Raw genomic sequence first — 141568 nt, 5'->3', positions numbered from 1 at the left:
CTTCTATTTCCTTAGGGGATATAGGACTATTAACTGATTTACTTGGTCTTGATTCAGCTTTGGAAAGTGGAATCAATCAAGAAAATTGTCCATTTCATTTAGATTTTCAAATTTTGTGGCATATATGGGAACAAGGACTGTCTCTGACATGAACTGATTGGCCTGCTCTTTGATCACCTCCCCCTGAGGGGGGAGCAGCCTTACCAGGCCACAGAGGAAGACAGTACAGCCACTCCTGATGAGACCTAAGAGACTAGGATCAGAAGGAAAGGGAGGAAGACCTCCCCTATCAGTGGACTGGGGAAGGGGCATGAGTGGAGAAGGGGGAGGAGGAGTGGGATTGGGAGGGGAGAAGGGAGGGAGCTACAGGGGGGATACAAAGTGAATAAACTGTAATTAATAAAATAAAAATAAATTTAAAAAACTGAAAGCAATTTAAAAGCCTGGAGAGTACACTGTCTGAGCTGTAAATGTGGCTCCGTTGGTAGAGTCCTTGACTAGCATGCGGGAAAGCCTGGTTTTGATTCTCGAATCCCATCAATTGGGCATGATGTCACACGCCTGTAATCCTAGCTCCAGGCAGGAGAATCAGGGTCATCCTCTGCTACTTAGTTCTGGGCCAGACAGGGCTATAGGAGCGAAAGTCGGGGGAGGGAGAGAAGGTGAAGAGAGGGATAGAGGTGGGGAAGGAGGGAGAGGAGAAGGAAGACACTATGATTAGAACGTAAGAGGCAGTAGGCTCCTCTGTGATTCTAGGGTTCTGAGAATGGCCCGTCCTAATAAGAGCTTATTGCCTGACTCATCTTTTAGAAACATACCACGTTTGGAAACAGAACTGGCCATCATCAGCTAAAGCTTGCTCTCCCATAGTTCCTGGCAGAGCTGGAAATCTGGGGATGGAGTGAGACAGACAGACAGACGCTCCTACCAGGCCACGGGGGGGGGGGGGGGAGAGAAGCCCTTCCAGTCTGGCAGGGAGTCAGCAGCAGGAAGAGAGTAGGCTGTGCCCAGAAGACAAGCCACTTCTTCGCTGACAGCCCAGGGCCGTCACTTCATGGGAAGTCACTTTGATGACGTATACCCAGTTCACACGGTCAAAATATGCTGCCCAGGTGCATTGTTTCCTCTTGTGGGAGGCGCCCTGGGTGTCATCTTCTGGTATTTGGGTGAGTCGGGGAGCTTGACCTGCCTTGCCTGAAGTCTTGATGACACCGAGTACCCCAGCAGTAACAAGGCATCACTTAGTGAGAGAGACATGACTCCCAAAGCAGGTGGGATTGCTGGCGTGCTGTAGCTGAAGCCCAGGTGGCCCTTCACCTCAGAGCTTTGACTGTTTATAGACAGGATGTGGTGGGGGGGTGAGGTGCAGCGCGGCCACGTGGATGATACCATCCGTTCTGAGTGTCATGTACACCCCAAGAAAGCAGAGCAGGACTGTATCCTCGGGTGGGGGAGGAGCTGCAAGCGATTTTAGCCCCTTGCTGTGCTGGAAACCCGACACTCCGTGTGTTTATTTGGGTGAAAGCTTCTCAAACGGTAAAGCCATAGCTGATGGTCTCCTTTGAACCCGACATCACCGATATTGCCTTTCCCTGGATAGCCCAAGTAGCTTTTCTGTGTTCAATTATAATTCACTGTCGTTGCTCTTGGGGGATAAACTCTGCTTAACTGAAGGAGAAATGGTCCCTCTTGGAGGCCTAGTTCAGACTGAGATTTTGTCATAAAGAGAATCTCAGGGCAAGGTAACGTCACAGAGATGACAGGGAGCCATCACCTCATTTAGCAAACTAGTGAATTGTGTCCCAGTTGCTGGTTTCTGTTTGCTAATTAGATTTTCCATAGTTAAGGATCAAAGTTTCCTTGACTTTTATTACCGTGGCATGTAACAAAGGGCAGGGGAATTCAGTAAAGTTGTGTCTATATATAATTATAACTTGAGGCAGAAAGTAGGCTGAAACAGAGGTGTGAGATTCTGGGTTTGCAGCTGCTGGAAAGGCTCCATGGTGGAGCCCGCTGAGCTGGGACTTGACCATCAGCTGGCTCTGCCATGGTAACGAGATCCTGCAGTTTTGGTGCATGCCTGTCATCCCAGCACTCAGGGAGGCAGAGGCGGGTGGATCACTGTGAGTTCAAGGCCAGCCTCATCTATAGAGTGAGTTCCAGGATAGCCAAGACTACACAGAGAAACCCTGTCTTAAAAAACAAAAACAAAAAAAAAAAAAAAAAAGAAGAAAAAAAGAAATACAGGTAGTGAGTTATTGTAGGTTGGATGTTTGTATGTGGGGGATATTGGTCTGTGGGGACATTGGTCTGAGCATATGCCTGCCTGATCCAACTAAACTCTCCCAGCAACTCAGAGAGATGTGTGCTCTCCTTATCCCGGGTTAGAGCTGGAGAAATCTGTGTCAGATTAAGTGATTTTCTCGGGGACACACAATTGCTGAGTGACAAGCAGGATTCAGTCCAGCCTGACATGAAGGGTAGCTTTTTCAATCCTGGGCTGTCCTGTTCCTTGTTCTGGGAGTTCACTTCAGTGGGAAAACATGGCTCTGCTGCGAAAGCCTTGCCTGTCAGGAGGCTAGAGTGTTGCGGTGGGCGGAGGGCAGCGGGCTCTTCTGTAAGTCAGCGGTGGATCACAGAGAAGTCGGGTGCTGTGCTAAGGAAGAGAGAGACTCCTGGAAGGCACTGGGAGCATCAGGTGCCTAGTAAGGAAGTGGCAGGACCAGATACGTGCTTTAGGAGGACAACCGTGGTGTGAAGGGCAAGATGGGAGGCAGAAAAGGCAGTTAGCTGTGGTTGTAGCCCATCGCTGCAACCCCAGCACTCAGGAGGCTGAGGCAGCAGGGTTGCCTGAATTCAAGGCCAGACGGAGTTAAATAATGAGCTCCAGAGAAGCCTGGGTTTGCAGTGAGACCCTGTCTCAAAACAAACAGAGCGAGAATTTGTTCTGGAGAAATGTTTGTACATGGATCGTCAGAAGCTCCATGAACAGACCTATGTTTATGTGACATTCTTCAGGGCCCATTCACACGTACACACATTCGTCAGTTACAACTAAAATCTTTTATGTGTGTAGTCTTTCTTCTAAACCTCGAGAATGGCACCATGTTATTACATGCTGAATAAGTGTGTGTTCCTAGTTCCAAGGAGACAGAAACCAACAAAACTGGACTCTGGCAAGCTCTCACCGACCACTGCTTCTTGCCTGTGTTCTGTGACTTCCTTTCCCTTTGTGCTGGTTCGCATCCCTGAGCTGCGTGTGTAACGCTGAGGTAATGTGTGTCACCATGGCATGGAGTCACAAAGGAGATTGCGCATGAAGGAAAAGACTCCAATACCTTCGTGGCGAGTTTGTCTCCACGACTTCCCACCCCAGGTGTAGACTGTAACACGCGTCAGACTCCATGTAATCTCACAACCCATCCTGAGGTCTTAGCAACAGATCCGACACACTCTTCCTTTAAATAAATGCCTATGGAGATCGCGGTACACTTGAACATCCCTTATCCCAAAATGCAAAATCGGGGCGTTTGTGCTTTTTAGATTGGGGATAGCCAGCCTGAAGAGTCTATATAAATTTTTCACATCGAAAATTTCAAATTCTGAAGTCTGAAGTAGTTGGGTTTCATCCGTACGGGATAAAGGCTCTGTGGCCTAAAATAAAATCACCTGGATATTATGGAGCTATTAATTTTAAGTAGAAAGTGATCGTATTGAAATTTTATCTTTAGAGGCAGATATTAAATACTTACAAATGAGATTCTGATGCATGGGATTTGCTTCAGAGTAGCACAAGGAAGTGTCGTGGAGGATGCTGAAAAATAATAAGGGCTTTGAGCTGATGACTGTGGAACCCAGTTAATGGGTCCTCGCCTGGGGAAGTGGGGTCATTATACCATTTCCTATGTTCACTGTAAATTAGTGAGTAATTACGACCTTTATGGATGTTTGAAATTATATATGTTACATTATATATGTTTAATTACATATGCATATATGGGTATTATACATGTTTGAAAATAGACACACATTTTCAGGGATCACCCTGTAGGCGGAAGACAAGATTAGTCATGTTGGGATCTCATGGCAGCGCTTTGAGAAAGAGGAGAACTCCTGGCGATTTTTCCAGAGACTCATTTGCCCAGTAACACGCCGGCTTCATGTGTGGCATTCTCTTCACCCAGCAGCCGTCTCGGTCAAGCCGGGGCCAACCTAAGTTGGTTGAGAGGAGATAGCTACGTATGTGTTTCTCTGCACCTTCTGTCCGTGTCCTCGGAGCGCTTTCACGTCTGGCTTCTTTCATTCTTTGCAGGGCTTTCCACCTAACAGCCCCTCATCCTGGGACTCTGAATATTACCCTGTCTCAGGGATTATAAAGTGATATGTTAAAGACAAGATAAGACATTAAAGAGCAGAAGCTAATCTTCTCAAAATGGTGATTATCCAGAACATCTGCGCTCACTCAGACACTGACAGCCCTCCCCTCTGAAACTAAGAGGTGGCTGCATGCTTTTTCTTCCTGCAAAAAAATAGAAATAATCTAAAGACAGTGTTTATTAGTGTTTCTATCACTGTGATAAACACCGTGACTGAAAACAAATTGGAGGAAATGGTTTATTTCATCTTCACAGCTCGTAGTCCCCCATTCAGGAAAGTTGGGGCAGGAACTGACTGCAGACGCCACGGAAGAGTGCTGCTTACTAGCTTGCTCCTTACACCTTGCTCGGCCTGCCTTCTTAGAAACCCCGGGACCAGCAGTCAACGTTGGGGGTTTTCTCAGAGGCTGTGGGGAATCAAGTGATCGGTTACGAGAACGGCACATTTGGGGAATTATTATCTCTAATTTGGGCTTCTGAAGAGTTTTTTTTTGTTTTTGTTTTTGTTTTTGTTTTTGTTTTTTTGTGGGTAGCTGTGTTTCAAGCAAGCTCTTGAAACAACCAAATGAATCACTCTGGGGAGTGGGTGATACTGTCGGCACTTCCTGGTTCCGGGCTGAAACTGGGCTCTGCTGGTGTTGAGGAAGTAGAGGAGGAAGCAGAGCTGACTCACCAGGACTTGAGAAGCCTGGTATGTGGAGCCAGGAGTCCCTGACTGTTGGCTCACCTAGATGGCTGTCGCCAAACTTGGTATCCTTGGGAGGAAACCACCCTTATTTGTTTCTGTCACAAGACTTTCACCAAGCGACAAATATGGGGTGGCTCAAGGCCAGGTCTCCACACTGGCAAAGCCACTTGAAGCTGATGCTCAGTGGCTGTGGCCCCCCTGCTGCCTGTGTCTACATAAGGGAGTGCAGCGGTGGTATGGGGCGGGGCAAATTTTTCCACCAACATCAAGACAGCATGAGGCAGCTCCGTACCTAAGCTCCTGGCCTCAGCCCAGGGGATCTAGAGCAAGGGGGCCTAATAAGGAGAAGCCTTCACCGGCAGCCTCTTGAGTTGGGATCCTGCTTCAACCAAGCGCAAGGAGAGAGTGGACTGAAAGCAGTCCTCTGATTTCCACATGCACTTCTGGCATCAGGTCAGGTTGGGGTCTCTGGACGTTAGGACATGGTGTCACAATGTCTGAAACAGGGCTGTGATATTCTAGACCAATTAGGCAAATAACAAATGCAAGACCTACAAGCTAAAAGTCTGTACCATTTACAAACAATATTTGAGGGCTAGAGAGATGGCTCAGAGGCTAAAAGCACTTGTTGGTCATGTAAAGGACCTGGGTTCAGTTCCCAGCACCCACATTAGGATGGTTTATATTTACTGTGGTTCTCAACCTGTGGGTTATGACTTCTGTGGGGGTCACGTGTCAGACATCCTGAACATCAGATATTACATTACAGTTCATAACAGTAGCAAAGTTACAGTTATGAAGTAGCAACAAGATAATTTTATGGTTGGGGGTCGCCACAACATGAGGAACGGAACTAAAGGGTCACAACGCTGGGAAGGTTGAGAATCACTGACTTACAGCCTTCTGTGACTTCAGCCCTCAAGGATGGATCGCTCTCTCCTGCACAAGTGCACACTTACCATTTGAAACAATATTTGAGTCATATAGCTTCAAGTTTTACCGTTGATTAGTGGGTCTAGCTCAAGGCACAGAAGGCTTGAAAACAGCCTGGGTTAATAGTTGCTAGGTGGAAGGAAGATGCATGAGTCCAATGGCTGCAGTCCATTGGGAGCCTGCTGCTCTGTGGTAGCTGATGTGAAGCAGGGAAGGCCCATGTCTTAGGGTTTTATTGCTGTGAAGAGACACCATGCCCATAGAACTCTTCAAAATGACAACATTTCATTGGGGGTGGCTTACAGTTTTCAGAGATTCAGTCCATGATCATCATGGCGGGAAACATGGCGACGTGCAGGCAGGCCCGGTGCTGGAGATGGAGCTGAGAGTTCTACGTCTAGATCTGCCGCCAGCAAGGAGAGACTGTTGTCACACTGGGCAAACCTTGGGCACATAAGACCTCAAAGCCCGCCTCCACAGTGACGCACTTCCTCCACCAAGGCCACGCCTCGTAACAGTGCCCCTCTCTATGGCCAAGCATTCACACACGTGAGTCTATGGGGGCCATACCTACGCAAACTACCACAGCCCTTGTTCTTCCTGGAGATGTGGGCACAGCTGGTACCGAGTTTCAGCTCGGTCAGCCCCTCGGCTGTTGAGGGTGCAGGGATGTGCCTAACTTCCTCTTTTCTCCTCCTCCAGGTTTCCACTGTTGGCCACATCTTTCCCGATTGGCCGTCCTGACCTCAAACTGGGTCACCCCCCACCCCTGCCCCCACTCTGCTGGGATCTCGCTTCCCTAAAGGTAGATCTGACCCACCCCACCTGAGAGGGCTCTGGACTTTCACCCACTAGAGCACAGAGCTCGCACAGTGAGCTCTGAGATTTGGTCGGAAAGAATGATACAGCCGATGGAAGTCTCTGCAGCTGGAATACGTTGATCCCCAGAGCATACTAAAACATAACACGATGAACGAAAGAAAGGTCTTGAAACCACCTGGCTATTGGGGAAACTAAGGCACTGAGAGTGGCCGTGTCAGGGCACGGGCTGCAGCCCTTGTCTGGGGGGGTCATCAAGACTTCAAGTGTGGCGAGATTTCAGATGTGATGTCATCGCAGGCTCTGAATCTTCCCAAGGAGGCCCCACATCAGCCTGAGAGCAGCCATGCCCACAGCGCCCCGTAGACCCGAGCGTGTGCGATAAACTGGTGGTTATTTTATAGCTCTGGGTTGGAGTAGTCTGTTAAGTAGCTGTTGCAAGTAGAAGACTTATTGGATAGTATTGTCTGCAATACTATCCAAAGTGGACAATAAGAGACAGGAACTAGCCAAGCATGGTGGCTCATACCTCTGATACCAGTACTCGGGAGGCCAAAGCAAGAAGTTAATTCATGAGCTTGAGGCCAGCTTGGGCCACAGAGTAAGACAGTTTCAGAAAGGAAAGAAAAAAAAAAAGACTAAATAAACAAACAAATCAGTAAAGGCAAGGGTGGAGGATGCGGTTAAAATGAAAATTTTTTAAATTACAGACACGCCTTTAATCCTAGCACTCCAGAGGCAGAGGCAGGGGGATCTATGTGAATTCCAGGCCAGCCAGAGCTCTGTTACACAGAAGAACTCTGTCTCAGAAAACAAGAAAACAAAACAAAACAAATTGTAAAAGTAACTTTTATCTGCCTGTTTTAAATGGGTGTAGCAGAGGCTGGCCTTGAACTCCTAATCCCCCTACCTTCCTCTACCTCCAAAGTGCTACAATTACAGGTCTGTACCACTGCAACTGCTCAAATGACATTGTTTTGCTCAAAGTCAGACCAAACTATTTCAGGAAGTCAGTGAAGAACAAGGAACACCAGGTCAGTTTGACCTCTGACCCTAGATGACATTAATACATTTTTTTTCAGCCTCAGTACAGTAATTGTTGAACAGAAAGAAAAAAAAAAAAGACTGTATTTCCTACAGGTACATGTAAAGTATGTAGAGTTGAAAAGGACTCTAGTTTATTTTTAAATGGAGATGTGGGGGGATTGGGTTATGGATGGAAGGAGATTGGCATATTTGCTGAAAGCAGACACTGGCCGGTAGGGTCCGTCTCATCATTATCTTGAAACTCTGGGCTCACTTGAAACTTCTCAGGAGAGAGATGTTAACAGAGAGTGGGAGGACTCGCTCTTTGCTGCCCAGTTATTCCAGACCTGGGTTTGTGCCAACTGGCACCGTGCTTACATAGATCTGAGCATACCCTTTCTGTGAGCCTGAGGCTTCTTGAGACCACCTTACCCCAGTGTGGCAAGGCTTCTCACGCAGAAACAGACCAGCAGAGGAAACCCTGTTATTGGGTAGTATTTGAGACACTCCTCAAATTAGCATCATTTCTGGTGGCTAGAAATCTCCTGAGGACAGTGCCATTTGAGTGCTAGGGACGCGGGGACCATCAGCAAATTTTTGCATTTGACTAAGAAATTTAAACTCAGCATGGTGGCTTGTGCCTGTAACACACCCCCCCTCACCCGCCTGACTGGGGTGGTAGAGGCAGGAGGATCAGGAATTCCAGGCCAGCCTTGGCTTCAGGAGACACTTTCAAAGAAAAAAGGGTGGCTAGCTGTCAGTTCGGAGTTAATCTTGCAGTTTACTTTGAATGTTAAATAGTGTTTAGTTTTCAGTCTTGAAATACATCTGTCAGCAGAAAGATAGACAAATGGGCTGCGTGTTGCTATGCAGAAGACGCCTTCTGGAAGATTCTCCCTTTGCTCATAGATCCTCTCTCCCCTGAAGAAAGCTATTAACTCATGCTGCAGCCTGCTGCTCTTGCTTGGTTTTAGCTATGTCACCAAGCCCAAAATAGAAAGTTCTTTTACTGCAGAGCAAAGCAGGAGGTTTAAAATTGTCAATTTGAGAACAAAGGGTAGCATTATGCTGGCTTTTCTCGGATAGTGAGTAGGGAGAGAGAATGCCTGTTTCACTGGGACTGATCTGACACCGGCAGGCGCTGGGACCAGGACACAATCTTCCACTGTGGTAAACTGGGCACGTTTCCCACCCTGGCTCCCATCACAGCCTCCTTCCAACAGCGTCACTTCTCTCAGGACAAGGGAAAGCAGCGGAGCCATTGGGAAACAGGTTCCAGAAATCACTGATGTTATCACATTGGGAACAATTCTCAGAACCAAAAACCCGTCCTCAGCTTTGAGAGGAATCGGTGCCTGACCACAGAGCCAGGAAAGGGTTACCTTTCGTCTGTGAAATGGAAATGTTCAAAATAGCCTACACGATCCTTTAATTAGGAAGAGGGAGAAGGTGCACATTCTGTCACTGGGGTGGGGGTGGGGGAAGCAAACTGTTCTCTCTGCCTGGAGAGCGGCCTGACAACATGGCTCTCAGGCCACAGGAGTGTGAACACCAGGATGAGTACCCAGAGTCTATAGCTGGGCAAGTGCAAGAGATGGCAGTGACACCACAGATGTGCCGTGTGGAGGAGCAGAGCCTTGGCGATGGTGTTCGTCCATTCATGGGAGCGTGAGGGGAGGATGAACCGTGGTACACTTACCCTTTGGATGCCTCTGTATCCATCAACGTGAATAACCCACAGCAATGCGTGGTGACATGGATGGACCGTAGCCAGTTTGTATTAGTTTAGGACAGAGAGTGTCCTAAACGATCACATACATGATACACTTTTCGTAAAGCTAGATATAACCTTTAAATAAAATCACTCTTTAGGAATATATATAGAAACAATGAAACCACATTTAAAAAAAAAATTGAAGAAATGAACATGGAATTCAAGATGGTGCCGACAGATGGGGAGGGGAAGGACGCAACAGACTATGGTTAAATACTGGCTACTTACTACATTATTAAATTAATATACTTATTACCTAATTCAGTAAGATCGGACTACCCACTTGCCAACTATGAGAATGTGTCAGGAGCCAGGGATTATGGTGTAATTCTCCATACCTAATATTAGCAAAGCAACAGCAGGGGAGAGATGTCCCCAAGCATCTGTCCTGAAGAAATAGAGCCAGAGGCACAAAGTTAGGAGCAAGGACGTTTGCCGCTATGTACGGAAGGGAAAATAGGAAATGATTTAAGGGCCAAGATAATACATTATGATTTGTGTAGATGCTAGAAAAGGACCTGAAAGTGTGATTGTCACATAGTTACTGAGGACGTGAGGACGTGCTCATGAGCCACTAGCTGAATTAATCAGGTTACACAATGCGAACTCAGCTTTCCGTTTCCCCTGAGAATATAGACACACACGCATGCACACTCAAGCTGGGAAGGTGGGCAGGAGTGGCACATACCTGCCATCCTAGCATTTGAGAGGCCTGGGTGGGACTAGCCAGCCTGGTCTATAGAGAGAAACCCCACCTTAGAACAAAGAAAAAAACAAACAAACAAAAGGCAAAGAAAAGCCTAGAAGGAGAAAGACACAACTGTGTGTGTACATCTGTGGTGTGGGGGTGTATGGTTTGGGTTTTTTGGTTTTTTTTTTTTTTGAGACACTGTCTCAAAATACTGTTGATAACCGTTTATATAGATGGAGTACTAGCTAAATGCTAAGAGCTTCACGTGAAGCCTTTTTTAAATGTGTTTCTGTATGTTTGTGTGTGCAGGTACCCTCAGAGTCCAGATCTCCTGGAGCTGGAGTTACAGGCAATTGTATGCTGCCTGATATGGGTGGTGGGAATTGAACTTGTGTCTTCTGAAAAAGCAGTATGTGCTATTAACCACTGAGCCATCTCTCTGGCCTAGGCTGCTTGCTTGTTTGTTTGTTTATTCGTTCATTTGGTACAGGTCTCCCTATGTAACGTTGGCTGTCCTGGACTCACTGTGTAGGCGGGCCATCTTCATATTCACAGAGATCTACCTGCCCCTGCTTCCCAAGTTCTAGGATTAAAGGAGGGGCCAGGCCATTTTATTTAAAGAGTAAACTAATAAACTAACCCTGTGAGAACCGTGCTACAGAGGAAATGCTGAGGTTTATGAATTAAATAACCGTCAGAACACAGAGATTATTAAAAAAACAAACAAACAAAAAAACAAAACAAAACAAAAAAAAACTTCTAGGGGCTATTCAGAGTATAGGTCTGCCAGGAGTCAGTCTTCCAGGGCCAAAGATGCCTACACAGGAGAGAGTGGTCTCTATAAGAACAGAGCTTAGATCTAAGCAGCCTTGTGGGGAACCTGAAGCCCACAGAAATCCCCTGGGATGTCTGAGCCAGAGTACACACAAGGCAGCAAACATAGGGAGGACAGGTTTGAGGGGTCAGGACTCCCATGCCTGGGGGAAGGGGAAGGTTCTGATGAACGCTTGAGGAAGAGGAGAACTCTGTGATTAGAGGGCTAAGATGTTCTCCTCATGGCTTGGCCGGCTCTGACTCCCACCAACTGCTGAAGGATTGGCTTCCAGAGTCTTCAGTCGAGAGGAGGAGGGTAGTACGGTCATGGGACAGAGCCAAGGGCATAGCTGCGGTCTTCTCATCCCTCATGCTTTAAATATAAGCTCTGATGTGATCAAGGCATCAGAGATAAAATGCCTTTCTCAAACTAAGCAGGCAGGATCGGGTGTCCAGTTTGGACAAGACAGTGGAAAACAGACTCAAGAGGAAAAAAAAAAATCTCATGGCCTCAGCACTTGCATACAGGGGTTCAAGAATTTGACACCTTAATATTGTAAACAAATATAGACATCGTTTCCTGTGTTCTCTGCAAGTGCTGAGAATGTAAGGGGATTTTTTTTTAAGCAATTTTTTCTTCTCAGCTAAAGAATTCCAGGTTATCCTTCAAGATGGAGCTGAAGCATCAGCTTCTGCGGAAACACTTTCCTGATGTCAGCAAGCAATGACCTCCCTCGTGGGCACATGATTAATAAATGACTTAGACTGTCTGCCTTGTTCCTGGAACCTAAGCTCAGTGGTCTAGGTGGTAGTTACGGGTCTTCCCACTGTGATAAAATGCCTGATAGAAACAGTCCAAGAGGGAAAAGATTTATTTGGGCTCATGGTTTCAGGGAGTCACATCTCTTATAGCAGGGAAGGCCTGTGGCATGGCAGGAGCAGCTGGAACCAGGGACTGGGCCCATTACTGTGTAAGGTGTGCCCCTCGTGTGCTATACCAGCCTGGCCCACCTTCTAAGGATCCTAGAGTCTTCTAGAACAGTGTCAAGAGCTGGGGAACAGGCACTGAGATTGGCCAGGCATGGTGGTACATGCTCATAATCCCAGCACTTTGGGAAACAACAACAATAAAAATCTCAAGAGCCCGTGGGGGCCCATCTCTTACTTAAATCATAGTATTCTGCCTTGTCCCCACTAAAGGCTTATGGCCATTTCTTAATGCAAAGTGCATTTAATTCATATTGAACTTAGCGATTATTCTATATAGTGTAACAGTCCCACCCACCACTGTTTAGAAATCCAAAGTTTCTTCTGAGACTCAAGGCAATCTCTCTCTCACCTGTGAGACTTTGTAGAGTATAGAAGTAACAAGAGCCCATAGGCTGGGTTATCCCTGCCCCAGGGATACCAACCGGGGATGTGGTGTTCAGATCTATTAGCCTATAGGAGACATTTCTTTTCATTTAGACCACCACAGTGGTGGGCTAGGGAGCAGAGAAGGACTGGGCCCAGGGTCTGTGTTGGAACATTCAAGGGCCTGTCTCTGGTGCATTCCCCCTATCAGCTGTACCCACCTCCTGAAGGTTCCACCACCTGTCAAAACAGCACCTCCAGCCAGGAAAGAAGCACTTGAAACATGAGCCTGTAAGGGACACTTTGAATTCAAGCCATGACAGGCTATGCCTTGTGCCTTTGAATTTTCCTGCCTTCTCCCTTATCTTCCTAGCACCTTTTACCCACCTGTATTCCTATGTCTGTCATAATGGCACAGGCCTGTAGGCCCAGGATTCAGGAGGCTGAGAAAGAGGAATCATGAATCTGAGTCCAGCCTGGGCTACAGAGCAAGTCTGAGGCTAGTCAGACTTGCAGTAGGACGTTGCCTCAAAACGGTTTGGGCTGATTGTTGAAACTGAAAGCTATAGACATTTTGGGATCTAGTCTTCTAGAATCCCCAGGGTCAAGAACCAAATTCCTTCTTGGAAATCAAGTACTCGAGAGCATCACAATTGTGAAAGTTAAGGGCCTTTCTACTGAAAGAAAGAAAGAAAAAAAAAAAGGTAGATGCAAGGGAAAATGCCAGCTTGTAGAACTCTATATGCTGACTGACACACAAATGTGTCTCTAAAACTGGGGAGATGTGAGTCACACAGGCTGGCTGAGTCAGTATCAGTCTCCAAGTTTCAAGTTGTAGCATTGTACTGTAACACTGCTAGATGTTGGTGCTGGGGAAATGGTGATTGCTCCATATTGCTTCCTGTTTTGTTTTGTTTTTGCTTTTTTTTTTGGGGGGGGGAGTTATTTTGTTTTGTTTTTCGAGACAAGGCTTCTCCGTGCTGTCCCGGACTTGCTCTGTAGACCAGGATCTCAAACTCACAGAGATCCTCCTGCCTCTGCCTCCCCGAGTGCTGGGATTACAGGCATGTGCCATCACACCCGGCTCCAATAGTATTTCTTACAGCTGCATATAAATCTAAAATTTCTCAATACAAATGTCTATTAAACAACAATAACAAAAAATTCAACCAGGTGTAATGTTGCATGCCTATAATCCCAGCACTGGGAGGTAGAGACCAGAGGGTCAGGAGTTCAAGACCTTCTTGGCTACGTAGGAGTTCAAGGCCGATTTGGTACTTGAGACCCCACTGAAAGAAAAAGGAAGAAATAGGGATACAAAGTGAATAAACTGTAATTAATATTTAAAAATACAAAAAAAAAAAAAATAAGGGAAAAGGAAGAAAAAAAAAAGACAATTAAGTTACCAAACATCTCCTGGGGGTTTATCCATAAATTAAGGACTGCAAACTTAAATATATACAGTCTCCACATTGTTAGATAGAGAAACTGGCAGGAAAAGATGAGTGTAAAGTCATTCAGATTGATGGTAGCAGACAGGAGATGATTCCAGCGTTTTCCTTCTCGGAAGGCCGGTTCTTTTGAGGAAGGGAGTGCTCTTTATATTATGTTGTTTGTGTGATTTAAAGGCAGGGTCGACCAAAACGTCAGAGTGACTTCTCTACACTGGGAGACAGCAGCGTTGAGCAAAGACAATTCATTTTATTCTATTTCGCTTTTGACAATTCATGTTAATAACTGGTTTATCTTTTTCTTCTTATTCCTTCCCAGGTTGCTTGTACTCGGGTATGGTCTCATTTGCAAAGCAAGATGACTCAGAAGTTTTAGCGCAGAGACTAGCAGCGGTGATTAGCAAGTGCTATCTCTGCCCGGAATTGGTGGTGCACATCATTAATCCCAGCACTCAGCAGGCAGAGGCAGGTGGACCTCTGAGTTCAAGGCCAGCCTGGTGTACAGAGTGAGTTGCAGAACAGCCAGGGCTATACAGAGAAACCCTATCTCGAAAAAACCAGAAAAGCCAAAAACCAACCAACCAACCAACCAAACAAACAAAAAAACCCAAAAACCCAAATTAAATGCTGTCTCTCGTTAGTGTTAGGAATTGACAGAGAGGCTCGTAGCCTTTTGTCTATTCCCCCAAAGATGAGGCAAATAATTACCTCAATTCCTCTAAGTACTGACCATCAGCTTGTAGACACACCAAGTCACCCAACACTTCTTTTTCTGCGCACTTTATCTGTTCTTTTGTTTTGGGACTCAACTCCATTGTCATCTTCCAGAATCAGAACTTAAGGATGAACACAGAAACACTAGGGAGGGGACTAAGTGGGTAAAGGTACTTGGCCACTGAGCATGATGACCTGAGTTCCACCCCAGGGACCCATCTCCTGCAAGATGTCTTCTCACTCTCTCACACACAATTTAATTTAAAACAATAATAAAAAAGGAATACACGAGTAATCAAAGGGCCGTCTTGCCCGGTGGTTCACCTGTCAACTTAGAAAACAAACATCGCTGAGAAGGGAGGCAGGAGAGCTGTGGACCTAGGAGTGATTGAGCATTTGTCTGTCGTGGGAGAGGCACTGAGGTTGATGCCCAGTATCACAGAAAGGAAGAAGACAGCAAAAGTAAGTGGAGAGAAAGGGTGGAGGGGAGAAAAGAAGTCAGGAGAAAGGGGGAAAAGGAACCAAAAGAAAAGAAAAGGAAAAGAAAATGAAGAGAGGCCTAAAGTCAACAGAGAAGCTCAAACTGACAGTGGACAGGTAAGGTTTTTATAGACACAAGAGGGTGTTCTAAAGGAAAGGCTGAGCATGTAGGCAAGGAACATGTAGGCAAGAAGGGCTTGGGGCTAGGGAATAAGGAAGCCCAAAGGCTGAGGACAGAGCCTATGAGAAGGAAGGCAAGAGAAAAGACAACTTAGAATTTGTTTGTTTGTTTGTTTTTTCTAGATAGGGTTTCTCTGTGTAGCCCTGGCTGTTCTGGAACTTGTTCTGTAGACCAGGCTGGCCTTGAATTCGGTGGTATGCCTGCCTCTGCCTCCTGAGTGCTAGGACTAAAGGTGTCCTAAGTTGGAGACAAGTTGGAATCTTGGGATACCTGGTGAGGAAGCAAATGAGAAGGCCACAAGAAATCAGGGACTCCTTTCCATAAGGAAGGAAGTTTTGGCATCCTCGGCACAGTGGAATACATAGCTGGCCTCCTGGCTATGAGGTTTCATTTCCTTTTTTACATTTTCATTTTTCATCTACGTGTGTATAGGCACATGCCACAGCACACGTGCTCAGAGGACAACCCTCAGGAAACCAGCTTTCTCCTTCCACCACTGGATACCAGGATCAAATTCAGCTTGTCAGGCTGGGTGGCAAGTGCCTTAACCCACTGGGCCATCTCTCTGGCCCCTAGCTATGAGTTCTTTGAACCTGTGATTCCTAAGAGATGCTTTGTTTACTCAGATGTTTTCTTTTCACAGTCATGGTGACAACATGAATTCATTACAGAGGAATCAAGTAAGTACAGACTTAAAAGAAAAAAAAAAAGCCATGCAACTATTCCCTCTCCTGTGAAGCTTGCTGATGTGTCTTGGAAGCAGGTATTTATAAAAAATATTTCATAAAACTATCATACAAGTGGCTGTTGTTTTGTTTGTTTGCTTTGAGACAGGGTCTCATTGTGCAGCCCAGGTTGGCCTCAAGCTCTTGATCCCACTGCCTCAGCCTCCTGAGTGGTTAGTAAACAGGTGTGTCCCATCACACCCAGATACACGTATTGTTTTATACGGTACCTTTTGCACTATAAATAGTCACTTGTGTCAATAAATAGACTTATGACGGTACTCCTGGGAACTGCAGGGCTGGCGGCAGTGTTCATGGAGGCTTGACCTGCCTTCTAGATGGTGAACTTTGCCTTTCTTTTCCTGTGCTGTTTTCCTCTGTAACTAAGAACTGCCTGGACGTCATGGGCACTAGGAAGGGACGTGATCTCTTTAGTCAAATGACAGGAGCTGGGAGGAAGGTCAGTCAAGAATGTATGTGTGACAAAGTTCCTGGCCACAAAACTTTGCCCATATCCATAAAGTTCTAAATCTAGATGAAAAACCATATAAGTTTTCTTTCTCTTCTTTTCTTTTTTCTTTTCTTTCTTTCTTTCTTTTGTTTTCTGAAACCTACAAAAAGGAAGAGATAGATAATCATTGGTAGCCTTGGATATGTGGGTTGCAAAAAGCCAATAGGTAAGCAGGCCTAGTTAACCAGAGCACTACAGACCTTTTTCCCCCGAGTGGGGCCAGTAGGTATTGGCTGGGGCGTCTAAGGCAAAGGAGACGTAAGAGCGAAGAACATATTATCCTTTTTAGGTGTGCTGCTCCTTTTAGATACAGGATTTGGCACTAACAGGAACATGAGCCTGACAAAACGTATTAATTCTTGGATTTATTCCTAAGTAACTGTCTCTATACAACAGATCTCCTGATGATGAGGGAAGAAAGGGAGTGTTCTTCTGTTCTATTTCTACCTCTCTTTCCTTGCTTGAATTTTCTCTCCCATCTCCACTCCCTGCTCTGATTTGATTACACATGATGTTTTTTATATACCTGAGGGACTCCAGTGGCAATGGGCACATTTGAACTGAGATTTACAATAAAAATGATAGTGTTCATTGGCGGTGCATTCTGGGTTGCTCAGTGCTATCCACTGGTAATCTCATTCCGTCCTCAGAATCAACTTACCCTACTTTATGGGATGGAGAGATGGCTCAGAGGTTAAGAGCACTGGCTGCTCTTCTTCCAGAGGTCCTGAGTTCAATTTCCGGCAACCACATGAAGGCTCATAACCATCTATAGTGAGATCTGGTGCTGTCTTCTGGTATGGAGGCATACATGTGTATAGAAATATATATATATATATATATATATATATATACATACATATGTATATATAATAAAAAAAAAGAAAACCTAGACTTAGAAAATCTAGATGAGCCACGCATTGGTGGTGCACACCTTTGAGGCAGAGGCAGGTGGATCTCTGTGCGTTCGAGGCCAGCCTGGTCTACAGAGTAAATTCCAGGACAGCCAGGGCTGTTACACGGAGAAACCCTATCTCACCCCCCCAAAAAAGGGAGGATCTTGAAACGAGGAGGGAGGGGTGCTTTCCCTGGCTTGGCATCTGCAAAACAGGAATCTGAACCCAGGCCCATCAACCTCAGAGCTGTTCCTTCCATTCCTCTGCTTTCTGTGACAGCTGGCTCAATTCAGGGAACCAGAAGGATCAATACCAAAAATTTAATTTTAGTTAGAGTGAATGCTGGTGAAGTACATCTCATTCCTTTTCCATGTTTAATGTCAGTTTAATATCTTGGCTAAGAGTGCCTATTATAAAGCTATTTGCTCAAGGTTGTCCTCCTTCCACCCCGCCCATCATCAGACGATTTTTATTTATAGCTATGTGTAAACATCCAGGGCAACGCAGACTCACTGTACACGGGATTTATCATCTAAGCAATGATTCTCAAATTTGTCTTAGTGATTTTTTTTTGTTGTTTTGGTCCAGAAGTTAAAAGGATAATTCTTTTTCCTTTTAACTTATCTTTTGGCTTTCATGACAGGATCTTACACTACAGACCCACTCGCCTTAGACTCATTATGTAGCCCAGGCTGTTCTCGAGGTGGAGGCAATCCTCCTGCCTCATCCTTCTAAGTGCTGGTATTACAGGCATATCACTCCCAGTTGTTTTTAAATGTTTGTTACAAGTATTCAATACCAGCTCTTAAAATTGAGTCATTTGGGGTCAAATTATTTAAGACCAGATTAATCAAACCCAGCTTTCAGATCCTTTGATTATATCAGAGTTCGACAGAGTAGGAAAGCATCCTCGGTTTCCGCTAAGGGAAAAGACACCCTGATTAGTATTGTTCTGTATTGTTTATGATCATCGGGTATGCTTTACTCCACTGCCTGAATGCTAATGAGAGCTTCCTGGAAGTCATTCCTCAAGAAGTTAAGTTGCAGCATCTAATTATTTGGCAGGATGTTTAAGTACGTGTAATTATATCATCCCTCCATTTTGTGAGGGTGGTGAGCCAAGCAACCTGCATCAAGAGAAAATAAATAACACGGTAATGCTACCAGCAAGGAGTGCCTAGCTATAGCTAGTCCTTTGAAAGAGCCCTCATTATATAACCTTAGCATACATTGTGGGCACTCAATGCTTTTCAGGCTGCCAAACTACCATCATCACTGTCTTTGCAGGTGAAAAAATGCAGGCTAAAGGAACAAATGTTGATCCTCTTCTGTATTTCAGTAGCCGTGTGACTGGCTGAGACCTCGGCAGCAAAGTTCTCAGTCCTAACCATTACCTTCCCTTTCACGTGTGTCTGCCTGATTCCTGCCCTTCAGTACAGGACCAGTTCTCACCCGGGTCCAGTGCAACAGCGAAGAATAAGACAAGGCAGCACAGTGAACATGGCTTTATATCAATGGGCACCCAACAATTCTTTATTGATCTCACACTGTCTTAACTCTTATACTCCTGATTATTTGGGGGGGAGGAGGGGAGGGTTATGCAGTGCAAACCAGAGTCAGAATCTGAGCTGAAAGGACTCTGGCAGAATAAGTATGTAAGGAGGCTTCAGAAGAGTAGGTCTCAGGAACTTTCTTTGGGCACACTAGTGGGAGGTACCCAGGGAAAGCAGAATTGGTCAAGCCAGTCCACCTGGCCAAGCAGGTTGTCCTTGATACAGGAGGATTCTCAGCCCTGCCATTTGTGGACGGGCCCATCGAGGCCTTCTTTCTTCAGCTTGTGGGTCAGGGTGATGACCTGGAGCTGTGTATTCTCTGGTGACAGGCTTGACAGTTCCCCACAGTAGAGCTAGCTCAACTCTTGGCCTTGACCTTCATGGTTAATCATCCTTTGGCTTCTATACCTCTCAAACTCTTGGGGGTGCAATGCCTAACTTCTGTCCGATCCATGCATTTCCAGCCCATACGGTTGGGAAAAGCTCCACCAGGCCAGCAGCCCTTGTTTGTCTGCACGACCCTCTCAATCTAGGCATGGAATCTGGTAAATAATTGCCGCTCTGTGGAGCCAAGTATTTCTGTAAAGGCAGACAGTGCAATGTGAACACGTTTCGCAAACCCCAAAGAGAATCATAACCAGGTCAAGGGCCGATTCTTAAGAGTATCAGCTTCCTTTACAGAGCACACTGTAGCTGCTTCTACCAGCATCAGAACCACAGCGAGGACCTGTGTGTTCATGTTCTACCGCCTTGTTCTCCTCTCTAGGCCAGGATCATTTCCAGTGGGCACAGGATTCGGAGAGAAGTGCACACGGTAGCTGCTGAAGGCCACAGGAGAGGAAGCCATGTTCAGGCCATAATCGAAGGCCTACTTCGGCCCGGCAGTGGCGCGGGGACAGGTGTGTGCAGGAGGTGTCAGGTGCGCGAGCGACACACCCCAGCAGGTACCCCTTCCTTCGCCTACGAATGACCTAATTATGGGAGCCTGCACCGCCCAGGGCTGGGGAAGGTCACTTCAGGCGGCCTGCCAGGAGGCGTCAGTTCTCGTCCCCAAAGACGTGGGACTCCCAAGTGGTTCCCAGGGCTGCTGCATTGAGCGCCTTAGGTTTGCGACTGTTGTTTCAGTCACCAGGCTGCCAGGCTTCTGAGAGGTGGACGCCGGGCAGCCTTCCAGCGAGACCGCAGGTCACCAGCAGCCAGACCTCGCCTACCCAGAGTGCGCCTGCGCCGGGTGTGCGCAGGCCGAGGCGGCAGCTCCGTGGTTAACCCCGTTCGCCGCTTCCAGCACTGCGCTTGCTCCCGCTCGGTGCTTCCCTTCCCCCGCCGCCCTCCCCGCGGGAGGACCACGCCCCGAGAGCGAAGGCACTTCCTCCGGCGGCCCGCTCCGCTGCGCCTGCGCCTGGGCCGCACGGTGCGCAGCTCCGGGTCCCGGCCCCACTCCGTCGCCCTCCCCGCGGCTCCCTGACGCCGGCGTGACGTCACCACGCCGGGCGGCCGCCATTACAGAAAGCCGAGTCCCGAGCTAGGGCGAGCGGAGGAGGTACAGCGGCCGGCGGCCGAGCACTGCGGAGCGAGCCAACGGGCCGGCGCCAGCGCCCAGCAGCCGCCAGGGGCCGCAGGGAGCACCCCGGGGAGCGGCGGCGGCGGCGTGTGCGTGTGGCCCGGGTGCGGGCGGCGGCGCGGGAGCAGCGCGGAGAGGCAGCCGATTCGGGCGGGCGGCATCATGGACGAGAAGTTGTTCACCAAGGAGCTGGACCAGTGGATCGAGCAGCTGAACGAGTGCAAGCAGCTCTCCGAGTCCCAGGTCAAGAGCCTCTGCGAGAAGGTGGGTTGCGCTAGGCCGCAGGTGCGGCCTCTGCCCGTGCCCTCCCTTCGGGAGGCCGCGGGGACGGTGCAACATGGCGGCACGGAGGCCAGGCCCCTCGAACCTAGCAGACCGGCGCCCGGCGCTGCCCGCGGCGACTCGCGAGCGACCCGGCGCCCCCCGCCTCCCGCGCGCTGATTGGATGGCGCCGCCGCCGCGGCCTAAAATGGCGCCGCGCGCTGGACTCCGGGCTTCGAAGCCGCCCGACCCGGCGCTAGGGATGAGGGAGGACGGGACCCGCCGTGGCTCTCTGCTCGGGCCTGCCTTTGCTTTGCGCCCAGGAGCAGCATCACGACCCGAGCCGAGGTGGGGATAAGGCCTTGCGCTGAGGGCTTGCTGCGTGGAGCCGGCGATGCCCACAGGGTCCCCCACGGGCTGGCTTGTAGGCCAGACCCCAGCGCCTGTGGGAAGGTCACATCGCGTCGGTGTCAGCCTCCACACGCCGGCTCCCTCCGAGTCCCGTTTAAAGTGTGCGTTTAGCGATTATGAAAGGAGTCGGTAACCCAGTTTCTACGAAGGTCATGGTGGTAGTTTCAAGGGAGGAGTGTAAAGTTTGCATAGTTGGAAGAAATGGAGGCTTTGGTGAGTCATACTACACTAGGAGCTTTGGGATTGGAAATCCAGCGTGACTTTAATTTATGATGTATATGCTGACTCAAGTTGGGGAGTGTGGAACCCTCCTCTGTGGAACGTACTTGGCTTGGTGCCATTTACTTTTCGAATGAGCAACACAAACGGCAAGAGAGGCAAAATCTGTGTCATCTTCTGGGTTGCAAAAGTTTCTTGGTTGTATATTTGTAGCTACAAGCAGCGGTAGTAATCCCCGCGTTGACCTCTTTCTGTATTTCAGACATGGTCCTGAGTCCACTGAGTCGACGCTTGGCAAGCTCAGGCCACCTCGTTCCATTGGTTTCCCCCAAGAATTGGGGAAGCAGGTTGTTCGGCTGTGGGTCGAGTTGTGTTTTTGAAGTCTCGATTAATACAATTTTCTCATACAAAATGTTTGTCTCAGCCGGGCGTGGTGGCACACGCCTTTAATCCCAGCACTCTGGGAGGCAGAGGCAGACAGATCTCTGAGGCCAGCCTGGTCAAGGGTACACAAAGAGGCCCTGTGTGTTTGTCTTCACTCCATCTTGGCTTCACTTTTCACAATTAGTTACATATTTAATTTTGGTGCAGAATTATGTTAGTAATTTGTGTTAACAGGAAGAAATTTGGGGGCACTGTTGTGCTCACGCCTTTGTAGTTTGATGTGAAAAGAGGTTATTGCGTTTGCTAACTATTTTCTGACAACAGTTTTTCAGGACCTGCTGAGAACAGTTGGGGTTTAGGTCAGATGTAGATTTATCCCACTCGGTCCGAAGCTTCCTTTCCTCCTAGGTATCCTAGGCTGCCCCACGTAGGCTGTTACGTAGCCAGGGTGGCTTTGAACTTGTAGCCCTTGCATCTCAGCTTCACAAGTGCTGGGGTTACGTGTGGGCTGTACCACACCCCACTTGAATCTCTAGTATTTTGGTCTTTGTTTCTCTCACCTCAAACAAGATTGGTATTTTTAAAGTTTAGAAATAAGCTTTTAGAAAAATTACTGAATATATATTGTCAGGTCTTAATCTCTAATTGCTGACTCGGAGTGTGTGGCTTTATGTGAACACTTTTGAGTCAGCTAGATGGCTAGTCATTTGTCTGGAAGGAGTAAGACCACTCAATCAGCTGTCAGACTGGGACACCATTATTTTTTGTTTCCCATTTGAGTGATTGTAGCTGGAAAACATTTTGCTTGGTCCTTGCCTCTGTACTATAAAATAGTTAAAACATGTTCTGAGTATCCAAGACTTCATGCTCTTAGAAAGGGAATCAGAAGAATAAGTTATATATTTTCTCAAGGAACTTTTAATTTAATTGGAAAGACTAGGATGGTATTGTCAAATTACCACTTTAGAGCAGTGGTTCTCGACCTTCCTGATGCTGTGACCCTTTAATATAGTTACTCCTGTTGTGACCCCCAGTCATAAAATTATTTTTTTGCTACTTTATTACTGTAACTGTGTTTTGAATTGTAATGCAAATATCTGATATGTAGGCTATCTGTGTGAAATGTGACCCGTATGAAAGGGTCATTCCAAAGGGAACTTGACCCACAGGTTGAGACCACTGCTCTAGGGTCCCTTGGATAAGGAGTCTCGGGAATTGTCTGCATCGGGTTGGCCTCTGAGCATGTTTTAGGAGCATCTTCATTATGTTGGGATGGGAGGAACTGCCTACTGTAGATGGCATCATTCCTTAGAGCAGGGAGGGGGGTCCTCATTGTGTAATGTAGAGGAAGCTCCCTTCGGAAGTGTGAGCTCTCAAGTCATTGCTGTTTCTGATTATGTGATTTGTGCACCTCCTCAAGCCGCTGCCACTGTGGCTTCCCTGCTGTGGTGGGACTGTGAACCAAAATAAGTCTATCTGGAATCAAGGCAGGGGCTGGAGAATCCCTGATCTACAGGTGGAGTTCACAGACAGTAAGGATTACACAGAGAACCCCTGTCTCAGGAAGGAAAAACAGATTTCCCCAAAGTTCTTTCTGTTGGTGTCATTATTACAGCAGCCAGAAACTAAACTATGGAAATGAATAGGACCATCAAGGAGTTTGCTGTGGAGACGTAAAGATACTAGAGAATAGAGGTGCCGTGAGGGCTGAAGCTTAATGGACCCAGTATTTGTTTTTCACCTTTTCACGAAACTCAGATGTGAGACTAGTCAGCTTCCATATTTTTTTTCTCAATAGGTACAGATGTTGTATATGTTATGTATGCAGATATGTGGGAGAGGGTGGTGGATCTCTTGGAGCCTGGTGATTTTGATCCCAACTTCAATCCTCTACAAGAACAGCATGAACTCTTACCACTGAGCCATCTCAGTAGCCTAAAGGTTTAATTTTTGAGCCACATTAAAAAAAAAAAAAAAAAAAAAAAAAAAAAAACTTGAAACCAGATGTGGTGGTTCATGCCTTTAATCACAGCACTAAGGAAGCAGAGGCCAGATCTGTATCCCCCATCCCAAAAGTAAAAGTTTCCTTGAAATAGATTCTTTTGGTGAATGTTGTTGGTAAAAATAAAAATATCTTTTTTCTTTAATTTTGTCTTTATAGCTGTATGTGCACCTGCACGCCAGAAGAGGGCATCAGATCACATTATAGATGGTTGTAAGCGACCATGCGATTGCTGGGAATTGAACTCAGCATCTCTCCAGCCCTTGTCCTTTTCTAATACTCTCAATAGCTCCCAAATAATGACACAGAAACCAGTTAAATTTGTCAGTAAGCTTTAAGCACTATAGCTGGGCAGATTCTCAACTATTTTAACCCAACTATATGCTGACCTGGCCTACTTCCTAGGCATATGCCCAGTCACCTGCCAGCTACTCCTGCTCCATCTTCATCCTCATGTCCATTTCCTTGTGAGGACCTCCTTATGGCCACTTTCTCAAGGCTGCCTTCCCCTTCCTTCTCTTGGGATTGCAAGTCCCACCTCACCTAACATTTTCTCTCTGTCTCTCTCCCTCCCTTTCTCCTCTTCTCGTTTTTCAAGACAGAGTTTCTCTGTGTATCCTTGGCTCTTTGTATCTGGAGTCTTTGTAGACCAGGCTAGCTTCAAACTCAAGAGATCCACCTGCCTCTGCCTTCCAAGTGCATGTGTTAAAAGGCATGCAACTCCAAGCCAGCTGGCTGTTCAGCACTTTATTAACCAATCAGAGATGATGGAGGATGATTTTACACATTGAGGCAGGAGATTCTTTAATTATAATGACAGTGCCCATGTCTATACTCTGACCAGATTTCTGGGCAAAGCATCTAAATACACAGTGAACAAAACCATCCCTCAATAGTTGTTACCCAGCTTCCTTGTTTTTAATTGTATTTCAACTTTTGTGACTATATAAGCTTGTTAAACAATACTAAATGAGATGTTTTAGGCAGTGAGATGGATGCCTTGGTATATCTTGTACTAGTCCTAGTAAAGCAAAAACTTACTTCCCTCTTGTAATGCTTAATTGCCTTCTAAATATTTGTTTGATTTGTGAGACAGCTGTGTTTCTGTACCTCAGGCTGACCTCAGACTCACCATCTTCCTGCTTCAGCATCCTGAAGGCTGGGATTACAGATATGGATACCACCATATCCAGCTTTAACAGTAAAATTGAAAATAATAAGCTGAATTTTCTACCACTTTAGTAGTGCTTGTTAAGGAACTATGGCCATCAAAGATAACTCCTGATGCTCTCCTTAGAAGAAGGAATGATAGCATCAGAGTCCTCCCTTATGTAAAGATAGAAGTAAACCCCAAGTGCTCCTTGTGGTCAAACAGCTTGAGAACTCTGTTCTGGTGCCTTGTCAACAGGAGCAGTGTTGCTTCAAAGCAGAAAGCATCCGTATGTGCATCCTAATGTTGTATCCAAATGTGGTGAGCATGGTCTTTATGTTGCTGGCTCATTACAGAGAAAGATGGGCTTCACGTTTCTACCCATGTGTATACAGTATGTGCCTTGCTGTTTAAGTACTACCAACTTGCTGAGTGTGGTCATGAGTGTCTCTCATCCCAATATTCTGGAAGCTGATGCAGGAGGATGGCTAAGAGTCAGGAGCAGATGGACTTCAGCCTAGTCTACGCAAGTGCCTTTAGTTCCAGCACTTGGGAAACAGGCAGGTGGCTCTTTGAGTTCAAGGACAGCTAGGGTTATGTTAGAGTTGTCCTGTCTTAAATAAATATAAATAAGTAAATAGAGCAGTGTTTGTTTTTTCACTAACTATAATAATTGGTCTTTTATTATAAAATTTAAGCACTGCCTTGGCTTGGGTGCCAGTTTGGGCTTTGGAATTTCAGGTCTTCCAAATGCATGAAGAATGTTTTTTAGTTTTTTTGTTTGACCGTTTGTTTGCTTTTGTTTTTTCCCCCAGAGGTGTTCTTGGCCTAGGTATGCACTTGTCCATTGCTTTGCAAACATTATAGATAAAATAGTTTTTAAAATGTCGTTTGTTACTTGAATTGGAAAAAGGGAAGCTACTTACTTAATTTGATAAGCTGACTTTGGTTTTTTTGAGATGGTTTCTCTGTGTAGGCCTGGCTATCCTGGAACTCAGTCAGTATTCCAGGCCATCTTTTAATTGTGGATGGTTGTAACCCAAATGGGTACTGGGAATCAAACCCAGGTCCTTTGCAAGAACATGTGCTCTAAACTGCTAAGCTGTCTCTCCGGCCCCCAAGATTAAATCCTTGGACCCAATTTAAAAGGCTCTTTGGCTTGTTTCCACAGCGGTAGTTAAAATACTAGGGACGGACAGGTGGGTGGCATTGTTATACTTTGGTTTACTGCTGTTGATTGTAGATAGAAAAAGCAAGGACTCAGAGAGATTGCGTGGCTGGTGAGGGGAGGTGGAGGTAGGTCCTTGGGGTTATGACTTCTAATCCCAGCATTCCCATCTTGCTTTCAGATTGTGGAGGTGGCAATAATGAACGATGCATGTCTGAATTTTGTGCTCAGTGGCTCTGTAAACTGAAGCATTGTGTTGCTTCTGCTGCAAAGCTCCATTCATGTCAGATAGTGTCCCACCTCTTGGAAACATGAAACTGAAAGTATTTTCATGTGGCTAACTTCATTTGTCCCTCAAAAAGATTGGAGTGATGAAAACCATAGGTGGGGTTTTTTTGTTTTTTGTTGTTGTTGTTTTGTTTTTTTGGTCATATATTATAAATCATGAGGAGAGAGTAAGTTGTGAAAGATAGATGACTTCTGTTGCCGTTGGCATTTATAAAAATGCTGTTCTTTTCATCTCCAAAGCCTCCACACACCTGTGAGGTTTTTCCATGTGTTCCTGGCATAGGGTAGTACTACAGCTTGAATTGGCTGAAAGAGAGATACTGTAGTTAAGCCGGTCCTCTCTGTTCTCTGCTAAAGGTCCAGAATTCTCTGTCTTCAGATACTGGCCATACAGGTGATACATAGTAGCAAGAATGATGGGACCTGGAAGCCAGACCTGGTGATGTTTAGAGTCAGTCCCAGCTATTTAGAGGTTGAGGCAGGAGGATTGCTTGTTCAAAACCAGTCACATAATTTTGACACCCCGTCTCAAAATAAATGGAGAGAAAGCTAGGATGTGGTTGAGCCCTGCAGCACCTGCCTGGCATGCACAAAGCCCAGCCACAGAAAGAGGGAGGGGCCATCCTGTAGGACTAAGTGGGGCAGCAGTCATTTCTGTGTCCAATCCAGTCTGTTTTGTGGCAGCCAGTACTTTCCCTTTGTCGTTGTAAGTCAAGTTTGTCAGAATTAACAGTGAAGTTTCCTTTTGATGAAAATGAGCAATGAATTTTGAGTTGAGTCTTTGCTCCTTCTGTGACTATTTCCATTTTTTCTTTAAAAATTAAATACAATTCAGTCAGCCCTCTTATTCCTTTGCTATATCTGAGCTGGACTGGGTTTAGGAGAGGGGAATGTTTTGTTGCTGGTGTCATTGTTTTAAATAGCTTTCTTCACGGGGAGTAAGGTAAGCTAAAGAAGGGAGAACCGTAGCTGCCAGTTCTGGGATGAGAGGTGACTGTTGAACAGTGTGGGATTAGTAACTGCTTTATTTACTCGCAGTACAGTGACTTGATGCATTTATAAATTAAGGTTGTGTGTTGGAATGGGTGAACACAGTAGAGAGAGCATGAGTCCTGGGTGTATGTAAATTAGATGACCAGTTGGTTGTTTCTCCTCCACTTCCTCCTGTTTCAGTCAATTCTAGTATAGATGACATTTTTTTTAAGTCTGTATCTTACAGGTGCAGATCTTACCCTTGTGTTGGGGCAGAGCAGAAGAATGAGGCCTTGGCTCTAGGCTGCCCAATAGTTTGCCTGGGTAAGGGCACTTGCAGAGTTGAGTTCACAAAGGCTCTGCAGAGTTGGTAGTGCTTCTGCTTTGTATTCGGTTGGCCAGTCCCTGAATTTTGTCTTGATGGTGTATCTCTGCACAGATTTATTGGTTTGGGGGGGAGGGTAGTGGTACATGCTTTTAATACCAGCACAGCACTTGGAATCGAGAAGAATGAAGGAAGAAATTTTTTGTTAATTTATTTTTGCAGAGTTGAGTGTGGGAAGTTGATTCTCTCCTTCTGTCAAGAGGAGACCAGGGATTGAATTCAGTTTGTCAGGTTTGGCAGCCAAAGCCTTTACCTGCTGAGCCATCTTGCCCTGACAAATATTAAAACCAATATTAGCTTCTTTACATAAGATGATTGATGGTTAGTGATCTCCTTCCAGAGACTACTCAGGGCAGAATTTATGAAATAAAGACCTGGATTTGACTTTAGGGATGGCCAGGAACAATTCCTTCACTTTCTTTGTCCTTCTGATGAACAGCTTGATATATAAAATGGGTACAAGGATTTTGACAGAGTCGTGTACTTCTAAGTCAGCAGGTCTCACCTGTGGGTTTCATATCAGAGAATTACATTAGGATTCATAATAGTAGCAAAATTAGAGTTATGAAGTAGCAACAAAATACTTTTATGGTTGAGTGTTACACAACATGAGGAACTGCATTAAAAGGTCGCAGCATTAAGGTTGAGAACCACTGTTCCACTTAAGTAGATGGGTAACTTTTTTCTACAGTGCAAGTTAACTATAAATGACAAAGCTTTGGACCCCTCAAGGAAATGATGAGTAAGTGGCCACAGTTTCAGTATATGCAGTTGGTTGTGTCTAATTTAAAGTGGTCTGCCTTTCCCTGATCCTTAGTGTGCTTTGTTCGTTCAGTCTGTTCTCTTTTCCGCCTTACTTACTTGGGGCCTTTCTCTTCTCCTTTGCCATGGGAATGACCTGTTTTGTACACCAGTGTCTAGTAGCTAGCACAGGCTGAGTCATTTGGGTGGTTTAACAAATAAATGTCTTCCAGTATATATTTTTTAGCATATGTAGATGTCAGTTGACTGAATGATAGTTTCTAAAAGCACCCTAAAAAACATGTATGCAATATTGAGTATTCTAATTGTAAAGCAAGAACTTTTTTTTTATAAGAAAATAGAATGGGGCTGGAGAGATAGCTCAAAGGTTAAGAACAGTTGCTGTTCTTCCAAAGGTCCTGAATTCAATTCCCAGCTCTATAGTGAGATCTGGTATGCAGGCAGAATGTTGTATAAATAATAAATAAATCTTTAAAAAAAGGAAAATAGAATGAAATGAGAAAAAAATGTATTAATTCCAGAAAAACCAAGAAAGTCCAAGGATGTAACATTAGCTGCTCTTTTTGTTTCTTTCGGATTTATTTACTTACCTGTGAATATTTTTGTGGACCACTTCTGTTCATTGCTCTCAGGGGCCAGAAGTGTTGGGTCACCTAGAACTGGAGTTACAAATAAGTTTGAGCCAGCATGTGGGTTCTGGGAGTTGGTCTTGAGTCTTCTGAAAGCACTGTCAATGCTCTTGAACACTGAGCCATCTCTCCAGCCCACATCCTCCTCATGTGAATGCTACTCAGTCAGTGTTCTAATTAGATGGAAATTTGATAGCCTTTATGGTTGATTCTGACAATTGAAGGTGATTGAATGTCATCTTGGTACATATTCTCTAGATGTTCACCACAAGTTAGCCAGTGGATGGAATATAAGCATATATTACCTTATAAATAGCCGGTGGGTAAGTCCCTTCCAGCAAACTAGAACCTGCATAGATGGAATGACTCACAGGCACACACAACACACAAATGTAATTTTTTAATTAAAATTTTTAATGTTTGTCTTGTATTACCATTACCTGTGGTTTCATAATTTGCATTAATATGAACAGAAGCATTTTTGTTGGTTTTGTTTAATGCTGAACATATTGCTTTATTTTTATTTTATTTTTTCTTTATCTGTAGGCTAAAGAAATCCTTACAAAAGAATCCAACGTGCAAGAGGTTCGATGTCCAGTCACGGTGTGTGGAGATGTGCACGGGCAATTTCATGACCTCATGGAACTCTTTAGAATTGGTGGTAAATCACCAGATACAAATTACTTGTTTATGGGAGACTATGTGGACAGAGGATACTACTCAGTTGAAACAGTTACACTGCTTGTAGCTCTTAAGGTAATTTTACTTTTTTTGTTTGGATCTTTTAAACTAGGTGAGGGCCCCTGGAATGTTCTTTTCCTACCTTGATTTTATTATATTCATCTAAATGTTATTTGAAGAACAAACTTCTACACTTACATGAACAAACTTCATGCAAATAGTGCAAGTGTCAACTTAATCGTTATGTCTGCTGTTGGAACCAGAGGGTGGTTCAGAACACGATCCCATGGGATACCTCAGGGGTTTTTTGTTGTTACTGTTGTTCAGAACAGGGTTTCTCTGTTTGGCTGTGTTCTGTGTACAGAACTCACTCTGTAGACCAGGCTGACCTCAAACTCAGATATCCCCCTGCCCCTACCTCCCAAGTGCTGGGATTAAAGGCATGTGCCATCACTGCCTGGCACTTAGGTTTTTGTTGTTTTGAGACAGAGTCTTAGTATAGCTCAGGCTTGCTATGTAGACCAGGCTGGCCTCAAACTCAGAGTTCTTAGCCTGGTAATGATTTAAAATGACAGCTGAAGTCTGTAGTCCAGTGCTAGTGAGGCCAAGGCTTGAGAGTTGAAGCCAGCCTGGGTTATTATTAAAAATAATAATTAAAAGAAGCAGGTTTTAGAATCCCATGCTTGCCATTTGTAGCTCTGAAATGTAGAGGTGAAGAGTCAGCACCTTGGCTTTAAAGTGGAATGTGGCCTCTGCCTTAGAGTGTTGGTTGGCTTTACAAACTCTGAAGGAGAGGCAGTACCCTTCTTCCTAGGCAACAGGCAACTCATTTTTATTACAGAATATTTTTAATAAGAAACTTGCTGTCAGCAGTTTTCTAGTTAGAGAAGCAGTGAGACTTTTAGCCAGAGCTGACTTTGATTAGCATCTGCACTGCATAGAATGCTAAGTGGACACTTTAGTGTAGACAGTGGGCAGTTTGTGCAGTAACTCCAGAAGGAGTGGGCTGCCTTTAAGAGTTCATGTACCGCTGGGCTTGGTTGGTACAGCTTTAATTTCAGCACTTCAGAGGCAGAGGCAAGCTGATCTCTGAGTTCAAGGGTAGCCTGATCAAGATAGACTGCTTCCACCAGCCGAGGCTATATCATGAGGCTCTGTCTCAAAAACAAGCAACAGCAACAAAATTCATTAGCCAAGAAATAGACTGCCTTGGGTTTTCTTAAATGTCCTAAGCCCAAATCCTAATTTTCCGTACCTCAGAGTGTGACTGTACTTGGTGCTGGCCCTTTACATGGATAATTAAATAAAACGAGGTCACATGGGTATGCCTTGATCTATTAAAAGTAGTTCTGTTAGTAAAGAGGTTAGGGACCTGGGAGATGGCTCCGTTGGAAAACCCGAGTTCAATCCTCAGAACCCATTATTTAGAATGACACACATGAAGGTATGCACCTATAATCCAAGCCCAGAGGTAGAGACAGAAGAATTCCTAAGGCTTCCTGGCCAGCTAGCCTAGCCTAATGAGGTCTAGGCCAATGAGACACTCTCCAAGCAGAGAGGGCCTAGAAACTGATGTGGCCACTTCTGAGGTTGTCCTCTGGCCTGCAGGTGTGCTTGAACATAGGGAAGATGGTACCCCCATGGAGAAAACAGCTTTCTATAAATCAAGACCCCAGCTCTTGATGGCACCTTGGAGAAAAAGCACCTTTGTAATGTATGGGCCCACTCTTAGACTCACGGCAGTTCTTAGCCAGTGAGCACTGGGAAAGATGGTCCTTTCTCAAGTGATGTCTGAAATGCATCAGAAATATCCTTGGCTTAAATTAAGAGCAAAGACTGTACATTGAAGGAGAAAAAAATATTTGTGCTGGAGATTCAGCCTAGATTCTAGAGGATTTGATCCCCAACACAGTATAAGTGCACGGTGATATAGGTTTATAATTCGAGCATTCAGGAGATGGAGGCAGGAGAAACAGTTCAAGGCTAACACTGCCTCAAAAATAAAATAATAAAAATAAGATAATTTGTTGTCTAATTATACAGGGTCTCTAGCCTCGGCTGCCCTCCTGTTGGTTGCAGTCTTTTTAGTTTTGGGATTGTGAACATGTGCAGCCATGGCAGAACACATTTCTTGAGACAGGGTCACACTGTGTAACCTGAATGAGCCTAGAACTCCTGATCCTTCTGCTTCTCCCAAATGCTGGGATTATAGGCATGGACCACTATACCTAACCTTAGCTAGATACTAATTTTTAATGGGCAGAGTACTTAAGGGTTATTTCATCCTAAAAGAAATATGGTTATTAAGAACATAGTTAACCATTATTAGTCATTAGGGAAATCTACATTAAAGTCACAGATGCCAACTTCTCCATGTCTTTTTCTAACATAGTGGCTACAGTCACTACCAACTGTAGATGAAGATGCTAGGAAATTGGTCTTCTCATCCGTTCCTGTCAAGAATGCAAAATGGTCTAGCCACTTTGAAGAATTTTGATAAAGTTACATAAACCAATCATGTAGCCCAATAGCTACTCTCTAGGAATATGCTCAAGAGAAATGAAAGCACATGAACAAATGAGCTCAGTAATTAGTAGACAGGAAGAGAGCAAATACAGAAACCATGGGGTGTGGCTACCCTGTGAGCTAGTGTACAGCTGTGAAAGGAGCACACCCCCATGCGCTGCAGCATGGTGACCAGGACAGTGCTCCAAGGGGTAGGTAGCAGAAGAGGCAACGTTGTAATTTTTCCCTTACATTAAATGACTAGAAAAGTATTTCTCAAGACACAAATTAATGGTTGTCAGGAGCTGTGAGAGTGGGGAGGGATTGCAGGTAGGCATGAGAGATCTTTGCGAGTAATGCAAGGCTCTAAACCTGGGTTGTGATGATTGTTGCATAACTAAATTTAGTTAAGGTTGGAAAATGGATGGTTTTTATTTCATACAAGATGGTGCACGGAGTTTGGTTGTAATTGAGGTGATATTGATAAACACATTTATAATCACCAGGTAGTAGTAGCACACGCCTTTAATCCCAAAGGCAGAGGCAGATGGATCTGAGTTTGAGGACAGCCAGGGCTACACAGAGAAAACCTGTCTTGTAATACAACAATTTTAAAAAGTTTATAATCTGATTCCAGTTTGTTGAATTATAGAGATGTGTATGTATACTTCACCTTCTTTCCCTTCTCAGTTGGAACGCTGGATTTCCAAATCCTATAGAAAGTTTTTTAAAATATTGTTGTTTGTTTTGTTTTGTTTTGTTTTTGGAAAGAGCTAGTATGTGTTATCCATTTTACTTTAGGTTCGTTACCGTGAGCGTATCACCATACTTCGAGGCAATCATGAGAGCAGGCAGATCACACAAGTTTATGGTTTCTACGATGAGTGTTTAAGGAAATACGGCAATGCAAACGTTTGGAAATACTTCACAGACCTTTTTGACTATCTTCCTCTCACTGCCTTGGTGGATGGGCAGGTGTGTGCATCATAAAACTCACTGATTTTCCATTTCCCAATAATCTGCTGTCTTAGTGTTTAGGAGCCACTGAACTTCCATCCTTATAGCTTACATCCCTTTGGGGATACTTTTTGATAAATATTGATAGTACTCTTTTTAAAAACTTACTTCCATGTATTAGATACTGAACTGTACAATATAGGATCGTGGGGTTGGAAAATTAATCCGTTCAGCGTTGGGGGCTGTTTGTAGAGGGGTCTGAGAGATGTAATAGGCTGTTTGCCAGTCCTGGTAAATTGTACATACAAACTTGGAAGAATATTCTGAGTATGAAGAGGACTACCAGTCTCTGGAAGGACTGTGGATGAAGGTTGAGAAACACTTCCTTAAAGGAGATATAGCTAAATGGTTAAATGGTGGAGGCTGCTGCCAAAAGTGTAGTCCAAATATTTTAGCTTCTCTTAAGTGTAATTACCATTTATAATCAATCTTTTTAGATCTTCTGTCTACATGGTGGTCTGTCCCCATCCATAGACACACTGGATCACATCCGAGCACTTGATCGCCTACAAGAAGTTCCTCATGAGGTATGACTTTGATAAATTCTCTGACTCCTTAGGAAGAAAGTGTGTGGCTGTATCATGATTGTAAGTTCGCTCAGATTTTCAAGATGAAGTGAGATGTGAGCCCCCTTACCATTGCTCAGAATAAGTTTAGAAACATTTCTTCTCATCACCACTAGCCCATCTGTCTAAGAGTGAAACTCAGATGCACAGGCAGATAGGACAAGTTACTGACAGAGTGTACCTACTGATGTCCGTGTGCCTCCTGGGATCTCTTCTTATTTCAGAGATACCTTAACTGCAAAGGTCATGCTGTGTTCAGCAGACACACTCAAAATGTGATTTTGTAGAGTGTTGCCCCTGGTGAATTATCAAATGAAAAATTTTCCACATTTGGAAATGTCAGTTTGTAACTTGTACCTGCTTTTTTAGGGTCCAATGTGTGACTTGCTGTGGTCAGATCCAGATGACCGTGGTGGCTGGGGGATATCTCCTCGGGGAGCTGGTTATACCTTTGGCCAAGATATTTCTGAGACATTTAATCATGCCAATGGCCTCACGTTGGTGTCCAGAGCTCACCAGTTGGTGATGGAGGTATGTTCTTTCCTTGAAATAGTTAAACCAACTTCTTAGGAACCGAAGGAAAGGAGTTTGACATTCATGCTATAGAATCTGCCACTGGAGCTAAACCCTTTTCAGTAGGTGTACATTTAAATGAAAGTCAAGTTTGTGGCATGTATTTAGTGTATCTTGAGATTCTTAATGGCTTTAAGGGACTTGAGATTTAATGATGAAAGGGTTAAGATGTAGAGCGATGAGAAAGGTATATTGCAGTTGTTTATTTCATATATTTAGTAGGTCTGTGCGTTTATGAAAATGAAGAAACATCAGAATGTTGATGTGGTCCTTTGGATAACTAGGTTGTAGGTGATTTGAAAGAAGTTTTTCCTCTGAGGGTTCTCTTTTTTGAAACATTGGCTACTATACTTTGATAATGAGGACATGGAACGTTCAAACTAAGGCAATAGGCAATCTCTTCTATAAAGTGTTGTCAGTACTGATAGTCAGCCAGGTGTGGTGCATGCCTCATTATTTAGCTAGCTAGTTAGGCCGAAGCAGAACTGCCTTGTGATCCAGACCAGCCTAGACTGCATAGGGAGAACCTCTCAAAAAATAAAAGTTCATTTTAAAATCAAGTTTAAGGTCGTGTTAAGACATAGTTATAGAAGCATTTGGTGATAGATAATAGGTAGGTTGATTGTTCGCTTTTATTTGGTGGTTAAGTAAGCTTTTTTTATTTTTTGCTTTTTTTTTTTTTTACAGGGATATAACTGGTGCCATGACCGAAATGTAGTAACAATTTTCAGTGCTCCAAACTATTGTTATCGTTGTGGTAACCAGGCTGCAATCATGGAACTTGACGACACTCTTAAGTATTCTTTGTAAGTATCTACCCTGAGCTAGAGCTTCGTGTTGCCCAGCTCTGGTTGAACCACATTGCAGCTTTGCTTCTTAAGTTTTCGTAGAAATGGACCTACACATAACAGAAATTAGCTCTTCTTATTTGGAGCCTAGTATACATTACTAGGTCTTCAATTTCTTGTTTGAAACAGGGTCTTGGGTCTGGAGAGATGGCTCAGTGGTTAAGAACACTGTCTGCTCTTCCAAAAGATCCGGGTTCAATTCCCAGCACTCACATGGCAGCTCACAAATGTCTATACTACCAATTCCAAGGGATCTGACACTTTCACACTAATGCACTTAAAATAAAATGAAATAAATTATTTAAAAGAAATGATACAGGGTCTTACTATATAGCTCTGATTGTCCAGGAATTCACCATGTAGACCAGGCTGGCCTCGAACTCACAGAGATCCACCTGCCTCTGCCTCCCAAGTGATGGGAATAAAGACCTGTGCCACTATGCTAATCGATCTGCAACTTCCAAACTTCCATGTTTTTACTGTGTAGGTAAAATGGAAGTATATATAAAAATATATATGCTTATATAGGGATTGGTTACTTTTCTATTATCCGTTTTATTTTAAAAATCATTCTGTTTTCAGAGACAAAAGATGCCTTGTATGGGTGAGAATGGTAAGGTAGGAGAGAGTGGAGATAAGAGATGGGGTTAGAGGGAAGTGTGTGTATTTGTTTTGTTTTCCCCTTGGGACAAGGGTTCTCTGTGTAGCCTTGACTGTCCTAGACTTGCTTTGTAGACCAGGCTGGCCTCAAACTCACAGAGATCCACCTGCCTCTGCCTTCTTGAGTGCTGGGATTACAGTCATGCACCACCTTGCCCGGCTAGAATTGAAGGTCTAATTTTGACAATACATGGGTGTCTTCTTACAACAGTGATTCTTTGTTTTTCAGCTTGCAGTTTGATCCAGCACCTCGTAGAGGGGAGCCACATGTCACTCGTCGTACCCCAGACTACTTCCTGTAATGAAAATTTAAACTTGTACAGTATTGCCATGAACCGTATATTGACCTAATGGAAATGGGAAGAGCAACAGTAACTCCAAAGTGTCAGAAAATAGTTAACATTCAAAAACTTGTTTCCACACGGACCAAAAGATGTGCCATATAAAAAATACAAAGCCTCTTGTCATCAACAGCCGTGACCACTTTAGAATGAACCAGTTCATTGCATGCTGACGCGACATTGTTGGTCAAGAATCCAGTTTCTGACATAGCGCTATTTGTAGTTACTTTTGCTTTCTTGAGAGACTGCAGATAATAGGATGTAAACATTAACACCTGTGAGTCCAGTTGACTTCCACTTAGCTGTAGCTTACTCAGCATGACTGTAGATGAGGATAGCAAACAATCATTGGAGCTTAATGAACATTTTTAAATAAGTACCAAGGCCTCCCCTCTTGTTGTGTTTCTTTTCAGGGATACCATTTAATTTAATTGTATGATTTGTCTGCACTCAGTTTATCCCCTTCTCAAATCTCAGCCCCATGTTGTTCTTTGTTACTGTCAGAAAACCTGGTGAGTTGTTTTGAACAGAACTGTTTCCCTCCTGTAAGCTGATGTTACTGCACAAGTCACCGCAGTGTTTTCCTAATAAACTTGAGAACTGAGAAAGTCAGCTTTGAATTGTATCCATGGGCACTACTGGTGCTGTTTATTAAACAAGAGAAATCAATCCATCAATTTTGGAATTTGTAGAATTCCAGGTAAAGAAAAATAAAGATCAAGGCCACTGTGTAACCTCTTGGCAACTCCTTGGCGTTCTTCAGAAGAACTTGGGGACTTGTTTGTCTGACATACTGCAGTTTGTCTTGTTGCAGGCCTGTGCTTGTGAAAGGAAATCTGTGCTGCTTCAGTAGGACTTGATTGTTAAACCATAGACCTTGAGAGTATGTTTTTAGGACTTTACTTAAAATGGCATGTTTTCAGGTAGAACTTAAACTAAATGATGTGTCTAAAATTAGTGTAGCTTCTGGATATAAATATATTGCTATGTATATTTCATGAATTCTTTAAAATGATTGACAGGTGGTAAGTTCTTAACAAACATTTGTACATTTCTTGTCAAGTCATGTGATCTTAGAGTTAAATTTGTCGCAGATAAGCTGTTAGAACTTTAGTCTGTGTTAAGTTTCTTAACTGGTTGGTAAATCAGTGAAGCCAAGTAGAAACAAAACCGGTTTGGGTTTATGATCTTATGTTTTGTCCCAGATCCAGAAGTGGTGCCAGAGTGCCAGTGCTCAGCGACTAATGAGTTTTCCCTTCTATTCTTTGACTTGGCTTAAAAAAACGAACACAGTTTTTCTGTGGGGACTGAATAGTTGCTATTTGAAGCTACCTGGGCAAACATCAGGATGCTTAATCATTACTGTGTGAGTGTAGTAAATAAATGTTTCCTTGCTTTGTACTGTGTTGAATTTGGAACCAAGAGTGAAGTTACAACGTTGCTCTGTATAAAGAAGCCGATTTATGGGTTATTGGGCAAATCAGAAGGCCCTTAGTTTTTCTAGGTGTCTCCCTTTTTCTGAGTTGTTATTTTTGCTACTTTGTCTTTTCTTCCTGTCCAAACAAATAGCATCTATGTACAGCACTCTTTTAAAAATATATAAAGGCAGGGTATGGGGAGGGCCAGGGGTACAGGGTCCTGCTGTGTGGATCTGAAAGGCTTGGAACTTGTTATTTAGGCGAAGCTGTCCTGAAATTGACGGGTGAGCCTGTCTCCACGTTGTCACTATGCCCCACTTAATGTACAGCAGTTCTGATCCAGCATTCAAGTGAGCAGACACCAAGGATCCTGACAGTAGAGTGGGCAATGGAGTCGCCAGCCGGTGTCTTGTGTTCGACATGTCCATGCATATTCTCAGAATGGGGCTTGTGGCAAACGTTGGTTGGTTTAAAAATCTTTCAGAGTTAACTAACTAGACTTCCCATCTAAACTGGAAAAGGTTAATACTTTGGCCTGATTGTAAAATTAAAAATGTGTGAGTTTTATAATATCTAAACATCTAATTACAATTAGAATTTCTTAATGGGATTGCCATAATTTTTTAGGCCTCTTAATTAAGAGCAAAGAATTATCAAAAATAAGTGTTAGGGACGAGTCCAGAGAGGTGATCAGTGCTTCATCCCTTAGCTCCCAACTGCCTGTAACTTCACCTCCAGGGCCTGATGCCCTTTTGAGGCCGCATAGCATCAGGCAGGCACACACGGGCCATACTGCAGGGAAAGCACTCATTCGTGAAATGAAAACATCATTTTGGGGAAGTGTTAAGGGCTACAGATATGTAGTTAGCTGGTGGAGCACTTGCCTAGCATGTTCTGTGCCCCAGGTTCCATCTGTACAAGTTGTCTGTGATGGCACATGCCTGATCCCAGCATTTGGAGGCAGATGGTGGATCTCTGATTAAGAATGAGTACTCTGCACAGAAGCTTCCTTTGGAGCTGGTTAGATGGCTCAGCTGCTAAAGGCATGCGCTTGACCACAAACCTGAAGCCTGAAGCTCAGTCCATGGGTTCTGCATGGTGGAAGGAGAGAACCAACCCCTGCAAGCTGTCCTCTGGTCTCCACACGCAACAAACAGTGTTGTGTACACTCGCACACAGATGTTAAAAAAACATTTAGGAGCTGGAGAAATGGAGCCATGGTTAGCACACTGCTCTTGAAGAGGACCTCCACCTTTCTGAAGCCTCACAATTGCCTGTGACTCCAGCTCCAGGGGATCCAGTGCCTCTGGCCTCCGTGGACATCAGCATTAACATGCACATATATACATACATACACATTTTTTTAAAAATTTTTTTAATAAAAAAGTTTGCTTTGAAACAATGTATAAGGTTCATTGTTGGGTTTGAATGCTTGGAAAATATGCATAATGTTTTTAAGTTTAAAAGCAATGTCCTTGAAAGGATAGCATTTTGAGGCTTGGATGTTGTCTAATGGCTGTTGGGCTAAGTACGCCTCAGTCATTTATCCTGTCTATTTGAAATGAAATGCACAGTACAGTGGTGGTGTGTTTGTTTCCTGCCCATCAGAACCTCTTGATAGCATTTAGCCATCAGTGGCCATTGGGAGAAGTTTTGACTTCTTTCAAAGGGTTTTTCATCTTGGCTGATTATTTTATTTGTGTGGTGCCCAAAGAGGCCAGAAGAGGGTGTCAGATCCTCCGGAACGTCAGGATTGTGAGGTGCTGTTATTTCGTGCTAAAAACCGAATTCAACCTCTAGAAGAGCAGCAAGTGCTCTTAACCTCTGAACCATCTCTTCATCCCCAGCTGGTTATGTATTAAATACTTTTTGGTTGTGCCAGGTGTTTTGAATGGAACTGCAGTGTCTGTATTTTTTGTTATATGTGTGTGTTTTTCAGAATGACCTAGCTCCCTAGGAAACAATGGGTATTTCTGTGGTTTTCCATTTTCATGCCCACAGAGATTTTACTTTGAATTATTGGGAGGAACACCTGGACCTAAGTATGTCTAGGGTTAAGAACTTAGGCTTGTCCAGGCATGGTGGCTCCTATCTATAATCTCAGCACTTGGAAGGTAGAGGCAGATAGGTAGATCTCTGACTCCCAGGAAAACAGTAAAACAATCTTTTGTTCTTCGAGACAGGGTCTTGGTGTGTAGCTCTCTCCGTCCTGAAACTCAGTTTGGACCAGGCTGGTCTTGAACTTACAGAGATACGCTTGCTTCTGCCTCCCATGTGCTAGGATTAAAGGTGTGCATTGCTGTGCCCAGCAAAGGGGCTGAAGAGATGGCTCAGTGGTTAAGAGTGCTGGCTGCTCTATAGAGGTCCTGAGTTCAAGTCCCAGCACCCACATGGTGGCGCATAACTGTCTCTAATGGGATTTGATGCCCTCTTCTGCCGTGCAGGTGTACATATAGATAGGGCACTCATACTAAAATAAATCTTTAAAAAATAAGTAACCATTGCATATTTTCTAACTATAACTGGATTTTGTGAAGGTGTCTTATGAGGTAACAGGTGGCTTTTACTGTGTTCCTAGAAACAGCCAATAGTTTAGTGATAGTCTGAACTATTTAAAACTATTCTGTTCTTTTGCCAGCCCCTTAATCCTAACTTGTTGGCTATTTTTTATCTTCTATCAACGTCAATATATTTTTTTCACAATTATGCCTATGTTTTGTTTGTTTTTTTCCAGACAGGGTTTCTCTGTGTATCCCTGGCTATTCTGGATCTCGTTTTGTAGACCAGGCTGCCCTTTTTTGACAGACCTCTCTTTGGAATTACTCATCCTGATTTTTGTCCAATTTCATTAAGTGGATTAGAACTTTTAGAGGAATCCTATTCTAGTCTTTCACTGTCTCCTTGTGGAGCTCCTCACATCTTTGAGGTATATAGTTAAGTCACTGCGTGTAGGAGGCATTTCATGGCGCAACCTTTTCTTTACAATGTGCTTCTAGATTGTTGGGAAGCTTTGAGCATGTTTTCAGTTGGATTTTGTGTATAGACTCCTCTTTGCTCCTTCGGTGATGAGTGTATTTTGCCACATTGAGTACTATGGGGTTACTCCTGATCTTGTGAACAATACACTGTGAAGGTACAAAAGCAGCCTGCGCTGAAGTTCTGCGCAATAGATATCCAGTCTTCTTGTTTGTCCCTGCTGTTCTGTAGGGTGGTTGTCCAGTGGTGGGTCTTGAGCTCCTTTCCACTTCCTAGGACCCGGATCCCTCAGTCATTGGCTTGGGTTTTGTTATGTTTCTCTGTGTTTTGTTTTGTTGAGACATGGTTCCTCTGTTGCACAGAGCCCTGACTGTCCTATGTCTTTATACACCAGGCTGGCCTTGAACTCAGACATCTGACTGCCTCTGCCTCCTGAGCACTGGGATTAAAGGCTTGCACCACTACCCCCAGCCTGGCTTGGGGTTTATGTCCTCTAGTCTTTAAAGCACTTGACCTTCGAATAGAGTAGTATGTTTATGTAACTGTCAGACACCTGATAGGAGCATCTTAGGGGAGGAGAGTTTTGGTTTTGGTTTTGGTTTTTTTGGCTCAGTCTCAGGGATACAGTGTGCCGTGGTAGAAAGAGACAGTAGTGAGGGCTGCCTTCCCTGTTCATGGCAGCAGGAGGGGGAGTTGTCAAGGTATGGCCTCAGTGAGAGAAGAGGTCAGGAAGCAAAGAAGGTAGAAGCCTCAATGGCCCCACCCCTCACCTCTGCCAGCCAGGTCTCATAACCTCCTAAAGTACCACCGCTTTATTGAGGCAGGGACTTGGGGACACACAGATCTGTCCATAATGGGTGGGTGGTGGGTAGAATAAAATGAGGGCTGGGGGCATAGCTAAGTGGCAGAGCTGTTAACCAACCCAAAAAGAGTGTTGCAGGAAGAAGGGAAAACCACCAAGATGGCCACAAGCGTAAGCAGATGGAGTGAAACCATCCGCCATGGTTCCCACCTACCACAGCAGGAATGGTGGGACCAGAAATAAGATGGCCAGAGAGCTACCAATGAAGGTGAGAAATGGAAAGCAAAATTAAATAGGATTTAAAAGTGAAATGAGAGTGGTGTGAATTTAAATTTAAAATAAAGCAGAAAGCAGCCAGTCAGGGGAAAGAGGATATATTGTATTCATATGTGAAGTTCTCAGAAAAATGAACACAGTGTCTAGGCCCTATGCTGCAGGCAGGACTCAAGTACTGCCCTCATATACTGCCCTCAGTGAGCTCTTTATAAACACATCCTGATCTTCTGTGTCTCACACTGTCCCTGCTGTGGTGGCCAAGCGAGAGTGACATCACTCCTGCTGGTCTTGTCTTGGCAACCTTTGCCTATCTTCAGGGATGGTGGCCAGAGTAAAGCTGGGGAATAGACACCCCACTATTGCCACCATTTCATCGGTGCGAGTGGCAGGACCAGGACTGGCTCACGGTGTCCCTGTTCTCATGGAACTGCAGTTCCCTGAGTCAAGTGACCCTCAGGTGCCCTCGGAAGCACACATGTACGAGGCGGTAAAGGGCTGAGAGCACCATAGTAGGGCCATGTGCTTTCCACTACCCACAACTGTAGGTGATTTTTAAATGGCCTGTATGTGTGGGTGGGTGTGTTTGTGTACAGGAGTGCAGTGACCACAGAGGCCAGAAACGGGTGTTACATCTCCTGAGCCACCATGTGGGTGATGGGAGCCAACTTCAGGTCCTCTGCAAGAACAGCAAGCTACATAGACTTCAGGGTGGCTATTCCATCCCTTTGCAGCAAAGCTTGAATGGACCTCACCATTCTCATCACTGCACCATGCTTTTACACCAAGAACCGACTGTCTCCACTTCACAGCTCCCACTTTAGCCAAATGGAAGACTGCTACTGCTGGCCACATCTACTTCCGTGCTCGTTTCTCCCCACTGTGTCTCCTTCCTTCCCGGGCTCTGTGGGCTCAGCGCTGGTGCACTTTCTCGCCCTTCATAAGACAGCCAGAGTCCTGGGTGTCTGTTCTCATGTGTAGCATTTCCCCACCACCAGCCTCAGCGAGGAGCTGGTCTTAGTCTCAGCTCTGAGCCCCTGGAAGCTGGGAAGCTGCTTTGAATCCCCGTTAAGATGGTCTCCACAGCTGTCCTCAGACTCTGTGGCAGAGGTAAGCTTTGAATTCCCAATCCTGCCTCCACCTCCAACAAGCTGGTATTATGATGCACACCACTATAACTGACCTCTGGAAATTTGGATGTAGTACAGACTGGTCTTGAACTCACAGAGATCTGCTTCTGCCTTCCAATAGCTGAATTAAAGTCATGCACCACCATACCCAGCCTTTTGGGGGAGGGGGGAAGGTGCAGTTTATAGGTCGTTGTGAGCCTCCTGGCATGGGTTCATAGCATGGGTTCTGGGAAATGAGCTAGGGAAGGACTCAGTTAAGAGTACAGTACTCTTAACTGCTGAGCCATCTCTCCAGCCCCTCTCAGAGGTTTCCTTAAAACAGAATCTTAAGAATTGTCTTTGTAGACCTTTTGAATTTCCAAGTTTATCTGAGATCCTGCGAGTACAGAGTATGGAGAACACTAGAAATCAGAAGCCAGCACTTTTGAAGTCAGTCTGGGGATACATGAGTTTTTCAAAATGAGACTCTTTGCCTAAACCACCCAGAAACACTGGGACATTTCCTTTTTCAGCCGGAGTTGCAGATGCCTGTGTACCATTTGTGGTGTCAGAAATGCAGCGTAAGTGATTCGCAGCCTCTTGATGCTGCAGTCCTGAAGATGCAGCTGGCGTGATGAACCAGCTCACATCGGTGCTGCATGAGGAAGGAAGAATCCCTGAAGAGGGTTGGCTTGAAAGCAGAGTATCAGAAGAGTAGCGATGCTGCGTGTCTGGTCCTGAAATGGCAGCTGAGGGTGAAGACTGCATAGCTCTGAGCTCTCACTGTGTCAGACATGTGTAGTGTGCTTCAGTTGCGTCTCGAGCTCAGTTTAGGACAGCCAAGGGCCTGCTACCAGAGCATTCTCAGGGGGGACCTGGCTTTCAAAAGCGCCTACCTTTGCTGCAATCATTTGTGGGAATACTGGATTCCTGGAGGCACCTGGTATAAGTTCTGGAAATGATCTCAGGTCCTCTATAAGAGCAGCAAGTACTCTTAACCACATTGCCATCTCTCCACCCCTATGTTAAATATGTGTGTTTGTGCACCCATGCAAGTATGTGCGCATGTGAGTGCAGACGCCCAAGGAATCCAGAAGAGGGCGTCAGATCCCTGGAACTGGGGTTGCTGATTGTTTTGAGTTGCCCCATGTGAATGCCGGGAACTGACCTTGGGTCCTCTACAAGAGCAAGGTGTGCTCTTAACGTTGGGGCTGGCTCCTCCACATGTCATTAATATGGCAAAGCACGATCAACGCCCCTCTCCGTCCTGCCATCACAGCTACCAGTCTCCAGCAGCTGCAGCTCTAACCTTGGCCTGTGCTGGACTATCCCACCAGCAAGCAAACACAGCTCTCTGTGCTCCTGGAAACAAACTCCTTAGCCACCAACCCCTTCCTGTGCTCCCATAAGCAAAACTTGAAAAAAATATCTTGGGGGCTTGGAGGCAGGGTGCCTGCCTCGTGTGTACATGACCTTGGTTCCATCCCTAGCTCTGTGAAAAGCGCATCTCAGACTACCTTGTTGTCCCTCTCTCCTCCTCCACAGAGGTCCAATAGCGAGGCTTCTCTAACGCCATCTTTCTCCTCATCACTCACCTGCCCTAGCTCCCTCCTAGGAAAGCCTTCCTGGCCCTGCTGCACGGGTCCAGAGCTGGAAGACAGGATGGAGCTACACTGGTACGAAACCGCTGCTGGTCACACCAGGTCACACCCAGTCAGACCAGGCTCCTGGAGAGGACTTCCCTGAGTTCTAGACAGGAGAAGCAAAGAAGATGGAGGGCGTGTGGGTGAGGGGGGGGCACTCTGGGACAGACAGGTGGCCCTCTGGCACCATCTGCTGGGCAGACCGGCAAGTGATGGTGGTTTGGGAGCACTAGCTAGGATAAGCCTGCACAGCTGCAGTCCCTCGTCTCTGCCTTCTGTGAGCACTTGGGGTACCCATCTGTCTCCTCAACAGATTCTCCACTGTGGGGCAGGGTGGAGCAGAGTAAAGGACAGTCTCTTCTGATAAGCTTTGTCCCTTGTGGGACAGCCACACCCAGGTTCAAAGTCCTTCCCATCCCCTCACTTTTCTGCCGTGTCATCTGGCGCCGCTTACGTAACCAGTGGCAGTTTTACAGTCTCTCCTAGGGCTGTAGAGGGGAGCTCGTTGGCACACTAGTCTGATGCCACTTCTCAGTTCCTGCCTCAGAGGGAGGCCCTCGGCCTGGGCCTCTGGTGGCATGGGATACAAATGTGCGTCGACCAACTCTCTCCTCTGTCACTTAGGTGCGGACACGGCTCCTGCCTCAGGCTTGCAAAGCAGCATCCTGAGGTCAGGGATCATGTCCACAGGAGGCTCTATGTATGGTGTCCGAGGAGAGGCAAGGAAGCTATCTGAGGGGCCGTTCTGAAGCTTTGTCCAAGGTCAAGGTCCCAGGCTGGACTCTGGACACGATGCCCACCCAGACACAGGGGCCTTCCAGAAACTCCCCTCTGCTCCAGACACCTCTCATTGCTCCTCCTGCTTTGGCAGAGTTGCTGGGGAAACTCTTTGTGAGTGAGCTGCCACAGAGGCCCCAAGGGCCCTCAGAAATGAACACTGACACGGTGGAAAGCATGTATTATCATGTTGCCGTGTCCTAAAAAATCTTTTAGGGCTTGGAAGAATGAATGGTTCAACACTTAAGGGCACTTGTGCTCTTCTGGGGGAGCTGGGCTCTGCTCCCAGCACCTATATCAGAGAGTTCACTACTAGGACCGCAAACACCCATGGCTCTGTTCCAGGAGACCCAGCTCTCTCTTCTGGCCTCCAGGGGCGCCTGCAAGCCTACGGTGCACGTGCATACATGCAGGTACACACATACAAATCTAAAACAAACACAGAGTAAACATTTTTTAAATTTTTATTTATTGTATGTATATGAGTGCTCTATCTGCGTATATGCCTGAATCCCAGAAGAGGCCATTAAATTCCAGTAGAGGGGGTTGTGAGCCACCATGTGGTTGCTGGGAATTGAACTCAGGACCTCTGGAAGAGCAGACAGTGCTCTTAACCTCGGAACCATCTCTCCAGCCCCAGAACAAAAATTTTAACATCTATTTTTTAAAATTCTCTCAGCTGGGTGGTGGTGGCACGTGCCTTTCTGAGGGCTCTTGGAGCCTCTGTGGCAGCTCACTCACATACAGCTTCCTAGGAGGCAAAGACAGGGGGATCTCTGTGAGTTTGAGACAGACTGGCCAGAGAGAGTTCCAGGACAGCCAGGGCTACACATAGAAACCCTGCCTTAAAAGACAAACAAAACAAAATTCCACGTGTGTGTGTGTGTGTGTGTGTGTGTGTGTGTGTGTCTGTCTGTCTGTCTGTCTGTCTGTCTGTCTGTCTGACTTTGTGTTCCTGTATGTCATGCCATGCCTGTGGAGGTCAGAAGGCTGCAGAGCCATCTTGCAGGCCCTAAAACATTATTATTTTTTTTAAATTTATTGTGTGTGCATGCCATGTAGGCTTGTGAAGTTGAGAAGCCAATATTTGAGAGTCAGGCCTCTCCTTACATCAATCATGTGGATACCTGGTTTTGAACTCGGGTTGACAGTCTCCGTGGCACTGAGCCATCTCACCAGCACACACAGTCCCCTCTTTGATTTACATACAGTAATTTTGTTTTGTTTTGTTTTTGTTTTTCGAGACAGGGCTTCTCTGTGTAACAGCCCTGGCTGTCCTGGAACTCACTTTGTAGAGTGTGCTGGCTTCAAACTCACAGAGATTCACCTGTCTCTGCCTCCCACATGCTTGGATTAAAGGCGTGCGCCACCACCGCCTGGCTACATACAAAAACTTCTTTGCTATATGTACGTGAAAACACCACCAGGATCAAGAGAGAAAGAACCTGGCGTTTCACAGAGCTTCCTCAACACCTGTCAGCTGCTCAGCAGCCATCACTAGCTTTCCTCACCTTCCTTTGTGATCTTTGTTAAAATGGATCCACACAGTAAGGTCATCTTGCATCTAGCTGCTTTCATTCAACATTGAGGTCCATCTATGTTCTATTGCTTTTCTCTTTCAGTTTAAAATTCTGTGCCATGAATATCCTGCAGGATGCTTGCACAGCGGACGCCGTCATTCCTAGCTTTTGATTTATGGATAAAGACAGTCATGGCTTGGGTGTAGTCTGCAATAACCACTGAGGATCCTCATCCTGGAGGCTCCTCAAGTGGCGATGAGGGGATGCAGAGCCTTTACACTTATCCCTTACAGTACCTACTGCTAGGTCACCGGGCACTACTTTTGAACAGGGTTAACACCGCTTTTGTGGAATGAATTAGTTCTGTTTTTGTTTTGTTAGTTTTTCAAGATAGGGTTTCTCTGTGTAGCCCTGGCTGTTCTGAACTTGCTTTGTAGATCAATGATCCAACTGCCTCTGCCTCCCTGAGTGCTGGGATTACACGTGTGTGCCACTGCACCTGGCTTTTTGTTTGTTTTTAACTTTTATTTATTTATTTATGAATTAATTCTTGATACAAAGTGTTTGTCTGAAAGTGGTGTCATCCTTGGCCCCTACTGCAGTTGTTATGAATGTTGGAATGTAACCTGTGGTAGACATGAACACTTATTTCTACTGGATATCTATTCAGAACTGGAGTTAGGGAACCAATGGATTCATGTATCCACCTTTAGTGGATACTGCCTGTTAGTGGAGTTCACCAACTTGTACTTCCACCAATACCGTTTGAGGGAGCCAATTGTTCTATGTTCTTGTCAATACTTGATACTATCATTCTTTTAAGTTTAGCCATTCCAGTGACATAAATAATTTTGTCAAAAACTGTTGTCGAGGTCTGATTTACAGATGAGAAGAGTGACAGCAAGGGGGACGCACCTATCCCGTATCACGTGAGAAGTTTAAAGCAGGTGGGCATTCGAGGGGCCTGCAAGATTTCCTTGCACTGGAGCTGTATGAAACTTGAAACTATTCGGACATGGTTATGTCAAAATGGCAGCTCTCTTATTTTCCTACCACTCCCCTGCAGTTGAACCCAGAGTGAGTGTTGATTGGTCGACTTGACAGGATCTAGAATCGCCTAGGAGGTAAACCTCTGGACCAGCGGTTCTCAACCTGTGTGTCTCCAGCCCGTGGGGTTTCTGAAAGACCCTTTCACAGAGGTCACATATCAGATATCCTGCAGAGCAGGTATTTACATTACAATTCCTAATAACAGCAGCGAAATTAGGTTAGGAAGTAGCAATGAAAATAATTTTACTGTTGGGGGTCACCACAACAAAAAACTGTATTTAAGTGTCACAGTATTAGGAAAGTCAAAAAGCACTGCTCTAGACACACCTATGAGGGATTATTCAGATTAGGTTAATGGAGTGGGGGGCCTCTCTCAAGGAGGCCACACTGTTTGTTTGGTGCTTGAGGCTTAGACTCCCGAGGGGGGGGGGGAAAGAGCTGGCTCAGTGGTTAAGAGTGCTTGCTGCTCTTGCAGAGGACCTGAATTGGGTCCCAGCACCCACATCTGGTAGCTTACAAATGCCTGTAACTCCAGTTTGAAGAGCTCTGGCAGCTCTTCTGGCCTCTGAGGGTATGCTCTCACATATACAAATTTTAAAATAAATTTTATTTTGCCAGACAGGGTCTCTCTGTGTAGCCCTGGCTGTCCTGGAACTCACTCTGTATAGATCAGGCTGGCCTTCAAGTCAGAGATCCGCCTGTCTCTGCCTCTGCTGGGTGGGCCTGGTTCTTTTTTTTTTTTTTTTTTTAAAGAAAAATGTAGAAAGTTAACTGAACGGAAGTGTTCATTGTTCTCTGCTTCCTCATGATTGTGGATGCAATGTGACCAACTGCTTTAATCTCCTGCTGTGAGCCAAGAAATATCCTTTTTCCCTTAAATTGCTTTTTTCAGGGAATTTTGTCATAGCAACAGAGGATTAACTAATACACTAATATTCTACCAATGAGCTTGTAAATTTGAGATATGGTCTCCCTTTATAGTCAGGCTGGCCTCAAACTTGTAAATGCCCTGCCTCAGGCTCCTACATCCTGGGATTGTCGTTCTTAGCAAGAAAAACTTGGTGGAGGGACCCAGGAAGGGTTCTCCCCACTTTCAGACTCCCCAAACTAATCTGGGGGTTTTGATTTGTTCCTGTTGTTGGGTTGAAGAGTCAGGAAGGGATTCACACTGGCCCTAACCGCTCTCTCTTGGGGCTCAGTTCCTCCACTCCCAGCCTTCTGGCAAACCGCCCTTATCAGGCCTCCTCCTTTTCAATTCAATTCTTCCGACACAGGAGAACAAGGCTCAGAGAAAAAGTAGTTCACTGGGGATTATATAACAGAGGCAGGTGGTGAGCTGTAGAGTGGCTATTGAGAACTGGACGGAGAGGCAATACCGCGGCAGGCTGCAGCCAGGTCTCTGAACGAGCACCCTGAGTTACTGGTGCTGTGTGTGTGAGACGCTGTGCGGAGAGATGGGAACAGCCGTCCAATCCGCAGATAGGGAACAGATGACCGAAGCAAGCAACCCCTGAGCTCGTTAGTGGAGCGGCAGGTTTTATTTAGGTGAGGGGTTACCTACAAGAGCAGCAATGCCTCACAGACAGCTGTGTCACCGAAAGCCCACCCCAGCATGGGTGATAGCTCAGGGAAACCAGAAACCTGCAGCCTGCTGCACAGCTTGCAGGCCGCTCAACAGGTTAAAGAGTCAGTTCCCTGGGCTTTGCCTCTTCCAGGCAGCTGGGACTTCTCTGATAATGTCTCTCTGTGTTCCTTACTTCCTTGGGGACCTGGCCAGTCTCAGGTACTTGAGTTGTTTACTTCCTGAGTGTTAAGGCCCTTCCCTGCAGGATGGAATTTTTCACCTCCCTTTAGAACACTGTGGAGCCATTAGGAGCTTCCCTCTGAGAGAAAATGTTCTATCTCCGAGGAAACTGGTATACAGCCACTCAGCTTAGATGCTATCCTGTGGCCTAGAACACATATTTAAGAGTCTACAGTCTGAGCTGGGTGCCGTGGCCCATGCCTGTGATCCCAGCACTCAGGGAAGCAGAGGCAGGCAGATCTCTGTGAGTTCCAGGCCAGCCTGGTCCGAGAAGCAAGTCTAGGACGGCCAAGGCTACACAGAGAAACCGTCTTGAAAAAAAAAAAAAAGTTTATAGTCTGCCCTACAGGTGAATGCCTAAGAAAGGAAACATCAAGTACTAAGTGTCATTTGATTGATTTATTGGCTGGTTGGCTGATATTGGCTGGTTGGCTGATTTGAGACAGGGTCTCCTGTATCTCAGGATGGCCTCCAACTTTGCTATGTAGTTGAGGGTGGCCTTGAACTTCTGATCCTTCTGTCTTCACCTCTCAAGTGCTGGGATCAAAAAGTGTGCACTCCCATGTCTAGTCTGCATAGTGCTGGGCATTGCACCCAGGGCTTTGTGCCTGATGACAAGCACTCTAGCAATTAAGCTGCATTCCTAACTCCAAAGTCCTGGTGTATTTGTTGTTTTGTTCTAAATATTTTTGTATGTATGAGTACGTCTTAGTTAGGGTTATTATTGCTGTGAGGAAATACCATGACCAAAGGCAACTCGGGGAGGGAAGGGTTTATTTCGCTCACCCTTCCGCATAACAGTTCATTATCAAAAGCAGCGAGGGCAGGCAACCCAGAGACAGGAGCCGATGAAGAAGCCATGGAGGGGTGCTGCTTACTGGCTTGTTCTTATGGCTTGCTTTCTTACAGATCCCAGGGGTGACACTGCCCACAGCGGGCGGGACCTTCCCCCACTGATCACTAATTAAGAAAATGCCTTACAGCCATACCTTTGGAGACATTTTCTCAAGTGAGGGTCTCTCTTCTCTGATGACTTTAGCTTGTGTCAAGTTGACATAAAACTAGCCAGCACAGCCTGTTTGCCTGCATATACGTAAATGCGCCGTGTAGGGGCACTCCCGCCTATAGGGGCCAGAAGAGGTCACTGGATTTCCTGAAGGAGGACGAGGACAGCCATGTAACATGGGTTCTGGGAACTGAAGGCTGGTCCACTGCAAGAGCAGCAAGTACTCAAGTGCTGACATTGCTGCAGCCCTCTCCCCCCACCCCCAAATCTGCTTTAAACCCCCTGAGAAGGCTGGTCCTCACACATCTTTTCTGTGGACACTTGACAGCAGTGGAGACTCACTAAGGCTAATCATTTCCCAAAATAACATCAAAACACCCATGTTTTCCCAAATGCCCTGCCTGACTCACAGGCTTTCACTTTGCCTAGAGGCTGTAGCCTGGGAAACAGGTGTATATCACAACTTGTCTGTGGCGATGAGGGGCGGGACTGAGTTCTTCAGGACTGTCCTGGGGTGCATGTGGGAGCCACAGCTCTGCTTCTCAGCTTGCCACTGGGAGAGTCTCTTCAGTTTTGTTGCCTTCCTCTGTAGGGAACGATTTACTGTTCTTTCTCTCTTTTTAAAAACAAACTAATTTTAGTTTATGTGCACTGGTACAAAGGTCACCTGGAACTGATGTTACAGTTGTGAGCTACCATGTGGGTGCTGGGAATTGAACTTGAGTCCTCTGGAAGGAAAGCCAGGGCTCTTAAACCACTGAGCCATCTCTCCAGTCTTGGTGTACTGCCACTTTCAAAGCAGGCTACCTGTGTGTATTCAAGTTGCTCTAAAACTCATTATGTAACTCAGACTTGACCCCAAATTTCTGATCCTCCTGCGTGCTAGAGTTCCATGTGTGTATCATCACTTATGGCCAAACAGGGTTTTGACACCCAAGTGACCCTGTGGAGTCAGTTCTTTTAGATCTCGACTGACAATTATTAATAAAGCAGACAGACACGCATCATTCCCAGCTTATACCCTGTAATTCTGTAGCTATCCTGGCTCTGGGGTGGAGGTTTCCAGGGAAAGTAGGGTTGATTTAAAAAGTGTGGCACTGATCCAGTCTTTTCTGATAAATACTGGTGGCTCCTTCCTGGCAATGTGTTATCACTGAGGCCCTATACAGAAGTTTCTCCACTTACCCTAAGCTTAAGAATCACCTTGGATAGTTTAAAAAGCAGAAAAACCTGCTCTCAGGTTAGATTCATTACACTGAAAATGGGGTCAGCTGCCTTTGCCTGACTGGCGCCAATTAATTACTGTATTATTCACTTAAAACATTCTTTTTTGGGGGGCCAGAGAGATGGCTCAGTGGATAGAAGCAGTTATCTAGTTCCTCCTTAGAGGGCCTGGGTTCAATTCCCAGCAACCACATGGTGGCTCACAACCATCTATAGTAGGAACTGATGCCCTGTTCTGGTGGGCAGGGGCACAGGCAGATAGAATACTCATACATAAAATAAAGTGTTAAAAAATTATTTTTTGATTTAGGTTCTTGCTGTATAGCCTTGGCTGATCCAACATTATGTAGACCAGGCTAGCCTTGAACTCACTAAGTGCAGAGGGTGATTTTGAACTTTTGATTCTTCTGCCTCCACCTCCTGAGCACTGGGATTACAGACACGTGCACAGTTTATGGGGGTGTTGGGAATCAAACCCCAGGCCTCGCACATGCTCAGCAAGCACACTACTAAGTGAACCACGCACCCAGAGAATAGACTTTCAAAGACTACAGCTGCGGAGTGATATAGTGCTGTGTCCAATTCACTATAGGGAGGAAATTATTATGTAATACCTTCCTGGGAATCAATACCCAAATGACAGAAAAATATATAAAAATCACCCAACTTTTGCCCCAGCTGCTTATTTTCATCAAACGATTTGTTAAATAGTCTGGGAGTGTCAGGGATTGATCCCAGGGACCCAGGCATGCTTAACTTTCCCTAGCACCCAAATCTCCATTTTCTCCTCCAGTTATCTCTTGGTAACTCTGAGAGGCTCTCATACATCTGAAAAACCATTTTGTGCCAAGCTCTGTGCTGGTTTCTAAGAAACCAGCTAGCCTAAGTCTAGATGTATGTGACCGGCACTGCCCAAGACTCCCACCGAGTTTATGCCCTGTGGAGGGAAAGACTCCCCAGTGGCCTTTCCTAGGAGGCCCGCAGCAGGAGCTGTGCTGCCAGGAAGGAGCCTGAGAACCTTGGGCCTTTCATCTTCTGCGATCAGCTGTGGCACTTGGCAGACACTGGATACCGTAGCCCTCCGACAAAGACCTGGTAATTCAAACCACTGCTTGGCCTCTCCGTCCAGTCTTGTCCTAGAGAAACTGTAGTCTCTGGTTTCTTTATGAGGCCCTGCAATGGAAGTGTCTTTTGTCTTTGTGGTGTCAGGAATACCATCACGTGCTCATTGGCGAGGCGAGCCAGGCGCCTTGGTGGGGACAGGGATGCTCCCTAGACACAACAGGGCAGGACAGGCAATTGCACAGTTCCTGGCTGGGACGAGGCCAGATGGGTGCTTTCAGGCCTCTCTCTTCAAAGCTGTTTCATTCTAGCGACCTTATCACAGCCTTCTGAGAGCTGGCCCATACAACATAGCCTGTTTAGGTTCGGCCTGACTGTCCTGGTTCTGTACTGGATCCCCAGGAATGGCTTCACAGGTCTCACACACAGGGCCGAGGTTACCCAAAGAATGTATCTTCTGCTTGTCTCTAAAACCAGCGCTAGCAATTGGGAGACAGGCAGATCTTAGTTCAAAGCCAGCCTGGTCTACACAGTGAGACACTGTCTCAAAACAAAACAGAAAGAGTATTAGGCAAGTACGTATGGTGAAGAATGAATGCTTGTAATCCCAGCGCATTAGTTTTTGACCAACCTGGTCTACATAATGAATTTGTGGCCACCTTGAACCAAACGAGACCTTGCCTTTAAAAACAAAGTAAACTTTTGAAATCAAATAAGCAGGGTGTAGTAGGTCAGGTGTTCCAGGCCACCTGGGCTAAAGTGACACCTTTCCTCACACCCTAAGATTAAAAAAAAAAAAAAAAATCCAGTATCAGTGGAGTAGTAAGGTCTAAGTCCCGAATCCCTGGTCGGCAAACAAAACCTCACTTCTTTGGGTTATTGGGAGATTAACGACGGTCAGGTTGAGGTGAATCCTTTAGGTGAAACTCACACCCCCACAACCGGTTTTGCGGTTTGTTGTTTCCAGGCTTTTCGTGACTGGGGTCTTTCAAGCAGTTTAAGACAGCTCCTGCCTGAAAGGCCCTTCGGGTCGCGACGGTACCTCAGCCGGCGTCCGCCCCGAAAGAGAGCACGGCGCTCTTGAGGACAGAGGAGTAAGGCGGAAGCCCCTCTCCTACCTAGCCGTCTCTCCACCCGTCGCCCCTCCGCATCTCTCCCGTAGACCCCCCGAGGGAGGCGCTTAGGGCCTGGCCCGCCGCCCTCCGCCCGCCACCCGTCAGACAGGCGATCTCAACGGCCAGCCCGGCCGGCTGTGTGACGTCACGAGCTCGGGGTCCTCGTCGCCCGCGTCCCGCTCCTATAAGAGCCGACGCCGCGCGGTGCTGCTGTAGTGGCCTTGTCCTCGGTGTTGCTCTCGCTGTGTGAACGCCGCCCGTCCGCCTCGGGCCTGCGGTCTTGAGACCGAGCACCGTGAGTAGCCGCCCGCGAGGCGGACCGGGCCGTGGTCCCTCGAGGGACGGAGGGAGGCAGGGAGGGTCGGGCGGGAGCCCGGCGGAGGCTGTGGCCTGCACGAGGCGGAGGCGGCGGCGACTCGGGCTGGCGTACCCTGGAGCGCCATGGGGCCCGTTGCCGACCCCGGATGCGCGAGTCGGCCGAGGCAGGCCTCCCGGGGCCGCGCATCCTCTCGGCGCTCTCCTGGGCCAGTGGGAGCCGAGCCCTGTGGCGGGCCTGTCCGTCCGCGGGCGGCGCCAGTCGGGCCCGAACGCGGCTGCAAGGCCCAGGCTTCGGCCCGGGCCTGCCCCAGCGACAGGCCGGCTGCCCCACGCTCCGGGCGGGTGGACGGCGGGGCTTTGAGTAGGGGCTCCCTGGCCGCCCAGGTGGTGGCGATCGTTGCTACTCGATTTTTGGCTCCTTCTTTTTCTCGTGTATCTGGCGTCACTGGCTCCCGATTGGTCTTGTTTATTCTACCATAGAAACTGCAGGTAACAGACCCTCATTTCTTTGCGTTGTTTTGGTACGTCCTGCAGTCTCTTCTGAAAACTTAACTGCTGTAATAGACCCTGTCGTCTGAGGTGTGTGACTTAGGAGCCCTTGACGCTAAAACTTGAGGTTGTTTGAGGGTTTTTTGTTGTTGTTGTTTTTGTTTTTTTCCAAGGGATGGTGTTAACACCTGTCTTTTGGCTCGCTTTTTAGTGGAGTCCTCAGGTTTGGAGACTTGGCGGTTTTTCATCACAATGTCACAGAATGTGCCTGTGGCTTAGAACAATGCAATCTCTTCCAAGAGTCAGAATTTCGAGTCACCTGAAGCAGGCTTGTTTCTAAAGTCTGGTGTAATAGAATTCTCGTTATTCCAGTCTTGGACGGTGGTTTAATTTCCAAGTCCAGGAACTTAAGAGAACTGAAGAGGGTTTTTTTTGAAAAGCATATCAAATCGAAATCTCATGCATTATTACTTAAAAAATTTGCTCTTAATGCCAACACAACAACAAAAGTTAGGTCTAGGATTACGGAGTGCATTGAATTACAGATTAACCGATTGCCTCCCTGTTATTTAATAAGATCCTGGCTCTTTTAACCAGTAACCTGATACCTAAATTAGATTATGACTAAGCACATCTTTATTTATTGTGGATTATTTCAAGGAAATATGGAATGGTCTTTTAAAGTGGTTTTTATCAACGACAAAGTTAGACTTGTTCTCGAGTGTTTATTACAGTACTAGGGACTATAAAAAGAACATAGTGTTTTGCTGTTAAAAATTGGCCTTTATTAACTTTTTTTGATGCCTTATCATAGTGGGGGGGGGTCTACTGTTCTGAGCTCAGTTCGCATTATTGGCAAGCACTGAGAAACATGGAGGAGCAGACAGGTTTGTGAGTTGAAAAGCGAAATTCGATTGTCTCCAACCGTGGATGAATGAGAGCTGCATATTTCAGTGGGTAATGGTAAAACAGCCTTACCTCTCCACCGCCCCTTTCTCACAGCTTAGTTACTTGAGGAAAGGTAACAAGTGTTTCAGGAAGGCTGAAAGACTGTTTTAAGAGATGTGCTGCCTCTAAAGTGTTTGACTCTAAAATGGATGCAGTCAGTGGTTATTTTAAATGCCAAACCCTCTACCTTTTTTTTTTTTTAAGATTTATTATTTATACAACATTCTACCTGCATTTCAGATCTTACTATATAGATGGTTGTGAGCCACCATGTGGTTGCTGGGAATTGAACTAAGGACCTTTGGAAGAACAGAGCCATCTCTCCAGCCCCAAACCCTATACTTTTGTGAAAGTTTGCATTATTAACAACCCAGATCCAGAAAGCTTCAGAAGTACCTTAAGTTAGTAGATAGTAACCTTGAACTCTTCTGTCTACCTCAGAAGTTATATGTGAGGCAGATTGTGGTGCACACCTTTAGTCCCAGCACTGCAGGCAGAGGTAGGTGGATCTCTGAGTTCAAGACTAGCCCTGGCTACAGAGCAAGTTCCAGGACAACCAGGGCTACACAGAGGAACCCTGCCTTGAAAAACTACCAGATAGATAGAGGTATGGTGGGGGGGGGCATGCACATTTTAAAGAGGTCTTGAATTAATTCCTCTTGGAGGAATGAGGGAGAAGTCTGAAATAAGAAAATGCTGGCTTAGAGCTTTTATTATTAGATTTGTTTTTGTTTGCTTTTGTTTTTTCCTTAAACTCAAGTCATGTTAGGACTTAGTTGCTTAATTTTTAAAATATTATATATGTTTTCCTAATGGCTCATATTTTGTCTGAGTTAATGGGGTTTCTGGCTTTTGGGGTTGTTGAGTTCAATTTTTGAGACAGGGTCTTAAGAAACCCAGGCTAGCCTTAAATTTCCTATGTGTCAAGAAGATGGCCTTGAACCCCAATCCTTCTGCTTCTTTACAAAATGCTGAGATTATGGCATATACTTATGTCCTGGTTCACCTTTTGGGCAGAGTGAGAAGACAGTGTTACAGATTGAACTTGGTTACACTAATGAGCGAAATATCCAACCTCTTGTAGTTAATTTTGAAGCATGCTCTTATTAAGTTTCCCAAAGGCTATCTTAAACTCATTATGTACTCATTTATGATCTTCAGCCTTCCAAAAATTGGGCACTATTAGGACTAGTTTCTCTAAAGCCCTGGCTGTCCAGGAACTCACTTTGTAGACTAGGCTGGACGTGAACGCAGAGATCTGCTTGTCTCTGCCTCCTGAATGCCAGGATTAAAGGTATATGCCAGCACCACCATCCTGGCCATTTTTGGATTTATTTATATATATTTGAGACAGGTTCTCCTGGAACTTAGGCTGGATTTGAACTTGGCTGTTGTGCCTGATGTGTGAATTCCTGCCTCTTAAGTCACTGGGCTTATAGGCATGTGCCATCGTGACTTAAATGACTTAAATGCATTTTGTTGTTTTGCTTTTCTTTTTTGAGACAAGGTCTCTATGTACTCCTGACTATTGTGGAACTAGCTATTTAGACCAACCTGGCCTCCAACCCACAGAGATCTGCCTGCCTGTGCCTCCTGAGTATTAGGATTAAAGACATAAAACACTGCTTCCAGCTTTAAAAGCCTTTTTTGTTTTGTGTTTTGTTTGTTTTCTCTTTGTAGCCTTGGCTGGCCTGGAACTAACAGAGAGAGGTCCACCTGCCTCTGCCTTCTGAGTGCTGAGATTAAAGGCATGGTTCACCATTCCTGGCTTAAATGCATTTTTGAAGCAGGTATTTTTGTAGGGACTTAGAAGATCTCAAACTTGGACATCTGAACAATAGGTAATGAAAAATTTAAAAGGACTCTTCTAAATTTGAGCTCCTTATAGGTTTTAGGGATCATATTGACATCTGTTTATATGTCTTTTAAGTAATTGTGTGTTGTCTTGTTTTTCTTTAGATATAAATTAGCATATCCTGGTCTACTTTTTGTAGTCAATTACTTGTTTCCCAACAGTAGATTTCATAGTATGAAATTTACTTTTATTTGATAACAAGCTTTGTTTATTTTGGACTGACTTCGCTCAGGTTTGTAGGTAGTTATTTGTGGCAGTTAATTTTTCAGATTGAGTAGTTATTATTCCACGGGTGCATAAAGGAGTATGGAAAGCATATATCTTAAAATTTTTTGAGGGGCTAGCAAATGGCTCAGCTGCCAAGCCTGATGACCTAAATTTGATCCCAGTAACCCACACAGTAGAGGGAGAGCTGCCTCCTGTAACTTCTTCTCTGACCTCCACATTCCACTTGTGCTAAGGTATATGCACACCAACACACATTCTAAAAGTAAATGTCAGAAATATAGATAGCTCTTAATACAGTTGTAAATGTAGTACTGCCTTTAAGTGGACCTTTAAGGCTGGTGTTTAAAGGAACTGTACTTGGAAATAAGTTTTGTTTTTTTTTTAATAAAAACAATTATACACTTGTTGTGAAGAACTTAGAACTATACAGTAACTTAATTTTCTGACGGACTAGTTGATGAAATAAATGTCTTGTAAAAGGAAATAAATAGCTCTTAAATTCCTATTTGTTAGATGCCTTCGATAAAGTTGCAGAGTTCTGATGGAGAGATATTTGAAGTTGATGTAGAAATTGCCAAACAATCTGTGACCATCAAGACCATGCTGGAAGGTAAGTTTATGAAATCTTGGTGTGGAGAAAGGGGTTGTTTAACTTAGGATAGGATCATGTAAATTCCAAGTATTAGGTTTACTTGAGCCAGTCTGTTACAAGCTTGAGAGTGAAGAAGGTAATTTCCTTCTGCATTGTGTGAATGAAACTATAAGCTATTAAAGTGTTGGGGTTTTTTTTGTTTTTAAGATTTGCTAGGCAGCTGAGTGCAGTGGTGCATGCCTGTAGTCCCAGCACTAAGGGCTCAGAGGCAGGCATATCTCTGTGAGTTTGAGGCCAGCCTGGTCTACAAAGTTTGGGACAGCCAGGGCTACACAAGAGATACCCTGTCTCAAAAAACAAAAACAAAACATGAACAATAAAAAAAGATTTGCTAGGTGTGGTAGCTCATAACTTTAATTCCAGCACTTAGCAGAGACACCTATCTCTGTGAGTTCAAGGCCTGCCAAGACTACATAGTTAGACCCTGTCTCACAAACAAACAAGATTATTGTGTGGGCAGCCATGAGGTGTCACACCAGATAGTGTGTATTTGAGAAGTCAGTTTTTGTCCTTTTGCCTCCTCTACCTCACCTTGTTGGGGTTGTAGCTCATGCTGCCCTGAAACTCTGGGTGAACAAAGTTGTTCTTAACTTCAGGGAGATCCACCTGTCTCTGCCTCCCAAGTGGTAGGATTAAAGGTGTGCTTATAATACCTGGCTACTTTGTTTTTTTTTTTTTTTTTTTTTGTTTTGTTTTGTTTTTTTTAACCTTTTTGTGTTTTAAAGTTTTTATTGTTAATGTGTGTGTTTAGGTATATGCACATTCTTGCAAGTGTTTGTGAAGTCCAGAGGCATTGGATCCAGCTGGAGCTGGAGGTAACAGGTGGTTGTAAACTGCCCAATGTGGGTGCCAGGGACTAAACTGGATCTGCTCCAAGAGCAGCAAGTGCTCTGTTGACCACTAAGCCATCTCCAGGCCCTACCTTTCATCCCCTTTTGAGGCAGGTACTCTCTTTTTCTCCCACTGTAATATACATCCTTGTCTCTGCTACAAAGAGTGCTGAGGGCCTGGAGAGATGGCTCAGTGGTTAAGAGCACTGTACTTTTCTAGAGGTCCCAAGTTATTCCCACAACAACATGGTGGCTCACAACCATCTATAGTGTGATCTGATGCCCTCTTCTGGCATGCAGATGTACATGCATTAAAAAAAAGTGCTGAGGTTACAGACACAAGCCACCACATCCAGCCTTGTTGACTCTGAGGCTCAAACTCTGCTCTTCTTTCATAGCAAGTACTTCTACTCACTGAGTCATCTTGCTGACCCTGATGTGACTTCACATATCTATCAGGCAGTCTTATCTATCACTTTTCTTTTTGTTCTTTTTTTGTTTTTGTTTAGTTTTGAGACAGGGCTTCTCTGCAGTACAGGCTGTCCTGGAACTCCCTCTGTAGACTTGCCTCTGACTTTCTGAGTGCTGGGATTAAAGGCACATGCCACCATGCCTGGCTGCAATAGTCTATTTCTGTTTCAAGTAAATTGGATTTACAAGTGTTTTTGTTTTTTTCCTGATAAAAACCAAAGTATTTGGAATGGGGTTGTCTTGTGGTATGGAAGCCAAATAGAACTGCTTGCTTTATTGTAGAGTAATCTCTATGGATTGAATGCTGTTGAAGAGTCTCTTAAAAAGTTTACACCTGAAGAATCTGCATTTAATTTTTTTCTTTTTTTCCTGTTTGGCTGTTTTGCCTGCATGTATGTTGTACACCACACCATGTTCATGTAGAGGCAAGAAGAGGGCATAAGATTCCTTGGGATTGGAGCTGCTGGATTTGGGAGCTGGGAACCAAACCTGGGTCCCTGCAAGTGTTCATAACCACTGAGATGTCCTTGCATTTAAGTTTTATTATGTATCTCTCTGTATTGTATATTTATGCATACCTCAGGACAACTTTTGGGAGTTGGTTCTCTCCCTCTGTTGTGAGTTTTGATCATCATTGAATCAGGTGGTCAGGCTTGCAAGGCAAGCACTTTTTACCCAAGATGTGTGTGTGTATGCATATATTGTATGTATGTTTCGAGATGGGGTTTCTCTGTGTAGCCTTGACTGTCCTTGAACTTAGAGAGATCTGCCTGCCTCTAGTCTCCCAGAGTGCTGGGATTACAGGCGTGCACCACCATGCCCAGCTGATGTATTTATTTTTGAAACAAGCTTTTCTTTTTGTCTACTTGTTATCATGATGAAATTGCTGTAACACATTTGTGTGATTGAACAAAGATGAGATAAGATAATGGGTCCTGAACCTTTGAAAACTTACTAATTAATATTAAAATAGTGTGCATGGGAAACATACACACTGGTGTTTAAACTTGATGGGAGAAATAACTTTGTAAGAATGTTCTCTATTACTTAGTCACAAGGTTTTACATAGGAAAAGTTTGCAGCTTATAAACACTTGAAGAAGGCAAAGAGTATCCAGATGTAGTGGTCCATGTCCATAATGTTAGCACTTGGGAGGTTGAAGCAGGTCCCTGGAACAGGTTTGGGAGCTATAACCTGGTGAAAAGAAGGTGAGACTTTTGTATGTCAAATGATGCTGCAGGAGCATCCTGATTGGTATCAATCCATGTTTTAGAAATACTACAGTGTGTGGTACTAGTGAGACCGATTTTAAGTTCCATGATTTTGGGAAATCATGCTGGGACAAAGTTGACATTATTAAGGATTATTAAGGAAAGTAAGTTAAGTTAGTTATGGTGGTGTGTGCCAGTAATTAGAACACACAGGAAGATCAAAGCCAACTTATGCTACGTTGAAAGTTTTAGGCCTTCCTGAGCCATGTGAGACCTGTCCTCTTAAAGAATTGAGGGGGCTAGAGAGATGTTTCAGTGGTTAAGGGCATTGACTGCTTCTCCTGAGGATCCATGTTCAGTTCCCAGCACCCACACAGTTCATACTCACATAGCAGCTCAGTTCTCTGTAACTAATTTCAGGCCGTCTTGGCCTCCATAGCACCGGGTATGCAGGTGATGCATGCACATAAGCAGACAAACACCCAGCCACATAAATAGGTAGAATTTTTTAAAAATTGTTATTTTTAGTAGTTTTCTAGGTAGGATTGTAGTACTGTGTTTAGTAAAGATATAAATGAATTTGAGAGGATAGAGATAAAAAAGACTTTGAATTGTGTTGGAGATGCCTTCAAGGGAAGAAGACACATTTCTAGGTGACTTCCAGTGCTTTCCAGATGTATAACTGATACAAGTACAGGGCTCTTCCTGTCCTGGAGGCTGAACACAGCTTGTGTAGAATTAGATAAGTGCTCTTCACCTGAGGTACAGGACTTGCTATGTTAATTGCACGGGATAGATCTGTGTGAGTGACTTTTTAAAATACAAGCTGGACACATTCTCTTTGGTAATTGGTATTTTTCATGTGGCACTTGAAATTTTGTATTCTGGTAATGAACATTGTAGATTCGGTCTAGTAAGACTGTAAACCCTTTGGTATGTCCTGTAGTCAAGTACCTGTTGAATGGCCATAATAAAGAGAAAGTGGTCCAAGTGTTTCTGGAAAGGTCGGTGAGTGACAGCAAACTTGCTCCCTGAATACTTGTTTTGTCAATTGAAGTATTTACTTCATCTTAGCAGTTCTCTGATGTGCTGGTCTCTCTTGTGTTGCTTCAAAGAGGCATTTGCCAATTTTAAGAGCATTACTTGCCTAGAAACTTGTGCAGACATGCTTTGATCTCAACAGTAAGACTGATAGATAGCAGTGGCTCAGGAATTCTTTCTGTATCCTTTGTGGTCTCAAAGCAGAATGGGTTCATCTTCTGAAGTACCTATAGCTTATAGGAATCTAGCCTCCGGAGATCCGGAGCTCTTTGAATTTGGCATCCTACTGCTTTCTTTGTTTTGTATCTGCAGTGCCACTGGTTAGAGTTTCATGTGATTTTAAAAAACAAAATAAAACTTTTTAAACTGAGGATAATCAAAAGTGAAAATCTGTGTGCATGTGGTTCAAGTGTTATCAGATACAGGTGTCTGTCAGAATTCCCTGAAACAGAATAGCTTAAAGGAATGTATTTTGTTTTCATATATGGTCCTAAAGAAAAAGCAAAGCATATCTAAATACTAAAGAAGCAATTCTTCGTAGCCATCAGGACCTTAATATTACTTAAGCCTTCTTCCAAATAGCTTTGTATTTAATCAAAGGTAGTATTGTTGTCTTGTATATCAGCATCTCAATCACCCAAAGAGAAATTTTACAGTATAGTCTCTTAACCGTATTTGTAGTGGTAGGGGAGGAATGGTTTTTATAAATGAAAATTTGGACTCGGTATTTTTTGTTTGGTTCTCATCTAGACTTGCAGTACCTAAGGGTCGACCTTCGATTTCTCATTTTACTTATTTGACCTTCAGGACGTAGATATATTTTTTATGTACAAGTGTTTTGCCTGCATATATCTATGTGTACCCTGTGCATGCAGTCGCTACGGAGGCCAGAAGAAAACATTAGATTCTCCTCAAACTGGAGTTAAAGACTGTGTAAATTGATGGATAAGGGAAACCTTGTAACGTTATTGATTATAGTTGTGTGGTGGCTAAGGACTATGGCAAAGAATCTCAGGCCAAGAGTACTTCAAATATAAGAAATGAACAAATAAAAATTTGGTTCACTTAAAAAAATACAGGATTCAGCTTTTCCAGATTGTTGCTCAGTTATCCATATTTGATGAAATCACTGACAGGTATGTGTGCCCATGCTTGACACCAAGCTAGAGTCATTTATATAAAAGGAATCTCAGTTGAGAAAATGTCCCTACAAGATTGGCCTGTGTGGCATTTTCTTGATTAATGATTGATGTAGGAAGGCCCAGCCCATTGTAGGTGGTCTCATCTACAGGCCTGGGCTGTATAAGAAAGCTAGCTGAGTGAAGCAGAGGAACAAGTCAGTAAGCAGTGGCTTCCATTTTGGTTCCTGCCTCCAGGTTCCTGCCCTGCTTCAGTTCCTGTCTTGGCGGGCTATAACCTGGAAGTATAAGGTGAAATAAATTCTTTCTAACTTGCTTTTGATACTTTATCACAGCAATAGAAATCCTTATTAAGATAGTATGTTGTTACAGAGTTGAGAAATAATGCCTTCTCTCTCCTGGTTTTCTTAGATTTGGGAATGGATGATGAGGGAGATGATGATCCTGTTCCTTTACCAAATGTTAATGCAGCAATTCTAAAAAAGGTAAGTGATTATTTTTTGTTTTTGTTTTTCTTATATTGATACTGGGAATTGAATTTAGGGTCATGTTTAACATATGTTCTAGGGGCTGAAGAGATGGCTCAGTGGTTAAGAGCACTGTCTGCTCTTTCAAAGGACCGGGGTTCAATTCCCAGCACTCACATGGCAGCTCACAACTGTCTGTCACTCCTGTTCCATTCTCACAGAGACCTATATTCAAAGCACCAATGTACATGAAATAAAAATAAATTATTAAAGAAATTATATATATATATATATATATATATATATATGTTCTATTACCAGCTGAGCCCTAGTCCAGGTATGGTTCTTGGGATGGATTTTGTCCTTTTTTTGGGGGGGGGGTATCTTTGTTTGTTTTCAAGACGGGTTTTCTCTGTGTAGCCCTGGCTGTCCTGGAACTTGCTCTGTAGACCAGGCTGGCCTCAAATTCAGAGAGTCCCCTGCCTCTGCTTTCCAAGTGCTGATATTAAAGGTGTATACTGTAACCTCCTGGCCTGGTGCTTTTTATTTTTATTTTTTTAATGGGGCCCTTGCTTGATAGTCCAGGCTGGCCTTGAACTTAGAAGCAATCCTACTGCTGTCTTGTGGGTGCTAGAATTATAGGCATGTGCCATCATATCGGTCTAGACTTCATAATGAACTTAGATTTTACTCTTTCCATTGTTTGTGAAAATGAGTAATTTTTTGTGTGTATGTGGTATGTGCATACATGTGTTTTGGATGTGTACCTGAAGACAGAGGAAGACATTAGGTTTCCTGATATATTACTGTTTCCTGACTCTAGAGCTAGACTGGCAATCAGCAAGCTCTCCCTGGCACTACCAGTACTAGGAGTTGCAAAGTGCATGCTGTCTCAACTTTTTTATGTAGATACTAAAGATACAAAATGGGGTCCTAATGTTTGTTCAACAAGTGCTTTTACTGACTGAACTATCTTACCAGCCCTGGATTGTGTGTGTGTGTGTGTGTGTGTGTGTACATGAGAACTAAATTTCTTAAAACTTTTACTCAACATTTTGTTCGGCCACCTTTAATTAGTTCTTACCCAGTGTGGGCTTGATGCCCCAGCATTGAACTCAGGTCTTGTGACAGGAGCATTTGTTGTTGTAGGTCATTCAGTGGTGCACCCACCACAAGGATGACCCTCCTCCTCCTGAGGATGACGAGAACAAAGAAAAACGAACAGATGATATTCCTGTTTGGGACCAAGAATTCCTGAAAGTTGACCAAGGAACACTTTTTGAACTTATTCTGGTATGTTATTGTATAAGGTAGTTCTGTTGCAGAGCCTTCACCATTTAAAGGGTTGAATTTGCTAGATGCACTGATCTTCAACTATGGATATTTATTCTCTGGACTCATATGCAATGTTACATACATTAGTAGTTACATTAAATGTAAATGGTCCAAGCACTTTTAAGAGGTAGAAATAATCAGGTCAGATAAAGCAAAACTTTTTTTTGCTGCTCCTGTGAAATGAACTTTAAGTAAACAGACACAATTAGAATTAAAGGTGAAAAGAGTATGCTAATACAAATCAAGAGATAGCTGGAATGGTGGTTATATTTTGGAGTTAAGGGTGGCTATTTCATAACGATAAGGGGATTGATTCATTAAGAGTACATAGTCATAGACATCTACCTAGAAGCAGAACTTCAAAAAGTGAATAAAGTAGGGAAACACAAAGGTCAAAACAGAATTGTTCAGTCATAGTTAGAAACCTCAGTTTTGTTGTTCAGTAATTATAACAAGTGGACAGAAAAGCAGTTCAGGAAAACTGTTGAACTGCTTGTCTTAATTTACATGTAGGACATTACATTTAATTATAGCCATATACATTTTCATCAAGATAGACCAAGTTCTGGCCATAAAAATCTCAGATTTAAATGTATTCAAGTTACACAAAATGTGTTCTCTTACCTCAGTGATAGAAGCATATAAAATGTCTGAAGCTGAGTGTGGTAGTACATACCTTTCATCCCAGAATATAGGGGGCAGAGGCAGGATGAGCTCTGGGTTTGAGGACAGCCTGGTCTACATAGCAAGTTTTAGGACATTTAGGACAACATAGTGAAAGCTTGGCTCAAAATAATATCTGAAAAAAAATGGCAAATATTTGAAAATTTAGTAATTTGGTAGTAATCTATAAGCCAAAGGGAAAATTAAAGTATGTATTTGTTATGAGTGTTCTGTCTTTACACACACCAGAAGAGAAAATCAGATCCCATGATAGATGGTTGTGAGCCACCTTGTAGTTGCTGGGAATTGAACTCAGGACTCCTGGAAGAGCAGTCAGTGCTCTTAACCGCTGAGTCATCTCTCCAGCCCCGCCAAAGAAAAATTTTAAATTAGTATTTTTAACTGAATTGAGGTAAAACACTTAAAATGTGGGATAAAGGTAAAGCAGAATATGAGGAAGATTAGTGGAAGTTGAAGGTGCATTGAAAATAATCAGTATTAAAGGACGGAGAATTTCATAGAGATCAAAGATGAATCATTTTAAGCTCAATTTGATGTAAATTGTTAATCACTCAAACATTCAGTACACATGACTAAAATAAGCTATCATTTACAGGCTGCAAACTACTTAGACATCAAAGGTTTGCTTGATGTTACATGCAAGACCGTGGCCAATATGATTAAGGGGAAAACTCCTGAGGAAATTCGTAAAACCTTCAATATCAAAAATGACTTTACTGAAGAGGAGGAGGCCCAGGTAGGTACCATACAGCCAGTTGATTACTATTTAAAAAGAAACTGGAACCCAGTTCCATGACTAGAAAAAAATGACTTTACTGAAGAGGAGGCCCAGGTAGGTACCATACAGCCAGTTGATTACTTTTTAAAAAGAAACTGGAACCCAGTTCCATGACTAGAAAAAAGACCCATCATGAAGCCTTGGCCTAGTGCTATAGCTTACCAGTGCAGTTACCTAGGATGCATTTGAAAATGCCTTGATACCAGCCGGGTGTGGTGGCACATGTCTTTTATCCCAGCACTTGGGAGGCTGAGGCAGGCTGTGTTTGAGTTCCAGGACTACACAGAGGAATCCTGTCTCAGAAAGCAAACAATAAAACCCCAGTAACAACAAAAGTCTTGATACAGAGGGAACGGATAGTATACATCTCTGTCTACTGTACTTTTGGTCTGTGTCTGGATCTAAAGCACTTAGATGATACTGTTCTTGAAGACTTTACTTATTATTTGTGTGTGTGAGCATGGTGGTCAGAAGAGGGCATCGGATTTCCTGGAGTTGGAGTTACAGGTGGTTGTGGGGTGGGAGTGGGATAGGAATTACAGAAGTCCTCCAGGGTAACAGTGAGCAGTCTTGACTTCAAGGCATGCCCAGTCTGATATTGTTACAAGCATAAAGTAAATTGGATTTTGAGCTAAAGGGGGTTCTTCATTTTCAAATTTTAATTTTTTTCACTTGGGACATTTATATAGGCCATAAATACTTGACTTTAGAAATAGGGGCCTGATAACACAAGAGTGGATGAGTTGGGTTTGCTTGCCAGCTTGGAGAATGGAACTACAGCTCTCCATTGTACCTGCTGTTTAATGATTTACAAAGTCACCAAGTCTACTCTTAACATAGTATTTTCCCAGTTTTTCATTACAGGCTATTGATACATAGTATACATAGTACTTAGCCATCTCAGAAAAGAGCACTCAAAGTACTTCTTTGTCTGTCTCTTCTAGGTACGCAAAGAGAACCAGTGGTGTGAAGAGAAGTGAAATGCTGTGCCTGACATTGTAACACTAGAAGGTTGTTCCAAATGCTAGTTGCACTGCTCTGTTTATAGTTGTTAATATTAGAGAACAGTAGACGAATGCAGCCTTGTCCTTACTGCATGTGTAGTTCCCGTACAGATCAGACCTGTGGCTGAGTTTCTTCTGTGAGCAGAAGTTACTTCCCACCCCCCATTACTCTGAATAAAACTGAGCTATGGGTTTTCTGTGGAAAGTGGCATTTTGGGTTCCCCTCATTCTGTAAAGCGATTTCTATTCACTGTCCAGTTAACTTCAGTAAGCCTTTCAAAGTTGGCATTGTAAATAAAACAACTTAAGAGAAGTATTCTGAAATAGAATCAACAAAACATGATCTTTATTCATGAGTCAGAATCTGGAACAGGCAACCTGAAGTTAATGTTGGGAGTGGGGTTAGGATGTCTTCCTACCTCTTTGCTGCTGGTAAGCTTGTGTGCAACTGGGCCCTAGTAATTGGATCTGAGGTCTTTTGTCCTTTTTTTTTTTTTTTTTTTTTTTTAATTTTAAATCTTCAGTTTTGAATATGTTGCATAGAGATTCAGTTTACTACCCGGTTTGGGGGTGGGGGAATGTAACTAGACAATTTGTTAGCTTTTCAATTAAAAAAGACAGTTAATTTATGTGGTATGTCATCTTTTTATCATCAGATGTTACCAGATGAGGAAACACTACTTGCATGTAAAAAGTAATTTAACCTTTAACATTAAAGTGTATGGTGAAACTCAGAAAGCAGCCATCCTAAGTGCAAGATGCCTTTCAATAAAAAGTAATACAGTAGGTAGTATACAGTTGCTTTTGTGGATGTGTGTCTCTTCACTTAATAAATGAATTAAATTCAGTTACTTTTTAATTGAAGAGATTCTTGGGGGCGGTGGCGTGCTCCTTTAATTTCAGCACTTGGGAGGCAGATCTCTTTGAGTTTCAAGATTGCTTGATCTACAGAGCAAGTTCCAGGAGCCAGGGCTACACAATCACTTGTCTTTAAACAAACAAACAAACAAACACACAAACACAAAACTCTTAAATTTAAAAAGTACATATGAAAATAAAGCATATCATTATCTGGCATTTTCTTTTAGAAAGCATTGCTCGCTGAAACTATTTTTAAGAAATAATTTTCCCCATTGTGTTGGTTCAGTAGGGAAGGAAGGTTATAGTCCAGTGTTAGCTGGAGTGTTTTTCCTGCCAGTTACTGCTACAATAAACAACACATTTACCCAGCCCAGAAACACTGCATGTTCAGGACAAACCCATCTTTGTGGAAGCTCTAGAATTAATATTATATACAGTGATTGTAAAACAGGTGTTCATGCATCTGTGTAAGGCTTAGAAGTGAGAAACCCCATGAAGTAGGTGACTCAGGCGCAGAATGAGATTGAGGGGAAACACATAGCCTTGGTATTTCAACCCAGCATTATGTGCCTCCTTCCCTGTTTGAGGATTTGATCCCAGGGCCTTGTGCATATTAGCTCTACTAATGACCTGCATCCTCTTCAGTGCTTCTCATAATTTACCTTCGAAGTACAGTAGCATCTTCCTTCACAGATCTTTGATTTTAAAAAATTTTATAATTTTGTGTGTGCACAAATACGTACATTGAGGAACTCATGAAGGTCAAAGAAGGAAGCACAGAGAAACTTTTAAGAAAGCTCTGAAAAGACCCAAGGAAACTAGTATAGTCTTCATAACCACAGAGAAAAACAAGCTCAGTTTTATGTAATTCATTTGGGGTCTTAAATTCTTGACACATTTGCCTGGTAAGTAGGATCTGACATGGTCTTAGAGTTCTTATCCCTTCTGTTTTCCTAGGATTAAGATGCAATGGAGCGTAGAGTGTAAAGTGCCATCCCATTTCTATTAGGCTAGGCCTTCCTATTCCTGCTCATTGTTTATCGAACAGAGATAGGCAGAGATTTGTCTCGGGCTTCCACAGCCTAAAGGAATTTGAGATATATCTCAGAAGAGTCCAGTCACTGAGCTTGGCAAAGAGAGAAATTTAAGCCTTCAAATTAGGAGACATAGGAAGGCCTTGGTAGCTTGCTGCACTCAGCTTTCATTATATCCATCCAGCACAGAATGGGAAGCAGCTGCAGCACAGGGAAAAGTTAATGTATTTCAGAGAATCCTAAGTATATGCCAGTTGTTTTGGAATGGGTCAGAAGGGCCTAGGGGAATATCCTGTTCTCTAATGTCTACGAAAATTGGGAGGGTTCTTGGCTCCCTGTGTGACGAGTCACAAAGTCGAATTAGGTTTCCATTCTCAGGTCCTTAAGACTTCCTCAGGTCTCAGGAATGTAGTACTGTGATTGGGGAGGATTCAAATTTGGTTTTTGGTTGTTTTGATTCTAAGAGTTGCCAATGTGCCCTCCCTAACACACACAGGCGCTGCACTCCACAAAGAGTGTATTGTTCATGTACCCAGTGTACTTAAGAGGACACACAAGATCAGACAGAAAAACCCCAACTTGCACTTGCTAAGAATGTAGGTACTAGGCCCACAGCCAGAGCAGATTTCTTTTAAAATAGGACAAGATTTCCAAAGATTGCCTGCTCATCTTTAGAAAGAGGTCTAAGTCCAGACCTGTGATTTCCAGTGGCCTGTATAAATACTTTGGGGATGTAAATCCAAAGAATATTCAGGGACAGCGGCAATGCAGGATAATATTCTGGTGGCTGTCCTTAAATACTCATTATCCAATGGCTGACCTACTAAGGTGGTATGATGTTCATACTATTCATGTCCACGCTAGAGCTCTAAAAGTTAGCACAGTATACTTTACACATGGTTGATAGCATGCAAAAGAGTCACTCTGACTTCACAGGTCTTACACAAAACTGGGGAAAAGTGCCTTAACAGCCAGTCCTTGTGAAAAGTGTGTGTAGGACTTGTGTGACATTAAATTTTAAGACTGGATTGCTTTTCTTTGAAGTACAGAGTGTCTTGTCTTTTCTCTGCCCTTAAAGGGAAGTAGAGATCTTGAATACATTTTAGGTTGGACTGTCCAGTGTCTGGATGGCAACTGCCAGCTCATTGGTGTACAAAGGTACTAGGGAGTAGGCTGGCTTCCCTTGAATGCTGTGTCCAAAGATTAAGAGCAGAGCTTGGAAAGTGAGCTCAGCTATGGTGATCAGGACCAAGCCCCAGGAGGAGATAGACTGATTTTTGTTTTTTGCAGTTTGTCTTGTCATCTTTGTACATGTTAAGGAATACACTCTAGGTTTTTGTGACAGAAGAAAAGGAACATTAAGTGTAGGCACTGTTAATTGAAACAGCTTATTACTCAGTCAGGCTTTGAAAAACCCAGTAAAAAGAATCTTTATTCTCATGTTTAAAAAAGTTTTTCTATGATAATGCATTAACAATACAAAAATATTTTGGACACTACATCATTTTTCTGTTTTTCCTTTTGAGATAAGGTCTCTATGTAGCCACCTGCCTCTGCCTCCCAAGTGCTGGGATTAGAGGTGTGTACCACCACACTTTTGGCCAGTTTTTTCCCCCCAAGACTTGTAACACTACACTATAAACATAATCTTTGAGTTGAGAAACCAGTGGCTAAAGTAGGAACTAAAGGCTTTTTTTTTTTTTTTTCCTTTTTGAGGTGTGTGGAATACATGGATAGCCCCTTTGGATTCAGGCTATATACAGTGAGGAGAATGCAAAAAACGAAACAAAAAAACCCAGTTAAAGTTTTTCAAGGCTCAGGGTTAAGTTTGGCTCAAAAAGGGTTTCTAGAATGTGGCAACGAACCATGTCCACCACAAGAGGTTTTATGGGCTCCTTGCTTTAGTAGTTAACAGATCTCTTCCTTCCTGCAGCCCCGTAGAGAAACTGAAGCAGGCCAGTTCTAAATGCTGAAAGACGGGCTCTGGCTGTTGGGAGATTTGATATTTGCCCTCTCACAGCTGCCCAGCAGCTGACTCAGATGAGCTGGAAATGGAACTGGGAAGAGCCTGATGGGGAAGGGTGCACCCTGGATTTAGGCCAGCTTCAGTTTACTTGACTGCAGTTTCTAACGCTGGTGAGTTCTTACAAGATTTCCGAGTGATTCTAGTGAAAACTGACTACTGCCCACCAGTAGGTAGGTCAGTGTTATGTTGTTGCCAAGGTTGGAAGGCCTTAACGTAACCTATCCTACTTCCTCCTTCTCTTGCAAGCTCCTGAGAACACAGTAAGAAGCTTCCTCTGGCCCAACTTAAGAACAGCAGCTGTTTTTTGTAAACAGAGCTTCTCAGTTTCCTTAAGAGAGAAGCATTATTATTTAGACTTTTGTGGCTGGTCAACCACGGAGTCGTCTTGTGTGACAAACCAGGTATTCTTGGTCCGAAAGATACTGGCATGGGGAAGGTGTGGCAGGGGGCAAGAGAAGCATCTGTAGGGAAAACACCTGAACTCAGTCCAGCCCATCTGACCCGCAGCAAAAAACAACCCACAAGGACAGTAAAGATATCCAGCCAGCAATGAGAAAGAGATGTGGTTGCCGTAGGCACCAGGATGCCCTTAGTAAGATGATACAGCTACACAGATCTCATCCCCACCACTTGAATTGATGGCCTCTGGTTCCAGGAGCAGTGCAGCCTTTGAAATCTTCACCACCTTAAGAGGACTCCTAGCTGGTTCCATGTGCCGCCTCTTGAGTTAGGGGTGAGCCCCTGGAGCAAGCCAGGTGTTCAGTGTCTGGCAAGCAAGGCAGCTAGCTAGGCTGCCTGTCTCTGAGATTCCTGTTGCTGTACTTGTGTATTCTGGAGGGTGCTGAGGGGGATCTTTGGGGACTCAGAGGCTGGAAGAGTGAGAGCTGCAGAGTGACCTGAGAATGTTGGTGCTGGCTCCACTGCGCTAGCAAGCAGTTCTGTGGGGAAAGGGGGCAGCAGAAGATAAGAGGGTGAGTCCTGGGGAGCTGGGGACCGGGGACAGCCTAGAGCACTGTCATCGGAAGGAACGGGGCTGGGGCAGCGGCCTTCTCCGGGTAAGTACCGAATGCATTTCTTTTTCCTCCTAGGAATAGTGAAGAGAATTATCTGTAAACAGAGGGTGAATCCATAGTCACATACCACAACCAGAAAATGGCTTGTCTTTGAATAGCCTGGCTAACCATAACCATTTTGTCCCCTCTCTTCAAGGCCAGGGAAACTATGCCCATTCTTTCAGCTCCACCTGGCCCAGACCTAGGACAAATGCAGTTACACAGAACAGCCACAAGGTGGCAAAAGGAACCTTTTGTGGGTAGGCCTGTGGACTGCCTCCTGTTTCCAGGGGAACCATCTCTTAGTTTGGGTCTTTTGAGCTACTGTTCCATGTATATTTGTAGGGATTAGATAGGCAATAAGGCAAGGGACTGTGATGCTTGTCAGCAGTCTTAGTTCTCACACCAGGCTAGTGGAAGAAGAAATGTGCTCTGGGGGACAGTTTGTCTTTTGCTCTCTGTTTTTCACATGGGGTCTCCCAATGTGGTGCTGGTTGGCTCGCCTCAACCTCCTGAGTGCTGGGTTACAGGTGTACACCTGTCCCCAGCCAGTTTGTCTTGAGCAGCACAAATGGATGGAATAGGACCTCTTTTAAGCATGGTGTCTCCATTTCCTACTGTGAGCACACCACACACAGAATTCTTTCCTCTTTGCTCTTGGATGCTTCTTCCTTTGCCTGTCTCCTTTTCCAGTGTTACCAGGTACAAGATGGCAAGTCACACATTTGCCTGGAGACAACCTATTTTCAGGAGTCTCTGTTTTCTTAAGTGGGAATTCTATTTTAAAGAAATGAAGAGCTGGGTATGGTGGCACAAGCCTTTAATCCCAGCACTTGTGAAGCAGAGGCAGGTGGATCTCTGAGTTTGAGGCCAGCCTGATTTACAAATTGAGTCCAGGACAGCCAGTGTTACACAGAGAATCTCTGTCTCAAAAAACAAAACAAACCGAAAATATGGAGTTTGTGGACCTTCATCACTTTAGGGCTAGGAGCAGAGGCTCAGGCCACCTAAATGTGTAACAGATTTGTTCTCTGAGGACCTGGTAAACATGGCTGGTTACTAGAGCCACCTTTGCTTATACCTTTCTCTCTCTCTAGAACACTATTTCTCCCTCTCTACTTGTCCCACCTGGACCAGTCATCTCCATAAGCTGTGCCCAGTGCTCACTCATATTCTTAGAAGGGTGTGGGTTCCCTTCTCTACAGGGCTTGGTGGGGGACTGAGGGACCAAAGGAGGGGCTGCAGACCCGGCAGAACATGTGCAATAAGGGAAGCAGCTTGAAGCAAAGGGAGAATGATGGTGGGGACAAACCCACCTGCACGGACCACACCAATCCGTCTGCTGGTTGAGGCCAAAGCGAGCACGACATTTCTTAGGCGAGCCAGGGTCTGCTCACAGCCATGCCAGAGGGGCAGAACAGGGCAGAGGGCGAGCAGGCAGGCAGCAGGGCAGGACAGGGCCCAGAGAGAAGAGGTAATATCAGTGTTAGCCAGTTGTAGACACCCCAGAGCCCCCACAGGCAGAATGGACCTCTCCATGGCATAGCCAGCCCCAGGGGAAGCCTTAGGACCCAGAGCAAGGTATGAGAAAAGGCAGTCACCCAGCTGGGTAAAAGAATCAGTGGGAAGAATGATGGAATGTGGAGGGGGGTCTTCATGCTATCCTTCCCTTGGCTGATCATCCTAGCATGGAGGCTCCAGAACTGCATAGCTGCCTTGAGGGCTTCTGCATTTTTTATCTTGGGGCTGTCCGTTCTCTCTCCCCAACTACCTGCATGTTTTATGTAGTCTTTCTTCATTCTTGTCAATGTCCTATCTCCCTCTGGCCCCCATCCTAATAAGACTGAAGGTACAGCATAATTATCCCTAGTGTATAATTAGTATACTTACAGATGGAAAAACCTGTTCCTGTCCTCAGAAAGGGCTAGGGGATTTCTTCCTGTCCTACCCCAGTCCTAAGCTCTAGCTTTCCTGTGTGTGGACAACACAACTGAAAATGTCATGAACTATGAACTAAATCAGAGATGGGGACAACAATTAGGCTTACAGCAGGATAGGTTCTCTGGGTTCTGCATCATTATGAACTGCCATGAGAAATGGAAACGAGTGATGGAAACATTGCCAGGTACCTGTGTGATTACTATTGGGTCCTGGCTTGACATTTTTGGTTGAAATATGGGACCATATGATCAGTTCCTCAGCTTTTCTGGTGAAACCTAGCTGTGAGCAGAGATGGCATAGGGGTGTATCAGCAGGTCTGTTCCTATAGTTAAGCCGTTAAGTGCATGGAATTAGACTTAAAGAGATGAAGCTATATTTCCAGAGGATTCAGGCCCTGAAGGTTCCTGGATGAGTATTATACCCCACCCTTGGGCCAAAACAGGGCTGCTCTTGAAATGGGAATGTGGAGAGGAACCTCTACTGCTACTGAAGCAAGGCCTCACCTGTGGTGGATTCTTGATGCTTTTCCCTTGACCGCCTCTTCTTCTTTCCCTGCAGGAATAAGAGATAGTTGCTTCTGGGAGGTGGACACTGGGCTATCTGCAGCCTACTGCCTCTAGGATTCTAGACCAATAGGCCTACTTTGGGGCTCCTCTTTCTTGACTGTAGTTCTTGCAAGGCTACTGTAGAAAGGGTATGTTTAGGGGTCCCTCCCTCCATCTGATCTCCTATTTGAATACAGGAGGGATTTCCAGGCCCTTTCCTTCCCCTTTTCACTTAGCCAAACCAAATACTGGGCAACAATCCCATAAGTGAATGAATTCGGGAGTGTGTAACTGCCTTCAAGGGAAGTTGCTTAAGCTTTCTCCTTCTGAAATAGTCAAGGGGGTGGGGGAAGTTGTCTTTGCCTGTGTTGCTTTGCCTATACTGTCAAGACAAACCCCCCTTCCCATGTTGAGGTTGTTGCCTTGGGTATGGTAGCTCAGAGGTTCCCCCATTCTCCCATGGTTATTGCAGCCACTCACATAGTTATCCCGTGCCGACCAGCCTGGGTACAACTGCATGTGCAGCTGCCTTTCCTTACGGGCCAGTTCATAGTACTTGGCCTGCTCCTCTCGAGACAGCGCGTGCCACTGCAACGTGAAACCGGGTGGGTGACATGCAACATGGAGTTAGGAAAGTGTGAAAGGGATTGGAGGTAATCCCTGCCAGCCCACTTGCCCATGGCCTTACCCTTCGACCCAGGATCTGGTTGATGGCAGCGCTCTCCTTGAGTGTGCACTCTGCAATGACCTTGGCTCTCATCTCCTTCATGTAAAGCATGAAAGCATTGAGGGGTTTTTTGATGATGGGCTTCTTAGCCTCCTTCTCTGCCTTGGGTTCTGCCTGTGTTTTCCTGGGGTACACAACCAGATTACATTACTTGGAAAGTGCCCCCTACCCTGGTGACAATTACCTAATGCCATCACTCTGAGACAGGGCTTCTCTGTGTAGCCCTGACCATCCTGGAACTCACTGTATAGACCAGGCTGGCACTGAACACAGAGATCAGCCTGTTTCTGCCTCCCAAGTGATGGACTAAAGGCTAGCTATGCCACTCTTTATGTAGCAGTTTATAAGCAGAATGTTTGAATTGCCCCATATGAGTGAGCAGAGTGTGAACTGTTTCAAGAATACCATGGCCACGTGGGAAAGCACACCGAAACTCATACCCTTCCTGGCTTTTTTTTTTTTTTTTTCTTTCCTTATCCCTCCCCATCTACTCTTTGCTTTTGAAGATTACAAAGCACAGCAATGGTCAGTGCCAAAGCCACAGGAAAGCTTGGCAGAGCCCTCCAGGCAGTTCTCTGAGATCAAGGAAGGGGGCCTTGGACCTGGCGGGAAGCATATTATGTCCTGGCTGACCAAACCACTCTGCTCACCTGCCCGGCTCACACCTTCTTGTCCCCTCCTCCCAGCCTGTGTTTCAACTCACAGGCTTCGGTCATATGGCTGCAGCTCCTGCTTCCCTGAGGAGGGCACAATGGCCGGGTGAGGGATGGCTGCTGGGTGGCCAGGTACCCCAGATCCCAGCATCAAAGATGGATGGGTGAACCTGGAGGAAGGAGGAAAGGCAACACTAAACCAAAAATTTGGGCTAGACTTTTTAACACACATGGAGGTCCCTGCACAGAGGACACAACTGACAGATATCTTATGTCCACTGGTCTGGACACTGGCACACATGTTTACACAGACACTGCAAAAGGTTCACATATGTGCTATTCAAGTGGTTATTAATCCTGCCCCTACAAACTCTGGAGCCTGTGACTACCTGTGAGCCTTTTTGCTTTCCCGCTTCATTCCTCCAGGCTCTTCTCTACACAACAGACTGACTTTTTACAAGAATGCTTCTGGCCCACCCCAGCTTAAGTTTTCTTGCTACACAACAGAATAAAACTTAGCCTACTTCTTGAGGCCTTTACAACCCTACCTGAGCACTTATACTACATCTCTCCCCATCTTCCTACTTCCCTGTCACCATTATCCCCCCTATCTCCCAGCTAGCTCCAGCTTCTGTATCTACCTTTCTGAGAAATTGCTTCCCATAATCCTCTCTGACCCATCATGCCTGGGTGCTGAAAATGCCTTGCCATGGCATGCCTGGCCCAAGGCCTATCACTAGGAGAATGAGCTAAAGGAATGGGGAGCATAAACACACTCACCCTCACACACACCTTTCCTGCCATTGTGTGGAGACTACTCTGTCCTTTGCTGCTGACAGAGGCTAGGACACTATCTAAAAGGCTTGGGCAGGGCTCAGAGGATGTCCAGCAGGGGTGAGCAGCAGAGCTGCATTAATCACAAATATATTGCTGTCCTGGCTGCTCTGGGATACTCTGTCCAGTGGAGCTCGAGATGAGACTTCTAGCTGTATCCCCAGGCAAAGAGCAGCATGGGACTACAAAGTTACAGACAGACAGATAGACAAACAACTAACACAGGGTAAGCACTGGCCTGAACACAGCCCTGGGTGGGCACTGAAGCCTGGGCAACAGGAAGCAGGAGCCTGGCTGCAGGGATAGGGGACTCACCTGGGATAGGGGGCGCCAGGGGCTGCAGTGGGGGCAGGGAAGTGCTGTCTATATCCGCAGGAAGGGGACAGGGGGTAGAGAGGAGGGCTGGGCCTGTGGTTGGGAGAGACAGCTGTTAGCCGTCTGACTGCTAGCCAGACACGGGAAGGACTTCTGTACCTTGTGTGGTAGGTGCATGTATCTGGCAGCCTCCTCCCAGCTGATACTGTATCCCTATTGACACTGTCTGGATTGCTCTTCTGTCCCAATTTGCCTGTTTCAACTCTTTATGTTTCATTGTTTTCTAATGCGCATGATTGTTTTGCCTGTGGAATGTCTGTGTACCACCTGCATGCCTGGTGCTCTAGGAGGTCCAAAGATGGGCTTGGATCCCCTATGTGGGTGCTAGGAACCAAAGCTGAGTCCTCTGGAAGAGCAGCCAGTGCTCTTTAGTGCTGAATCATCTCTTCAGCTCCTGCTTCAACTCAAAAGCCCAGGAGTTCCAAGGTCAATGAGGTGCCTCTTTGGGCTTCTATAGTTCCAAATCAAGTACCCCACAACTCCTGGCTTCTTGCCTGGTTGTCCACTAGGCAGATGTTGTTTCGAAAGGACAGAGACCTAAGGTCACAGTCAACTCCAGCAGTGTTTCTTTGGCACCCAGATTCCTTCCTGGCACATACAGGTCTCAGTGCAGAGATGAATGCTCCATTCTCACCTGGCAGCAGCTAAGAACATAATTTCCACTTCCCTGGGCCTACAGCCTTCCTTGGAAGCTCAGTTGGTGAATAACCTTATATATATATATATATATATATATATATATATATATATATAATTTAATTTAATTGTATGTGCATTTTCTATGAAGGTGTCAGATCCCTTGGAACTGGAATCACAGTTGTGAGCTGCCATGTGGTTGCTGGGAATTGAACCAGGGTCCTTTGGAAGTGCAGACAGTGCTCTTAACCACTGAGCCATCTCCCCAGCCCCCGGTGAATAACCTCTTAAGGTTCAGATTTCTTAGTCTTTGGAGCTTCAGGCCTAAAGACTTAGGAGGCTGTCCAGAAGTTGCCTGTTCAGATCATTGGCCTGGCACCATCAGGCTGAGTTCCATGTCCCACCTTGGTCCTTGGGGTAATCATGGGGTAGGCTGACTTGTATTCAGTTACAGACCTGCTCAGGTCACTCTACAGTTCATGAGTAAAAGTCCAGTCAAGCGCCCTGTTGAGACCCAATTCCAGCTGGGAACAGACTCTAGCCCAGTCAGGCATGATCCAGTCTTAGTAGACCCTTCCAGTAGGCTGGTCACGAGTGTGGCTCAGCAAGCATCAGAGACCAGGAAGGATCCTGTCCCTCATAAAGCTCCACCACGGATGGGACAGACCAGCAGCAGACACTGAGGCCACCCACCAGGAAGTTAACTGCCTGCCTAACCAGGCAGCTGTGAGAGGCAGCAGCCTCTCCTTTCGTGGTGATTTATACCAACTCCTTGCTCAGTCCAACTTTTCTTCCTCACCTTCTAGAGAACTAGTTGCAATAGGGTTGAGACCAGTAGCCAGTTTTCCTACCTCCCGAAAGGAAGAATGTCAAGCTACCTGGGGAAAGTTCAGTCACAAGGATTACAAGCCCAGAAGTAGGTTCAGCTCAAGTTGCTGGCTACAGAGCTGGCAGCTCAGGTCTCAACAAGATGGGTAGTGGAGGAGCAGAGGAGGTACATACAGTGTCTCTTTTTCTCTGGGCCCATACTTACCAGCTTACAGTGTGGGGGAGCTGTCCCATACTGCCTGAGGTCAGAGAATAAAATCCAGACAGATCAGGGGTCTGCAGAGGCCTGTGAACTCCTGTAGTAAAAAGGGTCCAAGTAAGCAGGGCACCCTGACCTGGGAGGCTGGGACATTCAGCAGGTACTGTACCTTGGAGCCTTCTACAGGGGCCTCTAAATCCAGTTTCCATTTGCTAAAGGCCTAGGTCAGGTTTGACTCCAGGGTAACAACAATGGCTTCTGACAGAGCAAAGGAACCAAGGACGGAGGTGCTGAGTGACTGCCTTAGGACACTGCTTAGACAGAGGTAAAGCTGGGAGTCACTCAGGAATGAGAGGTCAGATGTCACCAGTTCCTGGTGCACTTCTGCTCTGCCCTGGGAGCCTTTGCTCAGGACTCTGACCTATCTTTGGGTAGAAGGCAGCCCCTAGACCTGACCTGAAGAGCCAAGGCTCCACCCAGCCCCAGGGTTGAGTCAGCAGGTTTCCCACAGCTGACAATGGTGGATTTCAGAATGACTTTGGCTGAGGCTAAGGTGAATCAGCCATCATAACCACCACTTTCCATTTTCTCACTGGGGGAAAAGGCCATGAGTTTTATAGCTACAGCAGTGCAAGGATGCTGTGCTCATACTGGCATGGGGCACCAGAAGCTTCACATTTCCACCTGGTACCACCTTCCCCATGCCCTCTGGTGCTCTCAGACTCTCAAGTCCCTTTCTGAGCCCAGGCTTGTCTGGAACTCACTGTATATCCCAAACTTTTAATCCTTCTGCCTCTGCCTTCTAAACAACCTTGGATCATAGGTGTGCACCACCACACCTGGTTCCTTTCTGACCTTTGTTTTGGGCCCTGAGTTTGCAAAGCTGCTTCTGTTATAAAATGTGGGCCAGCCTAGGTGGCCTTAGAAGCCAGGAACTTGGGCCACAAGTTCCCATCCCAACGGCCTTCTCCCGTCCCTGGCCCATACCTTGCTTCTGGCTGATGTCCGTAGGTGCAGGGGTGGAGTGTGGACTACTGAAATGTTCGTAGAGCGGAGAAAGTTGGGGAGCGCCATGTGGGGACTGGCCGGCCTTGTTATGCTGGAAAATGACCAGGAGGCTGGTAAGCATGGAGTGTTCTGAGGCAGGGGGCCATTCAGTGAGCTCTGTGGCCAGCCTGGCGGTCAAACCACAAGCCATGGGAAGGACACTGGTTTCCTGCCTCCAGGCAGTCCTGGAGACTGCTGTGCAATCCCACCTCCTAGGGAGCCTCTTCTGGGACACTCGGGGTTCCTCCTCGCAGAAAGTGCTTCCTGGTCTCCTGGTCCCAGAGACTCCTTGAAACCCAATGGCTGGCTGCAGCCTTTTCCTGCTACTGCTCCCAGACTGTCCCACCTCAGTCCTAATTAGTTGTCCCAGGGCAGGGACCTCCTCTGGCCCCATAACGTGGGTGGGATAAGTTGATATCTGGATCCCTCCAGGGACAGCCTGCCCAGATACTGCTCTTCTAGTTTCCTTAACACTGCAGGACTCCTACTTTTCAGTCAGATGGTTATGTCAACAGATGACTCAGTAGGCTGAGAGAGCTCAGCCACAGGGAGTCGCTGCCCGGCCTAGTGCCTTCAGTGCATGCCCTTGCAGGCCAGAGTTGTGGAGATATCGACAACGGAGGCTCAGCTTCCTTCCACCCAGACAAACTTGTCTGTGGGGATGCTGCTGGCTGAGTGCACGCGGGAGTGACTGCTCACTGCGGCACAAAAGGAAGAAATGAGATATCCTGGAGCAAGACAGTAGAGAGAACATCAGGATAAAGCAGATGAAGTCTGTTGTGAGCACTTCCTCGGAACAATCCTCAGTTCTTTCCTGGTCATGAATGAGGCCTAGCACAGGTCCCTGGCTTGTTATTTGGCTATTGCAGCTCTAGGGTAAAGCCAGAGGAGAAGCTGGGCATGAGCCCACTGTAACCAGGGCATGAGGCCTGTGCATGGGCACAGCTCCAGTAGATCTCCACAGAAGTCCTGGTCTACCATCTTTCCCTGCATTCCTGCCTTCAGCAATAAGCTGTACCTTTCCTTCATGTCTTGGGCTACCCAGGCCAAACCAGAGTTGATACCTGAAGCCAAGCATGTTGGTGCTCACCTTTAATCCCAGTCTCAGGAAGCAGATGCAAATGGATCTCTGAGTTCAAGCCTAGCCTGGTTTCCATAGTTCCAAGCCTACAACAGCCAGAGCCACAGAGTGTGTCCATTAAGGGAGGAGAGGCGTGAGCCGGGATAGCTGTGAGGTGTGTGGACATGGAGGCACTGAGTACCTTACAAACATACTCTAATTGCCACCAGGGCACAAACAGGTGCTGCTTCTCCTGAATCATCTCCCAGGTATCACCTCACAACCCTTCCCCTCTACAGAACCCTTCGTAGTTCAGCCTCAGTCACTGCCTCCAGATCAGCTCTCACTCTCCCTTCAGCCTAACCTGTCTCTTGCCCAAAGAAGACCTCTGTCAACATCCTCAATGACTTCCAAAATTCTCAGTTCAGTTACCATTTCCCCAAATCCCTTGCACTCAAAAGAAACAACCAATTCCTTCTTCCTAAATCAAGTTCTGTTGGTTGACTTTCAGAATACCCACTTGCTTCTTTTCCCTCCAATTTTACAGGCTATTTTTCCTTTAGCCCTGGTGTTGATTCTCCTGTTCACTCATCGTCTAAGGAATGGCTCTAAACATCTTCAGTCTGGGCACTGGTGAGATGGCTCAGTTAAGGGCACATACTGCTCTCAGAAGCCTGTAACTAGAGCTCTAGAGGATCCAATGTCCTCATAGCACATACATATACACACAATTAAAAATAAAATCTGGACAACAAAACAGCATCAACCTGATGATTTTTTTTGGGGGGGGGGGGACTGGTTCTTACTATGTAACTCTGGCTATCCTGAAATTCACTCTGTAGATCAAGATCAAATTAGTCTCAAACAGATCTGTCTCTCTGTGCCTTGAGTGTGACAACTAAAAGTGTGTGCTACAATGCCTAATTGATTCCACATTTGATTCCAGGCCTCACTGACAGGAATTCTACTCTCCAATAACCTACTCAACTCTGCCTAAAATGTCCCTAAATTCCACACTCATACAAGCGCTCCATTACTGAGCCACATCCTCAGTCCTCAAGTCAGAACCTCTGACTGCTGGTATGCTGTGGGCTTCCTCAGTTCCCGGCAGCAGCATCTTTCCATTAATCGAGGAACTGGTCACCATGCAGATCAGATAATCTTGTAGTTTTTTTTTTTTTTTCCAGATTTTTTTTTTGTGTGTACAGTGTTCTGCCTTGCTTGTGCACTTGCTCACTGGAAGAGGGCACCAGATCTCACTATAGATGGTTGTGAGCCACCATGTGGGTGCTGGGAATTGAACTTAGGACCTTTGGAAGAGCAGCCAAGTGCCCTTAACCTCTGAGCCACCTCTCCAGCTTCTTGACATTGACACGGCCCCCCATGTCCAATTTCTCAGTGAATTCTACTGTTCAGCTTTCACAACTCTAGACTCTAACCACGTCTTGTCTCCTTCCCAACCAGACATCATTTCTCACCTGGACTACTACCCTCAAGCCTCCCTGCCTCTGTCTCCTTACCTGATGATAGCTGTGTGTGACCACTCCCAGCTCCCTAACAGCAGGGCTTTCCACCGTGTCTGCTTATAGTGCCCAGGAACCCCACAGCACCCTCAAACAGGGTTAAGCTTTTAGATATACTACGGTGTGCAGGCAGCTTGGAAGCTCCACGCTTGCTAACCACGACTGCTCCACCATTTCCTGATCCTGGCACTCCAGGATCCTGATCTGAGCCTCCTGCCTTCTGGGAAGGAATGAGAACATCAGTCTTCCCTACCTCTCATCAGTCATTAAAAAAAAAAAAAAAAAAAGTCTGGCTTTGTCCTTGTTTTGAGGAGCAACTGCTGAGGCAGTTTTACAATAGAAAGCTTCCTGACAATCTTCAAGGCCTTTTTTATCCTCATAGATTCCAAGACAGTACAGCCTCATGGCAACTCCTTTGGGATTATTAGACCTCATGGCACAGGCATCACACCACTCACTGCCTAAGGTCCAGTTCTGCTTCCTGAGGGCCAGGTTGCTGTGCAGCTCGGACTGTACCCGAGAAGCCTCAGATCCAGCCCAGCTCAGCCTACTACTCCTGCCTACTGTGTGTGTGCATGGGTGTGAATGTGCAAGGCAGTGAGATAAGGCAGTTGAGGATCCTGGGGATGGTAGGCCTGTCCTGCCTAATCGTCTTTCCCGTATTTGGGAGGGGGAAGCCTCATTAACTGGAAGTCTGCAGACAAACCACAGAAGCACTGGGTGGCCAGGGTAGGGCAAAGAGCCCACCAGCAGCTAGAGGCCCTGGGAGGCCAAGGCTGTAGGGCAGGTACTGAGGGCCTGGCCAGTCCTTCCCAAGTTTGTGTAGTCTGCCTCTTGACCCCACTGTTCAGCCCCTTCCATGCTTGGTGCTAGCCAGGGGGAAGTCTGGCACCAGGCTCCCTGCCCCCCTCAGCCCGTAGAACGTCCCGCTCCAGGGCTTCGGCACAGGCTGTCCCAGTGCCAGGCTTCCCAGACAACAGGGTGGGTTCGCCCAGGGCTTGGCGTGTGCATGGCAAGTTCAGGGACTGGGGCTCCACCCCCCTCTTCTGCCCGAGGGTGACTGTCCCTAGCCTCCAAAGGAACAAGGCAGGTCTGGGCTAACTGTCCCCACTGAGCACCTCAATAGCACGGCGCCTTAGCTCCTTACTGAGGGAAAGGACACAGTAGATGCCAGAACAGAGGGGGGCATAAAGATGCAAAGAGGAGCCAGGGACTCAACTGCGCTTGGTGTTTTCCCTCACATCAGCCACCCCACATCCACACTCCTTGCCTCTGCCTGAGCTCTGGCAGCTGCTCCCGAACCAGCCTGTGGCACTTCAGGACAGGTACAGGACTCAGTGCCTACAGGTACCCTGATACTCCTGCCAGGACTTACCTAGCCTGCTGACTACGTGGTAGCTGGCTCCCTCCCAACAGAGGTGGTCCTTCCTGCTACTGGCACGTTCTTACCGTTCAAAGACTCTCCCACACCCACCCTCAGCTACTGTCCCTAAAGGTATCTTCTGGGAAACCCCCAACTCCAGCGCCCTACCTGGCTACCACCTCAGGACAAGGCAGCACAAGGTAGAAATGGGGGACCCCTGAGCTCTACTCCGGAGTTGAGCTTGGGCCCAGCTAGGCTGCCCCTGGCCCCCCACTTCCTGCAGGTTCAGGTAAAAAATAAACATAGTCGACATTTTCCCTGCAGACCGCAGCGGTCTGTTCACAAGGCTGAGAGCTCGCTGACAGCCCCTGTCACCACCAGCAGAGAAACTCCCTCGCCTTTGACGGTTGACTCTAAAAACCCCCAAACGCCTGAGCCCCACAACACTTTCCCAGCGAAGAAAGTTGCCGTTTCCTCTGGCCTCGAGTTTGATGGGGGTGGAAGAACAAGTCCTCTCAAGAAAGCCCTGTGGCAGGGTCTGAGCCCAAAGCAGCATTCTTGGGCACCCAGGACCCTACGCGGGAACAAGTATCAGGATGAGCTCCCAGCATGTGTCAGCAAGGAAATGTCTGAGCCTGAGAACAGCATTTGCTAATGACTGAGTGTTGAGCACGGGGCAGGCACAGTTCTGAGCACCAGACACGCCAGAGCAGACCTACCATTTGCAGGCATAGTGAATATCACCACTGGCAGGTAAGGAAACCAAAGCGCAGGTCACGGTCAGAGCTCAGCTACCAGCTGCTACAGTGCAAAGGCCTGTGATTAGTACGGATAGAACAGGAGGCTGGGTTGCAGAGGGAGCTAGCCCAGTCTTTCCCTTTAGCTTGGCTAGCTTACCCTGTGCTGAGCCCATACTCCCGACTCTGAAAACAGTCATCAGAAGCCTACTGGACAGTGAACGCTGGTACATGTCGAGGCCCTAGACACATCTCCAGGCCCGGCCCAGGCATGCTCCTGTTCAACCCGAACACCCAGCTCTCGGTTTCAACGCCTCATGAGACTCCCTAGTTCCTTCTGCTCTTTTCCATGCTGGCTCCTCCACAGACCTAGGTCCACCTCTAACCTGGATAGGTGTCTGCCAGCTTGGCAAGCAAATGCCTGGACATCTTAGAGAGCTGCTCATCTCTGACTCCGGGCTTTGCACTCAGGTCATTCTCTGAAGACCTGGAACAAAGGCCTGGGGAAATCCCTGATGCCCCGGTTTTCTGCACATTCCACCGTACTTGCCATTGTGGCTGGGACTTCTAGTCCCTCAGGGCAAGGGCGCTGCCTCCAGCATCACCCACAGGCTGGGGTGGCCCTGGGAGAATGTCTGTGGAGGGGAAGAAGATCCGCTCTGTAAACTACGGGCTCTAGGGCAGACATGCGGCATGCAGGCGGGCTGTAATTGCAAGAGCAGGGCAGGGCAGCTAAGTAGTATCAACATGCGAGGCAGGCCTGGCACGGTGGCACAGGCCTGTGATCCCAGCACTGGGGAGGCAGAGGCAGAGGCAGAGGCAGAGGCAGGCGGATCTCTGTGAGTTCGAGGTCAGCCTGGTCTACAGAGCAAGTCCAGGACAGCCAGGGCTCTGTTACACAGAGAAACCCTGTCTTGGAAAAACAAACGAACGAGGAAACCCATCTGACACAGGCATTGAAGCAAGGTTCTGTGAGGAGAGGATGTCATCTAGTAGGCACAGAGCCTACTGGACCCCTTCAAGGATTCTTGGGGCCAAGAAGGATGTCAGAGAGTCTCTGAACTTTCCTTTCCTCACTCTTTGCACCAGCTGCAGGAGACTAGAGTGCTCCTCCCCTGCCTCATATAAAGGAGACTGCCTCTGGGAGGCCTTTCCAGCCTCCCATATGTGGCTGGTGCCCTGTTGTATCCTTACCTGCCTTTTCTCCTCCCTGTGTTCTGGGATTATGCCTGTAATTTCTGGCACTGAACTAAGGCCAGTATCCAGGTCAGTGCTCTGAAAGTGGGTGCAGATGAGCCCATGTTCAAAGAGAAGTCCTGCAGCCCTGGGGAAGTCGGGGGCTCAGTGTAAGGTTACAGCAGCACATGGGAGATGGGGCCACTTTAGGGCCAGGGGCTTGTCCACCTGGCATCCGAGCCCCCTTGCTCTTCTCCTTTCCACACCTTTACCCGCCTGAGGTGCTCTGAAAACGAGAATGACCACAAGGTCACAATCACTCCTGCCACCAGTTCACAGGGTGTCTTTGCTCCAATTAGAAAAGGTACACCCAAGACAGAACCCCAAGCCCCATCTTAGGGAACACTGTGCAGACTGACGTCATCTTCAGCTAAAGCTCCCTCAAACAATCCAGTGGTGCCCACTGAGAGAGTCCCCTCCAAGTCTCACTTCTTGTCTTCACGATGACAGACAGGTGATCAGTGTAGAGCAATGGAGTCATCATCCAGCAAATGCCTGGACATCTTAGAGAGCTGCTCATCTCTGACTCCGGGCTTTGCACTCAGGTCATTCTCTGAAGACCTGGAACAAAGGCCTGGGGAAATCCTTGATGCCAAACCCGTATGCTCAGGGATTTGGCTGGCTGCTGGGAGGATCCAGAGTGCCTGAGCCCGTGAGAATAAACGTCCCAGGATGCACGTTTCTTATACCTTCCAAATGAAGTCAGCCAAGGCTGGACCTACCTGCAGGTTTCCACAGACCTCCTCCTGCAGAAATATTTCAGCCTGGCTGAGAAGAACGGGCTAGAAGAGCCCCGGCCCCGGGTCCTACTACCCAGGACACAGTGCTATCCAAGGAATGACAACCTCTAAGGGTCTCACCAACACCCTGGGACAGATGCCTACTACCGAACCAGGGCCAGGGCCTCAGGGCCAGCAGAGCTGAAAGGGCTGGGGACAGCTGGGCCACACCCTAGCCCAAGAGGCTTTATATCCACCTGTCAGCAACAAGGCTGTTGCCATGGTTGCAGAGCACTGCCAATAGCATGTGGCTAGTCCACTAACCTCCTGGCCCTCACATCAGATAACAGACCTGCCTCACCGGAGGGGAGGACCAGAGTCCCTGCATGCAGCCTTGGCAAACCACAGCTTTCTCCACCCAGCCCAGGCAAAAGGCGCCATCAGAGTTAGACAAACCCCCTAAGCTGAGTGGCCTTGCCCACGGCCCCTCGCGGTTTCTATGCATTTGTCTACTTGTGTTTCCCTTCCTCCTCTTTGAGGTAAACGCCCCTCAGGACAGGATGTTTTCAGAGGAAAATAGAAGCTTCCGGGAGCTGCTGCAGCTGAGCTGCTAGCTAACACTACGAATACCCTGTCTGGGGATTCTGCAAGCGGCCTAGGGCTGGGCCTGCCCCCAGTGCAGGCAGCTGCTCTGCTCCTCGTAAGTGCCCAATGTCAAGCCCACCATGGATGGAGCCTTAACCCTGTCTGGGCTTAGCAATAGGGACATGAGGCACTTAAGCAGTTTAGAAGCTCTTGTGCCGGGGGTGGGGGGCACAGCTGGAGGCTTTGTAGAGATGGAGGGCTGAGAATAACGAAGCAAGGTGCAGACTTAAGAGCTGTCAGTCCAGCAGCGGCTGGCTCCGTGCCCAGCAGTCTACAGAGTTCCAGCCTGTGCCAGACTCCTACCATTTTCCCCAAGCCACTGTGCTGGGAGTGAAGAGTCTGCAGAAGAGGACGGTGAAGTAAGATCAGTCCACTGAGCCACTCAGGCCTCGTGGAGAGCAGTGACCAGTGTGGATCTGTGTCCGGCCTCTTGGGTTCTTAGTCAGCAGCCTTACCACTTGGCCAGCCCTCACGGACAGCACTTAATGCTGGCAGCTCCCTGCCAAAGAAATCTCGGTTGGCTGGCTGTGGGCAGGGTCTCGACTCTGTAGCTCAGGCGATGCTGAGGGGAAGGTGGTCAGCAGTAGCTAGAATGCGGAAGAGACGAGACCTAGAGACCTGATCCTCAGACAGCATGCATTGCTGCCCCAGTGCAATGCATGAAGGACAGCACAGGGGCCCTCAAGTCACCTGGACGCCCAGCCTGCCTTAAGAAGACAGCTTTGCCCAGAGGCCGTATCAGGATGCTCATCCTGGTCTGACCCTACAACCTACTCCAGGTTAATACCCAGGAGCTCTTGTGTGGACTCAGTCCAGCCATTCATCCATAAAGTCACAAGACAAGGTGCAGAGAGAAGCTGCTTAAAGGCAGGCTCCCGGGCCCGGAGTGCTCCCACACCCTCTACACTCAGTAGAAGCAGAGGTAGGGCTGGGCTGTTCCGGTTGGTCGACACAGGGTCCCTGCAGAAGCTGAGTTAGGGGACTTGTGTAAAATCGCACTATACAGGCACTCCTACATGGGACAGGGAACACCAAACTCCCATGGGCAAGGAGGCAGATGCAAGGGCCAGCCAAAAGTACCCAGCTGTCTATACTGTGCAGGCTACCTACAGGGCAACAGGGCATTGTGGAGGAGCTGGGTTCAAACCCACCTTCCAACACTTACACAGGGGCAAGGCCCTTTGTGTCTACACTTGCCTGCCCATCAGCTAGTAGTGTAGAGTGTGCCAAGGCCTAGGTGAGCTCTTATTTGTACTTGCTAATATTCTTTTTGTACTTAAGATCAAAAGGAGGGAGGAAAGAGACAAAAGCAAGCCCTTTCCCTAGACAAAGGCTTTTCAGGAAAGCCAGCTCTGTTTGAAGTTGGGATTGCCAACCCTCAACGTCCTTTGGACCACTGCCTGGTCACCATCAGGCCAGGCTTATGAGCTCCCCTCTGGCCTCCAGTGACCACAAGGGACAGTTCAAAAACACTGTCCTCAAAACATCCCCATGAGTCTGGCTAGAGGCTCTGGCTCCCAAGAAGCTTGTCCACAGGTGTCACACTCAGGCCTCGGGGGACCCTCCGTCTCCTTAGCCCAGCTTTTCCCAAGGACTCAGAGCCTAGGAAACTCTCCAGCCTGACCCTAGACACCCCAGAGGGGGTACCTTGGCCCAAGAGGACTAGCAGCAGGCTTTGGGCTAAGTGAGGACCAAGCTGGCAAGGAAAACTCCACAACAGACAATTTCTAACCATCTTCTGCCATACACCAAACTTGGCTCAACCTTACAGGTCAGTTTACAAACTGTTTTCCACGTGACATTTCCTTGGCGGGGGGGGGGAGGGGAAGCCCTGTAGGTCTTGTCTCTCAACCAAGAGATGCAGCCTTCTTCACTGTGTGGGGACTGGCCTTGCCAGATGTGGAAGGAGAGGGTCAGTCTGGCCTAGACCTAAGAGTGGCAGGGAGAGCCCAAGTCTCTTCTTGGGGCCAGAAGGAAACCACGCAGCTCCACAGCCCGTGCTGTTCTTGCCCCTCACATTCTAGAACAAAGAGAGACAAGCAACGAGGAGCGTGGACAGCAGGGGAAGGCCCACATCCAGATCCTGACTTCCAGGCACCTCTCCAAGCCTCAGTTTCCCCACCTGCAGAATGAAGGCAGTAAGAGAACATGCTGCGTGTGCATGTGTGTTTATGTAAATGTGCCTGTCCGTACAGGAACATGTGTGTTGTGGATATAAACATGTTTTTGTTTTGGTCCCGGATGTGGGACGGACTACCCTAACCAGCAGGAAGCAGCGAAGAGCACTGCGCCCCACTCCCACTAACACTTTCTCTCTCACCTGGTGTTGGGGTGTTAGAAGGGACTGGGGTAGAAGAGGGAGAAAAACATACAAGAAATGTAAATAAAAGTTTTTAAAAAAGTATGACAACACATGTGTCTAAATGTGTGTGTTTGCGGCAGCCAGAAGTGAAAGGTGTTTTTGTTTGTTTGTCTTCTATTTCCTGAGACAGGGTCTCTTCTCAGTAAAGCCAGAGCTTGCAAGCTAGGCTGTCCGGTTAGAGAGCTCCATGGCCAGCCTGTACCTGCCTCCCTGGCACTAGGGTTGTGAGTGTACACAACCACTGAGCTTTGCACGTGTGTTGGGGGGCTGGACTCAGATCTTTCTGCTTACACAGCAACCACCCCACCAAATAAGAACCCCCAACAAAACAAAACAGGACCTTGTGTAGCCTTGGCCTTGCACTCACTGCTTAGTTGAGGATGACCCTGAATGCCTGATCCTCCTGCCTACGACCGTAAGAGGCACTGTACCACTGTAGCCACTTTATGCAGTGCTGGGAACTGAACCTAAGGAGGGCCCTGGTATGCCAGGCAAACACCTGGAACCTACGTGGTTTTTCGTTTTGTTGTTTTGAAGCTCTGTCATGAAAGAAGATACATCTAGTTACAAGAGATGTTCTGTTTTCTAGGCACTTACTAAGTGCCAGCCGCTGAGCGGGCACCGAGAACCCAGTACTGAAAGGACAGATATGGCCAGGATGCTCTCCTTCCAGCCCTTTCTGATCACGGCTACAATCTCTCCATGTTTCGCTTGACGCAGCCACCAACCTTTTGGCCTTGGATCTCCCTGCTTTGTCTGTTCCCTACATCCCCACCCACAGGGCTGCTCCCGGGGCCGCACACTGCTTCAAAGCCCACCATCACACTCTGGGGTGGCTGCCGCAACCGGCACACCCGTGTCCAGCCATGCCTGGCAAAGACCCCACTGCTCTCCACAAGCCATCAGAGGCCCACCCACCCTCTGCCTGCCTGGCCACCAGGCGGCCACAGAGCCATCTGATCTGAGTGAAAACTTCAAACTTAATGACTTTCATGTTGGTTATTTAAAACGCAATGTAATTTTCTTAAACACCCTATTATTTCCTTTGATAGCTACAAAGCTTCCCCCAATCCCATAAGCATGTTTATTTTTAGAGAAAAGAGTGGTTTGCAGTTGGTCACAGAGACCATAGGGAGAGGGAACCCACAGACAGCAGGGCAAGGAGTCAGTGCTGGCAGCCGGAGGACCCCAGCCGCTGCTGCTGGCTTTCCACCCCACCCATCAGCAGCCAGGCCCACCCTTCCCTTACCAGCACCCCAGCCAGTGACCCTCCTGTCCCACACTGGCCAGTGGCCAGATCAGTGTTAGGCTGGCCTCGGTGCCCTCGGATGGTTCCACTTGCTGCTCAGCGAGCCTCCCACTCATTCCAGGCAAGGACAAGCCAAGAGAAGGGTCCGAATCGTGCCCTCCAGCAGTCTTTCTCCTGTTCCAGACAGTCTGCCCCAGGTAAGGCCTTGGGCCTGAAACCTTGGCCAGCAGAGTAAGAGCCATGTCTGGATCCAGCAGCCTCAGGCAGAGGCTGCCCACACTGGGTGGGTGGGTGGGTATGTGCAGCCCTGCCATTCGGGGCTGCTGGGCAGGGAAGGTGGCATGGAGGAGGGTTTGTGTGCAGAGGTCAGCTGAGCCCCACCAGTGCGGGGCGTCCTCTGGGTGCAGCTATTTTTAGGTCTGAGGCTTTCATGTGGCTGAATGATGGGAGTTTACAAAGCATCAGTAATGCGTTTCAGATGGCGGCCCAGCAGGCCAGGAGGCTGGGCCCCTGACAACAGAGACAAGTCAGGGTTACTCAGCGTCTCCATCCTGGGTTCCCATCACCTGTCCTTCCCTCTCTGTGGACCCTACTGCCTAATGGTGAGGCTGGTCCTTACAATGGCCAACAAATCCTACTCAATGCCCACCCTACTAACAGTCCTTTCCAATTTATACCTATCTGGACCTCAAGAATTTTTTAGAGAAAAGAGTGGTTTTCTCAAAAAGTGCTGGGGTCAGGATTCCCACCCATTGAGGAAAGGACACTGAGACCCAGAGAGGTCAAGAGGCCACCACAATCCTCTGCCATCACAGGAAAACCAGCTTGAAGGGAGCGATCCACTACCACTAGCCAATGTCTGCTCAGACGTAGTGGGGTTTAGGCAGCGCTAACCATCCTGAGCCCACACACCATTGTTCCCTGAGGCCCAGGCCTGGCCACCCAGGCCTGAGTCTCTGCACACGTCATCTGGAAGCAGACAGTGTGGGGCCTAGACGGCTCCCCTGTTCTTGGAGCGGGAGGTGGCTGTTTTAATGGGGGATGAGGGCTTGAGGAGGAAGCGTATTTATTTGACAGCGTGTCTGCTTCCTCTGATCTCCAGGGAGTTCTGGCTGTAGAGTCAGGGCCTCCAGGGAAGGCTGTGTCACCCGGTTGGCTCTGGCTCTAAGGCAGAATCTGGGTGCAGTCCAGGGAGGCAGTCTCCATGGGTGGGGACAGGCCGCAAGAGCAGCCTCCCGGCAGGAGAGACCAAAGCTCACACCCTTCCCAGCTCTCCTGAGGCAAAGGCCCCCAGAAAGTGACAGACGCCCTCCATGCCGAGGGCCTGTGCCAAGAGGAGCCCTGTGTACCAAATGGGCCAGAGGCAGCAGATGGGACAAAGCCTCTGGCAAGAACAAACTCTACTAAAGCTTTGGTGGCGCAAGCTTCTCGCCCCAGCTGCCCAGGAGCCTGCTATCAGAGGAGCTCAAGAGCTGCAAGTGCGACAGAGTTCAAGGCCAGTGTAGGAAATGCAGTGAGACCTCACCCCAAAAAGGACACGCAGGAGGGCTGGAGAGATGGCGCTTTGGTTAAGAGTCCTGCTCTTCCATGGGATTATACCGAGAGGAGGGTCTGGGGATACAGCTCAGTGATAGAGGGGTTCTGTTTCAATCCCAGCACCACCAAAAACAAACACGGAAACAACAAAACAGAGGAGCCCACCCAGGCTAAGGAAAGCTTTCCAGTCTGAGGCCCATGACCCAAACCACACTCGACTGTTTGGTGACAGGGTCTTGTGTAACCCAGGCTGGCCTTGAACTCGGGGATCAAACCCAGATCTTTATGCTAGCTGGGTAGTCTCTACCAACTGAGCTTCATCTCTAGCCTCGCAGTGTCTTTTTTTAGAGTCCGGTTTTTTGTTTGTAGGTGGTTTGTTGTTGTGGGTTTTTCATTTCTGTTTTTTCGTTTGTTTGTCTTGTTTTGTTTTTCAGACTGTATCATTTAGTCCAGGTTGTCCTTGAAGTCACATCAATCCCTCTGCCTCACCCTCCCAAACCCTGAGATTAAAGGCATGCACCTCAGTGCGTGAGGGGAGGCTACAAACTGCCTGAAGGAGGCAGCAGAGAATGCTCTGGGCTGCAGGGACCTCCTTAAAGTCCCTGGGACCTCAGAGCATTGCTAGATGAACTCTGGTTAGAATTGCCCCCCCCCCCTGACTGGATTGCCAGTGGGCTGCATGACAGCAGCACCCACCTTTGGGGCTCTCTGGCCAACCCCCTCATTTCTCCCCAGCCTAGTCTCTGCTCACATTCCTCCAATCACCCTGCTGCTCCCTGTGTCCACCCTGCCCCAGCTGCCAGCTCTGCCTGCCATGGCCCTCCGCTTCCATGTCCAACCCAAACCATCTGTGGTGGGCACCGCCCTGCCCTGACAGGGCTGCCAACCCGCTGCACGTGCTCACCCGCCCCTCCCAAGCTCTGGAACCAGTGAGGCCTGGGCCTCAAGGTCACATGGCGGATTCCTGGTGGCAGCCCTTTCCCAGCCTCACTGCACATTCCTCGAGGACCCTGGGGGTGGGTCTGTCCAGGTGACAGGAAACAAGCCCATCAGGCCTCTCTCCTCTGCCCTCCTGTGCCCCACCCAGGGTGTCCTCCCACTCTCTCCTGCAGAGGCATCTCTCAGGAAGCCTCACCAGCTGCCCCCGCAGCAGCCGCTTTCACTCTTCTGTGTTTTTTATCCAGCTGAGCAGAACCTCAGGGAGGAACTGGGGCTCGTGGGGAGCAGCTCTGTGTGTCTCTCCAAGGACTGAACTCTGGGGGGCAGTGATAACTTCCCATCCACGCGGCTCAAAAGACAGAGAGTGTGGAGCTAAGGTTCTAGCAGGCGCTGATGGCTATCTGGGAGACCCCAGGCCAGCCTGAGGTGTAGGGGCCCCCAGCTCCCTGTCCCGGTCCCAGGCCTCCACTGTAGTGGACTTCCACAATGTTTCATTCCCCCCAGAGAGCACAGCCCCTCACATCCCTGCTTTCAGAGGGCGCCAGATGATGAACCTGCCAGACTAAATGCTTTTCCTCTCTGTGCTATGACGAGTTCCTCCCCACCTGGCTTCCCTTTCCCCACCTGCTGAAGAATCCGAGCACTGGACAGCTGGGGGATGGTGGGGTTCCTGTGACCCGATAAAACACCTGTTTCCTCCAACAGAGCCTTGTTTGTACACAGAGGCAGGAAACCCCAGTCACAAGGGGGGAGGGCGTGTGACTCTATGGCTCTGGGACCACAACAGACCCGAGGAGCCTCAGAGGGACTGTAGCTGCTCCCCACCCTCACCCAGGCTCTAGGCCCACCCTGACCTAATCTAACCTCAGCAGTAGGGCTTTAAACTGGCACCCCTAGAATGCTTTCCAGTTCAACTCAACCCTGCTGTTTTCAGGGGTGGTGGGGAGGGCTGTGGCCTCTACAGGGTACGACCCCACGGCTTCCTCTGACTGCACACAAACACGGCTCAGAGCAAGCTGGGACAGAACCCTGGTCCTGGCACCCTTTGTGCTGCCCTCCAAGCCTAAGGACAGTGAGCTAGCTCATACTGTCTTTCCAAAGGAGTCAGAAGCAGGCCTCCTCGCTGGCCCTGGGTAGAGTGGAGCTAGAAACCCAGCTAGCTCTAAGCAGGGCTCTGAAAGGCAGGCTTCCTGACCCTGACCAAAGTGGCAAGGCGCAAGCCACCCTCGGAGATTTCTAGCTTGGGGACAGAGGAGAGGCAGCAGATAGTCCAAACCTTCCCAGCCCTCCCAGGCTTCAAAGAAACACAGTTCCCAGGAACTTCCCAGTCCCACTGCCCACCCAGTGAGTACAGAGCAACAAAGACAAAATGTCCCTTCAGTCCAGGGGCATCAGGCTTTGTACGGCTGGGGAACAGTCACAGGCCAAAACCTGGGGCTGCACTACTTCCTGGTCCCAGAACTACCCTGGATGTTACGCTTCAGGAAAAGCCCCCAAATGGACTGGATGAAGCCCATGGGTGTTGCCTGGGCTGTACTTCGACAGGGCCCTACAAACCAGCAGCCTCTGTGTGCAGCGCCTAGGAGAGGTCTGCAAATGGCTGGGCAGCCAAAGAGAGGTGATATTGTCTCCCTTTTCCTTACAAAACCCGACTTCCTCACATTCAGTATGAGGGCTTTGTATGGACTAAACTTACTCTGTGGTGTGTGTGGGGGAGGACTTTCAGGAATAGCACATCTCACCCAAGAAGCCACTGGGGCGGGGCAGGTACCAGGCCCAGCAGCCCGAGCCCTATACCTGAAGGGTCTACAAGCAGACCTGTCTGGCCCAAAGTAGAAGCACAGCTCTCTAGATGGGAAGCCAAGTGGAGGCCCGTGAGCGAGGCCAGCCAAGACCAAACCATGGCTAATGCCTGTCACCAACTGCCCTGGCACCTCTCTGGCAAAGCTACAAATTCTCACTCTGCTTCTACAAGGGTGCTTACTAGTCCACTCCCCAGATGGGAAACCGGGAGATGTTAACAGAAGGCCCCACCAAGTGCCCCTGGACAGCAGTGCCCACTGCCTTGGTCTGATGAACTGTCAGGGTGAGCAAGGTAGCCAAGGCCTGAGGAAGACGGGTCAGAGGCTTCTGGAGGAGACGTGTGAAATAAGCCCTGAATGAGGAACGAGAAGGTGGAAGCCACATGAAGAGCCAGGCGGCAGGACGGCAAGCTGAGGGTACAAGTGGGAAAATCTGAGGTGAGGGGGAATCTTGTAGGTGTAAACCCCAGGAGGACACAGAGCGGGCTACTGTGGGGGGGGGTAGGAAGAAGATGGGGAGCCTCAGCCCTCAGGCTGTGGTAGATGCCTTAGACTTTCCCGCAGAAGCAGTGGAAGCCCTAAGAGGGTCAATGAGGCAAGATATGTGATCCGACCCAAGTTCCCACAGAGTCCTTTCATTGCTTTGTGACTGCGGGTGAAGGTGTGGGTCAGGGAGGAGAGGGAGGCGAGGGGACCCTGGAGGAGGCATCTGCTCGCATCTAAGAGAAAACAACCGTGAGGATACTTGGCGGGTGATACAAGCTGAAGAACAGGAAGGTCTGGGGTGTATCTGGAGAAACATCCCCAAGCCACACTCCCGTCTAGAGGGAGGCCACAGTGCATGCTGGGGCCATTCTTCATCTTCCTCTGCTGAACAACAAGCCGCTCACTGGAATCCCTGACAGCCCATGATGGGACCGGCTCTGCCTAGGACACCCATAGCTGGGCCTTCTAAAATAGATGGGCATGCCCAGGGATAACCCTGCTTATGGTCATGTGGCATCCTGGTGCCATATCTAAACTCCCCCTAAAAAGCTTCACTATGCTCTAACTGGTGCCCTACCACCATTAAGGCTTGGAGCAAACCCTCTCTGTGGAGAAGGCTGATCCTCACCCAGCTCTGACAAGAAGCCCGCTGGGCAATAGTACTTCCCTCCTTGGCTCCCCCAAGTCCTGCCTAATCCCTCACCCTAGCCCTCCGAAAGTTCACCGCGTAGTTTTCAGCCTGGACCTCAACCCAGGAACAGAGGGAAGCTCAATGGACAGGGGCCCAAGCATGAGTCCTATGTCATCCTTCTCCAAACTAGAACTGCTACTGGACCCACTGGATAAATACATGTACAAGTACCAGAGAGCTGTGGGGACTAGGGGCAAGGAAATGTGGCCTCTGCCAAGGCCAAAAGCCTCAGCTTAAAAAAAAAGAAAAGAAAGAAAAAAGGAAAGGTTGAGCCGTAACTCTCATACCATAAAATGCACCACTTTCAAGTGTCTAATTCCATGGCTTTAGTAGCTAGGTAAGGTTGAGCAACGGTCATCACAACCTCATTCTACAACACACTGATCACCTCCCTCCCCAAAAGAAACCCCACAGCCACTAGCAGTCAGGCCCTGTTCTCAACTACCTGCAACCCCGGGCAACCACTAAACTGTACTGTCCTATTACCCACATGGCGAAAGGCTTTCCAGGTTACAGGCTTCATGAACCCACAGAAGGGGCCAAAGACTCATGTTGTCTCTATCCTGTTTGGGATAGCACTGTCACGCAAAGCCACTTGCCTGAGTCTCCCTAAAGGATGATACCTTGGGTCCAACTCTCACAACCCAGCCAAGCCCAGCAGCTTACTCCTTCCCTACCCCAACTCTGTTCTGAGTCTCAAATCAGAGGAAATAAGATAAAACAAACAAACAAACACACACACACAAACCACAAGCCAAGCAGGATGTGCTGTGAAGCGTGACAGAAAAACCCGAGTTTGAACCCCGGGACACACATGGTGCAAGGAGAAAAACAACTCCCGCAGATGGTTCTGTGACACCCCCCCACATGCACACATATGCAGCAGCATGCGCGAGCGCACACTCATCCGTAAACGCACACACAAAAACCTCGCACATCCACGGCCCCTGCTCTAGGCCACTAACTGCCTGCAAGACTGCGGAAGACGCCCCACCAACACCTGCGACCAATTTGCCAGAGAAGGTGAAAAAGAAACCAAACACCAAAAAAGCTACTGGGGCAGGGGCTGAGAGTCTGGGTTCCGTGGCAGCTGGCCGTTGAGTCAGGCTCCCTGCTCTGGGCAAGGCTGGAGCTGGCCTGTTTAGATGTCTCTGATGTGGTAGCCACGCGGACATCCCAGTAACATATGGGCAGGGAAGGTCCCTGGCGCAGACTTTCCCTGGTACCTAGGGAAGCTTACCCACTGGTCTTGGGCATCTCAGCATAACTACTGAGCTTCTCTATACCCCTGGGAAATGCTGGGCAAAGAGGAAGGAGGCCTATATCCAGGCCCAGTCGGCGGGGCATGAGCGGCACACTGTCTTCCTACAGAGGAATGTGGGAAAGAATCAGCTTTGGCAAAAGACTCCCTGCCCCCAGGGTCCCTGCAAGGCACTCCTTACCTGTTAAAGAGAATGAGGGCGTCTTTCCCAGTCAGGGGACAGATGTACTCCCCAAACACAGAACGACCAACTTTGCTTTGTAAAACCAAACTATACGTGAGTCCCCCGCACAGTTCTTCATGGGTTGCAGGCTACCTTGACTTTTTATGACTTTTATGTGGTGTGTTCGGTCAGGTTTGTTAAAGAGACTCTCTTGGGCCAGGAAGATGGCATGGCAGCTAAAAACACGTGTGCAAGTTCGGAGAACGGACCCGGGCTCCCTTCTCAGAACCCACGTCACAGTGGAGAGCACAGACTTCAGTTATCCTCTGAGTGTCCATGTCCTCCTATACATCACCCCCACAACCCCCCCCCCCCCCGAATAGTCTCTCTACACTCCTGTACATCGATGTCCCTAATCCAGCATCCCCCAACACACACCCCTGGCTCTGTTTCTAGCCCTGCTCAGCAGCTGATGCCGTAGCCAGGAGAGTCAGTATATGTTATCAGAAGGCAGTGGTGAGGACAGTGGCTGAGGAGGAGGGCAGGGGGACAGTGACAGCTAGCTATCCACCTGTGGCAGCTTGCGAAGGACACCAAAGCAAAAATACAGACAGCCCGGGGCAGGGTGAGTGGTGCTCGTCCTGACGGTGGGAACCCACCATTCTCCTACTTTTTTATCTCTCCAAGTCACCCTTACCCTTAGGCTGAATACTGCCCCTCCCCCCCACGCATCCCCAGTTCTAGGTATCTCCTATCCCTGGCTCAATCTATAAGCAAACCTCTAACCCACACTGCCCTTTCCCTGTGTTGCTGTGCAGCCCTGAAAGTCCCAAGGTTCTGGGGGCTCTGCCTTTTGTCGAGTCATGGTTGTCACAGTGAACCTAGCCCCAGCCCAAACAATGCTTGCCAGCGATTTCAAAGTGGTAGGTGATGCCAACTGGCCCCCAGATCAATGGCTTTACACCCATTAGGGGACTTTAAAAGGTTATCTTTGTTAAGCACTGCTTGTGCATGGCACAAAGTCTCTCTCTAGGGCAAGTGGCAACTGTCGAGCAGTAGTGTTGGGAGCCAGCCACCTCTTCACGTACAAGAGAAGCACCTCATATGCCGAGCCATCCCAGAGCAGAAAGGCAGGCAGACCAAACAGTTGACTCGCACAGCTCCCTGGTGAAGACTGGGAGTCCATTTCTGGAGTCTACCGGGCTTCCCCCTGTTAAGTGGCCCAGACTCCCCTCCCTACCCTCCTAACTGGGAACCTTAGCCAAAGCTTGTTTGTGGAGAATAGCCCGCATCTCTCTTCTCGCCTGCCACAAGGTTCAATAGGGGGCCACTTTCAGAACCACCATTCTTGGAATCACCCACAGTCTTCGGGGGTGGCCCCTGCCACTTAGCCATCCTAACCTCTAGCCCAGGGTCTCAATCTGCACCGGGCTTGTGGCTATACCCAACAGGCCTCCATGCTTTCCATACACCCTAATTCCCAGCTGAGGACAGCCCGGGATCCTTGTAGGAACTTTTCAAAAGTAGGGCTTCGCTGCTACCCAGCTCAGAACCAGCTCCTCACACTTTACCTGCAGCCAAGGGCCACAGGCCTGGCTCACGAGGAGCACAGCCATGTCACCAGGTTGACATCAGCTAGTTCATGTAGCTGACCCCTAACTGTGGTGCACACTTAGCAAACCCTTCCTGGTGTGTGAGACAAGACCAGCCTGATCAAAACTCATACCATGTGGCAAGCGTCCCCAGCAAGGCTTAGGCACTGCTGGCATGGGAACATAGCTCCTGAGGCACAACTAGCAAGTGGAAGAGATTCAGGCTCCTACCCGTTCTCCTCACACCCGAGCTCCCTTGCTTCTCTGGAGAAAGCTAACCACAGAGCTCTTGCTCAGAGTATGCACATCACGCTAGGGCAGGGCAGGGGCTCAGCTCAGAGGTTTGGTGACTTCCACCCACAACCCCAGCTCCATCCAACAAAGGCACCTGCTTGAGCAAGTTGGGAAGACAAAGGCCAACCGCAGAAAGAGCGGAGCCCAGGTACTCCTCCTTCAGTTTTCCCTTTGGGTCAGACTCCACTGGGTGTGAACTGGGTAAGAGCATCTAGGAATTCGCATCTGGCAAAAGAAGTCCCTTTTTGTCCAAGCTTCACCTGCATAGGCAAGGAGGTAGCCAGCCCATGACAGGGCCTGACTGCTGGGGTCACTTACCAGCGGGGCTTGAGGCTGGGGATGCTGCCCGGGTCCCGAGGCCGGCGGGTAGTGCATGAGCAGATTGAAGGCAGAGTAGACAGTCTCTTTGTACATGCCACTGGCACACTCCGGGGCCTTCAGGCCTGGAAAAACCACAGCTGGGTGAGACACCAACCCGGCCAGCTGCTCTTAAGGGCTGAGGGCTGTCTGATCCGGAGAGAGACAAAAATACTGCCAAGGGGTCCTCTTCAAGTTCGTGACTTGACAGAGACCAGGGACCTTCGAATGGGTGGGAATATCCCCAAGTTCTGGGGGAAAGACCCAGAGCCCAGGCCTCCACTCAGCGGCTAGACTCCCCACCGCGCCCTCCTGCCTGGGAACCTTAGCCAAGGCTTGCTCCTCAGGGTGAAGAATTAGTCAATCACCTGGGCTGGAGGGGAGGCGGAGATGGCGGGGGTCTGTTTACTCCTATAAAGGTCAGGGCACCGGAAGTGACTCCAGCTCAGCGGCGCCCAGGAAACCCGCCCCCCACTCCCCCACCCCAGGTTCTAGCGTCTTCCCCGGCGGCTCAGAACTCACCGTCCTCCAGGGACTCTGGAAGTTTGTCCGAGAAAAGTCTCTGCGAAGTGTGCTCTCGTCCCAGGGCCTGCAGAGCGAAACAGAGAGGCCTTGAGGGGCAGAGGGGACACGAGGGGCTTCAGAGATGGGACACACGGGGGAAGGGTGTGGGCACAGGGATGGGGGGGCGGGTCCGCACGATCCCAACTCGGGACGAGGCTCCCCGGGGAGGAGCGGGCCGGGCTCACCTCGGGCGCCCCCTCGGCCTCTCCATGTACCCGGACGCCGGGACCCGGGACCCCGGCGCCTGCGGCCGCGCCTTCGGACTCATTCACCAGTGAGGACTTGAGCTCCGCCAGGTCCCGCTCGGGGCCCGCGGAGCTGTCGCGGTTCTTGTCGTCCTGTTCCTCGCCTTCGTCCTGGAAGGCCAGCAGCTCGTCGGGCGCGCCGAGATCGTCGCCTGCTCCCGCGCCGCCCCCGCCGGAGTCCAGCTGCGGCATGGTGCGCTACGCCCGCCGGGGCGCCGGGTGAGGGGCGCGGAGCCGGCCTGGGAGGCGGCGAGCCCAGGGTGCGGAGCTCCGAGCCCGGAGCGCGGCGGGCGGAGCGCGCGCTGACTCCGCCTGAGCGGCCAGTGGGCGCGGGGCGAGGGCGCGGGGCACAGCCGCTCCGGGAGCTGGCGGGTCGGAACATCAAAGGCGCCGCGGGCAGAGTGCCGGGGGCGGAGCAGGCGCCGGGGCGGGGCCGCGGTGGGCGGGGCCGCGCTCAGACCCCGCCCCTGCTCTCCCTGGAGAGACCGGGACGGGCCCACTGGGCATAGTCTTAAAGGGCTCGCTCTCCTCGAGCCAGTCCCATCTCCAGCCTGAAATCCATCGCTCAACTGCGCAACTCCCGTTTCCTTATCTACAAGACAGCCACAACTTGCGCCCAACTTCCTCCTCCAACTGCGGAGAATGGGGTTCCTTAGAGCCGTGGGACGTGTGGGTGTTTTGGAACCTTGGCGTGACAGTATCCTTGGCCTGATCTGGAGGCTGCTAGAGGAGGGACCATGGCACACACAGACACACATACACACCTGCCCCTTTCACCATCCCCCGCCGGCCATGTTCTAGACCCCCTGCTCACAGAAGCACAAGCGTTCGCTCCCTCACATCTTTATCGAGCAAGCGCCTGCCTGTTGCATGTGCAACTCAAAACACGGCAGATAGAGGACATGTGGCGGCCCCGAGGCGAGGAAAAACCATAAGCCGCTCACGTGGGTTCTGCAGCCCTCCATGACTTTCCCAACTAAGTCGGACGCCTAGAACCTGCTGTCCAAGAATTGAGACTTTCTGGGCGGCCACGTGGGCCATGGGATTTGATCTTGGGGTCTTTAGGCAGTACTCCATCTGGGAAGTTACATCCCAGGGCCCACTGACCCTGACTGTACTTAGGGCCTCTTCTTCAGGGGCATCTCCTTGGCACCCAGGGGCCGTACCCACGCTTGCGGCCTTGACTGGCTACAACGAGGCCAGTTGGATAGTGACACAGTAAGCTGAAGACGTGCACAGCTCCGTCCCAAGCACGTGTGGATCGACCCTTCCACCTCTTTTGAGAGCAGCTGGAACAGTGGCTAATTTGTGGAGGAGGACCCTGGCCGCCTCTCCGAGTCCGGGCCCCACAGGACCCCTGGCAGCGGCGCAAAGCCGGCCGGAAGACAGCCGCACCGCCCCTCCGGGTCCAGGCCCAGCCTGCCTGGCCGAGGATCAAAGAGACAGGGCCTTGCTTCTCAGCTCTCAGATCCTATCAGCGCCCTGCCAGCGGGGCTTCTGGGTCCTCCAGCTCCGGGCTGAGATGCCCATTCCTCCCTCCCCCTTCCCAGCTCTGGGGGACTTGGCTATTAGTGCTCAGCTTGGCAATAGAGATGCGGTGCAGACCCCGCCCTTGGCGCCTCTGGAGTCTTCCTCCCCACAGGTGCCAGCTTGCCGCTGGTTTTGACCCCATCCTCTCTGGATTGGGGGCAGGGCAGGGGTTCCAACGGAGAGCTCTACAGGAGGAGGAAAGGCCCAGGATGGAGGCCTCCCTCACATCAACTCCGAGGCTGTGGGCAAAGCTTCGGCGGGGAGCACCTCTCTGAGAAAGTTGCACGGGAACTGAGATCGTCGTCCTAAGTCTAGGCACCGCGGATCCTCCTGTGTTTACGAGCCACTCCAGTTCAGGCAAAGTCGCTTCCATGATGGGAGGCAGACCATGAGGTCCTAACCGCCACAGGCCATTGGAGGTCGAAGTTCCCTGAAGAAAAGTCAGGGAAGGGGAGATGTGATTCCGCCCCCTCCCCAGGCTTCCCTCCCCTGCCCCCCAGCGAGGTATTGCCCTTTTATCAAAGAGCAAGGTCTCTCTGCTTTATTGGTGCAGAAGTGGCCTATCTTCAGATGGAACTGAAAAGGGAATGTTTTATATGCCCTTATTTGGCAAAAGAAAATATACTTTTCCCTGATTTGCTCACCCTCCCACCCTCAAGTTTCTTTGGATGACTTTATAGCGCTGTGAAATCCCCCAAGCCCGGGAACCACTGCCCTGAGGCATCCTGGCTCCAAGCCTCACCCCACTGGGATGAGCAGTGTGTGTGTGTGGGGGGGGGGGGGGGCGGTCAAGAAGGGAGAAAAAAAAGAGCTTGAGGCCTGGGAGGGCAGGGGTAGAGGGGCTGAGTCTCCGCCTCCGCCTCCGCCTCCACAGAAGTCTAAAGGCTTCCTGAGGACCTGCTGTTGTGTACTCACACTCACGCAAGACAGTGGGCAGGAGTGCAGGCATAGTGGGATCAAGAGACCTAGAGGGGTCAGCGTGGCTTGGGATGGTGGGCGGGTGTGGAAAGCCCCCACGGTTTGGAGAGCTAACCCAGCCTGGGCTACATAGTGAGATTCTATCTGAAGAAAATAAAAATAAATAATATGAACATAAAGAAGGCAGGTGCTATCTCCCAGCAGAAGCCCCTTGCCCAGACAGTGCTGAGTCTGCCATCACCACCTCACAGATGATAATAGTGTGCTGGCATCCATAGGAGCCTCTCACACATCGTCACACTTATCATCACTAAACCCTGTGACATGGGGACAGTAGTCCCCATTTCGCTAATGAGTGACTAAAGCTCAGAGAGGTCGTGTGAGTCACCCAAGGTGTCACAGCTTCAAAATGAGGATGCTGAGCTGAGCTTCCAGCCTCTGGGGATCAGACCCCAGACCCAGTACCTAACTGCCACACTCATATCTTTGTCACATCCCTGAAATCCCCAAGGGCCAGCCTCAAACCCAGAAATTAGCTACGTGGCACTGGCAAACAAAATGCTGGGGATCCTGTTTTTTTTTTGGGGGGGGGTGATTCCTATTTCATGGAGGGACTGTGGAGAAACAGAGGGCTGGGGAGAACCAGAGGGCAGTGGCTCGGTTGACAGGATGCTTGTCTAGCACGTGCGAAGCACTGGACTTGATCCCATGTAAACCGAGGCTGGTGGTTCATGCCTGTGAGTCCAGCACTCAGCAGATACAGGCAGGAGGCAGATGTAGAATCAGAAGTTTATGGTCCGTCAGGGGCATGGGACCTTGTCTCAAAGGGATGAGGAGCTCTTCACAGAATGGTGTGTCTCAGTGGCGAAGCCCTTTGGTGGCTACTCCCCTGGAAGTTCCCAGATAGCTGGGGTTGCAGACCAGCTGTGGGGGAGATCCAGGTTTTCTGTGGCCAAGCCACAGGTGGTAACTTCATCGTTATGCAAATGACCAGGTGAACTCGATGGTCCTCCGAGGCCGGAGAAAGACACAGACACACACACACACACACACACCCACACACACCCGGCTTTACAGTAGGAGGGAGGAAGCTCCTGAGTTTCTGCCCTGTGGAACTCTGGGCAAATCACTGACCCCAGAACTTCAGCATCCTCACGGGTGGAAGGGTGACGATCTGGGCCTGCCTCTCCCTCATGCTAGCATGAGGTTGGGTGAATCACTGTCTCCTAGTAAAGAGCTCAACACAAAGCCTGGCACATTCCAAGGCTCTAATAAATGGGTGCTCCCGAGCTCGCTATTTTTCGGAAGTTGTTAGGCTAATTGTCTCTTCATGTAATGCCATGTAAATCATCTGACTGTTCTCATGGCCTGAGCCCACTTAATCATAGCTAAGTCTGAAAATACACATTTCCTCTCCTTTCCTTTCAAGTTCCTTTAACATGAAAGGCCCTCGTGAACTCTGTGACCTTTTCTAACAGGGAGATCCTTGAAATGTGGCATTTCCAGCAAATGGCTCAAAGGCACCCCAGATGGATTGAGTAAATTACAGCAGGGAGAGAGACTCAGGAGCAACAGAGAGCAGCCGTCTTCCTGCCTGCCAGCCCACTTGCCATCCTGTCGGGACTTGTCAGGAGCCACCTGAAGGGTGACTGCAGGCCCTAGTCAGGTTCGCTCCCTATAGGTGAACTTCTCTCAGGGCAGAGCTAGACACGGTCCCTGAGGCAGACTGCAGGTTATTCCTAGAAACTGTATAGTCTCTCTCCCTGTGTGTGTGCCACACACAACAACAATGGTACAGTGGCATGATGCAGCTGCCTAGAAACACACACACACACACACACACACACACACACACACACACAGGAAAGCTGGCTTGACAAAATCCTTGCACGTGGGAAGCTGACACAGGATGGCTAGTTCAGGACCAGCATGAGCTACATAGTGAGTTTAAGTATCGGACAAGAAACCTACCAAGAGACCCTGTCTTTAAAAAGCTCAAAACAAAACAAAACAAAACCAGCCAGATGGTGGTGGTGTATACCTTTGACCCCAGCACTCAGGAGGCAGAGGCAGGCAGATCTCTAGGAACCTAGACATGTCTATAGAGCAAGTTCCAGGACAGACATGGCTACACAGAGAAACCTTCTGTCTTGCAAAATGAAACAACAAAAGTAAAAACCGACCAACCTAAATAATAAAGCTGTTTTAGCTATGTAATTTTTACTGATGAAACCCTAAGACACTTTGCCTAAGATGGGAGGAGTAAGGAGTCTGCCTTACAGATTCAGGAGGCCTATTTACCACTGTTTCCCACAGGCCAAACCCCTTACTGGGTTCCCAGTAAATGGACTGGTTTGGGCTGCCCAGGGCCCTGAAGTAGGGAAGTCTCATGAGCCAAGGGAAATCATTAGATATTTGTCAGACAGTCTATCTGTTTGGTGGGGACAATACTCTCCTTTCTAACCCACACAGACTTAGAACTCACTGTAAAGCTAAGGCTGACCAGAAACTTGAATTCTTCCTATCCCATCCTCCAAAAGCCTAGGTGTAAACCATCAGTCCAGCTTTAGAGCCTTCTTTTCTTTTCTTTTCTTTTCTTTTCTTTTCTTTTCTTTCTTTCTTTCTTTCTTTCTTTCCTTCCTTCCTTCCTTCCCTCCTTCCCTCCCTTCCTTCCTTTCTTCCTTCTTTCCTTCTTTCCTTCCTTTCTTTCTTCCTTCTTTCCTTCCTCCTTTCTTTCCCTTCCTTCCTTCCTTCCTTCCTTCCTTCCTTCCTTCCTTCCTTCCTTCCTTTCTCTCTTTCCCTTCCTTCCTTCCCTTCCTTCCTTCCTTCCTTCCTTCCTTCCTTCCTTCCTTCCTTCCTTCCTTCCTTCCTCTGTTTCTTTCTTGCCAAAGATGACCCTCAGCTCCCACTCTTCTTGGTTTCAGGCCTACACCACCAAAACCTGCTTATGTGGTGCTGAGCGTGAATCCAGGACTTCATGCTCGATGGGCAAGCACTCTATCAATTGTACTGGCTTCCCATCAGTCCTAGTTAGGGTTTCTATCGCTACAATGAAACACTATGGCCAAGAGAAAATTGGAGAGGAGGGTTGATTTGGCATTGAAGGAAGTCAAAACAGAAACCCAAGCAGGGCTGGAACCTGGAGGCAGGAGCTCATGCAGAAGCTGTGGAGGGGTGCCACTTACTGGCTAGCTCCCCATGGCTTGCTCAGTTTGATTTTTTATAGAACCCAGGACCACCAGACCAAGGATGACACTGCCCACAGTGGGATTCACCCATCTCCATCAATCACTAAGCAGTTACAGTTGGTTCTTACAGAGGTGTTTTCTCAGTTGAAGTTCCCTCCTTTCAGGTAACTCTAGCTTGTGTCAATTTGCAATAAAAGTAGATAGCACCCACCTTAGATCCTTCTCCTTCCTCTTCTTCTTCTTCTTCTTCTTCTTCTTCTTCTTCTTCTTCTTCTTCTTCTTCTTCTTCTTCTTCTTTAACTAGGAGAGGTGCCTTGTTGTGAGATCATATAGGACATTTTTATTTTTTATTTTTTTTCTTTTCAAGACAGGATTTCTCTGTCCTGAAACACACTCTGTAGACCAGGCTGGCCTCAAACTCAGAGATCCTCCTGCCTCTACCTCCAGAGTGCTAGGATTAAAGCTGTGTTCCACCACCGTCCGGTTCATAGGACAATTTTTCATCCTTTGGTTTTCTCCTTCTACTTTGTTTTTGAGGTAGAATCTGTTATTTCGGGTGTGGTACTGTGCTCTAGGATGGCTAGCCCTGGAGCTGTTGACTTATTCTCCTGTCTCCGCTCCCTATTTTGCCATAGGAATGAATCCTGGGATTAAAGATGTGTGCTGCCACATCTGGCTTTTTTTTTTACATGTCCAAGGATTTAACCTCAGGTCATCAGTATGCATGGTAAGCACTTTTACCCACTGAGCCATCTCACTGGCTTCGGCGGTATTTTTATTTGTTTGCTTGCTTGTGTGTGTTTATTGTTATTATTGCATTTGTTTATTTATTTTGTGTGTGCAGGTGGGTGCTACTGTTTGAATGTGGAGACCTGTGCATAAACTCCAGAAGCTGGTTCTTTCCTTCCACCATGTAGGTTCTGGGGATTGAACTCATTACATCATCATCATCATCATCATCATCATCATCTTTATTATTATTGTGTGTGTATGTACTCTGATGCACACACACTCAGAGGTCAGAGAACTGTGTGGAGTTGATTCTTTCACATTTTGTGGGTCTCCAGGGTTGAATTCCAATCACCAGGTGTAGAGAGTAATCGTCTTTACTGCCTGGGCCATCTCACTACTCCAGCGGAACTTTCACCTGTGCCTTTCCTGAGTGTAAATTAGGACCGAGGCATAGCGTGGCAGTTAATAAATGCTCACCAGCTGTTGCACAAAGGTCCTGCATGGTTCCCAAGCCCCTGGGATACTGTGGTAGCATTTCAGTTTCTTAGTTGGCATCTCTATGATGTCTGAGAGGCCTTTGTGTTTTTAAGGCTGCAGATGGCCTTTCCCTGATCCAAAAAGCCTTCCCACCTTGCAGGTCTGAAGGCTCCTTTCTCCCTTTAGAGCTCGCATTACCCTGAGCACTGAGGCCACCTCAGGCCATCCCAGGCTCTTGGTTTGGTCCCTGTGAGCGTCCTGTCTGCTGGTTGCCGTCTTCACCTCTTGGTGATCAAAAGCTGGACCCTGGCCTGGCGTAGTGGCACAGGTCTGTGACTCCAGCTGCATAAGATTCTGAAGCGGGAAGGTCTTGAGTTTAAGGCTGGTGTAGGCTATACAGGACGTCCAAGGGCTACAGAGCAAGTCCCGGTCTCAAAAGGGAAAGGGGAAAAAGATTTAAAATGTTTGGGGATCTAGCTCAGTTGTAGCTCCAGGCAGGGACGCGCTTACCTGGTACGCACAAAGCCCCGGGTTTGATCCCCAGCATGAAATAAACTGGGCGTGGTGGTGCGTGTGTGTAATCTTATTACCTGGGAGGTGGAGACAGGAGGATTAGTAGACCGCATGAGACCCTGTCTCAAAAACAAAACAAAACAGCAGAAACCAACCAACCAACTAAACAAACAAACAAACACCTCCAAAGTGCCGGAGAGATGGCTCAGTGTTTAACAGCACTTCTTGCTCCTGCAGAGGACCTGGGTCTTATCCCCTGCATCCATGCTAGGTAGCTCACAACTGCCTGCCACTCCAGCTCCAGGGCTTCAACATCCTCTTGATTTCCCAGGCACTCACGTGGGCACACACACTATACACACCACACACACACCCGGAACCCTCAGCTGTTTTCTGTCAGAGCTCTGACTTGCGTGCTTTGTAGGCAAGACGCTCTGGAACCTTTTTAAGGGTGGATAAGGAATGATACTTGTCCTTCAGAACTGAGGAGGCAGCATGAGTTTCGTCTGAAGACATTGCTTGGGTGCCTGGCTCAGGGCAGATTTTTGCATAAGCAGTGGCCATTGGCCATCGCTCTCAGTGTCCCCAGCCAGCAGGGCTAAGTCCGGGGGTTAACCCCTCGAGGTGGTGGCACTGACAAGACAAGAAGCTGCAGTGCCGTGACCGTGGGTGGAGAGTGGAGACCGGGTGGAAGGACAGAAACCTGCTTTGTGCTGCCAGCAGAAAGCACCCAGAACATTCTGACTGCCGGGAGCGTCTTCCAGCCAAGAGCCCGGCCTCCAGATGTCTGCAGGCTGGAGGAGCGCTGGCCCTGAGGGTACAGACAGGACTAATGGGAGGAAATTACTCAAGAGATTTCATCTGGGCCCGAGGAAGCGTACCAACCGGCCAGAGCTGGTGGACCATGGCAGCCGGCTCAGCGGAGTCCTCTGTCCCTAGAGGCAGCAGAAGCAGGGCTCCGCAAGCTGGGCAGGTGTCTTTATCCTTCCGCCAAGTCCCCCCAGGACTGAGGGCAGTCCCCTCTGCTTTCCAGGTGGCTCCGCTCTGCCTTCAACCCCTGAGCCCAGGCAGACACCTGACCACATATAAGGGTAACTGGCTCCGAATGGGTGCTGGCGGCTGCTGTCCGGGTGGGTCCTCCAAAGAGATGATCTCAAAGGAGCTTAGCCAACAATGCCATCTTTTGGGGGAGAGATAGTTTGGTCCAGTGTGGAGCTGGGGCCTGCCAGCTTTGTGACCCGTTCCCTCTCTACCCTACTGGGGCCAGGAGAGCGAAGATTGCCAGATAGAACCCCCCTCGCACGCTGAAGTTTGCTCTGAAAAGAAGCGGAAGGGGAGGACGGCCAGTCTTAACTTTGGCTTGGCTCTTGACTTTAGGAAAGTCACTTAACCACCCTGTGTCTTACAGGGGTTCTTGTGAGGGTTAGAAGAGTTATCACAGCTGGCGAGATGGCTCTGGGAGTAGAGCGCTTGTCATGCAAGCCCGGTGACCTGAGTTCGAGTCCCAGAGTCCACATAAAGGAAGGAGAGAGCCAATGCCATAAAACTGTCTGTGTGGCACGAGCACCACCTCTCTCTCTCTCTCTCTCTCTCTCTCTCACACACACACACACACACACACAACACAACAACAACCACGATAATAATAAAGGGCTAATGAATCCGCAGGTAAAGGTGTTTGTCACCAAACCTATCAACCTGAATTTAATCCCCAGGACCCACATGGTTGGAGGAGAGAAACGCCCTTCCTGTGTAGTCTGATTGTCACATGTGCATTCTCAAAATAATAATAATAATAATAATAATAAAATGAATAAACAAATACAAATTCAAAGAGTTACCATTTTTAACATGCTCCCCCCCCACTAACTATATAAAAATCGATCGGACATCTCCTCTCTACCCAGGACCGTAGAGGGGGCCTTGCCTCAGTTACCTTGTGCAGCCTCCACAACAGCCTAAAGATGGAAGGAAGCTCGCTATTGAGCACCTTGGCCAAGGTCAAGCTTGAGGGAAAGTTCTGAAACTGTGGTCTCTGCTCTGGGGCTGGCAGCCTTTCAAAGGAGTGGAGGTGTCCCCCTGAACAGGTCACAACATAGCAGTCGATCCCTTGGTCTGGAGAACCTGCTGACTGGAGACTGGATTACAACTTCTATTCCTGCTGAGAAATCTGCCCCTCGGGGACCAGAGAGTAGGGGGTGTCTGGCCTGGACAGCCTCAAGGTCGGAGGAGGGGCTGACTGTGTGTACCCTCTGGGGTGATATTGCATAAACAGTCTGGAGGGACAGGTCTCAAGAGCTGGAGACCGCGGTTCCCTTCTTAGGATCTTTAGGCGCTGGGCTGGAACTGCTCATATCATTTTGAACTCCTTCACTGGCAGAGAATGGACACAGGCATGGACTAGCCAGGCCCAAGGATGACTCCAGACACATGCCCAGCAGGAAACTGTTTACCAGGGCCTTCCTGTTATCTTCTGCACCCCGAAACCCCGAGCTGCCTCGGTCCATTTTACAGACAGAGGAAATTGTTGCTCAGAAAAAGGAAGTGAGTCACCCAAGGTCACACTGCTCAACCCTGGTCCTTGGGCTCCAAGCTGATTCTAACTCTGCAGCCAAAAGACATCTGTCTTTCCTAGCATGAGGATGCTAGGGAGCAACAGGAACCCCCAAGTAAAGGCCCCCAGGTCTTCTTCAACACACAGGTGTATCCTGATATTTCTCCCAGATGCTCTGGAGAGAGTGATGGATTGTCTTCCCCCCTCCCCCATGACAGAGCCACTGCCCCTCCATTTTCTGATGTCTGGGAATTCCATGGCCACTTATTCACCACACCAGCTCTCCGAAGCTTCTTCCAGACACTAGGACTAGACAGGTCCAGGTCCTTCCTCGTTCTCACAAGGAATGCGGGTCTGACAGTTCCAAAACATTGTCAGAACCCCAGAAGTGGTCACCCAAGCTCTGCCTCGCTGATGGGGAACAGGACTGTTTCTAAAGACTCCTGCCCTGTCCTCCAGTGTCTGGGTGTATCTGTCTGGGAGCAGGGTGGTGGCTGGGTACCCAGAGTGCCATCAGCTCTCACAGTGAAAGTAACTCCTTTTCCTGGGGTCACTGGCAGCCTCCGCTGACACTGTGGTTTTTCTTAGCATCACTGTGCTGAGCTTTTTCTCACTGCTTTGTTATTAGTGATAAAGGGATTTCCTTCAGGGTCAAGCTTGTCTTTTTTTTTTTTTCTTTCTTTCTTTTTTTTTTTTTTTTTTAATGGCTTTGGAGTCTTTGTCCTCTCCCTGACTCTACCTTTTTCTGGAGCAAAAGGTAGCAGAGGCTGGCTCAAAGTAGCCCCATTTGTACCCCTGTCTTCCTGTCCTTGATTCCAGCTGGCCTGAAGGGACCCCAAAATAGCCTCAGCTCTGAGGGCCTCTGGGGAAGACGATGCCTTTTTTGGGGATTTTTTTTTTTTTTTTTTTGAGATAGGGTCTCATGTAGCCCAGGCTAGCTTGGAACTCACTATTTAGCCGAGGATGACCTTAAACTTCAAATCCTCTTGCCTCTGTCCCCCGAGCCCTGGGATGATGTCATTCTGTTTCCGTGGTGCTGGAGAGCAAACCCAGGGCTCTGTGCTCTACCCACTGAGCAGCATCCCCAGTCCCCTGGGGACTCCTTGTAAAATGATCCACTTATTCTTCTTTCCTCCTACTTTCTGCCCACCCCAGGCTGCTCACACTCCTGGCAGAAGCGTCTGGTACTGTTGACTACAGACAAGTCCCTGTCCTTGGTGGCTGCAAAACAGAGAAGAAATGAGAGTGGGCCCCTCTGGAACTCCTGATTCGTTGTGGCAGTGGTCCTGTGGCTGAGACCTCCCCTTCTGAAATCCACAGCCTCTGAGGCTCCATGGGGTCTTGATTGTTCCTTTGGATTCAGAATGGCCAGGGCCCAGGGTGCATCTGGGAAGCCCTCAATCCTGACCCGGGGCCTCATACAGTTGATTTGGGGAAATGCTGCCTACTCTTTGCTGGGCCCTGTTCTGGGGGCCCCAAAGTGGGATGCGCGTGTGGCAGTTTCAAGGCGTCTATCCCAGCCTTTGCAAATTTCTGTGTGTGTGTGTGTGTGTGTGTGTGTGTGTGTACCCCTGCCTGAGTGAATGGCTGCTCCCCATTCACTGCTCCTGATGCCTTTAGGGAAGAGAGGCAGGCCCGCACGGGAAAGTCCTCAGCCCCTATGTCTGCTGAGAATCTCACGTGAGGCTGACCCACAGAGCCTCTGTGTTCCCCACAAGACCTTCCCCTTGCACCCACAGAAAGTCCCAAAGTTGCCCCTAGGCAAAGCTTGCAGGCTGGTTGGGAGCTTAGTGGAAGGGGTAATGGGCCCTACTTGTCACCGAGGCTGCCCAGACACACAGAACAGGAAGGCAGAGGGTGGTACCAAATGGATGGGTGGGAGAGGTGCCAGGTGGGGCTCAGAGGGGTTTGAGAACAGCCAGACCAGTGTGGTCAGGGAGAATCTTGGGGGAGTGTTGGGAGTGAGATGGAGGCAGGGTAGGAGGGTTTCCGTGGAGTAGAGGCTAAGGGCACTCCCTGAACACCAAAGAAAGAGGACAGAGCTAGGACTCTAGGACAGAACGGCAGACCCTGTGGACATGTGTGTGCTGGTGGGAAACTGAGGCTCACAGCCAGTGAGATTTCCTCCACCTTATTGCCCATGACTATAGGGACCATGTCTCATTCTTTAGCCCAAACTGACCTGGAATTTGATATGTCATCCAGGCTGGCCTCAGACTTCTGACAATACTTCTGCCTCAGGCTCCCCCAAAATGGTAGGATTGTAGATACGAGCTACTGTGTGGAGCTCGAAGGAAGTCTTGAATATGAAATGAATGAACCAAAAGCATCGTTTCATGTAAAAAGCACTGTTGCTTTTGGAATGAAAAACTAAACCATGAAATGTTATCATTTTAAAAATACATGAACCTGGTGGTGGTGGCTCAAGCCTTTAATCCCAGCAATCGGGAGGCAGAGGCAGATGGATGTGAGTTTGAGGCTAGCGTGGTCTACCGAGTGAGTTCCAGGACAGTTAGGGCTGCACAGAAAAACCCAGTAGTAAGAATTTTGGAATTTTGATTTCTTTAAAAAACAAAAAGAAAAACAGAAACACTATAAGAATATGTTTTAGTTTTGATCCCAGGTGTGGGGATATGGGACTGCCTTGCAGCTGCTGCCAATGATTTACCTCATGCTCTAACAGAGGCGTGCTTTTGCCAGCTGCAGCTAATTCCCGTAATTGTGGGACATTTGGGATTCTGGGAACTTTTCAGACTTTGTGTAAATGCTAAAACCCCATGGGTGGTGCTGATGGTTGTTGGTTGCCCTTGGTCTCTGTTTGCCGTGCACAAAGAAGAAACAAGAAAGAGAAATTAAATATCCTGCCGGCAAAGACCAAACTTGCCCCAAGGAACTCACTTCCCCTAACCAGCAACAAGTTGTCTAATGATAATGATAATGATAATGTTGCCCTTTTTACGACCCCTGACTTTATTCAGGGTTGGAAGGGTGGAAGAAAGAAGAACCCATAAAATAGCAGACGCTGGTTACCAAAACCCTGTTTTGAAAAACAAAATAATTATAATATTTATACCAATAATTATTATTGTAAAATAAAAAAGGTGCATGGACCAGGGTGATGGTTCGGTGTGTAAGGGGCCTTCCACCAAGCCTGACAACCTGAGTTCTTTGCCTAGAAAGGAACTGACTCTTGCAACCTGTTCCCTGAACTCCATGCATGATGTAAAAATGTTTGTACGTATGTACTTACTGTGTGTGTGTGTGTGAGACATGCAAGCAGGAGCCCGCAGAGGCCAGAAGAGGTCATCGGATTGCCTAGAATTGGAGTTACAGACACTTGTGAACCACTGTGTGAGGGCAGGGATTGAACCCGGGCCCTCAGCAAGGGCAGCAAGTGCTCTTAACCATTCAGCCATCTCTTCCGGCCCCACAATGATTTTTTTTAATGCAAAAACTGAATTGCTGATGGCGCACTTGTAATCCCAGCGCTGGTGGAAGCAGGAGGATCAGCACTTCTAGGTCATCCTCCACTACCTAGCCAGTCTAGACCAGCCTGGGATTCGAGACACCGCGATATTTAGGTGTGGGGCTGGAGAGACATCTCAGCAGTTAAGAGCGCTTCCTGTTCTTCAGAGGACAGCAGTTCACAGCCCAAACCCACAGAGCGCAGCTCACAAACGTCTGTAACTCCTGCTCCAGGGGCTCTGACATCCCCTCCTGCCCTCCACAGGCACCTGAAACACGTGACCTACACACATACATCTACATGCATTAAAAAATGTTCAAATGCAGGTGGAAGTCAAACCTTCAGCTGCGGGTAGAGGGGGGCTGAAGGCCTCACATGACCAAGCAATCCACTCATTTACTGCCCTGGGCCAGCCTTACCCAGGGGCCCATTCAACAGCCCCTTTCCTCGCTGCATGCGGAGGCCTTGATTCAGTGAAGGCAGCAGGGGCTGTGCACAGGCGCCCCCTGGTGGCTGTCTCTGGAAGAGGACGCTCTCTGCTCTGCAGTAGCATGGAAGGAATTCTGCTGTTTGGATGCTGGGTCCCTCAAAAGAGAAACCCTTTCCCCTTTCCTTTCCAAGGGGATGACTCATACATATGACTCATACAGAGTCTCATATGAGACTCTGTCTCCTACAGGCCATCGGGGCTGTGGTAGTGTGTTCACCTGGGCTCTGAAGCAGGCCTGGTGGTCACACCTATGGAAGTTCAGGGGCCACGAGAATCTTTTGTTAGGAATGGAATCGTTAACACAGGGCCCAACAGAGGTGACAGGCTGTGTCAGAGCTCTGGCAGCTCGACTGCCCCCAAGTCTCCCGCCCTGACCTCATCGTCAGCATTGATGACTGATCTCTGAGTGAGACAAGGTGTCTCTGACAGTAGCAGGCCTGGCTCGGCTTCTCAGGCTGGTAGGATAACAAAGCCAGCCTTGACAGTGGCAGAGCTTCCTCCAGTTTACTGAACACCGACACCCTGTGACACCCCGTGAACTCTCTGAACAGCTCTCCAGAAGGGACTCTGGAGTCTTGAGAGAGGGAGGGTCTCATGTAGCCCAGGCTGGCCTCATTCCACAGTGTAGCTGAGGACAGCCTTGAACCCCTGCTCTTCCTGCCTGCACTCCAAGTGCTGGGATTACAGGTTTGTGCTGCTACCCTTGGCAGTCATGGTGCACACCTTTAATCCAGCACTCGGGAGGCAGGGGAAGGTGGGTCTCTGTGAGTCTGAGGCCAGCCTGCTCTACAGAGCGAGTTCTAGGGCAGCTAAGGCTGTTACACAGAGAAACCCTGTCTTGAGAAACCAAGGAATATAGATATTTTCTTGGGCCATCTGATAAGGATGCTTGGTGCCAAAACTGATGAATTTGATCCCTGACAGAGGGAGAGAATCAATTCCTGCAAGTTGTCCATTGGCATACATGATTACACACACACACACACACACACACACACACACCCATTAACGTAATTAAAATTTTTTTTCTTGTATCGCCACAAAGCCATGATCACATTCTTTAAAATCAAAATTCCCCACGCTTAAGGCAGGAGGAACCAGTCACTTTCAGATCAACAGACTTGAAGGACACGGATGATTAGGCCCAAGGTCACACAGCTGCTAAATTCTGGAGATGGGATTTGAATGTAGGGAGTTGATTCCGGAGCCACCTCTTCAGGCCTCAGTTTGCAGATCTGAAGTGGAGGTGATAACGCTCCACTGCCTTCCAGGGCAACGGACGGGGGTAGCACGTTCCACCTGCTTCCAATAACAAGAAAGTAACAATGGAACATCAGGCAAGCAGAAGGCAGAGTTAACAGAAAATGAGCATAACTAAGAAATACGACAGCTGAGAAAACCAAGGCGTGCCGAGCCCTCCCCAGTAAGATAGGGCTTTCTCCTCATCTCATTTGTGCTTTACCGAAATCTTGTGAGCGTAATCAACAGCTTCGTTTTACAGGTGAGGGGACTAAGAAGCCCACGAGGGAGGAAGTGAGCGGGGTTGCCCTGGTGGCCTGGCAAGGGCAGCTTCTGAAGCCAGGCCCCGGAGAGTGAGAAGATGGCAGAAAACCCAAGGGTGTGTCCGGAGCTGAAAACGGGTCTTTGCCAAAGGCTTTGGGGACAGCCCGCCACCCTGGGGTTCGTGTTTTCGGAATTATTGCTGCTTCGAGGCTGGAGACCTCAGCTCTGGTGGTCTTAGGCAAAACAGGACTTCATTGGAAGCATGTGGGATTGCTCCCGGGATGGATTAGGAGGAGGAAGCCAGGCTGAGAAAAACAGGAGTGTGGCCCAGCCCCTGGGGCCTGAACTCAGCAGCTTGTCCATCCGGGCCCTGCCCTTGGCATGAATCTCCATGCTGGGGGTTCTCTGCTTGGGTGTGCTTTGTGAGACTTAGGTCCGGAGACCCAGAGGGCCAGGCTAGGGGTTGCAGAGAAACAGTCCCCGCCATCACAGAAAGAAAGAGGCACACACTTTTCTTGGAAGGTTCTAGAGCCCTGGGTTATGGCCTGGGGGTGAGGGGGGGAGAGGTTTCAGTGGAGAGAAGTAGCTTGAGTTGGAGGGGGTTCCCCCACCTTTCTCCCCCCCTCCCCAACCCGCACCCCAACTCAGCTAGCTCTGGTTTTCACACTGTAATTTTGCTCCTGGCCCTCCGGTGTGAGTCACACGTGAAAGTATCTTGTTTTGCTCTGCCTCTGTCTACTGCCGCTGCCACCTTCACCGCAGCCGCCACCTCTAGGTAGGAGGCCCGGTCCCAGGCTGCACAGAGCCCGGTTCTAGATAAAGGGCAGGATACCCTGTCTGCTACCGGTTGCTGTGAGTTGTGAGAGCAAAGCTAGTGTCAGGGGGGGAATTTTCCAGCCTTCGCGTCCCATGCAAATCGGATGCAAATGACTGGTGAAGATAGGGTAGGTACCCTAGTGGACTTGGGAGAACTAGGTGCAGCTCTGGCCAGGGGGAGCACCTCTGTCACCCGGAGTTCCCAGAAGGGGCTTTTAACAGAGCTCACTCCCTGGGAGAGAGGGCCCTGGCCACTTCTTCTTTCTCCTGGAGACCTGCTTTGGCCACTCCTGGACTTGGCACCCTTAGGGCCCCAAGGGTCTCCGTGTAAAGAGTAGGTGAAAGAGCAAAAGGAATGAGGGAAGGGGTGTGATCAAAGCTTGTTATGTGCATGCGTGAAATTGTCAAAAAAATAATTAACAATTTAAAAATTGTCCCAGCTGGCTTGGTTGTAGTGAGCAAGCTAGGAAGACAAGGGAAATTTGGGAAACATGAGAAAGAAAGGGGTCTGCCCCTCCGTGTCTGGTTGAAGCATCTCGTTAGCTAGGGATCCGAGTCTTTAATTTTTTTTTTTTTTCCCAGCCCAACAACCTTGGCTTAATTCTCCCTTCCCGGCTGTCATCCTACAGCTCTCCGGGACTCTCACTAGAAATACCCCTCTCAATAAAAAGACGTGATCTAACCTCCTTGTATAACCCAAGCGGCTCCTGCTTTTATTTTATCCTCTTGAAAACCCATCCAGACATTTCCAGAGCCACCCAGCAATCTCACTCATCAAAAAGAGAGAGAAATGAGAGAGAGAGAGAGAGAGAGAGAGAGAGAGAGAGAGAGAAATAAGTTTCTTAGCAATCCTTTGAGATGTAACATGGAGACCTGCCCAGATGGCCTATGTGATTGATCAGTGCCAAGATACTTCACTGTGACTCCCTGGGGAAGCCCACACCCATACTTGGAGGTGTCTTCTTTCCCCGAACGCCTCTCTCTACTTTTAATCAACTCCTGCTTTCCTACTGGCTCATCCTGAAATCCTTTTCTGTGTTGAAGTCGTTTTAACATGCAGTTTTACCCAAGTCAGCTCCGCAGATGATTAAGAAAAGTCCTCCGGCTGCTGTGGGAGATAGCATCGGGCTGTGTCTCCAGCCCTGCAGCCCTGGTGCCCCTGCCAATGGTGGCGCATGCTTGTGGCCTTGTGACAGACCTATCCCAAAGCCTGGGTGGTAGTGTGTGTGTGTGTGTGTGTGTGTTGCCTACACGTGTGTCTCTGTAGAGGCCAGAAGATGATGGCAGAACCCCTGGAGCTCGAGTTATATGTGGTTGTGAGCCGTCTGATGTTGTGGGGTGTTGGGAATTGAACTCAGGTCCTCAGGCTTGATGGCAGGTGTTCTTACCCCTGAGCTGTCTCATTGGCTTTGGCGGGAGATAGTCTTAAGAAAAGGTGCCGTGTGTGGCCAGGTGTGGGGCACCTGTAATCCCAGTTCCTGGAATGTGGAGGCAGGAAGGCTGGACGTTCAAAGCTATCTTTGGCTATATAGTGAGTTCAAGGCCAGCCTGGGCCACGTGAAACCCTGTTGATAGAGAGGCACAGAAGTAGAGGGAGGGGTGGTCAGAGGGAGGGAGAGAAGGAAGGGGGGAGTGATGGGGAGGCATTTGTATCCTTCCCTTCCTTTGGCTGTCAGGCTGTTTGGAGCAATGGACCCCAAAGAATTAACATTTCAGCTGGCAAGGTGACATAGGCCTGTAATCCCAGCATTCAGAGAGGCAGAGGCAGGCAGATCGCTGTGAGTTCTAGGCCAGTCAGGTCCACAAAGTGAGTCCAGGACAGTCAAGGCTACACAGAGAAACCCTGTCTTGAAAAATCAGAACAACAACAACAACAAAACCCAAAACAAACCCTCAGCTATGTTCTGTCAGCTTGTTTATGTTTTAATCCCAGGTGTTTGATATGAGGCTGATTCAGATTGTCCACAGCAGCAGACTATTGGCCTCGTGCAGGCTCTGAGAGAGGCTCTTCGCCAGCTGCAGATAGTCTAAACCTGAGAACTCTGGAGAGAGAATGAACACCAGAGCCCAGAGAATCTTGTGGGGCTCCAAGAAAGAAGGCAGCTGCTGGTGCTTCCCTCCTGCTCCTGACTGCTGTTGATGCAGTTTGAGGAGAAGTTAAAGATGTCTTGAAACCAAGAGTTGGACTTGCCCCAAAGAACCTGATGACCCTAACCAGCAGGAAGTAGCTAAGGAGAACTATGCTCCTTCTGTCCACTAACCTTCTTTCTCTCCTACCTGATGTTTGGGGTGCTGGAAGGGATTGGGGTAGAGAAGGGAGAAAGAAATAATAAGAAATCCAATTAAAATATATATATATATATATAATTTTTAAGTGCCTGTGGCTATATCTCTAGCCTTGAGATTTGGTATTTTTTGTCAGGGTGTCTCAGTCTTGGCTTTAGGGAGCCAGATGACTGTTCTATTGGTGGGGGTGGGGATAAGAATGGGAAGGTGCCTATACTTGGGGGGAGAAGGGGGTAAGGGTGAGTATGTTCGTATGTGTATGCATGTGGAGGTCAGAGGTCACCCACCTCACCTTTTAAAGTGTTCCTTGACAACTTCATTTTTATTTTACTTATTTTTGATATTTCAAGACAGGATCTTGCCATGTAACTCTGGCTGGCCTCTGCCTCCTAAGTGCTGGGATGAAAGGCATGTCCTACCATGTCTGGCCTTGATAATTTTATACACACACACACACACACACACACAGTGTGTTCTGCTCACACATACCCTCCTACCCACCAAAACCTCCCCACTATCGTGTCCTTTTGTCCTGGGACTCTCTATGTAGACCAGGCTGGCCTCGAACTCACAGAGATCCATTGGCCTCTGCCTCCCGAGTGCTGGGATGAAAGGCGGGGGTTTAACCAGGGCTGCCTTCAGGCCATAGTTAAGGAGTTATCCCCTGGAGTCACAGCACTGATGGTGACTCTTGCTGCCACTAGCAGCCACCAAACGGCTCTTTCTACCTTAGTGTGAGTTCTGGGAGTTGAACTCGGGCCACCAGGTCCTTGTGGCAAGTGCCCTACCTGCTGAGCCACCTCACCGGCCCACTGCGCTGTTCTGGCGGTGCCGTGGTGCCCCCTGTGCGTGACCTGTATTTGAACGAGCTGCCCCTCTTCGGAGCGTCAGGTGTTTTTGACACTTGTGGCAGTGATCCGTGCTGGGTGCATCTCACACGTGGGTAAGTCTACCTGTGGCTGTTCTCTAGCCGTGGAAATGCCAGGTTGTACAGGAAGAGCATTTGGCCTGCATTTGTGATAAGAACTCTGCCTCCATAGGAGAGCTCCCAGCTCAGGTCTGTGTGTTCGTGGGCTCGTGTGTGTGCAGTGTGCAGTTCACCACGGCCGTTACTGGTGTTACCGAATGGGATGATGCCCTTCTGAGGGGAGAGAGGCACACCCCTTTGCATCTATGCTCTGTTCTACGGGAGGATTGAGGACCCAATTTCAGTTCTTCATCTCTCAGCTTTCTGTGACTTTCATCCATTTTCCCTCGGGTTGTTAGACTTCTGGGTTTTTAGGAGTGACGTGCCTGAGCTAAGCATGAGCATGTGTGCCTGTAATCCCAGGACCTGGTGTGGCTGAGGCAGGAAGGCCAGTGTGGGCTTCATGAGACCTTGCCTCAAAAACAAACACTGCCCCCTCCTCCACAACATAGAAACAAGGGTCTGGGAAGATGGCTCAGTGGATGGGGTTGTTGCTGTGCAAACATGAGGGACATGAGTCCAGAGCTCCAGCACGCATGTAGAAAAGCCATGCACGGGTTTGTGTGTGTGTGTTTGTGTGCATGTGTGTGCATGCATGCACACGCCAGCACTTGTGTGTGCAGACAGGACAATCTCAGGGCACCGTTGGCCAGCCAACTGGTGAGCTCCAGTTTCGGTAAGATACTGAGAGGCTGTCTCAAAAAATTAAATCGGAAGCTGGGTACGGAAGCACGTGCCCCTCCCAGCACTAGAGAGGCAGGTGGAGTTCTGTGAGTTCCAGGCCAGCAAGGGTTACATAGTGAGACCCTGTATCAAAACAAACAAACACAAAAAAATACTAAGAGCATTTGAGGGAAATACCCCACATTAACTTCTGGCTTAAATAGGTGCACACATAGGAAAACATGAGTGAGTGCATGTGTACACACACACACACACGCACACACACGCACACACACACGCACAGTGGAAACCCAGTCCTGGCCTCTTGCCTTTGCTGGAGCTCTATGTTTGGCTCTGTGGAACTCCAGAAGCACCGAGGAGGACCCTGTGGGATCACCCTGAGTTTCCATGGAGTGGCTGGTGGGCAGAAAGGTTGGCTGCAAGGTCCTGCAGTGTAGACAGCCAGGCGTTTTTCCACAGGAGATTCCACGGGGTGGTCTGGTTTCAGTTGCTACCAAGGCTGACAATGCACACAGCCGGAAGGTGACATCGTATATGGAAACCGTGATGTGAATGTCATGCCTGACCCCAGAACTATGTGGCATGGTGGACCTGACACAAGCAGAATGGAACTGGCTGTGGGTAGCTAGAATTCGCTCCCGCTGTCTTGGTAGCAGGCAGTTCCCATGCCTTTCTGAGTGCCTGGGGCTGGGGAGGGCCAATTGTTGGCTATGCGTGCACTGACAGAACAAAATGGCCTCCCTCCGGGATCTCTGACGGCGGGGACTTGGCTTCCTAGGAAGATCACCTTCCCACCTGGTTAGTTTAGTGGAAGGGGTGTGTCCTGGCAGAACAGACGGGCCTGGGAGGGAAGTGTGGAGTTAGCCTGGGCACCAAGGAGCCAAGGTGGCTGTGGGGAAGCTGAGTGCTTTCTTGCTTTTCCTTAAATTACCAGCGTCTGTCCAGGAGAAAGCAGGGCACCGTTGGGTGAAGGAGAGGCAAGGTGGCTCACAGCCGTTCTCCCAGGCTGGGCACACCAGCAAGCTGAGAGCCCTGTGGAGCTGCAGGTGGGGTGCAAGTAGAGAACCTCAGGGCTGGAGCTCCTCTGAATGACATTAGAGGAGGGGGGGCGTAGCCCTCTGCTTCCCTTCTTGAAGATGTCCTCCCACTGCCGCCGCCACAAAGCTGGGAAAGGAAGTGCTACAGGGCACCTGGGTGTGGGCTGTGCTCCAGGGCCTGCTGCACCTTCTGCAAACTCGCCTGGTCCCTTGGGTTGAGTGCGTCTCAGTGGCCGGCACCCTGTACCTTGGGCTTCTCAGATCCAAAGGAGGAGTATGGCTCTGGGCTTGTCCTCAAGTCCTCTGAGGTTCAAGACCAGCCTTCCCCACCCTTCCTTCTGCAAGGGTAGAAATGTTCTCTGCTCACTGATTTGGTGGCCACAAGTCACAGTGTAGCCCTTGTGGCCGGACTAGCGTGACCAGAGAGCTGTATGCTAAATTGAATTGAGTTCCAGTGTGGCTGGTGGCTGCTGGGTTGGGTTCTGGAGCTCCGGAGTCTTGGGCCTTGTTAACCTCTGCCAGCTCTCTGGGCTCCTGGAGAATAGGAAGTGGTCAGTGTAGGGTATAGCTTCATCCCACCCCAGACTCTAGGAAACCCCAGTTTTTCTCTTGTTACCGAGACTTTGTTTTTTACATTGTATGTTTTATTGTTTTTTTATTTATAAATTATAATTTTTTCAGCGAGGTGGTGGTAGGAGACACCTCTAATCCCAGCACTCGGAGGCAGAAGCAGACAGATGTCTGAGTTCAAGGCCAGCTTGGTGTACAGAGTGTGTTCTAGGACAGCCAGAGAAACCCTGTCTCAATAAAAAGCATAATTTTTATCTTTTCAAATTATACTTACATCATTTTCACCTTCCCCTTTCTCCCTCCAACTCCTCCCATCCACCCTTGCTTTCTCAAATTCTTCCTTCCTTCCTTCCTTCCTTCCTTCCTTCCTTCCTTTTGTTTTTTCTAGACAGGGTTTCTCTGTGTATCCCTGGCTGTCCTGGACTCACTTTGTAGACCAGGCTGGCCTCAAACTCACAGGGATCCACCTGCCTCTGCCTCCTGGAGTGCTGGGATTATACACGTGTGCCACCGTGCCCAACTGCCTTTTTTTTTTCTTTAATTGTTGTCTCTCTCTCTTTTACACACACACACACATACACACTCCTAAATACGTAAAATACACAACCTGCTCTGACGGAGACTCTGCAGGTGTCACAGCAGACAAGAAAGCAAACCACAATGAGATGAGAATGAAGACTCAGTTCAGACTGACTTCATCCACCTGGATCAAGACTTCGAGGAGCAGTTCACTGTCAGCATATTTAAAACATTGCATGGGCTGGAGCGATGGCTCAGAGGTTAAGAGCACTGGATCCTCTTTCTAAAGGTCCTGAGTTCAATTCCCAGCAACCACATGGTGACTCACCACCATCTATAATGAGTTCTGATGCCCTCTTCTGGCCTGCAGGTGTATATGTAGGCAGAACATTGTATACATAATAAATAAACTTTCAAACAAAGAAAAAAACAATACCCACTCCCAGCCTTCTAGGCTGAAAACAGGTATTTCCTTTGAGGAGAGGCCCCTGCCTTTTTTTTTTTTTTTTTTTAGCATTCCTGGGTTTCCTATTTCTTATACGTGGGCTCAAAGACCTTGTGTCTCCAACACGGCTCAGTCTGTACAATGTTATTTTTATGGATATGATTTCAGGGCTGACCGCTTGATCCTGGACAACCAACTGGGGGCTCTTTTCTGGAGAGGACCATTTCTCCTGCTCTCAGCATTTGCAAGTTGTCGTTATTTGTCTAGGGTTGACTCCCCTTTCATGCTAGCACATCCATTTTGGTCACTCTTCAGGTGTTGTTCAGGCAGCCATGTTGGTGAGACTTCATGGGTGTAGCCTCCCTGACATTTCCAGGAGGCAAAAATCTCCCAGCGGGCTTCCTGTTTCTCTGACTCTCACGGTCTTTCCTCCCCTTCTTCCACGATGAGCCCTGAGCCTTAGGTGGGCAGGAATTCTGTTACGGATGTATCCTTTGGGACTGGCACCGCACCATCTCTCGTTCTTGGCATTTTGATTGGTTGTGGTTTTCTGTAATGGTCTCTGTCTATTGTAAAGAGAAGTTTCTTTGATGTGGGGTAAAAACTACACTCATTTGTGGGTATGAGAGCAAACACTGAAAACATAGTCAGGAAAGTTGGGTAAAGCAGTGGTCGTAGGTTCTCCAAGATCCATGATTTCACTAGGGCTGAGTGGTTGGCTAGGTTTCCAGGAGCAGGCATGGTTTCTCTCTTGCTGAGCGAGTCTTCAGTCCAATTAGAGAGCTGTTGGTTACTGCCAAGGTATGCGGTCCACTGCTGCACCCTTTGGGGGATCATGCCGTGCTGGTTGCTGGGCAGGCAGCTTAGCTGGGCAGGACTGTTGCTTCTTTCTCCCATTGGAAGCTTGCACAGCACCTTCTGCTGCTCTGAAAGCCGGTCCTCAGTGAGGAGGCTTTCAGATCAGATCCAGCTGCGAACCTTCAGGTCCCTTCCACCTGTCAAAGGCAACCAAGGGTATCAGTAAAGGCCTGTGTGTTTCTCTCATGCTTGGTGTTGGGGTTTTTTTTTTTAGATATTCTATGGCTCTTGAGGAGGGGAGTGTTGTTATCCCAGTTGGGAAATTTTTAATTAAAAAATATATACATATATATAGTTTCATATGCATTATAAGCAATTTTAGGTAGAGAGAGAGAGAATACAATTCCTTATAACATATTCAGACATCCTTACTGTTATTTCCCCTCCTCCCTCTTTCTGTATTTATCTCCCCCATCCTTAAAGTACCCCTATTTTTTCCATTCCCCTCTCCATTGCTTCTCCCCACCCATAGCCCCATTTTTTTTTATTCTAGTCTTGAGATAAACTCAGTGAGGAAAAGCCTAGATTAAACCCAGAAACATCCCCCTCTGTCCCACAGGAGATAGGATAGAAAGACAGGAAATTATGGGGATTCCCTGAGGAGGGAAAGGAGAGCCCCCTCCCACCTCAAAGTGTGGTTGAGAATTGAGAAATCCAACACAAATAACATTTGCTCGAAGCTGTTTGCCCTTCCCAGCTGGACCTGCAGGACTCTCTCACCGGGCTCCCCTTTGCAGGAAGAGGCCATCTCCTGGAGGGTCTTATGAAATCTCAGTGGCTCCTGAGGATTCTTATCAGATTGTAATCATATCCAAGGCACCTTTGAGCCACATTATAACCTCAATTCTTGAAGAGGGGAGCAGGGGTGGAGGAAGCAAAGGCCTCTTAGAAACATGCTGAATGATGGCATCCTGGGCACTTTCAAAGCCTGCCCGTGCCAGCACTGGTACAATGGAGGGCTTCTTTTTTTAAGGAGCTCATGCCCAAACTCTCAAGTGTGCCTTGCTCTTTCCCTGGGTGTCTCTCTCTTTCTTTTTTAAAATTTATTTGTCTGTTTATTTGTTGAGAAGAAGTCTCATTTTGTCGCCGACTGTAAATTTCAGCTTACCTTGCAGATCAAGTTGGCTTCAAACTCAGAGATTTTTTTTTTTTCTGTCCCTGCCCTCCCCGGTGCTGGGATTAAAGACTTATGCCACTACAACTGGCCTTTTTGTTTATTTTATGTGCACGCATATGCCAGCAGAGGCCAGAAGCAACAGATCCGCCTGGAGCTGGAATTACTTGGGTCCTCTGCAAGAGCAGTATGTGCTCTTAACCTCTCCATCTCCCCAGCATTGTGCCCTGCCTCTAACCTGTTCCCGGTGTCCTTTTCTGTGAAGAGTTGGGCACCAAATGTATGGCCTCAGACATGCTAAGCTCTTTTGATGAGCTGTATCCCCAGCCCCATTTCATGTTTCTTCAGTCTGCAGCTGCTTTGATGGACTTGGTCCATGAGTCACTTCAGTGTTCCGGGGTCTGACGTGGATCATGGTGGGAGGCAAGGCTCAGCTCTCAGGTGTCCCTATTAACGGGTCACCTCTGCAGTCTAGATGTAAAGGATCAGAGCTGGCCGGAGGTCAGTGGCCTGCCCACTGCACAAAGGACCCCAGAGCACCCATGGTGCCTGCTGGGATGAGGTAGTTCTCTGCCTCCTGACCCTACGTTAAGCCAAGGACCAGGGCAGCAGGGGCCAACCACCCCACTGGACCCTCTGAGCTGGCTCACACACGCTGGTTTCTGGGGCACCGCAGTAGCATTGGTCCTGCCAAAGGTGAGTAAATAAGAAGTACTCCTTGTGAGGGTCACAGGGGACTCTCAGTTGAGGGCAAGGGTCAGTCCCACCGTGCTTCCCAGAACAGGAAATGGCCAACAGAGGCGTGGATCCCTTGGCTGCATTCTGGTCTGTTGCCCTCTGAAGAGCTTTACATCAGTTCTCTCTGGCAGTAGGGAGGGGTGCCCTGACCTCTACTACCCCAGAGCTTGGTTGATGTGGTACTGTTCTGCCTTTCTGGCACTGACCTACTCTTCACTGTTGAGAGCCCAAAGCAGGAGCGGCGGTGGACAATATGCAGTCCCTCCAAGGACTCCATTCTGACAGCAGGGCACATCTGGAGTTACATCTGGAGTCATGTAAAGGACATCACCAACCAATGAGCACTTGCAGACTTGCAAGGCTTGGGGCCGGCTGAGATTTTCAGCTTTGAATATTCTTTCGTTTTCTTTCTTTTGAAATCATGTGTGTGAATGTGTGTGCACAGTCCATCAGCCTTGCCTCTTGTAGCGACAGGCTGCCTCAGGCTGCAGCCTCGCTGGCTTTTCTTTTTATTCTGTTTCTCTCTTTCTCTCTCAGACAGTGTCGCTTATATTCCAGGCTGAGCCCTGATGACTTTGGACTTTCTCCTGCTTCTGCCTGCCAAGTGCTAGGAATATGCAGATGTGATTGGTGTGTGCAGTGTTTGAGATGGAACTCCGTGCTCTTTCTTCTCTCCTTCCCTCCCTCCCCCCTTTCCTTCTATTTACTTATTTGTTTGTTTGTTTGTTTTGAGGCAGGGTTTCTTTGTGTAGCCCTGGCTGTCCTGTAACGTGCTTTGTAGACCAGGCTGGCCTCGAACTCAGAGATCTGCCTGTCTCTGCCTCTCAAGTGCTAGAATTAAAGGCGTGCACCACCATGCTCAGCCCCTTCCTTCCTTCCTTCCTTCCTTCCTTCCTTCCTTCCTTCCTTCCTTCCTTTCTTCCTTTCTTCCTTCCTTCCTTTCTTTTTTTTATTTTTTTTGAGACAGAGTCTCAAGTGGCATAGTCTGGGCTCAAACTAGTTTATAAAGCCAAAGATGACCTTGAAATCCGGATTCTCCTGTCTCTACTTCCTAAATGCTGGTTTTACAGGTCTCCGTGTGTATGTGTGTGTGGGGGTGTACATGTCCTCCCCTCCTTTTTCCTCCCTCTTCTCCTTCTTCCTTCCCCCCATTCTCCCTCCTTTTCCTCCCCCTTTTCTTCCTCCCCTCCCCTTCCTCTCACCCACTTTCTCCTCCTCCTTCTCCCCCAACCTTTCCAGGGTCTCATTATATATCCCAGGCTGGCCTCAAACTCGGGAACTCCTGAGTGTTGGGACTACATATGGGCATTCCATGACTCACAGGCCTATTTTCAGGTTGACCTGCTAAACACACATGCAAGACTGCCATTCCCTGCATCTCTGGGTTACCACTTACATAGAGCCTTACATACATACATACATGCATATATACATACATGCAATGCATGCCCACCACACACACACACACACACACTGAGTTTTAAAAGCCGGCTGTTTCGACACACACCCCAGAAGGCTGAGAGGAATCTGCCTTGGGGTACTTTCTGTATCCATCCCTAGAGGATCTCATCCAGCTCTTTCCACCAGGTGTACCCTGTGTCTACAGACTCACCACAAGCCAGGGAACCACAGTCCCACTGGAGCAGATGGCTAGTAAATTCCTGACTCAGAGTCACATCACCTCCATGTCCCTGCAAAGACGATGTCCTATGAGCTTCAAGGGGACTTTTGCTGCAGATGTCTTTGGCAAATCCTGACAAAGGTCTGAACCATCAGATTGGCTAGCCAGTAAGTGCCAGGGATCCTCTTGTTTCTGCACTTGGGAGGGGGAAACAGAGGGATTAGGAGTTCAAGGCCAGTCTCAGCTACAAAGCAAGTCTGAAGCCAGCAGGGTACAGGAGATCAGACTCCTGGGACTCAGCACTCCATTCTTAACCCCCTTATTTGAGTGCTGTTTTTTCTATCACTAATTGTCCTAGTTTTCAGATGGTGGGGTCTTGTAAACTTGCGCGTAGTTTTGCACCTGATAGGTGCTCTGTCCCAGACCTCCTTACCCAGGGCAGCTTTGTAAGCTGTCACCAACTGAACATGTGCAAAAGATCCAGGGGCTAGCAGACCCAGTCAGGGATTCAGTATCTCAGACATGTGGCCCCCAAAGGAAGATGGCAGCTTCACACTGTTACTGTCAGTGAAAGGGCTTGTGTGAAGATCAAGGCCTGAAGGAAGTAGGTGGTTCTCTGACAAAAACATCGTATTTTTAGAAGTTCTCTGTGGTGTAGGATGTTTGGCCCCAGACTGCCTGTTGGTGAACAAATGCTGCTGGGGTGCTCCCCTCCCTGTCCCAGGCTGCCATCTTGAGTTGAGGGTCTTTGGAAAAGGGTTTCCTTCCTGACACAGGCAGGAGCTGGGAGGCTGAGGGTGGGAGGGGCACCGCTTTTCCTGAAGGTGAGAGTGCCCAGTTAGGCCACTGTTGTTTTGGGTTGAGGGACAGGGGGGCTTCAAGCTGCACCCCCTATCATGTGGCTCAGGCTGGTCTTGAACTTGTTTGTATGTTTCCAGACCTCTCCAGGGTTGGGGTCTTGCCAGTTCTCCATCTCACCCCACTGAGAGGATGAGAGGCTTAACTCTCCTCCACCCTCTGCTCCACCTGCCCCCCCTTCTGGAGACTGGGGTCTGCACACAGCAACCATGGAGGGCTGTACTTTCATTCTGTAATCAGGGCTAATTGGTGTGGTCTACAAGAGGAGCGATGCCAAGCTCCAGGGGGCAGAACAGAAGTGGGTTGCTAAACCAAATGCCCAGGAATATTCCGTGAAGGTCAGAATAGCTCTTGAGGTCTGGAAAACCTCAGATAGCTAGAGAAGGTAGGGCTTAGCTTGGCCTGAGAATTCGGATGGAGGGAAGGAGAGCCAGCATGTCCATCGAATGGACGAGGATTGGGGATGAATATTTCAGGCCCTCCTTGCTAGTTGTTGGGATGCCCTGTCCTTAAAGGTGCCTGGGAGAGTTGAGTGGCCCTTTTCCTTCATGCAAAAAGGAGCAGAGGGAGGCCAGTTTGGAGTGGGGGAGAGGGGTGGCTCCCCAACCCTGTCTAGCTCTCTTCATTGCCTCTCCCTTATAATCAGGATGCCTTTGCCTTAATGTTTATGCCAAAATCCCAAGCAACCAGGCTGGAGCGGCAAACTGTAATTTATATCATTTTGCATCTGGGCTCCAGGCTTTAAAGACTCAGCCTCTTGCAAATGGGAACCACGTTGGAGAGGGAGAAACAGAGAGGAGGCCACCTGCTTCTCGTTTGGGACGTGCATCGGTTTGTTGTCCCATTCTGGTGCCCAGCGGGTTTCGGAGATGGCAGAGCCGCCGTGGGCATTCTCCTTGACCAGCATCCGGTACCAAGGCTTGGGTGAGCCATTTGCAAACCTCAGAATGCCACATGCAGAGGTCGCTGGGTGCGCACTCTGCTCTGTATCCTCCACAGTCTACAAAGAGTAGCCTCCTGGAGAAAGTAGACTGTGGTCAAAGCCAAGGCCTGGGGCCCCTGGCTGGGGGGCAGGGCCTGAAGGATTCCACAGCCCGAGAATAGATACACTGAGGTAGGCCAGGGAGCCAGCTACACAGAGAGTAAAGGGACTGAGGTCAGTTAGGCCCGATGGCTCATGTCCGTAATCCTAACACTCAGGAGGCTGAGGCAGGAGGATTGCAGTGAGTCAAGGCCAGTCTGGGCTACAGAGTGAGTTTAAAGTCAGCCTAGTGTACCAAATGAGACTTCATCTCACAAACGCAAAGTAAGCCAGGTATGATAATAGTGCCCATAATTCCCATAGTTCCAGAGTTTGAGAGATCAGACCTTCAGTGCCAGGAGAGGGGTGTAGCTCTGTTGGTAGAGTGCTCGCCTAGCATACAGGAAGCCCTGGGTTTGACTTCCCAGCACTGGGATCAGTGGGTGCATTCTTATAATCTGAGGACTCAGGGAGTAGAGGCAGAGCAATCTTCGGCGCCATATATGAGGCCAGCCTGAGCTACATGAAACTCTGTCTTAAAACAAACAAAAAGTTAAATAAAATAAGCAAGTGTACAATGACGGGGACAGCATGTGCACACATATTCACATATTACTATAATTACTTATATATATAATATATAAGTAATTACTTATATATTACTATATAAGTAATATGTGAATATAAGTAAAATAACTTTTAGGAATGTTGTCATAGGCACCGGAGAGATGGCCCAGTGGTTTAGGAGCATGGCTGCTCTTCCAAAGGAACCTGGGTTCAGTTCCCAGCACCCCCATGGCAGTTCATAACTGTCTGCAACTCTAGTCCTAGGGCGTCTGATGCCCTCACAGATAGATACACAGGCAGAGCACCAGTGTACATAAAATAAAAAATAAAATTTTAAAGGAAGAATGTTGTCATAATGGTAACCTTGAATGGGGTCATCTGCGGGGCTGGGTCATATCCAGGAATGGCCATGCCTCTGGTTAGGTCAGTAGTCTGTTCGCTAGTTTTTTTTTTTTTTTTTTAATAATGTTTTTATTAATTCTTTGAGGATTCCATGCACTGTATCTTGATTCTAGTCACCCCTTCCTCTACCCAACTCTTCCCAGATGCTGTTCCCTCCCTCCCCCCTAGAACAGACTGTCTAACAGCGGCAGATGTCCTGGTCTTCTGGCTTTTCAAATCTTCCCCCCCCCCCTTTTCCTCCATGTCTCCTGAGCCTGAAGGAGAGGTGTTGCTTTGTAAATGTATCAGCTGGGGACAGGCACTGCATGGTCATTTGATCTCTGCCCTTGGACCTGGGATGGCTTTCTGTGATGATCTCCGTCTACTGCAAAAGAAGCTTCTTGTATGCGGAGTGAGAGCCACACATACCTGTGGGTGCAGGGATAAGTATTTAGAATGCAGTTAGAGATTATTTGAGTGTATATATATATATATTCTATGCAAGTATATATACATATGTGTGTATGTGTGTGTGTGTGTATGTGTGTATAGAATACAGTTAGAGATTAGATCCTTCTGAGCACCAACTGGAAAGGTTTCTCATGCCTTCCTTTAGGGGTTGTGTTAGCTAAGCTATGGTTTTAGTCACTCAAATGTCATCATACACACACACACTCTTTGTCTCACTCAGGCTGGCCTCTAACCTACCATATCTTTAAGCTATCACCTTCCTGCCTCAGTCTGACAAATGCTACCATGCCCAGCCATGCTGTTTCCTGCTCCTCAGATTGTTGTTTGACTGTTCCTGCTATCACTATGTCTTTCTTCTGTGTTATTATTATTATTTAGAATAAAACAGCTAAGGGACTAGGGAGGGAACTTAGTGGTAGAGCTTTTATTTAAACTCTGGAAGACACAGGCTCTAACCTCTAACATTGCAAAGAAGAAAAATCAAACTTAAAATATTTGGGGCATTGAACAATAGCCCTGCCATCCCCCCCCTTTCCATTGTCCTCCATAGTTGTCTTTCTTCTGGTCTCATTTTTGTCCCCCTAGTCCTTCTACAAGGTTTTCCTTGTCCCTTCTTCCACACCTGTGGTCAGGCCGCTGCCCACCTGGCTCAGGTTTAGGCCTGTACTGTGATTTTGAATGTGTACCCCTCACAGGCTCATGTATTACAAACTCAAGCCTCATGGTCATATGTCAATGGTGTTTGGATAAGGGGATCATGAATGAGAGAGGTTCGAGTGTAAGTGTGGGGTTACTCTAACAGCCTCTTACTAGCCGCTGCCACTGTGTTCTTGAGCTTCTCAGACTCCTGAACCATGAGCCAAATAAACCTGTTTTTTATCAATGACCCCAGCTTGGGTATTTTGTTTTAGAAGAGGGCTTCAGAGTGATGGGATCACAGGTTGATGGTGCTTACTGACTCCCAGAGGGCCTGAAGTTTACGGGGCCATGAAGTCACCCTTTTCAGTAACCTCTGACTCTCTGGCTGTAGTCTGGCACTGGGAACTGGGGAAGGCCTCCTCCTGGACTTGGGGACCAATTTTCTTGCTCAGAAAGATTCCAAGATTTTCCTCTGGAGTCAGGGACTGTCAGAATTCTTTGGCCAATTTGACAGGGCCCTCTGAGCTGCCACTGTCCCCAGAGAGAGCCCATGAACCTTGAGTGTCACCATCTGGTGTTCTCCGGCAGGAGGCCTGCCTGGGCAATGCCAGTTGACCGAGAGACAGCTGGTAGGCCTTTTTCTGTGGTACAGAGTATGTCTTTACAACATAAACATGTTCTCTGAGATGGGATCTCATGGAGCCCAAGCTGGCCTTGAAACCACTCAATAGAAAACCTTGAGTTGCTGATGCCTCCACCTCCTGGGAGCTGGGACTAAAAGGCAGGGACCACCACACCATTTATGTGGTGCTGAGACTCGAACCTGGTGCTTTTGCGCATGCTAAGCAAGCACTCTACCAACTGAGGGGGGAGGAAAAAAAGTCTTCCATCTTCAAAGTTCTGTTTGCTCTCTTTATTTTCTTCAGAAACTATTGACAGACAAAGCCAGGCATCGCCTGCAGTAGAAGAAACCCATTTGACAAAGAAAATCAGCAGTGTAAGCCTGGGGGCTCCTGGGTAGGAGGGGGCTGGCTTTCTCAGGCTCCTTATTTTTCTGGGGCACGCAGAGTCTCCCCCTGGGGCACACAGCACTCCCCCCTTCCCCTCCCCCAGAGCTTTCAGGTGAGAAAACTTTCCATTGTTGCCCTATCTCGCGGTAATCCACTTGCCTCCTTGCGGGAACCACAGGTGCACACAGATCTGAGGCCTGATCTGTTCCACTGGGTGCCAGGCAGGGCCGGGGACGCGAACCCCAGCATGAAATCGCGCCCACAACCGCAAGGCCCGGTGTGCGCCCTCTGTAACCATAGGTAAAGACAATTACCGGCAGTTTCCATCCGCCGGTTTGTTTTTTGTTCAAAGGCCACAGAGCATTCTCAGCAGCAGACCTGAGACGCAGAATTCCCACCACACGCCACCTTCACAAACGTGCGATAAAAGCTGCGGTCGCTTTGTCCCGGCTCTTCCTTTTAACAGTCAAACCTTCAAGTTTGATGTTGAAACTGCTTTTTTCTTCAAGTGGCCTTTGATGCTTAGATAACGCTTAGAGATAAGGGACCTGCCTTCAAAACCGCGCACTGTAACTCGGGCTCACCACTAGGAGCTCACAAGGGAAAAAAAAAAAAACAAATCAAGACACCTGAGCTCCTGAGAGGGAACAAGGTGCTGAGTCTGTGAAATGCTCCTGCCTGCACTGGAGATTTGCAGAGAGAGAGTCAGAGAGGAGGGAGGGAGCACGGCCTGGAGGGAGGAGGAGCTGTTTGGGAATGCGGCTGGTGGAGGGCTTGCTTAGCAGTGTCGGGGAAGCCTTAGGCTCCATCCCCAGGATGGTGTAAACCAGGAATGATATTCTGCACTTAGGAAGGGGAGGCAGGAGTATCAGAAGTTCAAGGTCATCCTTGGCTCTGTATCAAGTTATGGGCTAGCCCTGTTTCAGATAAGTAAATAAATAAATAAGGGGATAAATAAACAAATAAGTACATTGAGGGAAGGAGGAAGGGAAAGGGGGAGGGAGTGAGAGAGAGGGAGGGAGAGAGAGAGAGAGAGAGAGAGAGAGAGAGAGAGAGAGAGAGAATGTTGGCTGAGGGCTGGCCTGGCATGCACAGAGCGCAGGGTTCTACTTCCAGCACTGCATAAATTAACAATGGTGACCTGTGCCTATAACCCCAGCACTTGGAGGCAGTTTAAGGTAGCCTTGGCTACGGAGGGAGTTAGAGGCTTGCCTGGTCTATATGAGGCCCTGCTGTTTAAAAGAAGGAGGAAGAGGAGGAGGAGGAAATCAGGAAGGAAGGGAGGAAGGAAAGAAGGGAGGAAGGTAGGAAGGAAGGAAGGAAAGAAGGAAAGAAGAAGAGAAAAAGGAAGAGGGCTAGAGTCTTCAGCATCTCACAAACTAGGCACTGGCAGTGTATGCTTGAAATCTAGATCAACAGTTCAAGGTCATCCTTGATTACAGAGTTGGAAGCCATCCTGAGTTCCAAGAGATCCCTCTCAAGAAACAAAACAAAACAGAAAAAACAAAAACAACAACAACAACAACAAAAACCAGCAACAAAAACGTTGGCAGTTTTGCTTGCATGGAAAGACTGTCTGACAGCCAGGCATGGTTTGTGATCCCAGCACTCCACAGGTTGAGGGAGAAGGATTGAGTTCTGCCTTAGTCTAGGCTGCACAGCAAGATACTGCCTCAAACAAAACAAAACAAGAGAAACCTATGAGGCTTGTGTTGGGAGCCCAGCTAGCCTGAGATGTTGAGCGTCTTAGGAGTTGGTGCTGGCTCTGGGTTCATTGGCTTCTGTGAGTGAGGTCGGGCTCCTGGGTATTTGCAGTCTGCAGAGGCAGAGAGGGCAGCTTCTGTACTCCCTGCCCTGCCCTTAGGACAGTGGAGCGGGACGACCTGCAGTTCCAGGCCAGCCTGAGCTGCAACCATAGAGAGAGTCTAAGGCCAAGGGAGGGTTTCCTGGCAGTGGCCCTTACTCTGTCTATAGAGACGGGCAAAGGCTTCCACGCTCTTCACTGGGATCAGTGGCTTTGCTGGCATCTTAAGGTGCTCTCTTGGCTCTTATTGTAATGCTTTTTTTTTTTGCCTGCTTTTCTTTAATTTTTAAAATTATCTTATGTGTATGGCTGTTTTGCCTACATGTATGCTTATGTACCACGTGTGTTCAGTGCCCACCGAGGCCACAAGAGGGCAATGGATACCTTGGAAGTCAGGTTATAGGTGCTCGTGAGCCACCATGTAGGTGCTGGGAACTGAGCCCCCATCCTCTGGAAGGGCAGCCAGTGCTCTTAACCATTGAGCCATCTCGCTCTAGCCCCATTTCCCTCCGATTCCTTTTTCAGAGTCTCACGTAGCCCAGGCTAGCCTAGAACTTCCGTATAACCAGGATGACCTTGTATTCCCAATCTCCCTACGTCCACCTTCCAGGTGCTGGGATTACAGATGTGTTCCACCATGCCTGCTTTATGCTATTCTAGGATGGAATCTAGCCAGGGCCTCGTCCATGTCAGGCAAGCACTATGCCGAGCTCCTAGACAGCCCTCATTTTTAGCTTTGTCTTGTGTCCATGAATCCCAAGTCTCTGAGCCTGTGAGGTTGAAGGTGAGAGCTAGTTTGGATCAGAGAAACCCAGTCTTGAACCCTATCTTCTGTGTGGCTTTAGGTGAGTTGCCTCACCTCTCTGGGCTTCGTTTTCTTCGTGAGGAAAATGCAGGTTTCACAGTCAAAGCTCTTTAGATGTGAGTGCCCCTGCCAAGCGATGCAGTCTGTGATTCTATGAATCGCCAGGATTTGCATAAACACAAGCGTTTAGGTTTCTAAGTGTTTTTTTCACATCTTTCAGCAGATGGTTTGATCTCTGCCACAGAGCTGTGGGTAAACAGGCAGCCCAGCCAGGCTGTCTTATTCCCATTTCAGAGAGAGAGAAATGGAGGCACAGAGAGACCAAGTGGCTAACCGAGAAAAGAACTGGTCACTGTCCAGGCCTGGGCAGACATATAGGGAACTATGGACCCCTGACTCATGGTTGAAAACCCCAGTACCACAAAGAAAAAAAAAAAAAAGACAAAAATAAAATCTTGCTTTGTTTCTCTGCTGCTTTGTGACCTCAGGCATTTGGCTTAACCTTCTGAGCTGGGATTAGAACTCAGGGCTTTGAGGTAGGCAGACAAGAACTCTGCACTGATCAACAGCCCAGACCAGGAGCCTAGAATTTGAATTTTATGGACTTTATGCTTTAACATCCCTCCTCCCCACCCCTGCCTCTCCCTATAGAGCCTGGCTATATGACCTTGAACTTTTGGCATCCTCCTGCCTCTGCCTCCCAGTGTTGAGACTACAAATGTGTGCCACCATGTCTGGTTATGGTATTAACTTTAAAAGCTCAAGGCTTTATGTAGAGGCAGAAATGTCAGAAGTTCAAGAGCGTCCTTGATCACACATCAAATTCAAAGGCACCCTGGAATATAAAAAGCCCTTTCCCTTTCTCACAAGGCTTGTAAAATGGCTTCTTGAGTAAAAATGCTTGTCACTATGCCTGATGACCTGAGTTAGATTTCTGGAAGCCAAAGGGTGGAAAGAGAGAACTGATTCCCAAAAGTTGTCCTCTGATGTCTGTGAACACATCGTGGCATGAGAATGTCTGTCCCCTCCCCAACATACACACATCACACACAGACAATGGTGATAAGAATGACATTTAAACGTCTTTTATTTTCATTTTTTAAGGAAATTGTCTTTGCTGGGCTGTGGTAGCACTCCAAAGGCAGAGGCTGGTGAATCTCTGAGTTCGAGGCCAGCCTGATCTACAGAGTGAGTTTCAGGACAGCTAGGGAGGGTTACACAGAGAAACCCTGTCTTGAAAATCCATAAAAGGGAAAGAAAAAGAAACCTGGTCTTTAATAATAAAATAAATGGGATAAGACATTAGCTCACTCTGCCTGGTTACAGGGTAGTGTCAGCGGCTGGCGGCCCCACACTCACCCTGTGTTGGGAGCCTAACCTCTCCAGAGGCCTGGCAGTTTCTGTAGGGCCTTTTTCCATTCATGGGTCTGAAACCGGGAGAGGACAAGAGCCCCTGTCCATGCTCCCTCAGGAAGCTTACGAATATATGCGACATTCTTGGTCCAGAGTGGACCCCAGACCTCAAGGGGCAAAAGAGGACAACACTTGCTTTCAAGGACCTGGCAACGGCAGTTTTAAGTGAATGGAGGCCAGTGGGGACCACGGCTTTGGATGCCCTCCATCTCTGATGCCTCATCCTTATCGAGGACGACTGACCGCTGTGAGCAGCCTTTGGGAGACCACAGCCTAGCTGCCTTTGATGTCTCCTGGCCTGTGGCCCGCCTGCGTGGACGCAGCGTTCCTTCCGCACGGCTGCACACCCCCTGGGCCCCGAGTCCCCGGCAAGTGATTGGAAGCCAGGCCTCAAAGCCGCTGTGAGAAGCCCCCACCGCCGCCACCACTGGGGCATTACTCACAGCTTCCAGTACCTGCCCGAGTTCAAACAGGAAACCCGGGTTTTTCCTGTGTTGACGACAGCTTGCCTTCTCTCTCTCGTTCAGCTCTGGGGCTCCCTGGTGGTGTGGGCTTCTGGGGATGAGTGTTTGAAGGTACCAGTGAGTTTTGGGGTCCTTCTAGCCAACACCTCAGTGGAACTGCTTCCTCTAGGAAGGCTGAGCAAAGGCCTTTGTGTCCCCAGGCCTGAAGGGTGACCTAGATCATCAAATGCTCTGTCAAGCACACAGTGGGGCTGCAATACACATAGGTTTACTCAGCCTATATTGAAGCTGCATGTCTCCAGACAAGACAAGCTCTTTCCCTGGGACACCTTGACAGATACTCCGGAGGTGTCTCCTGGCTTTCCTCTTCGTCATTCCCTTCCCCAGTGGAGACAAAGTCCACTTCTCCTTCTTCCCCAGGACCCCACAAGTGCAGCCCCTCCCCATGTCATCTGTGGGGTCTCCTTCCACTGTGTCCTCAACTGCCCTGCCTCATCTCTTTCTACCCACAGACCACATGGGGGTCAAAGCACCTTCCTGGATGCCCCAGGAGACCACGTCACAAACAGACGTCTTTGCTTCTCGTCCTTGCCCACGTCCTGTGTGGTGAGTCTGAAGGCCCTACTTTGGCCTCCCAGCCATCCCCTCCCCACCCCCCAAGGAGCCTTCATCCTCCTGGAACTCCTCGTCTCTGTATTTATGTTGACAGCGCCGAGCCCTTTTGTGGGTCCCTAAAGAGGCCACGGTCTTAATTGGTTTCCTGAGTTCCGTGCAGGGTTCTGAGCAACCCTGCTTGCTCCTGACCTCTGACCCCTACCCCTCGCCTCACTCTCCCGGACCTCTTGATCTCAGTGTTCAGTCTCCCTGCTATGATGTTGTTTGTTTGCTGGTTTGGCTTGTTTTAAGATAGGGTCTCTTGTAGTCCAGACTAGTCTCTGATTCACTCTACAGCAGAGGGTGACCTTGGACTTCGGATCCATTGTCTCTACTTCCCAAGGGCTGGGATGATGGTGTGCCACCACACCAGGTTTGATCTCTTGTTCTCTGTGTGTGTGTGGTGATCCATTCTGTGAGCATCCTCTCTAGGGGTCTCCAGGCTGAGAGGTCAGGGGTTGGCGCTCCTGTCTGAAGACCAGCCCCACCCTACTTGGTTAAGAGGGGCCCTTCCTGGTTGCTGTAGGGACTAGTACAGATCCAGCACTCTCCAGTATGTGTTGGATAACCATCTCTCTGTGTCTTTCAAAACTTAAAGGAATCAAGCCCAGGCCCGGAGACCCCTCTGCTCACTGTCAGAACATGTAAATGTGGACTCTCTCTCCTGAAATAAGGTCTCTCCAGAGCCCAGCCCACCTGTTCTTAGCCAGATTTGAGCTTCTATGGAGACATAACATGGGTTCCTGAGGGCGGTTTGAAGGGATAATCTGGCAAAAATTATTGTGAATTCGGGTCCCTTGTAAATAGCTTAAAGCATTTCTTTTTTTAAGAGACTAAACATTCACCTTGAAAAGTCTCTTTTGCCCTTTTCCTGGGCAAAGGTCAGCCCCATCTAAGCCTGAAAACCGAAGACTTCAAATGCACCCACCAAACTCCTCCTCCCTCCGAAGACAGGGCCTTATGTAGCCTACAAGCCCGGCTCAAACTTGTTATCTTGTCAAGGGTAACCTTCAATTTCTCAACCTCCTGTCACCCATTCCCAATTCTGGAGTTACAGACATGCACCTACAGCTTTGTGCTTAACGGACAAAATCTCCACCAAGTGAGAGGCATCTCCATTCCCAACCAACCTACTGGGTGTATGCAGCCTCCACCTTCAGGGAACTTCCTCAGGAGAAGAAAAGCAGCTTAGCCCCGCAGGTGTGGGGCCTGTCTTCTCCACCCTTGGGACTTGTACACTCTCTGCTGAGCTGGTAGGCCCCAGGGTCCATGCCTGTCATCACCGTTATTACCTCAGAACCGACAGTTTGCCTGGCCATGCTTGCTGTCATCACTACTCCCAAGAGGCCGACTTGAGGCAGGAGGATAGGGTGTTCAGGATTAGCCTGAGCAACATAGCAAGGCCCTGTACCAACACGAAAGAGCAGACGTGAGTCACCGTGTTTAGAGTTTTATGCACATTCTCCCAGTTAATCAGTATTGTATCTCTACATGCAGTCACTCATTCTACACTCACTGTGTGAGGGGACTGAGGCCCAGAGAAAAACCACGTCTCCCTTTGGCCTTCCCAGCACCCACTCATTCTGGGTACAGAGCCAAGGGGATATGGAAGGTGGGTTGTCTGGGGGTCCCAAGTCTTGGCTGAGATCAGATCTCCAGCTACTAAAGGTGCTCAGTGAATGTCCAGAGAAATTCCTGCAGAAGGCCGAAAGGGCCCCGCTCTCCTTAACACCATAGAATTTTCTTAAAGTAAGCTACAAAGTAGGGTATGGTGCCTCACATCCGTCATCTCAGCACTCTGGAAGCTAAGGCAGGATGATCACAAGCTCAAGGTCAGACTGGGTTACAGAGTAATGCAAACATTGTTCAAAACGACCTGATCAGCTAGATGTGAAGGTGCCTGCCTTTAATCCAAGCTCTCAGGAGGCAGAGGCCAGTGATCTGCGTACCACACAATGAGTTCTAGGCTAGTCAGTGCTACAAAGTGAGATAGATAGATAGATAGATAGATAGATAGATAATAAATAAGCAAATTAAAAACTAAAAAAATTTGGATTAGAATTGGGCATGGTGTCACATGCCTGTGACCCGAGCACTTGGGAGGTAGAAGCAGGATAAGAAAGGAGTTCAAGAGCATCCTTGGCTACCAGCATCATCACCTGGCAACAGGCTGCAGTACAAATCCTAAGTCCCACTGTCGTCTCCTGAACCAGAAATGCCACCTGTGTGTCTGGCATAAATGATCGCAGCCACAAGGAAGCCAAACAGGAGGACCCCAAAATCAAGTTCTGCCTGGCTACAGCATGAGATCGAGTCTAACCTGGGCAACTCAGTGAGACCTTGTCACTGATAAAACATAAAAAGAAGGTGACATTGCTAATTGGTACAGTGCTTACCGAGCATAGGTGATGCCCTCGGTTTAATCCCCAGTACAAGAAAGAAAGGAAGGAAGAGGCACAGAAAGGGAGACAGAGAGAGGCAGAGAAGAAAAGTAGGTCATTTTCAAGATGTGCCATTAATGAAAAAGGAAAGTGCTAGGAGCTGGAGAGATGGCTCAGCGGTTAAGAGCACTGGCTGTTCAGGCTGTTCTTCCAGAAGACCTGGGTTCAATTCCCCGCACCCACATGTCCGTTTACAACCATCTGTAACTCTAGTTCCAGGAGAAATGAAACCCTGACACCCTCTTCTGGCCTCCGCAGGTACCAGGCATGCACATGATGCCAGACACACATGCAGGGAAAATACACATACGCATAAAACAAAATAAAACTTAAAAAGGAAGTTGCTGTATATATCAGATTAGAGTATGCACCTAGCACACCAAGACCTCGGTTCCTTCCCAAGCACTGCAAACAAACCAAACCCTCTCGGGCTTATGTAATATTCTGACATATTGTGGTAATACTCTGGCATGGTGTACTGCAAGAAAATCCATCTAGCACTGTGTAAACAGGCACACATGTAAATATGTATGCATATATGTAAAAGTGTACTGAAAGCTGACCAAGAAGATCCAACCATCTGCTGCCTCTGGAGGAGGCACAGGATTTGGAGAGCTCCTAGCTTTCTTGGGAATTGGTATTACTTATGTCAACAATAGGAGCTTATTTTATTTAAAAGCCTATTTTAGTGCAGGTGATATGGCTCGGCACGAAGCGACCTTGCCCGCCAACCTGAATTTGATCCCCAGGACCTACATAAGGGTAGAAGAAGAGAACTCATCCCACAGAGCTGCCCTCTGCCCTCCACTTGTACCTACGTATATACAAACACACAT

General features: G+C 48.0%; 3 protein-coding genes across 13 annotated transcripts; 2 read left to right on the top strand and 1 right to left on the bottom strand.

The window, feature by feature from the left end:
• The first annotated feature begins 20403 nt into the window (after positions 1 to 20403).
• On the top strand, positions 20404 to 37778 carry Ppp2ca (protein phosphatase 2 catalytic subunit alpha). Its single transcript, XM_021638874.2, has 7 exons — positions 20404 to 20809; positions 29723 to 29932; positions 33164 to 33337; positions 33817 to 33906; positions 34315 to 34476; positions 35206 to 35324; positions 36256 to 37778. Exons 1-7 carry the CDS (start codon positions 20708 to 20710, stop codon positions 36326 to 36328), a joined length of 930 nt encoding a protein of 309 aa, XP_021494549.1. The 5' UTR covers positions 20404 to 20707; the 3' UTR covers positions 36329 to 37778.
• A 16504-nt stretch (positions 37779 to 54282) lies between these two features.
• On the top strand, positions 54283 to 68389 carry Skp1 (S-phase kinase associated protein 1). Of its 3 annotated transcripts, none has more exons than XM_060363738.1 (6): positions 54283 to 54441; positions 58498 to 58594; positions 63740 to 63813; positions 64945 to 65088; positions 66410 to 66646; positions 67537 to 67704. In XM_060363738.1, the coding sequence occupies exons 2-5, from the start codon at positions 58498 to 58500 to the stop codon at positions 66608 to 66610; spliced, it is 516 nt and encodes a 171-aa protein (XP_060219721.1). In that variant the 5' UTR covers positions 54283 to 54441; the 3' UTR covers positions 66611 to 66646; positions 67537 to 67704. The 3 variants fall into 3 exon arrangements, with proteins under 3 accessions (XP_060219721.1, XP_021494562.1, XP_060219722.1); XM_021638887.2 differs by having other exon boundaries at positions 54284 to 54441; positions 66410 to 66550; positions 67537 to 68389; XM_060363739.1 differs by lacking the exon at positions 58498 to 58594 and having other exon boundaries at positions 54340 to 54441.
• Positions 68073 to 101569, bottom strand: Tcf7 (transcription factor 7). Of its 9 annotated transcripts, XM_060363735.1 has the most exons (13): positions 101119 to 101569; positions 100892 to 100958; positions 100331 to 100455; positions 80295 to 80406; positions 79314 to 79404; positions 77585 to 77677; positions 76486 to 76605; positions 75744 to 75906; positions 75536 to 75643; positions 75014 to 75062; positions 73886 to 73958; positions 72581 to 72601; positions 72308 to 72455 (listed from the first exon to the last, which is right to left on the bottom strand). In XM_060363735.1, exons 1-13 carry the CDS (start codon positions 101368 to 101370, stop codon positions 72443 to 72445), a joined length of 1287 nt encoding a protein of 428 aa, XP_060219718.1. In that variant the 5' UTR covers positions 101371 to 101569; the 3' UTR covers positions 72308 to 72442. The 9 variants fall into 9 exon arrangements, with proteins under 9 accessions (XP_060219716.1, XP_060219714.1, XP_060219717.1 ...); XM_060363733.1 differs by lacking the exon at positions 73886 to 73958 and having other exon boundaries at positions 68073 to 72455; positions 101119 to 101566; XM_060363731.1 differs by having other exon boundaries at positions 68073 to 72601; positions 101119 to 101562.
• Between the last annotated feature and the right edge of the window lie 39999 nt (positions 101570 to 141568).

This window comes from Meriones unguiculatus, chromosome 11 (assembly GCF_030254825.1).
Source record: "Meriones unguiculatus strain TT.TT164.6M chromosome 11, Bangor_MerUng_6.1, whole genome shotgun sequence".
NCBI lineage: Eukaryota > Metazoa > Chordata > Mammalia > Rodentia > Muridae > Meriones > Meriones unguiculatus.
This window is presented reverse-complemented; position numbering and strand designations above follow the sequence as displayed.

Coding starts and splice junctions, on each gene's coding strand:
- Ppp2ca (XM_021638874.2), top strand. CDS start 20,708: ATGGACGAGAAGTTGTTCACCAAGGAGCTGGACCAGTGGATCGAGCAG. Junction 20,810..29,722: donor TCAAGAGCCTCTGCGAGAAG/GTGGGTTGCGCT, acceptor CTTTATCTGTAG/GCTAAAGAAATCCTTACAAA. Junction 34,477..35,205: donor CTCACCAGTTGGTGATGGAG/GTATGTTCTTTC, acceptor TTTTTTTTACAG/GGATATAACTGGTGCCATGA.
- Skp1 (XM_060363738.1), top strand. CDS start 58,498: ATGCCTTCGATAAAGTTGCAGAGTTCTGATGGAGAGATATTTGAAGTT. Junction 58,595..63,739: donor CATCAAGACCATGCTGGAAG/GTAAGTTTATGA, acceptor TGGTTTTCTTAG/ATTTGGGAATGGATGATGAG. Junction 63,814..64,944: donor ATGCAGCAATTCTAAAAAAG/GTAAGTGATTAT, acceptor TTGTTGTTGTAG/GTCATTCAGTGGTGCACCCA.
- Tcf7 (XM_060363731.1), bottom strand. CDS start 101,370: ATGCCGCAGCTGGACTCCGGCGGGGGCGGCGCGGGAGCAGGCGACGAT. Junction 76,606..77,584: donor CCTGGCGCCCCCTATCCCAG/GTGAGTCCCCTA, acceptor TCCTTCCTCCAG/GTTCACCCATCCATCTTTGA. Junction 73,959..75,013: donor GCATCAAGAATCCACCACAG/GTGAGGCCTTGC, acceptor GGCTGTGAGCAG/ACCCTGGCTCGCCTAAGAAA.